The following is a 144,179-nucleotide window of genomic DNA, read 5'->3' as shown; positions in this document are numbered from 1 at the left end:
TTATTGATAAATGCCATTTAGATAACAAGTTTTATTGAATAAAATTAAAATTAAAATAATTATTGATTAGTGTTGCCACGTAATTAAGAACTTTTAGGGATAAAGCCTTTTAAAAATCCACTTCGAAAATAGGGAAACCAAAGTAGACAAAGATTTGCTAAAATTTTAGAAACATGTAAAAGAGTAGCCGTTGCTGCCATTGAACGGTAAATATCAAGCATCATTGCAACTTAATAGAAAAAACAACAGTTTTTCGTTTTGGTACTCACCTTGTTTGAGTAGCCGTTAAACTTTAGTAGCTTCTTGCACGACTTGCCACGGCTCTCGAAGTAGATTTCCTGCGGCGTGCGCCGCGACTGCGGACGGCGCGTATGACTCGAGTTGCATACGGCCGACACGACAGCCGCGGCACTCGGCGTGGCCGGCACATTCACATGCAACGCTTGATGATTGCCGCCGTTGGATGGTAGCAGGCTATTCAAGTTGTTATAGTCGCTGCTGCTGCTGGCTGTTTTGGCTGTGCCGGTGCAAAGCAGCCGGCCGAGTATGCCACAACAGCCGATGCGATGAGGTGGCGGAGTGCCTGGAGCGACCGGACGCAAGGCAAATGATGGTGCGGTGTTGTTATTGTTGAATTTATTGTTGTTGCTGTACGAGCCCGCCGATATGGTCATTAGTTCAATGGCGCTGGCTTTGCGCAGATTAACATCCATTTCCATGGCCCGGAACAAGGCGATCGTGTGTGTGGCTGCAGTTGGTAAGCTGACGGGAATTTCTACTGTGTCTGGTTGCAACAAAGTGTCTAAGTGAGCGCGCTGCTTTTCCGTTCAAGTTGCTGTTTAATTTTTTAAAATATGTGCTTTGCGGCTACCAGTCAAACACACACAGCCCAGTGGCTGCTGATTTTGTAACCCCACTTGGTTGTTGCTGTTGTTGCAAGTCGCCCGGTTTGCCACAGTCTCTAAATGTTCATTAAATTCTGGGAGCTAAAATTCAGTGAGAATTTGTTTGCTGCTTACTTTCAAGTGCGTTGAGGTCGAACGTAGCGGGTTGTAGTCGCACTACCCGTCAGAGCATACGTGCGTAACGTTATAACGGGAATACACTGTTATCAGTTACATACACATTTCGTTGAAATTCTGGTGGCTACGTCGTTGCCAAAGTATAGCAACTTGTGGCAAGTACCGAGCTGTGGTGTGTGTCGGTCTCTCCCCTAATACTCGCTTCCCGAATTTACGTACGTCTCACTTGTTTTCCTTGCAGCTACTTGCTGCCGAGCAAATAGTTGTTTTTGTAGACGCCCAACATACTCTGATCTATATGGCGCGTGTGTATCCTGTTTGTTTGCGGGTTGCCACCATCGGCTCTCACGCTTACTTATCACTCAATTTGCAGCTTGTCAACTTTTTTGTTAGCGGAATTTGAATATTATTATGCATTCCAGTGAGTTTCTTAATTATGAAATATTTGTTGACATTCTTGTGTGTTTTTGTTATTTTTTGCTAAAGTTCTTAATTGCGCAGCTTCCTGTTTTGTTAGTGTTTCCTTGGCTTTTCTCTTAGCTGTTTACAGTTTGCGCCACAATTTAATCACTTCAAAAGACATTAACAAATTTTGCTTAATGACATTTCCGCAAAACAAGAGAAGCTGAATTTTATGGTCCAGTTCTTTGGGGAGTCATTTATAATGAAAATGTGTCGGCGCTGATAAGGGTTGCTGCAATGTACGTGCCAAGCTTTTGTCGTCAATTGTCAGTTAGTATTAAGTATTTTTTAATTAGTGACGAATACTGGAAGTCCATAATTCAAGTGTCCTTATGATATATTAAAGTGGTTGTATTATTAAGATGGACTTGTGATTTATCTGTATAAAAGCAGCAATAAATGGTAATGTAGTCCTAAGACAAAATGTTGAGGATAATTATGAGACGAAGTGGTAGCTTTGACATAACACTAAACGGAGTATTAACTCTAAAAGTCTCAAGCTAGTTCAAGGGACACAAATATATAAGAAAAAAGAGCTGCTTCCCTATTTTTTGTGGCTTTTTTTTTGGTAGGTAATATAAGTTCTAAGAGAAGTATTGTTTGAGCACTCGATCAGATGGATACCAACAAAGAGAAAATGTCTCGTGTTACAGATTTTCTTCGATAAAGTTAAAAAGCCAAGTTTTTTTGTATTTCCGTTGGCGTAGGAAAGGAATCGTATACTATAAGCTGTCACTCTACGGCCAAACTTCTAATTTGGATCTGTATCGTCAACAAGTAGTCCATCTGAAGAAAGCAGCCGCCCAGAAGCTGTCAGCTTGGTCTTATAGGAGAGAATTTCTATTTCATAGGGACAACGCTAGACTACATATGTACATCGATAGTTGCCCACTATGAGCTTCGGAAGCTTTGTTAGGAGGTTCTTATGCCTCCAACTTATAGTCCGGACGTGGTAACAAGGGATTACTACCTGCTCCTGTCAATAGCAAATGATTTTGCTCGTGAAAAATTGGTATCAAAAGTTTTATTTTTGGGCTCCGGGCTGTGTAAGCCTCGATCTCGCAAAAAACTCTCCTTGATTGCGAAATCGACTGTTACAGCTTTATGCCGATAGACTTTCAATGAGAAGACCATTATGAAAATACCTACAAAATGGCAATAAGCTATCGAATAAAATGCCGGATGTTGGACCTAAATTAAATCATTCTAACTAAAATCTTTAAATTAATGCAGAAATAATAGATTTTTTAAACCTAATTATATAAAAACGAGCGAACATTTCCGTTCTACCTTTATAGATCTCTATGAAACCAACCAGCCATCTCAATCTTTAATTTCATTGGAGAGATTAATCTTGAGTACTCTTCATACACCACAACAATAGGAAACGCAGTTTTCGAGACAAAGGTTCTGCGGAAGATTTATGGTTCTTTGCGCATTGGCAAGGCGAATACCGCAGTCGACGGAACAATGAGCTATTCGAGATATACGACGACATTGACATAGCTCAGCGAATTAAGTACCTACCGGTAGAAGCAGAAGAAGACCTCCATTCTTTTGGAAAGAGTTGGAGTTGTTTGCTTTCTCTGGAGTTATTATAACAAACACTAATTCCATTTTCTTTTTGTTTTTATTTTTCGTTTACTCATACGGCTTGAAAAATGAAAGATGAGGTCGTGATTCTATGAAAGTTCAAAATTTGTTTTGCGCCTAGGTTACTAGAATTGGGCGAAATTTATAGTTTGTAACCGAGAAGTCGACATAATTAGTTTGGTTATGTTCTGTGGCTAATGCTTAAGATGGGGTATCTTACTGGACCTCTTGCGATCCATTTTGGGACAAAATGATCTTGCGACGGCAAAAGAACTAATGATAGCCGAGCGCTGGCTAAGCTCCTGCGAATCCTAACTATCCAGTAGAAAAACGCACGAGGAGAGCGCCGCACGATTGATATTGATGCCAAGCTGCCTTTTATTGTTAGATCGTTGGCTCTACAATTATCTACGCTTCCGCAGCGGTTTCATGGAACTAACGTTATCACAAAGTGACGAGATGCAGGTGATAGCGACGTTAGGCTTTCCTAACCTTCTTGAACACAGGGTTAGTGACCTGAGTTCTAATATTGTCGCCCTGCTATTAGAGTGGATAATCACTCTCTAAAGGAGGCTCCGTTTCAAAACAAAAGTTCTACTGCCAGCTGACGTAGTGCTTTGGCATTAATTCGCGAGAACTATTAACAACGATAATTTTATACTACAAGACAAAGAAACTGATATTTTTGTAGACTTTACCTACCTAAGCAGTATAATATCCGCCAAACTAGTGCCGGAACAAATATTTTGGCTATTATAAATTTAGCAATAGGTGCAGACGTTGTCTCGGTACTGTTTTACGGATATGAAACTCTGCTTGTAACCAACCACCTTACTGGCAAGATACAGAGCTTTGCTAACAGAAGCCTACGGCGTAGCCTCAATGTGTTATGGCCTAACGTTATCAGCAATAACGACCTATATAAAATGTAAACTGGATCCCAAAATATAAATTTGCGGAAGTCAAGGTGAGTAGGTTACACACTGCCGTCAAGCTTTGGATTTGAATCTTTAAGGGAGACGTAAGAGAGGCCGTCCTACAACCATAAGGAGGAGATTCCTACAAATAGAAAACGTTGAATGCGGCATTTCGTGGAATGAACTAAAGATGCTAGAAAAAAATCAGGACCAGATGAAAATGCTTTATTGAGGCCTTATGCTCCACTGGCTGATTGAGGAAATGATTATGGGCACAAAGATAGAAATGGATGACAATCGGAAGAAGATCGATTTGAAATGAAATCCTTTAAATTTTGTGTGCGGAATCAAATTAACGGTGTCGTATCTTTCAGATATTGGAAAAGCCCTTCAGTGATAATTATTTGTCGCGAGCAAGTATTCTTGATTGGTACAAATCATTCAAAGAGAGTCGCGAACGTTTTGACGACGAATCACGTACAGGACGGCCATCAACATCAACTGTTCATCAACACGTTAATAAAATAAAGGAATTCGTGCTTAAGACTCGACGATTATCAAACAGAGATCTTACTGGCTTCGTTGAACCATTGGAAGGATCAGTGGAAACCATTTTGAAAGATCATTTGGCCCTCAAAAAAGAGCTTTGCCTTAACGTCTGTGCAATGTGCTTAATGAAACGTATTATTACTGGCTATGAGTCTTGGACTTAGACGATCAATTCGCCGAATATCGTCGCAAAGGTAAGCCGAAGCCGAAAAACCCACGTCAAAACAGGTCAAGGTTATGTTTACAGTTTTCTTCGCTAATCGGGGAGTGGTGCACTCCGAACTACTTTGGACTGGCCAAGCTGTCAAACAGGAACACTATTTGAGTGTTATGAATCATTTACGCGAAGATATGAAGATATTCCGTCCGGGGAAACCGTTTAAGTCAATTGAAGACATTAAACGTGAATCCTTACGCGGATTGAAAGCTCTTCCGGAAATTGACTTTAACAACTGTTTTCTGGATTGGAAAAAACGTTGGCCCAGGGAGGTTTTCTTTCAGTGGTGACGACATAATTTTTGAAGAATAAATTAAGAATTTTAAAATTGTGAACAAAGTATTACTTTTTTTTACTTATAGTATATTTATATATTAATTAAAAACTGCTTGAAGTCAAAATTGTTGCGTTGGCCAGGCACATTCCCAAAAGTTCCAAATATACTTCAAGTACAAGCCCATTTATATGGGCGAATGTGTACATGAACTCCATACATTTACTTCTTCAATGTTGGCCTTGTTGCCATAACAACAAATACAACCGAAAGCAACAACATACTTAGTATCAGTTTGTTTATATATGTACATGGTATACATACATATATACATATATGGAGAGGTATATGAAAAGCTAGAAGATGCGCAGCGTGGCTTCCGCTCCGGAAGCTAATAGATACATATAACCTCGAAAATATTTACATATCTACAAGTAAATGTATATATGTATGTACCTAAATAAACACCGAGTAATGTAGACGAATATCGGTGTCAATTTGAAATATGTATATACATATACATATCTACAATGCAAGTGTCGCTGGCGCCAGCGAATAATTTTTTATATTTTTTCAAGCTGAGAGAGGAAATTGAAAGAATTGCTAAAAACTCTTAAAAAAATAAAGCGCACACGCGTTTAGTTAACCTTTTCAAGCATGTTATTATATATTGTTGCTTAACAAACTTCAATTCGGCAACACAATTCCTTCGCGCACTTATTCAACCGCACTTTCCGCGACTGTAGAAATGCTATTTTTTGAATAATTTACGATTTTCCCGCCGTTTTCGCGCGCACACCATATAATGCGACTGCAAAAAGCACCGCCGACCGCAGCAAAAGACGCACCCGACCGCGACAGCGTAAAATGTCCAACTGTACGTGTGGTTTATACCGTTAGCGAGCGCATTTGTCGACCAACTAACGGCAGCACCACGCTACGCTCAGCCATTAAGCAGTAATAGCCTTGTTGGCGTGCCGAAACGACACGAAGTGCAAAGGATTGCGTGGAAAAGCTCTGTTTTTTACTCGTGCCTTACAAGTCGGCTGGAGAGCGCGGCCGACGAGCGCACAAGTGGAAGTGCGCCGACGCCGCGGACAGTGCTTGTGAAAAGTATGCGTTTGCGATGATTTTTATGAATGAACCGCAAAGAGGTTGGTGTATACTACTACGGGCATGCTAAGTGCCGACGCTGGAGTGTCGCAATTTGTACGCCAAAGCAGTCGATAGTAATATGTAGTATGTGTAGTAATGCGGTGGGTGGTGGTTCCCTTCGGCTGACAGCATTTAGCTCGGCTGTTTGTTTGTTGTAGATATTGCTTTATTTTTGCTTCTTGTTTTGTTTTTGTGAATGCCGCAATAAATTTTATTCACCCAAAATGACATTAATAACCTTTCGCTCGAGCACCTTTAACTTCGCAAATAACAATTGATAGGTTGGGTTAAAGTGGCGAGTAGTGTAGGAAAACGACGATTTTGATTTAAAATAAATAACAGAAAATCAAATTTATTTTAATTCCTTGTAAACGTTCGCAATTTGCAATTTGCGAAAATAAAAGCCGGGAAGTACTCACAACCAAGGGAGACGAAAATTAAATATTTTGGGCATAGAAAGAAAAAATGGTGTTAGGTGTGATTTATTCTACAAAAGTATAAGGGCGATCCAAGTAGTTATACTTTTTTCAACAGCCTGTTTTGACTGATCACGCGTGAGTCGTGTCAAGCTATCATGTTATTTTTGTTCAATATTGTTTATCATTTCATCACGGAAAGACTTACACATGAACGACGTTTACAAATCGTTCAATTTATTACGAAAATTTAAGAACTGAAACCGCTCGATCTTCTCAAGCGACATCGCTCTATGGGCTCCCTCAGTTTCAAGTTCCAAGAAGATCCGACGTTATCGAGTCAAATTTTGTTCGGCGATGAGGCCCATTTCTGGCTCAATGGGTATGTAAACAAGCAAAATTGCCGCATTTGGAACGAAGAGCAACCTGAAGAAGTTCAAAGATTTGGTGTGGTTTGTGGGCTGGTGGAATAATCGGTTCACATATCTTCAAAAATAATACCGGTGAGAATTTAACCGTCAATGGCGACCCTTATTGCGCCTTCATAACCGACTGTTTGATGCCTGAAATTGAAGCTCGTGATCTTGGCGATATTTGGTTTCAACATGACGGTGCTACTACCCATACATCGCATCAGTCAATGGATTTATTGAGATAACACTTGGGTGAGCAGGTAATTTCACGTTTTGGCCACTAAGATCGTGTAATATCACACGTTAAACTTTTTCCTGTAGAGATATGTAAAGTCTAAAGTCTGGGTGAACAATTCCGCTTCGATTCAGATCTTAGGAAACTTCGAAATGGATCCCTCTTTAGTAAAGGATGCTTTTAAGACCTGTACTTTTCAAATAATCCAATATTAGATCAATTTTATCGCCCAGCAGAGTCGCTAGTTCCAGCAACCATGAATAGGTTTCGCAGCGCGTTTACTCTAGTGGATAATGCGTATCTTTAGAGACGTCGTACTGTGTGCACCGAAGACGCTATTGCCACATGTCTTAAAAAACACTCTTCGTGTGAGGGTGAGGTAATTCGTAAAACGAATTCACATAATTACGACACCAAACTGTATTATACAAGTTTAAACGTGGACCTAATATTTCTAAGATATCTTACAGATTGACCGATCTACCATATACGATATAAAGTCAACCAGAAGTATGAAATTCCTTATATTTACTAACTTACGTATGGGAAAGAGACACTATTGACATAGTTTTGTACATTTTTACGAACACAATATGTCAGGTAAATATCTCCTCTGATTAAATTTAGATATCAGGATGACAGTTATTTACGCCATTCCGTACGCTCTTTTTATTTTGGAGGAAGATTCTTCAAAAGATACCATAATTTTTCCCCTGGCTGAGGATTCGTACAAGCAGCAAAAATTACATTTAGTTTGTCACCGGAGACATTGCGGAAACCTATAAGTCTACGTACTAAATCCTTAACATTTAACTCAATCGCAGTTGCTTGTTTTTCTCCCGCGGAAAGGCTGTTAAGCATTACTATACATTGTGAGTTCAAGCTTAACCATTTTGGTCTATACCTCGTTCATTCTTCTGCTTTCGCTGTGTTGCCACGTTGCTGATCCTTCTCGCCTGTTCTCTCCCACGGAGAGGAGGTCTTCCTCTTCCTCTGTTTGCACCGGCGGTTTTCTTCTATCCGGACAACATGACCAGCCAGCGCAGCCGCTGCCTCTTGATTCGCTGAGCTATGTCAATCTCGCGGCATATCTCGTACAACTCATCGTTCCATCGATTGTAGTACTCGCCGTTGCCAACGCGCAAAGGATCAAAAATCTTGCGCAAAACTCTTCTCTAGAACACTCGTAACGCCAACTCATCAGATGAAGTCATTGTCCATGCCTTGACACCATAGAGTAGGACGGGAATGATGAGGGACTTGTAGAGTTTGTTCTTTGCTTATCGGGAGAAGACCTTACTTTTCACTGAGTCCAAAGCACTTGATAACAATTTGAGTTGTTGAATTTCAAGGCTGACAGGGTGTACTGATGTATAGTTAAGCTTCTGGATAAGCAGTTACAGTAGTAGGACTATACCCAATACCTACTCTTGCATCCTCTCTTGAATAACTCGTTTGTAAGAGGCGGTAGCCAACACTTGTGGAACCTACGATATATTCGGTTTAGTGGTGCGCTGAAGTCTGATTCGAAGCATTTGTCTTGAAGCAAGCGGCTCGCTATATAAATGTGTATAAACCTTTATACTACTCGACGAGCGAGGTTGTGCGTTGGGTTTGTGACCCGCTACGGAGAAATCACTGCCAGTGAAAAGGATTGCCACTCCCATCATAGCGGAGTCTACGTTATCGGAATGGATCAGAATTTTTTATCCGGTTAAGGACGTCAACTCAGCAGAATTTTGCCGCTACAGAGAAAGGATTGCCATACAATTTACGAAATATAAAAGGCACCCGACGTAAAAGTATACATGTTCCGATTATGAACTCATCCTGGTCTAGCAGAATTTTGTGCTGGGTATCTAGGAGCGTACATGTTAGAGATATGTGTATTTAGATATATATGTATGTGCATAGCTAGAAATGTATTTTATGCTATCTAAACATTAAATACCGTTAGAATGGCTACAAAATCCCTGAGGATTACTTAATGTTCTTACAGATATGAAGTTGTGCCACATTTGATAGTCCGGCTAGATTTGTTCAACCTGTGTGATGATATCATTTGGCTTAACTGATAAAGACGCTTTGACACCCACTATCACATATACCATTTTGCTAGTTTAGCAATAAAAAATTGCCGTTACTGCTTGTGGACTGCCGGTATTTGTGTTAGTAGAACAGATGAGAATTTCGGCCTCACATTACTAGATGCTTCGTTAGCTTTTTATGAGCATGATGAAAGTGCTGCTGAAAATCTTAATAATTCGGCAGATGTATAGATATATATACATACATATATATGTATATATTCGTAGATACATATGTACATATACAGTTTTTTGGTATATGTCTGCATCTAGCGTGCTTTTTCATACATACTAGGTATATATGACAACACACACATCTTTGCGAATACCGCCACTTCGGCATTGTTTGCTATAACTTTTGATTTGATTATCCCGCTGCCTATACTATATATATTCGCATTTATATGTATGTATATATGTATGCGTCTACGGGGGTTGGGTTATAGTTGACATTGAATGCTTTTCATTTATTGCCCAGTTGGTGTGCTGCTCTTTTAGCAGCAGTGAATGTGCGTGTATGCCGGATATTTGGTGATTGCGTGCCACATGAGGCGCATTAAGTGTCTGGGTCTCGTCCGTTCACCGCTGTGCGTCCGTTATGCGACCCACGGCGAAAACGTGAGACGTACGCCATGTGAGTTTCGGGGTGGCGAAGTGCTGGCGCTGCTATGTGCGTGACTGTTCGTCTATCGGCCGGTTTGGGTTTTGTGCGCTCTCTTCTCCGCCACTTTGGTCGGTTTTACTGTTCATTGCCCTCTTTGGCTGTGTTTCGGGGGTGCAGCTCTTCGCTTGGGGGTGTTTGCTCTATTTGTTTGCTCGGGTATCTGGCGACCATTTAGTGCCGGATTTGGTTTGTTTTAAAAGCCCAATGCTTAGATCTCTGTGCCGGATTATAAAGTAATTTATTGTTTTATTGCATACTCTTTTCCAAGTGAGTATATTTGAGTGTATGTGCGGCTCGTTGGCTATGATAAGTGCCAATCATGCCGGGACATGCGCCGACATAGTTTCGAATAATAAAACTTTTGATATAAAAACTTAGAAAATGAATGTGTACAAACAAAAGTACCCTTCCGAGATTAGGCTAATGTAAGTGGAACAGTGTGTATGTGTATGGGTGTGCATTTGTTCGTATACGTGTTTGTTGTCGTAAGCCCAAAGCGCAAATAATTGAGTTGTCTTGTCTGACAAACAGCCAATAAGTGTGGAAAGGTTACTCTTTATAGTACTTTTGTCGATGACAGAAATTAAATTTGAGTTTGCGGATCTGAAAGGAAGAGGAAGACCTTGACTTTGTTGGAAAGACTTGTTGGAGAAGAACCTGGCTACACTTGGAAACTCCAATTGGCGCAAAACAACGAAAAGGAAGAACGATTGACCAGCTGTTGGAAACTCGGATAAAAAGAAGAAGAAGATCTGAAAAACTGTAACTTTAACTTAACCAAAGGTGTTTTATTACAGGTTTTGGGGCCACTGAGTCCATTGAAGACTTACCTAGGCGATCAGATCACGGAACTCGGATCTACTCCGTTGTCCTCCGATTCCTCATCATCGACCCTGAAAACCCCACAGTAACAAGTTTCAAGCAAGTTCGTTAATATTTAAAAAGTTAAGTTGGCCACTCCAAATTCACCACAAAGTTAGAAAAAATAATGAGGTGATGCGGCAAAACGGACTTCGGATTTGTGTTCAGCGATCCCAAAAACATGTAATACAATACCTTTGGTAAAAGGAACCCTCAACGATATTTTTTTGTGGACCTATATAATATTATATATTTTAAGCTTTCTCTTGAGGCGAAGTTTTCAGCAGTGAAAGCATACGCCATAAACAGAAACAGATAGTAATCACCTCCCAATTAAGTTCTTGGAACTTCTGCCGAGTGACTACGGATATTTGGCGTTTTCTTCAGGTTTTCCTCAGGAGCACAAGTTCTCTCTTGCAAGCAATTCCAGTAAACACCCTCTTTACCGTCAATTCTGACTTGACCATACTTTGAGGCGGTTTACCAAGACTCTATCAGGAACGTTTTTGCTTGACATAGTCGTGATGGATACACTGTTCATCTTAAGAAATCATCGGCTTTATAAATGGATTGATTTATTAACAAATACTTTGCAGGCAGTGGAGCTTAAACCAAATATATGAATGTAGTTATGTGGATGTACTATGTTCGGCCATCATTAGAGAAACACTATAATATCAGAAAATTAAACGAAATACAGAGAGCAGCCTGTGTAGGAGTTATCGAGGCTATTAAGTTATGACCGACTGATACACTTATGTAATATAGGAGGTAATTGTAACAACAATTAAATTAGGAGGTTGGAACTGGAGAGATTATGAACGTAGCACCATCCTGAACCAATTATACTTAAGTAAATCAGGCTATATCCTTCCAAGGTCAGACTTCAATAGTCGCTCTCGTGTGAGCAGACTCTTTAGACGTGAATGGAGAAAATGTGTAATGGAGAAGGAGGATACTACCTCTATCAATACCGACGCATTCAAAATGGAATGCGCATTAGGGACGGGCTCTAATGATCTCGAAATCTCTCTTTCTATCAGACTACTAAACGCAACCAGCAGCTCTCAAGCAGAAGTACTAGGAATAGAAGGTCTCTGATGTTCTATTAAATAACTGCGGGACAGTACAGAAAGCAGTCCCAGCATAGTCAACAATTGCAGGAAGACCTTAAGCTCACTGGCTGGCCAAGTACTCTTATCCATAATTTCGGTTCCAGACCACAGGAACAGAAACGCAAACGAAAAGACATACGAGTTGGCAAAGCTAGGAGCCTCTTTGAACGAATCCGGGGCGGAGTTAATATCTTGCCCGCCGCGATTAAAAGAGAGCGTTATATGCATTTCGAATAAAGAGCTCAGCGCAAATAGAAATCAATAACAAATTGTAGTATAACAAAGCAGTTATAACAGAAAGCAAATATTGGCTTAAAGCTTTTAAGCTTCACACTAATGAACCGTAACCGTAAGTTTGGAAACCCCCTGCAATATAGAGAATTTATCTTGACCTTAAAAGTCGTGGACTTAAGAGACGTTCACATGAATATGTCAGCTTAAATATTACTTTTTCCAGCTCTTCTGAAAGCTTCACTGTGCTCACGGGTTTGTTTAATACTCTTCCGTCATCATTTACACAACAATATTTGTAAATCTCCACTCTTTTTGTCAGACTTTTTGACTGCATCTCCACTTGTTAGCTTGTTTATTTGCGGACTTCTATGTTGGCTTACGATAGCAGTGAGCTTAATCGCCAGTGTTGCCTGCAAATTGTTGCTATTCAAAATTTTTATTACGCATATGTGTATGGATAGCACAGAAACGTAACATAAACAGGGTATCTAGTTTGGGACTACTAGAAAATGAACGTAAAACTGTCTAAGAAACATGCAAAGTTATCTTAGTGTGTCTAAGAAAAATTATGTTAGGTGAGGTTATATGGCTTATAGGTAGAGTACTTCAGCATTTCAGAGTACAACGCTGGTCCTTTGTGATACCCAAAATTCTTAGATATGGATAAACAGACCCTAATAGATCAAAAAAGTGTTTCGAGCTTTCTAGTTGAAATAATTTTCAGGCATAAGATTTCTTTACAGTCAGAAAATTTTAAAGCTTCTTCTTCTTAATTGGCGTACACACAGTCGTTTCTTCTTTTCGCTACGTGGCGAAAGCTGGTTAATATTAATCCCAGCTACTTCGCCAGGTACGTCGAAAGTGTGTCTACCGAAGTGTTTCAACCTCAGTCTGCCAAAATCTGGACCGTTGGCATGAAAATACTTAGATGACTTCAGCTCTCCAGCGAGTACAATTTGCATGTATAAGATTTTTGTTCAGTCAGAACATCTGACTTGCGACGAGATGAACTTTTGCTAAGAGCAACTTGTTCAGAGCATCTCTTTCGTTTCACTTTGAGCCAGAAGAATCTCGCAGCCGCACAAGTTCTTGAACGGTCCATGACATAGAGCTAGAGCATAAGAATAAGGCGTAGTATCGACTCGATTCTTTTAAAATATGTTTCATATTGACCATTTATGTAGAAATTCATTTAGATATTACTTTGATTATATCGGATCCAGGCGAACGTATGAACTTATTTTGGCATCAAACCATAGTTTGCCTTGTGAGAATCCGGAAAGTTAGATCATAACATACGAAATATAGATCTAAGGTAGGCAGTGGACCGATTCCATCTATTTTCCGCATTAAATCGCACTTCGTGATTTAGTTCCAAAATCGATTATCAATAATAATATCACTGTTATCTCATATATTGACCGTTATTTATCTAATTCGTGGAATTTCATTATTCCGGTTTATGGTAGTTAGAAGAGCATGGAGCAATCTCGAACATTATTAGCGAGTTACCTCAATCCTGGGGATCGTTACAGGTAATTAGTTATGTTTTGTAAATCAAAAGAAGTTTTCAGGATTTAAAATGGTACTTTATTGGAAGTAGGAAGAAGTAGAAGAGCCAAGTTTGGAGGTTGGAGTCGAGCAGTTTATTAGCTGTTATTAAATCTGAGCTGTGTCTCATTCAAACCTGTAACATAGTCCTAAATTTCAAAAGTAGATTTTGAACTATTATCACTACACACGTGGATTCGCCATTTAGATTTGTATACACGCAACAACTTTCCTCTTATCTCATCGGCTTTTTGCTTTGCTTTTTTTTATCTGTCTGCACGTTTGTTTAGTTATTCGTCTGTTTGTGTTTTCATTCGTTTGCGTCTACTTTTGTTTGTTGCTTTTCAATACAAAGCTGTGCTAATGCTGTTGTGTGAGTAGCTCTTTTGGCCTCAATGTCAATTGGTCCAATAGTCGGACGTTGTGGAGTTTCAGAAGATATTCGGTCAGCAGACAAACTTTTTGGTCAGTCAGTCAGTTAACAGTATATAATCGGGTACATAGAAACGTTTGCACAGCTTTGGTCATCGTCCTTTCGGTCGTTGCACTAATCCTATTCCAGTAAGCGTAACTTTTGTAAGCGCTAATGAGCAGTGGACTACATGGATCATGTTGACGTGGAATGTAAACGGCTAGTCATTGCACAATGTGGTGATTTCATGTTGTTCACCTGCTGGTATAATACCTACAAATGTATATGTGTTTTCTAATACATAAATACATATGTACATATGTTGTTCCAGGAAAAGCTGGGAGATCTCGCGTTCGGTATTTGTAATAGGTGGTCGCTTTTAGTGCTCTTTTTATTATTTAGAGATGTAAAGAGAGCTTGACAGCTCTCGCTAGTCCGTTCGAATGATTTTGGTGGATATTTTGGGTATGAAACGCGTTCTGGCTCGACTCGTGCCAATAAAGCTGAATTTTTTTCAAAAAGAGTACCGTGAACAGGTCTCTTTAGACATGCTTGATCAGCGAGTCCCAATCCTACATTCATGGAGATGCCGATGAGAGATTTTTTTAAGAGTTTGACATGCAAACGTGTCAAAAATCAGCGGAATGGAACGCGTTTTCAGTTAATTGAAGAGATAAAACAAAATTCGCTAAAGGAGCTGAAGGTTATCCCAAAAATTGTGTGAAAAAAGTGTTTCGAGGACTGCTTGGTAGATAAATTTTACATATTTTTGGCACTGAACTTTACTAACAGGTCAATGTTGATTATAAATGGCTTTGCTGTACTAACAGGTCAATGATGATTATAGATGGCTTTACTACAATTAAATCCATGTGTTTTTTAAAGGTTAACTCAAAAGCAACGTGCATAAATTTGACAGCTGTCGGATCATTAATATGTGAATTATATCATTTTGAGTCTAGCAACTTTTGTTATTGTGAAAAAAGTGGATAAAAAGGAGTTTCGCATGTTGATAAAATAGAGATGATTGAAGGGGAAAAATACAGTTGAACCAAAAGCTTGGCTTGATGACGAGTTTCCAGACACAGTCCCCGGAAAATCAGCCATCAAGGATTGGTATGCTAAGTTAGACGTGGTGAAATGGGCACCGAAGACGGTGAACCTGGACGTCCAAAAGAGGTCGTCTCCAAAGAACACATCAGAAAGTCCACAAAATAATTTTGAATGACCAGAAGTGAAGTTATTCGAGATTGCAGGTACTGTAAATATATTAACTGAACGTATAGATTATATCATTCACGAATATGTGGATATGAAAATACACTGTACAAATTGGGTGCCGCGCGAGCTCACTTGACCAAAAACAACGACGAGTTAATGACTCGGAGCGTGCTTTGGAGATGTTAAGGCGTAATAATCTCAATTTTTTGCATCGATATGTGGCTGCTGATGTAACATAGCTGTAACATTTCACTCCAAAGTCCAAGTGCTAGCCATTTGAGTAAATTATACACCATGAACACATAAGCAAGGCAAGGTGATGATTTGAGTTTGATTTTGGCTCACCTTTGCCACGATATTCGGCCGATTGATCGTCTGTTTCCGGATTGTTAACACAGATCCAAGACTCAACGCATAATAATACGTTTCATGACATTCTAGTAGTCGGAAAGCATTGTTTCACGAACGTTAACGCGACGATATTTATCTAAAAAATAAAATAAAAAAAAATTGAGTGATTTTGGAAGCAATCTTGCCCTCACGTTTCTTAGGCACAAATGATCTTAAGAATAGTTTTCACTGATCCCTTCGAAATTTTAACGATGTCATTAAGATCTCCAACTGCTAATCGTCTATTCTCAAGCACCAATTCCTTTATGTTATGGACGTGTTGATAGTCGGTTGATGTTGATGATTGTCCTGCACGTGTTTCGTCGTCAACGCGTTCTTGACTCTCTTTGCATAATTTGTTCCAATCAAAAACACTTGCTTGCTGCGAACAATTATCACCGAATGTCTTTTGCAACATGCTGAATGTTTCGGCACCAGAAATTTGATTTGCACACCCACAAATTTAATGGAACTTCTCTTTTGAATAATTTCATTCATTGTAAAAATCGCCGAAGCCACTTTATGTAGTAAAGAGGGACAAACGTATACTAAAAATAGTGAGTATTTTGAAGTGACATTTGACACATATATCACTGACAGTCATAGCAACCTAGAAAAAAGATATTTCAAGAAATTGGTTTTCGCGCGAAATTCAAATTAAAAAGTCTTACTAGTTTTTGCCCACATAATGCTATATCTAACTTTAAGCGTTTTAGCTAATATTTTACAAGCATCCGTTAGTCGAACAAAACTATCATACTCTGTAGCAACATGTTGCAGGAATGTGGAAAGCGTACCACATTTCATATATTTCTATGACTACCAAAGCGACTACGTGAAAAGCTCTCTGTTAACGAAATCAATTAAGGGCACATCCAGTTCAATAAAATCCCAACTCGATTCGTGGCAAAACAAGAACTTTCTATATGCAATGTGTGCGCCTGTGTGTGGCGGTGTGTAAAATATTGTGACGCCCCGAGCAGTCCATCAAAGAACACTCGAAAACGATTAAAATTTCAAATGGTGTACGCCGGCGGTGTAAATGTTGATTACAATAAAAATTGCAATAGTTTTTTGGGCAAAAAGCGCATACAAAAGTCCACTAAAAAGTGGAAAATTGTTGCTAAACTAATTAAAATGCATTTAGTGTTTGCAGCCGGCCACCGATACGTATCGCGCCTGAGTGCCCCGTGTGCCGCGCGTGCAACAAAAAATATGCTAAAGAAAAGCGGGCAAAATGTGCTGTCTCTGCCAAAAGTTGCCATTGCAGCGAGCATATTCATATTTTTTGCCATTGCTCTCGCGCTTTTGTTGGTGTTTAGGTTGCATGCCAGAGAGCCACAGTGCGACACAGCGTCGCAGTAGGGTTTACAGCGGGAATGTTAACCTTAATTGCAAAAGCGCCGACGGTTATTCCGCGTTGCTGCTGCCAAAGTGTTGCAACGCGCACACAAATTGCAACTTAACCCTTGCAGCTTGCAGCTTGCAACTCGCCAACTGGCGCACCAAAATGTGCAAACAAGCAAGAAAAGATGGAGGCGAAGCAGTTGACGAACTACTACGCCCACACACAGACACACACACACACACAGGCACAGTACGCGCTTGGGGAAATTACCCAGCGGCAAGTGGGCCAGCACAACTTTGGTCACAGCATTGCGGCGGCGGCATGGCAGGCAATTTGGTGACGAAAAGAAAGCGCATATCCGCACGCGTGGGAATTTGCCTATGCAACCGCTAGAGGGCCACCAACTGTCAGCTTTCGCGAATATTAATGTATGTATATATGAATATAGCGTATATAAAAGGGCAACTAGAGCTCTTCATTTCGTTGGGAAACAGTTCTTCAAAAAATTTTGCTGTTTTTACTTGCATATTTTGCCTGCATGACATTTATCTCTTGCTGTTGAGTTTTTTGCGTGCGACATCGTTTTTGTATTGCAATTCAATTTTATGCATAGGATTTTTTCACAGCTGAAATTTTTTTGATTTTAGGTTATAATAAGAAAAAACGTTAAGGTTGGCTACGCCGAAGTCACAATATCCATCATAAATGCAAAATAATCTTTACTGCAACTTTGATCGATTAATTTATATGGCTGCTATATGCTATAGTGAACCGATCTGTAGCATTGCCTGCGGCAATAATGTACGCCAGATTTCGTGGAGATATATCGTCAAATATAAAAGTTTCCATACAAAGACTTTATTCCCTCCAATATGCTGGGGATTGATAAAGTCCAATATTCTGCTGGATGCTAGCGAAGCGATGTGTTCGCTATTTGGAAACATGGATCTATGGGCCTTTAACCTGCGAAGCATCCCGATTATGGTATGGGTACCCACTCCAGTGAAGGGTTCATCTGCCAGTTTGTTCCCGGTTATACCTTTGTGACCGGGTACTCAAGTGAGTTGCACTTGGTTCATGCAACAGTAGCAATTTGATCTCATATGCTTATACGATCGATTGGAGGTTTATCTTTATGTACCGACTTATGGCAAAGTCTTCTGCCATCTGTAAAATGCTCGGAAAACTTTGCATAGGTATGGAGAGTGGTACTGCGACCCTTACACCGATTCCCTCCGACATTTTCGTGCCGTCAGTGTACACTTGATCGTACTATTCCTAAGCAGTAGCCCCTTAGTGGAATCATTCTATTCAGCCTTGCTGCCACGGGTGACCTTGAACTTCTTGGTGAAGCAAACCGTTTTAGTAACGCTGTCCCTTGGTGCTGAGCCAATGGTATAGTACCCCTTCACTCATAGTTCATAGTCAAATGCGAGAAATTTTAATATGGTCGATTCCGTTACGGTAATTTTGATGTCAAAGTTGCGCCTCACTCGGACTGAACACATCGCAAAAAATTTCATCATCTGCGAAGCTGCGGTCCAAGCCTGGGTTGGTACAAGGTTACAGTGTTGTTAGGGAGAGACCCACTCTAAATTTTCTAAAGAAATCTCATATGATGACCACTACACGTATATGGTGTAAAGTCAACCATAAGTTAGAAAATCTTTATATTAGGCACATGAGTTCAAGTATTGACGCGATTTCATCCTGTTTAGACCCAAGGGCGCACTAAAATATTCCATCTAAATTTCTATATTGTTACAGCGCTAGAAGAACTTGCTCCTTACTACAGCGATAAGTTATGTTAGATTGGCCGTAGGGTTGATCCAAAATCGATGGATCTTACTTGGACAAATATTCGTCCTTTGTGTTATCCAAAAATTACTTCAAATGTACGACCTCATGGATCGACGAAGGGTTTTGTACAAACACAAATTTATTAAGGCGGTTATTATCAATCTCAGCCACTTCGCTGGTTTCTTAAAAGGTATGTCTAGCGAGATATTTCAGTCTGAATCTGGCAAAAGCTGGGTAATAAAGGGCAAGGTTACAAAGTGATTCCATTTCGCCTTCTGTTGTACTGGTTTGGTAAAGAGCGCCAGCCAGTTTTTCCTGATGAAAAAGTTCGAATAGTAATTACTCGTCTGAAGAACAACAAAGCGGCGGGTCTAAGTTATTCAAATAAAGCGACGAATAACAAATTAGCAGCATGCATCAGCTTCTTTGTAGAATATGGTCGGACAAAAGCCCGCCCGACGATTGGCATCCTCAAAAGGAAGTCGCCACATCTGCGCCAACTACCTTGGGACGAGCTTCCTTAAGATGGCATATAAGGTTCTAAGGGGGGTATTATGTGAAAGATTAAAGCCCTTCGTCAACAAACTGATTGGACCTTATCGGTGTGGCGTCAGGACTGGACCAGATATTCACCATGCGCCAAATGTTGGAAAGCTTCCACTCTATTCGAAATGTCAGGTGGAGAAGGACTCTTAAATTCTCCCAAATGGCGCCAAACAGCGAAAAGAAGAAACGACTGGCGCGCTGTTGTTAATTCGGCATTACCCGCGTAAGCGGTGTCTCCGCCAGTAAAGAAGAAGAAGAATTATTACTCCACATTCATTTCATTTTATTGACTTAATTTTCGGTAAATGTCGTTTAATACCATTTTTTTGATACTTTAACAATATCAATCCCGTAATTCTTTGTCACGTTGATCACTTGAGTTAATATTTTATTAAATTGTTGAGAACAAACACTTTAAAGTCAAACATTTTTGGTGTCTTCGACTTTGTTGTTTCTTAAGCGGTTAACAAGCTGCTGTTGTCTCCACACTTGTGCTGTGAGATCCCGTTTTTTGGTTATGCAAATTCAAGATACAATACATACCAGAAACTATGCAACAACAGTTGCAGCAACAAACACAAACAATAGTTGTAACTGCTTGTGCGGCACTTGGGAGCCGTAAAAAAAAAACAACAAAAGCCACAGAAATGGTCGCAGCGAGTTATTTGTAGAGGATAACAACGCACAGCACGTGGCAGCTAAGGACGCAGACATTACAAACTACAATACAGCTTACAAATATCAAATAAAATATGTTGGCTAACTGAGCAGAGAGCGAAAACTACAAAAGTAACGAAATGTAAATAAGTGCAACAACAAATTCTTGATAAAATAAAATAATGCAGCAGAAATATGTTGAGCACGTAATAAGCAGGACATTTGAGGCTCTCTCCAAGTGGATGCTTATTATTTGTGTTTATTTAGCTCTGCATTTTTATTGTTTTAAGAGCGCCCTTAACAAATTTGAGTAAGCCTTACTTGCACATATGGTTACTACACATTGATCAGAGTATACAATCAACCAAAATGCATATAAAATAAGAAAAAACGGTTTGTATGGGAACTAATGCTATAGTTGTCCGATCTGAACAATATTTCCGTATACTATGGCGGAAAGTTGTCAAATATTGTGTATATATGTTGTCAAATTAAAAAGTTATACATGCAAGGCCATTAGATTGATCGTTCTGTTTATATAGCCGGACATGTCTAAGTCGACTCAGCCCGTCACTCTGGTCATGAGCAAAAAAGACTTTCTTCATAATTTTAAATTAATTCTATGTCGTCCATCTTCAAGTAATCCCCCTTGGCTCCAATACCTTTGGGCCAACGTTTTTTCCATTCTTCGAAACAGTTGTTAAAGTCAATTTTACGGAATAGCCTTCAATGCACGTAGCGATTCACATTTAATGACTTCAATTGACTCAAAACGGTTTCCCCGTAGCAGTGGTTTGAGTTTGCTGAATAGCCAGAAGTTACATGGAGTTAAATTAGGCGAATACTGTGGTAGTAGCACAATATTGGTTGAAAATTTTGGAAATACTAACGAAGAATATATGGATTATGCGACGATGCATTAACGACGCATAACACTGATGTAGTTGTTGACAGTTTGGCCAGGCGGAAGTACACATACCTCGATAATTGAAGAAAACTGTCAACATAACCTTGATGTGGTTTTTTTGGCTTGGACTCACACAATATTCAGCCAATTGATCGCCTGTCTCCGGGTCGTAAGCATAGATCCAGCACTCATCGCCAGTGGTCGGAAAGCATTGTTTAACAGACGTTAACGCGAGTGTTTTTTCCAAAAATTTAGTGGTTTTGCAACCAATCGTAATTTCACTTTTTGCTTTCAAAACGTTTTATCACTGCTCCTTCCAATAATCCAAAGATGCTAGTAAGATCTTTGACTGTTAATCATCGATTCCGAAGCACCAATTATTATACCCTGAACAGGGTATATTAGGTTTGTCACGAAGTTTGTAACACCCAGAAGGAATCGTCGGAGACCCTATGTTTTTTAAGATGTTTTTTTTTTTTTTGTTTTTGTTTTTTTTATAGTAGGAGGAAGCATCGACAGCCGGAGTGCGGGACTTTAATCCGCTAAACCTAACCTACTCCCACCTTATGTCTCTCCCACGGGACCACTAGACAAAGTATTTCTTCATGGGAGAGAAGAACGGACTGACTGACGCCTAATCTGTTCTTAATGTCTCAATTTTGTCATAATTAGATTTGCCGCTCCGCTAACAGCTTTCCACTTTACAGAGGACTCGCACATAATTGCAGTCAAATTTTCCACCGTGAAACTACTCCGCAGGGTGGTTTTCAACTTTTCCCTATTACTTGAAAACCAATGGCAATAAAAGAACACGTGTTCAGAGTCTTCGATTTAGCGATGTCCGTCTGTCTGTCTGTATATATACGAACTAGTCCTTCAGTTTTTAAGATATCCTTTTGAAATTTTGCAAACGTCATTTTCTCTTCAAGAAGCTGCTCATTTGTCGGAACGGTCGATATAGGACCACTATAACATATAGCTGCCATACAAACTGAACGATCGAAATCAAATGCTTGTATGGAAAACTTTCACATTTGACAAGATATATTCAAGAAATTTGGTATATATCATTTCCTAAAGCAACAATGTAATCAAGAAATTGATCAGATCGGTTGACTATAGCATATAGCTTCCATACAAACTGAACACATAGTTACTAACAGAAATGCACCTGTGAAGGGTATTTAGCTTCGGTGCAACCGAAGTTAATGTTTTTTCTTGTTTTTTTTTTATCATTAGTTAATGTTGATGGACATCCTGATTCGTCGGCAACGCGTTCTCGACTTAAAGTGGTGCAAGAAAGAGGTCTAAAAAAGTGTTTTTCAACTACTGCTGTTATCAAAAGTAGCTTGGTGAGAGTCATTGGAGCTCTTTGTGATATGAAATGTCCAGGATTAAGAGAGTTCCGGACACAAAATTATTTTTGATACGTTATTTTGGATACCTAAATAAAAGTAGAATGAGAGCTGATACCTTAAAAGGATCAAAGGGACGTGTTATACGAACCGTTCATGAATAATTCCAGATTCCGCATCAGCTCACTATCTTAAGAATGCACCATATTTAAGGATAAGACAATATATCTTTGACTTGGTTCGGCATCTTTTACTGAGAGTTCCAGAATGTGGTTGAAGTTGAAGATATTTAACGACCAATATGAGATAATCGCCAAATTTGAAGCTTATTTTGAGGGAAATATAAAGACGTTTTTCTTTTTCAAATCCGCGTCGTATAATTCAAGATATGAAATCCCAGCGACCATTTGGTCTGGGAATTTGGTGTAAATCACGGCTCAAGAATATCAGAAAACGGTAGCCGTTACTTTTATAGCTAATAGGACAGTTTTCTATCTCTTCGACGGAAACTACACTATTTTGAGCGCTTCTTAAACTCTAATGTGTTCCAGTGAATCCATAAATCGCTTCGAACTGCAGCAACTTCAAGCAATGCTGTGAAGGATTACTCTAATTCTACTGTAGGTCACTAGAACGTAGCTCAACAAAAACCGACTTGCGATCACTATGAACTCGTTAGAACAACTTTTGACTATCGCCAAAAAAATACAGAGTCCCGTTATACGGTATCCAAGAGCTCTTTAATTTCACTGCGTGATTTCTTTTCCAAAAACGATAATCGTATCACCGACCGCTATAGTTATTTTTCCGTTAAGGGAAAACTACGAGTTGACTGACCTTAAATATCTCTTGCGTTAGTGGCACCACCGAACACTGAAGTTGAATATAAGTATATTGAACCGTCTTCGAATGTTGAGAAAATCCTCTAGTTTTCACATTAGTAAGCTGTAAGACTATCTGCTTAACCAAACTTAAAACTTCGATTATCGTGAATACTGATGCGATGAGAAGATATTTAAGAAAATCATTCCAACGAGACACTATAAATTTGAAGAAATATTTGGGGAAATCTTGATATGTTTTATACGGCTCACATTTTCCATGTTTCGAGAGCATTTTATTTCCGGTTCCGCATAGAATCGAAGTTTATACTTACTTGTCGTTATTTTTGTCATATTTGTTCACCAAAGTTCAACAGGAAGATTCCCAAGAACTATTGAAATGCAAATTGTGATTGGTTAAGAGCTCAAAACAGAGATCTCATTTGGACAGCGTGGAACGCCGGTGCAGTATAGCTCATAGCACCCTCACAAATCGACAAAGCGCTTTGAGCCTACCATATATTGGTTCAGGTAGGTAATGTCAGTTTCGGCTATATCTCTCCTCAACATTCAGCCTGCATGAAGGTTTTCTGACATGGCTAACATTAACGACTGTAGTTTAAAAGAAAATCACTTCAAAAACTGCTGCGAGTAACATTTTTTTTACTTGTATTGAACTCTTTTATATGGTACGGGAGTGTGGCAACAACGGAAAATGCCAAAATTCTCAAAGGTATGGCAACAATTGCTCGCTCATGCATGCATCGCATCACTGCGGCCATTGTTGCAATCTACTGAATTCTTCATTCTCTCCTAAGGCCAACTAGGCAGGCTAATGAAATTGTTGCTGCTAGTGAATTTAATTTCACACAATCTCATTCACGCACGCTCGCACACACACATACTCGTACACACATAAAGTAATTGCATTAAGCACGCAATAAATTTATTTTCGGCATTTAGTATATATTGTATATAAAGGGTGCCTTTTTTGAGTTTATTTTTTGACAGTTGTTACTCTATTTATTCTCATTTTGGTTTGGCATTTCATAATGAGCAGACTTCCTCCGGAAACAATGTTTGCAAATCGTGTAAATTTATTACAAAGATAAGGCTTCGGTTCAGTCGATATAATTACACAGCAGAGTCGGTAATTCAAGCAACCATGGATCGGTTTCGCACCCCGTTTACTCTAATAGAGATATCACTAGCGCTACCGCATAGTGCGCACGCTATTACAGCAGTGAAGCTGGGTATCGAAGAAAATCCGAATTAGTCCATCTGTCTTCACGCGAAATAGCTGGAGCTTTTCCCATTCACTTTATGGAAGATTTTTCGAAAGTATCTTGGTGTGCGGGCTAACAAAATACAACTCGTGCTAGAAATAAAGCCATACAACCATCAAGCTCGTCGCACGTCCCGTGAATGGGTTCAAAAGGAGGTGGCTACCGAACCCGATTTCCACAAGAAAACTTTAATCAGCGATGAAGCTCACTTGTGGTTGAATGGATATGTTAAGAAACCAAATCGTCGCATTTGGGGTGGTGATTATCGACAGGCCATTCTTGAGGCGTCGCTACATCCTCAAAAAGTCACTGTTTGATGTGCTTCGTAAGAGACGGAATCCATCCATATTTCCTCAGAAAAGAAGACAGCCAAAATATTACAGGCAATGGGGACCCATGTCTAAATTGAACGATATTGATGTGCACCATCTTTAGTTAGAACATTGAACCGCCAAATGAAACAATCAATTTATTGAAGAAAACTTTTGGCGAGAGCATTATCTCGCGTCGTGACACTGTTCCGAGGTCTTCCAGATCGTGCGATTTAACACTTCTGGACTATTTTTGTAAAAATATGTGAAGTCGCATGTCTACATATAGTAGATAAACTCGATGCAACTTAATCTTCGGAATAGAATAGACCTCTCGTCTGGAATTTATCAAGGCAGACAAGTTGGACTGCGAAATAATTTAGAAAACATAGGTAAGGTAAATCTGGTAGGCCAATCAGCCACGCATAGAACAGTTTTGGTTCTTTGCGTTACCACAAGGAGTTACTAGGTCTAAGAGGAGTAGGATGCCTGCGCTTCACGCGACTTTTAACAGACTTTGCGGCCACACTATCGATACCTCCTCCAGTGTATCACACCGTGGGAACCGCATATGCTTATAGCGTAGTCTTGCCAATCCGTGACAAGTGCACAAGAGATGCTCCATTGTTTCCCTGGTGCCCTGGCTGGTCATTTCCGGCTGTCTTATCGATCTCGAAATTCTGTGTTTTAACCTTATATGCGTTTTATTTATTCCTGAAAACCGCATGTTTAAAAAGAAGTGCCCTTTATATTCCTTATGTGCCAGCTTAGGTTTATGTGAAAAAGTGATTTGCAACAATCTGACGCTGTTCTTGCTTCCCACCTTTTCCCATGTTTCGTCTTTCCTGTCAAATACATAAGCAAACTTAACGTTACATTTCAATTAAAAAGCTCCAAGGACTCCACTGTGCTCTTTGCTATTTACATATGACAACTAAAGAATGAATGCCTGCATATAAATGTAAGCACACATACACATACATAAAGACTCATGCAAATCTGTACCATGAGCAAAGCATCCTCGTAGCTTTCATTCTATGCCAATTGCCACTTGTCTGTTATTAGAACACATAATGGCTTAAATGATGTCTATAATGAACGACAACCGGCCTCCTGCCAAACGAACTTAGTCTGAGCTTTATTAAAGTCTCATACAAATGAGTTTAGCCGGTGAGCTGTCTCTTCACACAAGAGCACGTGGGTGATGTTGTTTTGACTCAACGAGCGCTGTGCCATGCCGTTGTATGTATGTACATATGTAAGTAAATCATCGTCGTATTTGCCAAACAGTATGCTGTGTACGTGGAAAATCTGCTGAAGAATATGCACAAAGAAATCATGAGGTGTATAATTTGTAAAGCTTGCAGTTTAAGCTCCAAGGGATGTGCTGCTGTTAAGTCAACCGAAAAATCGAGCACAACTCCTCACACCTGCTAATTTGCATTCGTGATGATGTAAGCCGGCCTATACACGACAGAGCATAAATCTTTCCTGAAAGCATTGTAATCTTCTTTCGTATTCTTGACAGATTTGCATGAGTTCATATTCAGCAAGTTGAGATAAGTGTCGAGTTTATGTCGGAATCAAATTTCTTAAATACGAAAAATCAGATTTATTTGTTATTTAACTGTCATAATCCAGGTATGATGTGACTGGCTTGTGAAAACTGAAACGCGATATATTCATTTTTAAATCTTCAAAAACGTCTGACCAATTTGACGTTGACTGACCAAAAAATCACAAAAATCTATTGAGAAATATGTAGGACAGAAATTTTATTAAACACGCTCGGCGGGTATTTATACACAAGGAACGTTCCAAAGTAAACCGGAATTTTAGCCCCCAGGGGGCGTTAGATTAAAAAAAGTCCTGTTTACTTGTACATATGAATATTGTATTAATAAACTGAAAATTCTATACAGACTATACTTTTTCTATACTGCTTATAGCTGAGTTAACAACAGCCAGCCAGTCGTTTCTTCTGTTGGCGCCAATTGGGGATTCCAAGCGAGGGTAGGTCCTTCTCCACCTGATCTTTCCAACGGAGTGGAGGTCTTTCTCTTCCTTTGCTTTCCCCGGCGGGTACTCTGTCGGATACTCTCCGAGCTGGAGTGTTTTCATCCATTCGGACGACATAACCTCGCCAGCAAGGGCACTGCCTCTTAATTCGCTGAACTATGTCAATGTCGTCGTATATCTCATACAGCTCGCCGTGGTCAATACGCAAAGGACCATAAATCTTTTGCAGAACCTTTCTCTCGAAAACTCGCAACGTCGACTCATCAGTTGTTGTCATCGTCCAAGCCTCTGCACCATATAGCAAGAAGGGATTAATGAGTGATGTGTAGAATTTGGTCTTTGTTCGCTGAGAGAGGACTTTACTTCACAATTGCCTACTTAGTCCGAAGTAGCACCTGTTGGCAAGAGTTATTCTGCGTTGAATTTCGAGGCTGACATTGTTGTTGCCCCTAATACCGGTTCCAAGATAGACGAAATTATCTACGACTTCGAAGTAATCACTGTCAACAGTGAAGTGGGAGCCTAGTTGCGAGTGCGATGACCGTTTGTTTGATGACAGGAGAAATTTCGTTTTGCCCTCGTTCACCACTAGACCCATTTGATTCGCTTCCTTATCAATGTCAATATTGGTTGAGGCCAATGTCAGTGGCGTACACCAGCAGCTGTACACTCTTATAGAAGATGCTACCTTCTCTCTTTAGTTTTGCAGCTCTTATTATTTTCTCCAAGAGTAGATTGAGCCTTGTCTGAGAAACCTCCTTTGGTATCGAACGGCTCGGAGAGATCCTTTACGATCCTGATAGAGGTATTGTTATTGTTATGGTATTGTTTTTTCTGCACAGAGGCGGGTGCGTATCTTGGTTGCAACAAGAAGTGGCCCGAGGCGATGCTAGGACCTCGGAACCTACGCACATCTAAAACACTGGAAACGTGTCTTCCGTCTATCGCAACATGATCGATCTGATTAGTGGTTTTTCGATCCGGAGACAACCAGGCAACTTGATGAATTTTCTTTAACTGGAATCTAGTACTACAGATAACCATTTTTCACCCTCCGACGAACTCGACCAGCCTCAACCTATTTAGGGATGTTTCATCATGGAGGCTGAATTTACCGACTATTTTGCCAAAGATACATTCTTTGCCCACCCTGGCGTTAAAGTCGCCAAGCACGATTTCGCCATCGAAGGCATCTTTGGTCACATCGTCCTTTTCTTCCGACGAGGCATAGGCGTTAATCAGCGATATACTGAAGAACTTCGCCTTGATGCGGATTGTGGTTAAGCGTTCATTCACCGGGGTCGTGAGCTGCTTGAGCCATATGTAAAAGAATCGCTTCTGGCCACTCCCAAGTGAATGGCAATCAGAGCCCTTTCCTCACTTGCGTGAACTTCTACACATGACTCCATCCTCTAACATCCTTCTCCAAAACATTTTTAGTTATAAGATTTTTCAATTACAAATCCCTACATTTCCAATATTTTTCTTCTTTTTCTTGCAAAATTATGACGTCACATCTATCACAGCCAAGCACTGCTCTATTCGAAATAACGATTGCTTACTTACATAAATATGTATATTTTGACTAAAACCTTCATGTTAAGTAAAGCTGCGTTTTAAATTTGGCTCCACGGTAGTCGGTGGAGGAGTGCCAATATACGAGTATAAGTCTGTATGTATGTATGTGTATATGCAGTTATATTTTAGATTGTATTTTAATTTGTTTTCAATCTTTTTTTCACTTACTTAATTGGAAATAAGTCTACATATATCAGCTCGTCGTCATCGTTGTTGTTGTTCTTGTTGTACACAGCATGCTAAAGTGTGATGCGCAGCGCCACCCAGAAGCTCAAGTTTAAATGCCGAAGATGACGCCACTAAACGAAAACAAAAGGAATCGAACGCACCGAAACCGAAATTGCAAAATCATCAGCGACGGCGAGCGGTGCGAGTGTAAAAAGTAGTTCATCATCGGCATCATTGACAAGCAGAAGCAGAAGTAGAAATAAACAACGAGAAAACGGCATACGATATGAAGACGCGGCAAAAAAGAGCGCCACAATGCGTCGAGGAACGGTAACAAAACGAAAGTTAAGGCCTGACAGCCGAAAAGGTTAAAATAGACGGCAGCCACAAAAAGGGCAAATTCAGCGCTGAAGCTCAACGTAAACGCCAAAGGCCACCAATGAATTCCGTAACCCATTAAGCAATAGACTGTGTCCATCCCTCCCCCCCACACACATACATATGTATGTATGTACTGCTGCAGCACCTTGGACGCCATCTAGACATCTTGCGCAGGTCCTATGTTTACGCCCATTTAGAGTACAATGACCACAGCGCTACAGTTATGGTGCGTCGAACAGTTAACACAACATCATCATACGCGGCAACAGCAGCATAAATAACAACAACCAACAACTGCGTATGCAACAATAACAAAAACGTAGTCATAAATAACAATAACGGTAGAGCAAAAAAATTTTGGAAGTTGCCACATAAATATGCGCAAACATACGGACATAAGTACATACATAAGTATTACGTGTATATGTATACATATTGTTTAATGTTTGTATCGACTCATGTGTACTCATGTATATATATATACATATATATATATGAATGTGTGTTTGTTTATGCTCGCCTCCGTAGGACAAACAAACAAAGAAGCCACCTCAGCGATGGACAAATGAAATCAAAGTCAAACTAAGATGAAAGCGAAATTTTTGTGGACCCAAAACTGTAGTACGAGTGAACATTAGGGTGTGGCGCACTGAACAAAATTTGAAGAGTGCAAGAAACTCGAAGATTTGAGTTATCCTCGATTCTTTCTGATACTGTGAAACCAATATTTTTGTTCCGATCTCTGTCTCTTTAGATCGTTAAACCATCAAATACATCCACAGAGGCTCCATGGATTCAAATACCCGTATGAATGTTCATAATGGCTGTGTTCGACCCGCTAAGCGATGAAGAGTAGTGAATCGAACAAACCATAAATGTTGTTCAAACAAATTGGCTCATAAATAAGTTTGCAGATCTACTGCTCCGGAGTGCAGTCTCCTTCAAAAAAATGACCGTTCACACTGATAGCAGAGCGGCTATACTACCCTTGAACTTATTAACAGTGCGTTCAGGGTTGGTCGAGGAGTGCCTAACCTCATTATTAATCGAGTGTCTCTGTGATAAAACTGGTATGAGTGCCAGGCCATAGCGGAATCACAGGAAATTGTAAAGCTAATGAGCTGGCAAGGAAAGGCTCCCTAGAACCGCTATTGGTAGAATGGGAGTGGGTCGGTACTCCCGTATCTTCTTATGTTCCACTACTAGACAGCTAGGCTTTGCGTAAGCTTGGCCAGCGCTGAGCCACCACTGGTACATGCGATGTCGCAAAAGCCTTTCGGCTCAAAGTCGATCGCAAGAGATCTAGTGATCTTTTTGCCCTCAGTAAAGCTAGCCTCTCCCTATGTATATGCATCCCGCCTTCACCTGCTTTAATATTTTTCAACGATTAAGACGATACAATCTAATCTACATGCCAGCCGTAATGCTCTCCTTTTAAGTCGGCGGAGCAATTTTCCATCTGCCAATTGTTGATAAAACGCGACAAAATCGATCCATATCCGAAGTGAATGGTTACTGATGATGGATGGTGAGCCACTTACGGGAACGGGTGGCGAAAACGTTCCTGGTCGACCGTTCCCACGACAGTCCTGTCTACGTAACCGGAACGGACCCGGATTCTTTATCCGGTCAAGGACTATCAACACGGCAGAATTCTACCGCTACAACAACAAAAACAACTCGTTCGTGGTCGAATTGTGCTTAGCCGGGGTAATAGATTAGCAAGCCCGGATTGACGATCATGAAGGTTTTGCTATGTGTTTGGTGGGATTGGCAGGGAATTCTCTGCTGTGAGATGCTCCCCTGTGGCCAAACCCTTAATTTGTATTTTTAGTGTACAAATTTGGACCGTATGAAGGAAGTAACCGCTCAGCAATAAAAGTGGAATCTCATCGATAGTGTCTCAACTGAAGTTTGTAGTAGACAAGATGGACAAGCGACTTCACATAACCTCACAAAAAAAATCCAGCGGTGTTAAATCACACGATCTCGGGCGCCACGATGGATATAATGTACTTACCAAGACTTGATTGTTTTCGTGGGCTGTATGACATGTAACATCGTCTTGTTGGAACCAAATGTCACTCACAATAACATCATTCAATTTTGGCGCGAAAAAGTCATTAATCATGGCTTTAAAGCTTTTCCATTGACTGTAACATTTTGGCCAACTTCATTTTTGAAGAAATACGCACCAATAATTTCCTATGTTCAGAAAAGACACCAAACAGTGACGTTTTTGAAGATGTACCGACGTCTCAACAATGGCTTGTGGATACTCCAAATGCGGCAATTTTATTTATTAACGCATCCATTCAACCAAAAGTGCGCTTCATCGTTGAACGAGGTTTTTCTATGAAAATCGGGATCGGGAGCCATTTCGTTTTGGCCCATTTTCCGAACGTGCGACGCGAACGACGATAAAGTTCGGCTTCAATTTTTGTACGAGTTGAATTTTGTAAGTCCGCAAGCCAAGAGTCTAATTCAAAAGCTTCCATAAAGTCGAAAGACACAGCTCTAGTTGTTGCGCACGATGACGGATTGTCTTATTCGAATCTTCTTCAATACTCTGCTCCACAGCAGCAGTTCTTCGGTGTGCACTGTACGACGTCTCTAAGGATGCAAATTATTAACTAGAGTAAACGTTGTGCGAAACCAAACCTTGACTGAATATGAGACGCAGCGCATGATGTGCCGTCCGAACCGAGTATAGAACAGCGCGCCAGTCTTTCTTCCCTTTGGCTGTTTGGCGTCATTTGGTTATTCCAAGTGTAGGCAGGTCCTACTCCATTCGGATTGTATGTCTTCCTCGTCCTCTGGTCCACCTGGCGGGTACTGCTTCGAATACTCTCAGAGCTGGAGTGTTTTCATCTGATCGGACGACATAACCTAGCCAGCGTAGGCGCTGTCTCTTAATTCGCTGAACAATAACAATGCCGTCGTTTATTTCGTACAGCTCACCGTTCCCTTGAATACGGTATTCGCTGTTCCGCAGAACCTTTCTCTTGACAACTCGTAACGTAGACTTATTAGATGTTGCCATCGTTCATGCCTCTGCTCTGGGACGACGAGTGACTTATGGCATTTTGATTTTGTTCTAAATGCCGACATAATTGCAAGCAAATCGCAACAAAATTTAGTAAAATTGCTTTAAAAATATACGGTACTTATTTATCTAAGCTCTTATCATGAGAGTTGCTGCCACCCCGAAGAGCTCTACTGGTTTTATTAAAGCCTGTTATTGTGTTGTGTTTATAATCAGACAAGACTTGCACTATCAGCCGCAACTTAAGTCGCACAAGTCGAAAACAAATTACGATCGGCATTGTTGTTCGGCAAAAGGAAAATGGCGACACATTTTGTACACAGAAAAGCGCTGCGCCTGTAGTGGGAGCGGAGGTGGCTAAGCGCGTTGAAAAACTTCTGCACCACAAATGTTTTCTTTGTGTGAAATGTGCAGAGCTGAGTGTCGCAGCTCGAACTGCTGGCGCACGGACACGTGATTGCGCCAATCCTTTGTTATGCGCCAGCCGAAGTTAGCAAGTACCAAGTGAAAGTGGCATGCCGTTCAAGAGGGGGGAGTAAAGTGTGGCAGCGACGCTGGTGCGATAAAATTATTTGACAAAAGAGTTGCAAACACGGGCAAAACAACATTGCCGAATTCGGCAGCCAAACAGGGTGTCACCGAACTGCGGGCAAAACAAATTGTAATGACAGCGACTTACAAAAAACACACGGCAACAACAAAAGTAACAAAACTTTACATAAAATTTGTCGCAAAAGAAGTGGCACTTCGTTGCCGACAACGGCGAATGCAACGGCATTTGCCAAATAATAACGAGCAGTCGCCAGCGACGTTTCCCGCCGCCGTCTGCTTTTGTTACGTTATGTTTGCAAGTGTGTGTATGTGTGCATATGTGTGTGTAATTGCTATGCGTTGTGCTTGCTGAATGTTGCACAAAGCATATTGTTGCTAATTTAATGCGCTGTTGTTGTGCATTTCGAATGCCACTTTCAAATTGATAAGCACACACAACGAGCGCCACAGGACGAGGGCGCGGTTGGCGGTAGACAAAGGTGAAGCTCAAATACTACATAATACGCATTCGTTAACCGTTGCCAAACCGAAAGACGGCTCCTGGTGAACCGTTATGGGGGGAGCAGTGTTGTTGAAAGCTCTGCACAGCAGCCACGCAGCGCCTGCTAGCAACAGCGCGAAAGCTTAGGCGGCGGGAGTGGAAGTTTTGGTAGCAGCGACTACGGCAAAATTGCTTTGTATAGCTGTAATCAGCTTAGTCACCCAAAAGGTTTGGACGTCCTTTTTGGCTTTTATTGCATTTTAGTTGGCAGTGTTTGTGCGGCGCTTTGATTTACTTTTGTGCTTAGGCATTAGGACTAAAGGTGAGTTAGCGAAAAATAGACGCGCTGATGAAAATACTACTACGTAACGGTATTATACACCAATTCCATGTATACGAACGTAATTTAATGCCTTTCGTATTTTACTGCTATTGAAGTTTGTGGACTAACTCAAGTGAGTACACCTCAATTTGCCAGCAAGCAAAGGCATGAAAATTGTTCAAGTTGGCGTAAAACTCACAGCTTTTAAAGTTATACTCGAAAATAATTGGCTCTTATAAACTCTTCTATCATTTTCTGAAGATATTTTGTCAACCAAAACAGCTTGCCATACAAGGACTTGAACTTAATCAATCAGTTTGTATGGCAGCTATATGTTACAGTAGTCAGATTTGAACAGTTCCTTTGGAGATTGTAGCATTGTCTTCAACAATACTTCATGCCAAATTTCGTGTTGATATCTTTTAAAAAAAAAAAGTTTTCCTCGCAAGGATTTAATATTGATCGGTCAGTTTGTATGGCAGCTATATACTATAATTGTCCGATATTGGCGGTTCCGACAAAATATCAGCTTTTTGATGAGAAAAGGACGTGTGGAAAATTTTAAATGGATATATCGAAAACCGAGAGACTTCTTCTTTATAGCATAGACACCTCTTGGGCAGTTATAGCTGAGTTTACAACAGCGCGCCAGTCGTCTTCCTTTACGCTGTTTAGGGCCAATTGAAGATTCAAAGTGTAGTTGGGTCCTTCTTCATCTGGTTTTTCCAACGGACGACATGGCTTAGCTAAGCCGCTGTCTCCTAATTCCGTGAACTATGTCATCGAATATCGTGGAAAAATGACTGTTAACATTACCATATAATAAATAATACCCTTTTCGCAGCAGAATCAAAGCTTCAGACCAATATCAGGCCTTGTGGGATTCAACCAGACTACTGTAACGGATTTTATTTCGAAAGGCGGGTTCTTTTGCCAGAGAAAATAGGATCTGATAAGGTCGGAGAGACAACAGTTGCCCAAAACAGGCTCACCTGATTTCTTGTTTAATGAATCGCTTTAAATTCTCTCTACACATTAAAAGAACCTTAGTGATACGACAGGAGTGATAGCGGATCCATCAACGGTTCAACGGAGGCTCATAGAAGTGGGTTCAACAGCTAACGTCCTGCAAAAAAACACTCAGAGCTAATTAATGAAGATAAACTGCTATGTATAGAAGAAACAACCTGAAGATTGGTTGCTGGAACAGAGTTAGTAACTTTAATATATTAGGTTGTCAAAAAAGTCTTGCAGTATTTTCGCTACTTGGCGCTGAAAGCGCGTAGTTCTAGTTTTATTCGTCGCATCGGGTCATACCTTTTTGGAAAGCTTATTTCACGTGCTAACACGTGTTTGATTGATTGTCGTTTCTTTTAAGTTATAGCGTCGCAAACATGGAGCAAAATAAAGAGAAAATACGGCATATTTTACAGTACTACTACGATAAAGGCAAAAAGCATTTCAAGCCGCCAATAAAATTTGTGCAGTTTATGGACCCGATACAGTTTCCATTTCCACCGCACAACGATGGTTTCAACGTTTTCGTTCTGTTGTAGAGGTGGTCGAAGATGCGCCACGCTCCGGAAGGCCTGTCGTCGAAAATTACGATAAAATCGCTGAATTTTTCGAAAGAGACCGGCATAGTAGCAGCCGTAGCATCGGTCAAGAGCTGGGCATGAGTCATCAAAAATTCATTTCAATTTCAATAAAAAAAAAAAATCAATAAAAATACCGCAAGACTTTTTGACAACCCATTATTTGAATAAGATGGTATCCACTACGGAGGACAAGCGAACGGTTCAGCGGAGAATGCCTAAAAGGCACAGTATGCCAGACAGTCAGCAGGATGGTAGGAATTGTTTTTCTTATAAAGGAGTAAAAGGAATTCATTTAATTGAAGAAAGGGTCAACGGTGAAGCCCATAAAATAATCCTGGAAATCCCGGACAAATTGGGTACCTTGTATCGACGAATTGTATCAACACCAAAACGACGTCCTCTTTCATCACGACTCTACGTTATGTCGGAGGGCGAACTTCGTAAATAAAGCTTTTTCAGTTCTACTACCTTATCAATCTCATTCGTAACTAATTTTGATCTTCTATCTTGGATTTCTAGTTCGGGTTTTTATGATTGAAGAAGAAATAGAACACTTGGCAATGCAGTTTGATCAAATTTGAATAAAATTCCTTCCTGAAAAATTTTACAAAAATATTTTTTTGGCTAATAATTTATTTTGTCGCTTATTAAAAACTCTTTTTTCTTTGCTTGAATTAATATTTAAGCTAATAATTCAATCGTTTCTACTTACCGATTTTATATGCCCAGTATTTTGTAATATAATATGACGTGCTTCTTTGAGTTAGTTTGATCTTTACCCTATACTACTGGCATTAGTTCTTAGAGCTCATTTTGTATTAGACATGCATCGACTCTTTCGAGTAATTGCAGAAACCCAGTGAATGAATTCGTGCTTCAGAAGATGTTCGTAGGATTTCGACCAAATTTCATACAAAATATTCTCCTATGTGAAAGTCCGAAATTAAGGCTCAACTACGGCTGCTTCTGAAAAATTTGTGTTCCAGCAATACTACAATTGAATCCGTGTGTTTTGGCGTCAGATCTACAACAATTTCGAAAGACTGGTGTATAAATATAAAAATAATATGTCGGTGAGATAACTAACCAGTAGAATTTTTCATCTTTTGAAGTACCAAAACATGATCAGAAAAGTGCCGTGGCCAAAAAGTCGCCAGTAAATGTTAATGGTATTCCAAAAAGCCTAATGAAGCTCTAAAATATTGGTGTAGAAGTTCTCTATGTGATCTTCAGTCTAATGTTCCGTTCCCACTTCACCGAAAAAGTCACAGGTCCTTATGAGAGGTAAGTCTAGGAGAGTGGTATGACTTAATAATTGGTCTATAACTGTATTCGGATTCTTTGAAAGTTTATTTATTAAAAACATGTCAAATAAAAACAGTATGTATAATTATTATTTTTATTATTCAAAGTATCGCTTATTTGTGGCTATAAAATGTTACCATATTTCAGCAAATTTGATGGATTCCATCTCATCGAGACACGTTTGATAGTTTCTGATGTGAACAAATGGTTGTCAAAGGGGAATTTTGGTATGTAAGATGGATTGTGTTGTCTTGTTGGAATATTTTTTTTTCATGTTTAGTCGAAAATTTCGGGCATTTTTCGGCAAACTTTCACTTCAAAGTGATTAGTTGTTGCCGGTATCCATTAATGGTTTCATCCGATTTTAGAAGCTTATAATACAACACGCTCTTCTGATCACACCAAATACAGAGCATTATCTTGACGTGATGCATATTCGGTATTGCTGTTGATTGGCTCCAGCTCTGAAAGTATTCGACGCTGTACCCGCCGGGGGAAGCAGAGGAAGAGGAAGACCTCTACTCCGTTGGAAGGACCAAGTAGAGAAGGACCTGGCTACGCTTGGAATTTCCAATTGGCGCCACGTAGCGAAAAGAAGAAACGACTGGCGCACTGTTGTTAACTCGGCTATAATCGCGTAAGCGGTGTCTACGCCAATTAAGAAGAAGAAGGAGATGCATATTCGATTTTGCTGTTGATTGGCTGTTAGCCAGTTACCATCCGGTGCAAGAACAACCTTTTGTAACGTTCAAGAAGCATTTCTGATATGTAAAATCGTCTTTCAATGTGTACAAGCATCAATTCCAATGGAACCCTATTTCCTTGCTTTTGAATATATTCGACTGCTATTGAACATTTTAAGCGTTCGACTGCTTGTGTGACTCTTAAAGATTCTATGAACTCATTTGTGTTTGGAAACAATCTATGTGGAGCTTTGCTTCCAGTTCCTCATCTTCTAATTTTTTTATTCGCTCAGGACGTTCCTCGTCTTCCAAATCCCCACTTTTAAATCGTGTACGACAAGTTCGCTCAGTTACATTCGGCTGAGATCGTCTTCATGATAGAGTAATGAAGAAGAACTCCTAACACAAATACTATTTAGGCACAAAGTTCGACACATTTAAGTAAAAAAGTAACAGTACTAATACATTGACCGATATGTGCGTCATGAAATCATCGGACAGAAATCAGAACATGCATTATATGGTGGGCTCGAGGAACGCATCACCCAATTTCATAAACTTCTGACATCAGAGCATATTGCAAAGTGTAAAAGACGCAAAAAAAAAAAAAATTATCCAACGAACTTAAGGTTATAAGCCGTTATTTTACTGTGCAACCTTTTAAGTACCAAGTAATTTATGTTTATTTGTGCGAACAAAAATCCATAAAATTGCAATAATACTGCTGCAAGTCACATTCAACGCATGCCTCATCGCATTTCATCGCACGTCATCATGTCACCAACAGCGCCACCATCATCCACCACCACCACCAACCACGGCCACTGCCAACATCTGATGCCAGAACAAGAACAAGAGCATGTAAAATCACAGTAGCTGTCACAACATAAATGGGCATACATGATTGACATTCTTCGTTGATTGATTGAACAATTCGCCGGCGGGAATGGAGGATCATTCAATCCATCGCTTCCACCTGACAACCGATTACATCAGTGATCGGACCAATGAACGATCAATCGTTGCCTGGCACGGCAACACGGCAGCTGCTTGCTAGCTCTTCAATACTGTATGCATTTACATATGTATGTGTATGTGCATGTGTGTATGTGTTAGTGTGGGAAGGGCGCAATTGTAGGGCAATTTTTTCACGAAGCTGCAAAGCGTAGATAATTGTTGGCAGTACTTTGACTACAAGTACACAATCGCCGGACACGATCGCAATAATTAACGAAACGAAATCTACCGTGGTATCCGATTGCTGAATTACGCAACAAAATTACGAAGCAGTAAGCGATGGAGGATGGAGCCAAGTGTAAAAGTTCACGCAAGTGAGCATAGTTTTCTGAGCACCATTCTCTTGGGACTGGCCAGAAACGATTAAAGATTACGATTTAAAGGCATGCACCCGGAACGTCCGGTGCCTTAATTGGGAAGAGATGGTTGAGAAGTGCGATGGACGGAGGATTGAGACGAGTAGGTCCTTCTGGCATTTACTATAGTGGCCATATAAAGCAGGGCAAATTCGGTGTGGCATTCGTGACATTTATACTCTTTTCTAAGAAATCTAACGCAGAATAACGCTTGCTAACAGCTGCTACTTCGGACTGAATAGGCAATTGAGAAGTAAAGTTTTCTCTCGACGAGCAAAGACCAAATTCTACAAGTCAGTCATCACCACCATCCTGCTATATGTTGCAGAGGCATGGACGATGATAAAATCTGATGAGTCGGCGTTATGCGTTTTTGAGAGAAAGGTTCTGCGGAAGTTTTATGGTCCTTTGTGCATTGGCAACGGCAAATACCGCATTCGATGGCACGTTGAGCTATACGAAATATTCGGAGACATTGACATAGTTGAGCGAATTAAGAAAGAGCGTCATGTAGTCCGAATGGATAAAAAACTCCAGCTCTGAGTTCAGTTTCTTTTATGGTAAATGATCCTTGATATTAATTATGGTAAATGATACCTGGTTTTCCTGACTTGACCACCGTGTGCGCCGGCTCACCTGTAATGTTTAGCTCCTAAGCAATTGAAACAGTGCTTACCTTCCGGCGGATTCGACGTTTTCCATTCTTTGTCGATATTTTTGTTAATTGATCTTCCATAGCGTGATGGTTGATCTTCGATATTACCGAAACTGAAGCGACGAAATCAAAATCAGTTATAATTGACTGTTACAGTATCAGAACCATAAACACCGAATCACATTTTTTTATGTAGAAAAAATTTCTCATTCCTGGTAGCCATCTCTGACGCGTGTTAAAACAACACTGAGTAAAGTAATCCCAAAACTCTCTTAAAGGCTTTTTTAGCACGAAATCTTAGCTTTATAATGGCATATAAGGTAACCCAATCGCATTTACACACTACGAGACAGCGACTAATACTCTTTCTATATGGCTTTCTAAAAGGCTTTCCCGGGGGATGTTCCTGACTTTTCCAACTATTTGTCTCAACTTTAAAATTTCGATATGTGATACTCTTTTTTCGTGAGAGATCAAAAGTAAAGCTTCAGTTTATTTCGGTTTACAATACGGATAAGCTGTCAGCCAAATGTTATGGGAAACATACCTTATAAGGTCCAATTTGGAGCGCAGCCAATTCTCAAAAGACTTTCTGGGGACCGTCTAAAAACGTTAATGTCTAATGTAGTTTGTAGGCCTAAGATATTATTGGTTCAGCTAAGGCTTTGCCACTTTTTCGAGCAGTTTCCTTTCATCCCTTGAAATTATTACTTCGTCGTGAGGAAAGTGCTTCTTGTAGATGATTTGGAGCCCAGTACTACTACCTATTTTTTGATCCCATCAGGATTCGATTGCTGAAATACGAGTCCTTAGCTCCCTAAAGTGCTAGTCAATACCGAATTTAAGCCCTTGAAATCATTGCAGAAAAATGTGGCAACCTCACTATATGTGGAATGGGGTTTACGGCAAATGATTTTGGATAAACTATGCGGAGGACGTTAGTAACCTATAATCTATGAATTTCATAAAGGAATTGTCACACTCACTGCATTTATCGATCTTATGTCCGATCTCGACTATAAAGAAAATATCTCAAGCATTTTAAAAATAATTTTGAGTTCAGTTACATACCACGACTATAAATAAAATACTAAAAGTACCTTTAAAATAATACCTACATACAAATCCTTCTGCGTGAAGATATTCCACTGTGCACTCTTTGTAATTAATGAGTTCAGAAAAATAAAATCATGTAAGTTTGGTGCACACATACATACACACCTAAGCGACTTACATATATTTTTGTCTTGTGACATGGTGACTTGTAAATATCACTCATCAAAGACTTCCCCAGGGAGACAACAAAACCATGTGAATGGCAGTACCTCGCGCATCGCCAAACACCGGATCAGTGAGAGTGATCATTACAAAACACACAACGTTGACGTTGAGCAAGTCAAGTTTGCTATTTTTTGTGTGTGCGTCTTCGTTATTTATTCCTGTTAATATCGGTTTGTTGTGTGGCTGACTGCCGGTGGTCGGTGGTCGGTGGTCACACAAACGAGTGCCATGCGATTATTTGTTTACTTGCATGTTAAGCACTCATCATTGGCGCTTAAATGGTTGCGAATCTATCATCCCAGGACCTAGGGCACTTTACAACACCTTAATGCTGACCAAGTCACATGTGCCACCACCTACTGATGAGTTGCGGTTTGCGCAGGGAATCTGGAGCAAAAACTGCCTAAGGGTATGGGCTCTTAAGAGATCTCGAAGATAAGTTAACGATCAGCGAGAGGAAGTGTGGCAGGCGGGCGGAGCTTTGGAGTTGCAGAAAAATATATTTTTGTATGTGTATGTGTTTATAGATAGGAATACCTATACCCGTGGGTATAATATGAGTTACAATGGAGTCTTGGAGGTAAGCAATTTTAGTGCTACGACTTAGTTAGTAGGTTTTCGAAATCGTGACTGAAGATCGTTCGACTAATCGACTAAAAAGATCAGGATCGCAACACAGATTGATTTGCAGATGCCTGATTGGCATAGTATATGACCGGAATCGGTGCTCTGCCTCATTTTGGTGAATATAATATGACCTACATTGGACCAAACCACCGTACAATTTGTTAAATCGACCAAAAAGATCCGGATCGCAAGACAGATTGATTCTCGAATGACTGGTTGCTACTCGTATTGCATATAACCGGAATGGTCCTTTGCCTCATTTCCTTGAATATAAAACGAGCTACATTAGACTAAAGCATGAGATCATTATTCAATCAATCAAAAAGTCGGGATTTTGGGATGCCTGGTTGGCATTGTGTATGATCAGAATTGCTCCTCCGCCTCACTTCGGTTAATATAATATGAGTTTATTGGATCAAACCATCGAAACATTTGTTCAATCAATCAATAAGATCGGGATCGCAGCACAGATTGATTTCTAATTGGCATCGTACAAGGTGGGAATCGGTTATTTGTCCCATTCCTGTGACTATAATCGGAGCTACATCGGATCGAACCACGGGATCAATGCTCAATCAATTAAAAAGATCTGGATCGCAGAATAGAATGATTTTCAGATACTTGGTTGGCATTATATACTTATATGATCGGAATCCGTCCTCTGCCTCATTCCTGTGAATATAATTTGAGCTAAATTGGACCAAGCCATCGAACCATTTGATCAATTAATTAAAAAGCTCATGATCGCGATCCAGCTTCAGAATCGGTCCGCTTTGAGGCAAACTCACCTACAACATCTGTAATAATCATGGCCTTGGTTAAGTGGCATTGTAGGGGTCATCACAGATCAACTTCCGCAAAGATGCCACTTCCAGTAACTTGGTAAAGTATTATTTGCAGAAAGTCAGGTGGAGGAAGGTGAGCGTTAGAATATTAACTTTGTGAATGACCAGTCGATGGAGACAGGTTAAAGTCCATGGCTCCCAATGTTCCAACTTAGGAGACATTAGCCAGTTGGGGTAGAAAAAAATCAGGCATATTATTACATCCGCTGGGTTGCTGCCCAAGGCTTAATTGATTACCACTTCGGAGCAGAATAGGCCTAATGACAACCTGAGTGCGGCTGCCTGCGCTCTAGCGCTCCTGCGCCTCCCTTTCAAACCCACCAACTTACCAACTAAGTTTTTCTCCTAATACTTTTTGAATTATTTAATTTTTGATCGCGTGAGCTAAGCAAAAATTCGTTAAATGTCTTTAAATGAACCTTCACGGTTCCTCGATGTCCCACGCTGAGTTCAGTGAAGAAGCATCATACACCGCGACTTCAAGCATACTTACTTTGTTGCGTTTACCGCTGCGGGGTTTTAATATAATGCGGTAATGATATGCTCTTTAGCATCTAATTATATACTTAAAACTCGGCTTCGTCCAAGAACAGCAAATCTTCAAAAATATTATAAGTTTTGATTTTTTATATACAACAATTTGCCTCGCAAAGCAAAACACATAATTACAGTTGCTGGTGTTAAATTGCGGCAGCTTAACGGTAACTAACTACGCAGCCGAATTTTATATTGAGCGCTCTTTAATTTTAGCGCCGACGAGATTTGTGGGTCGCATGCGAAGAGGAGGAACGTGGCATTCGCAGAGGGAGAGTGTGCGACGCTGTAGGCAGCATATCAAAATCCAAATGGGTGCATAATTAAATTGTAACTGCGAAAGGTAGATTGCGGCGTTCGAACCGGTGGTAAATTTGGAGGGTATGACATTGGAGTTTTAAGCAGCAAAATTGCAAAAAAAATTATGGTCAAAAACTACTAAAAATCTTTTATTTAAATTTCGGTGATGTACGATTCCTATGGTATCGGGCGAGCGAAAGAACCATAGTGATGATTGTTCGTTTTGTTGGTGTCATGTGACTGGATACAACTAAAACTACAAGCTTCCAATTTCATACCCAAATTTGCAAACAGCTACTTCTTCCACTCCTCATAGGACCGAAATATCAGTGCCCAAACAGCTTGTTACTTTGGAAGACATTCGCAGTACCGAAGAGGATGGTGCAGTAACGAAACCGGATGAAATGTCAAGTTTTGAGTTTTTAGAAAACAGCAATATGAAATTGTTTTCCCAGAGTGAGCTAAATGATTTGAAAAGACACCCAGAGTGAACCTCTCCAGAAACGTAGCTCAGTGGCTTGGATCAAGGCTAAAAAGCAGGAACTTATTTCTGTTGGAAATGTTTTCCTCTCGCTGTAGATATCCTGAGAAACAGTCCACTTTCTCCTTTGCCCAAAAGAAAGAGATGGTTTATTGAAATAGTATTGATGGCTATATAATAAGGCTATATTTAAGAACTTATTCAATCCACCACAGTGACGGATTTTCATTTATTCTTCAAAAAGATGCGTTAAGGCTTTCCTGTTGGATATTGTTGTTGTTGTTATAGTGGCAGAAAACATTCCTAAAGTAATTTCGAGGAATAATGCCCAGTTAACTGTTCTTCCCCGGAAAAAATCCGGGTGCGGGTCGTGGGAACGGATCTTGTTACTGTTGGTCATCTCACAAACTTCAAGGAAATTTTTAAGAAGCTGAAATTTGTTCCTTGCAAGTTAAAATATTGGGTAGTCGAAAAAGTCTTTTCGTATGTTCGTTGAAAAAAAGTTACAGGGGTTCAAAAATGAGTGAAAGTAATGAAGAAATTCGTTTTATTTAGAAATATTTGTATAAAAAGGGAAGAATGCCACGCCCACGCAAGCCACCAATGAAATTTGTGAAGTTTACGGAGACGATGCTGTCTGTATCAGTTCGTGTAGCACAACAATGGTTCGCTCGCTTTCTTTCTGAAAATTTCCATATGAAAGATGCACCTCGCTCTGGTCAAACTATCGTTGAAAACGTCGATGAAATTATGGAAAAAACTGACCAGGACCGTCACATAAGCCACCATGACATCGCTAAGGAACTTTCATTCTTTCATCACCAAGCGGTTTTTAACCATTTAAAAAAGTCTGGCTACAAAAAGAAGCTCGATGTTTGGGTACCACATGAATTGTCTGTGAAAAATTTAATGTACCGAATTAACATCTGCGATTCTTTGTTGAAACGATATAAAATCGAACCATTTCGGAAGCGAATGCTAACAGGAGACGAAAAGTGAATCAAATACGACAATAATGTGCGAAAAAGATCATGGCCCAAGCGTGGTGAAGCTCAACAAATGGTCGCAAAGTCAGGATTGACGTCTCGAAAGGTTATGCTGAGTTTTTGGTGGGATTGGAAAGCAATCATCCACTATGAGCTGCTTCAGCCTTGTCGAACCATTGATTATACATTTCGCTGTCAACAACTGATAAGTTTAAAGCAAGCAATCGAAAAAAAAAACGTTCAGAACTGATCAATATAAGGGTCTTCCATCAGGAAAACGCTAGATCACACACATCTTTGATGCAAAAACTGAGAGAACTTGGCTGGGAAGTTTTGATGTATCCACCATTTAGTACCATATGAACCATCGGACTATTATTCATTTCGGTCAATGCAGAACTCTCCTGAATTGATAAATGGAGTAAAGTTGGCTTCAAGAGAAGCCTGTGAAAATTACTTGTCTCAGTTTTTCGCCGAGAAACCAGAAATGATTTACACTGATGGAATAATGTCTCTATTGGCGAAATGGCAACAAGTGGTCGACCAAAATGGTACATATTCAGTTCATTTAAGAAATATAGTTCATATAAGAAATATAAAAAAAAATAAGTTGAAGTTTGATTAGAAATGCGAGAAGACTTTTTCTTCCTATATTTATTATCATTCGAAAGACATTTTTAAAAATTTTTGATATTTATTTTTTTAACATTATTTCTTTTAAATGATGGTCCGTCCGTTGGTTAATTCAATTTTTATTGACTCCTTCGAGCATTGCGACTAGTAACTGGCGAATGGCACACGTCATGTCTTGCTTCAAGACTTGAATCAAAGCGGGAGTATCCGCATTGACTTTAGACTTTACATTACACATTCCCACAGAAAAACCTCTAACAGTGTGACATAACAGGATCTTGTTGGCCAATCGACTGTCCCATAACGTGAAATTAACAGCTCACCGAACTGTTCTCTCAATAAATCCATTGATTGATACGATGTGCCACCGTTTTGTTGAATCAAAATGACGCCGAGAACACGAACTTCAATTCCAGGCATCAAATATACTTAGATCACCCGTTAGTATTCTTAAAAGAATGTTAAAGGCATTTCAAGCTTTATGTTGCTTAATGAGTCACTCGCCATCTTTTCTTTATTTTGATCTCATCTACTCTCCAGACAATTTAAGAGTTCTGAGTGAAGAGGTGAAGGATTTAACCACGTTATGAAGGATATGGTAAAGAGGATAAGTGAAAATATCATGTTAGGGTCATACCCCTAAACGGCCTTTATGTACTGTAATCGTATGTATGTATGTGTGCACTTTATTTAAATGATCTGCTGTTAACATTATGCCACTGCCTGTGTTCGTTCAAAATTACGTATTTAAAAAGTGCCTAAAATAATGTTGATGTTGCATGAATTTGGCTTTGCAACACTCCCACATATATGTACATACATAAAAATATCTGCAAATATACAATATATGATCAGCAAAGTGTGCCGGCCAGCAAATATATGAGCGAGCGAGCGTATTTGCTTTTGCTGACATGTGCAATGGACATTGTTCGAAATGTCATCAGCAAATGCAATCACATTTGACCAAATGGAAACCACTTGGATTGATTGGTTTCACTATGAATTTCGCCATTTCCTCCCCCCCACACACTCACACACACACATTTCCACGCGGCAATTGCATAATCAACGCGTGACCGCATCATCAGCAGCAACCGCAACACACCCACACAGACACACAGGTATGTAAGTATCTCTATCATAACGGTTGGCTGACAACGCGAGCCGTTTTGGCTGCCGCAAAAGCGAAAATTGCAATTGACACTAGCAAAGTCAGAGTCGAGTTTTAATTTGTGTCAGAACTCAACAGAACCCAACAATTTGGGGTAGTCGAAAAACGACAGCGGACAGCGGTCGGCGGCCGTTGACGCGCTGATGATGGACAGGTTAGCAAAGCGTTAATGATAGCTGTAATAAAAGCCCGAAAAAAGTGCCGAAAAACCGCAACAAACTTCGCAAAACACACAACGACGAATGAAACGCGCGGCGCGCTGAGAGGCGAGTTCAGCGGACGGACGGATGGACTGACTGACGAGCCGGAAAAGCCTACCAAAATATTTTGTTTAGTTCAACATTGTGCAAATATCAACAACGAAAGCAAATTTGTACATATGTATGTAAAGATATAATATATGTATATGTACAAATATACATACTTATATATTCAAATATGTCATGCTAAAGCGCCCGTAGCGCTTTTTTAAGTCGACCTGTATGTTTGATTGTCTGTGCTGGCGACTTTTGGAATTCACCTGCAACGTAATCATTGTGCTGGAAAAAAGAAACGCCGAAAAAAGAAGAACACCAAATAAAACTGGGGAAAGAAGGCGAAGAACTGCTGAATTGGCACGTAGAAATTCCAGGAAATCCCTTATGCAACGCACGCCCAAGTAAGCGATAGCCAACAAAAACACTGGCTGACTGGGCTGACCGCAAAAAAGGCAAAATTCATTTCAAACACTGTCGCTCCGAAGGTGGCAAATACAACGGAATCGTGTCTGACCGACAGACACATGCACTCGCTTCAGCTGAACTGTAAAATGAGAAGGTGGCAAGTAAGAAAACTCCGAACATGATTAGAAACATATTTAGATACTCGAACATACATACATACATATGTATATGTGGACAAGAGTCTATAAGCAACAATATACTCGTACATATACATAAATATATAATAAATATATATAAAATAAATAAATAAATATATTTTTTGCATAGAAATATTTTGCCTGAGAATTTCTAATATTTTAGTTTAATACCTTTTACACATACGACTGTACTGTTATTACTTAATTTTTGTACCCTAAACAGGGTACATTAAGCTTGCCACGAAGTTTGTCAGCAGAAGCTGCGCATTTGTCGGAACCGCTGTTATAGCACCAGGTTTAGGTTTTAGGCGCCTCACAAGGTTAACTCAAATTAGGAGGTCGATCCTAACAGGGATCTTACTTGGATAGCTTAGAACGCTGGAGCGCTGTGTTACCTAAAACTACTATATAACAGCTCATAAGACCCTTAATTGACAAATAGTTTTGAGTCTATCACAAATTTGTTGAGACAGCTAATGTTAGTTTCGGCTTTGTCACTTGGTTCACCGAGATGTTTCATCCTCACTTGAAAAGTTTGAACAATGGCGAAATAGTGCCTGGATGTCTCAACTTAGTCCTTTCAACTTAACCTTCAAGACTTTTAGACTCATTGCATGAATGCCTATTGGAGAATGTCCACTACGAGCTCTAAAGATTGCGGCAAGATGAACTTTGCTAAGGGCAAGTAGTTAAGAAGACCTCCAGCGTTGTGGTCTAGGTCAAAAGCGTCTTGCAGTCGTAGAGAAGTGAGTTGTCGAACCGCTCAGCGCACGCGAGGTCTATTGGTCCAAAGCTAGAACACAATATGCCAATGGAGATCCAACTCGGTGCCATTTCAATGTGAGGGGAGTCCAGTAACCTAAAGCTAAGATTGATGTAGCAATTCATATAGAAAACTCGACTCCTAGCTTCGACACATGCGTAAAGAAGATCACTGCACCGCTTCTCCAGCGACCGCTCCCTCCTGGGTTTATGAGCAGAGAAAAAGTCGCCACGAATAGCCTCTGGGATACTGTGATCCAAGTTTTGAAGGATTGCAGTTGTAGGAGGGAGAATTTCGGCGTGTCCTTATTCGCACACAATTATTTCTGGTCCGCAGTTCACCTGAGATGTCTATCAGAGCCGCTCTTTGGACACGTTCAAACTTCTTAGCACAGGTAGGTAGACTTTTCGAGCACCCTCCACCAGACGAAGACAGCACAGAACATTAGCTGTATTGGTTTGACTATGGTTTCGTAGAGCCAAAACACCACCCTTGGTTAGAGTTTCCACCTTCCATACAGCAGTTGTATAGCAATATAAGGCAATCGATACCTTTCTTACTCTCTCCTCAATATTTGGCTTCCATGAAAGCTTTCTATCAAAGATACTAGATAGATCGCTTTACCAACAGGTTTAAGGCGTGAGTTTCTGAACGAGTGATGAAGCTTTATGGTAAATAACACCTTTTTAGTTTTACTTGGATTGACGGATAAGATAATTTCACATTTTAGGCCGGTCACTTGGTCAGCAAGATCATGTGATATTCCATCGTTAGACTTTATCCTCTGGGGAAATGTAAGGTCTGAAGTAAATGCGGTATATCCCGCTTCGATTCAGGCCTTGGAGCAAAACATTCGTCAGTTACCAGTCGCTTAAATGAGACATCGAACTTGGGCTTAGGAGATGGACCATCTGAGACGTAGCCGCGGCCAACATTTGAAAGAGATAATCTTCAAAATTAATGGCAAATAATGCTCTTTCGAATGATAATAAACATTCCACATTAAATTTGAAGCTTCTGTGTTATTTCTTTAAAAAAAGTAGGGAATCTCGAAATGGATCACCTTCATAACATTGTTCGATCAAGCTCACAGGTCAGACGAAACAAAAAGGGAATTTTTGAAAAAAATAAATAAGTTTTATATATCTAATAATACTGGCTAAATTTTAAAAACGGATAACATATGTACATATGTATACATTCAAATTATATTAAATCGCTAAGAGTTTGATTCCAAACTCAAGTATCTGTAATTTTCGTCCGTCGATCGATTCGTTTCATTTAATTATTCTTAGCTTTATATTTGACAAACCAAAATATCTTAGACTTAAGAGTAGATGTGTCTGCATACTTTGTTCTCCAGTTAAGCTATCATCTTACCTCTTAGCGCTACTGACAGACAACTCAGAAGTTTCGTTCATTTGTTGTGACTTTGATGATTCAGTTTTTCTGCATTTTGGTGTATTGAATTTCATTTCACATTTTCTTGATTATTCGTGACAATTTGGCGATCGCTGCTCATGACAATTACGATTCTGTGCTGAGCGGAATATGATTCATGAAGTCGAGAGCCAATATGCGTATATGTAGCTGGTGCATTTGGCGCTTTACTTGCAGTGGTGTTGGAATGCTTAGGGATTCTGTAACCGATTATGAAATTTTGTTTGATATGACTTCTAGATTGAGACTCAGTTTATTTATTAAGTATTTATAAAATGAAAAAATTTGCTTGGTCGAACGATTAATATTTAAGGGGCAATTTGGAAATTTTAAAAAGTCAAATTTTTTTCAATTACTATGATTCTTCTTTACTGGCATAGACACCGCTTACGCGGTTATAGTCGAGTTAACAACAGCGACTGGCGCGTTTCTTCTTTTCGGAATGTGGCGTCAATTGGAGATTCCAAGCGAAGCCAGGTTCTTCTCCACCTGGTATTTCCAATGGAGTGGAGGTCTTCCTTTTCCTCTGCTTCCCTCGGCGGGTACTACGTCGAATACTTTCAGAACTGGAGTGTTTTCGTCCATATGCACGAATTCGTCATACTGCTCATCGTTCCATCGAATGCGATATTTGCCATGCGCTAAGGACCATAAATCTTACGCAGAACCTTTCACTCGGAAGCTCGTAACGTCAACTCTGCAGATGTTGTCATCGTCTATGAATCTGCATATAGCAGGGCGGGGATGTTGAGTGCTTGTCTTTGTTCGTTGATGACTTCACTTCTCAATTGCCTACTCAGTCCGAAGTAGCACCTGTTGGCAATAGTTATTCTGATTGAATTTCCAGGTTGACATTGTTGTTGCTGTTAATGTTGGTTCCAAGATAGACAAAATTATCTACGACTTCGAAGTTATGACTGTTTGTTTGATGACAGGAGATATTTCGTCTTGCCCTCGCTCACTACCCGACCCAGAAACATTATGATAAAACGATTTATGTATAAGGATTGAAATTAGTTTTGGAGTTTAAGTGCTGGGAGAACGCAGCCGGTAGAGCCTTAACTTAAATCTTTAAACGCGTTTATCTCGTAAATACTTTTATTGATGCGGTTGTCACGATATCTTGAGTTCTGATTAGTCAATTTACTTCAAATTTGGCAGGACATGTATTTAAATATTTCAGCATCAGCTTCCATACGAAAGACATTGTCTAACCAGCGCATTCGTTGGATTTTTAAGCACTTAACTATATTCATCTTATAGTATAGCTTTTACAGTTCGTCGATCCATCTTCTTCGATATTCATCGCTCCCGCGGGCGGCTCCTAAGTCTTACGAAGAACAGTTCTCTCGAATGTTTTAGGTGCTTTTTCAGCTCAGCTCTTCATCATCCATATTCCTGCGCCGTAAAATTGGACGCAAATAATGAGAGACTTATAGAGCGTAATTTTATTCGTAGAGAAAGGGATTTGCTCCTTAATTGCCTACAGATCCCAAAGTCGCACCTGTTGGCAAGAGGCCTTCTGCGCTTAATCTCCAGGCTTGAATCGTTTGTACAATTTATGGTGTTTCCGAGATTTATAAAGACCTTTCCAACTTTATAGCTGCCAACGGTGGCGTAGTTCTCAGACGCGAGGAATCCTTTGTGTAGCCAGGTACTTTGTCTTGCCTTCGTTCGCCACAACACTAATCTCTTTCGCTTCTTTTTCCAGGCTGGATATGGCTGCGCTGATGGCTCTGCTTTTGAGGTCTACGATGTCAATATCATCTGCGTTCCCTAATTGCATTGTACTTTTAGAGTAGGCAGTGCTTTTGCGGTTCTAATTAGTGGCTCGTACCACTTTTTCCAGCATTGCATTGAAGAAAGACGCATGAGAGGGAATCAGTCTGCCCAAAACCGCGTCTGATATGGAAGACTCGTAGATATTCTTACGTATTTTGACGGATCTGATGGTTTTACTCAACGTCATTCTACGTAGACGTATTAGTGACGATGGTATACCAAATTTAGACATGGCGCCAAATCAGCGGCTCCTGTCAGTGCTGTCGAAAGCGTCTTTGAAATCGACAAAATTTTGATAGGTATCGAACTGTTTGTCAAGGGTTTTCTCCAGAATTTGCCGTAGTGAAAATTTGGTCTTCGGCGGATTTGTCTGGTTTAAAGCCACACTGTTATGGTCCAATTAGTTTATATACAATGGGCTTCCGTACAATACTGTCGGCAGAACCTTATTGTTAAGAAAGCTGCTCCTACGATAATTTGTACCGACTAAAGACTGCTCGAAACTCAGCCTTCTAGACTAGAAAACTTGAGGTATATCGCTTAATGTAACGTTTTCAATTGCTACAATACATAAAGGGAGAATTGAATAAATGATTTCCAGATGCTTAGATTAAAAATATATTAAAAACAATATCTAAATTTAAATTAGTGGCATCTTTGCATACATACATACCTGTACATATAAACATACGACCTCTACTTTCGCCTTCGGCCACAAAGCCAAAATATCCTCAACATTATTAGCCTTCTTTAACTTGGCTTTGTTGCTGGTGTTTTTCCTTCAATCTCCTTTTTTCGGTTTTTACTACTTCGCGCTACTGCCACTTCGTGACAGCGCTCGAGTTTTTCCGATTATAAAATAGTTTGCAATTTTCTTCATATAAGCCATAATACATATTATATACATATGTATGTATAAATATGTAAATATACATACATACATGACGTTTTTATTTGCTTTATATATTTTGCCGAATCCGCTCGATTTGCTCGATTGTTGTTCTGCGCCTTTTTTATTGTTTTTGTTCTTTTGATTTTAGCTTTTCTCCGGCACTTTTTTTTCTTTTGCGTGAAGTCAAAAAACATCAGCAAACACTGTAACGTTGACCGCGCGGTCGGCGTTGACGGCGACAGCCAGCAATGACTTCGGCTGCTGACGCTGCTCAGCCAAAGTTGACGACATTGTGTGCCGTTGTCGATTCGCGTCTTTAGTTTCCTCTTTGTGTGGGACTTCGTCTATTGTTTTGTGTCTGATCTACTTGTGTTTCAATTCCGTACGAGTATTTGCGCTTATGTTGTGCTTGTGTTGTTTGCTGCCACTGTAAGTGGGGACAATGTTATTCCTTGAGTTGTTGCCTTGCACAGTGGGCAAAAATGTCAAAAAAAAAGTTAAATTTCAATTATGATGATGATCACAGTAGTACATATTGCCTGGTACATGAATCGCTCTCTGCAGCCTTGAGGATAGATTCGTAAATCTTACAAATATTATTATGGTAGGAAGTTTAGAAATCGAAAAAGGTATTAAAAAACTATACTTCTCCGGTAGTCGAGCGGCTATACTGACATTGAGCTCGCGGACTGAGCGCTCAAAACTAGTAAAGGAGTGTATGACCTCGTATGCAGTATAATCCAGCTACTTCTTTATTAGACTTGTATGGGCGACCGGTCACAGCGGAAACGCTTGGCACTGCAAAGCCGAAAAGCCTGCTACGAATGGCACCCTTATTAAGAGATCTTACTTGATACTGTGACACTGCCTAAGAGATAGTCGCGTAGTGCTCTTAGCTTTGATGATAAGCACTCTTTGCCTAAGTTACATGGAAGAAGGCGAGGTGGAATCATTTTGCAATTTTCTCATCTTTTGCCCAGCTTTTGTAAGGCTGAAATTGAAATATTTCAGTAGATATACCTTTGAAGAACTTAACCAAGTGGCTGGAATTGATATCGAGCGTCTTATTAAATTGGGAATGATGGTGAGTTTGATGAGCTCGAAAGGCTTTGACAATCTATGAGATGATGCACTCCATGGAGGTTTTGGTCCAAGTGAGGTCCATCGATTTTTGCATCAACCTTAAAACCTACCCTTACTTATGTAAGTATGTTTGGTTTATATATATATAAATATGCTATAATAGGATCCACATATTCTGCAGAACTCCATATACATATCTACATACTTCCACTTACTTGATATCACATATGTGTATCTGAAAAAAAAAATGTTATAGGAAAATGTGCTGGATATGAATAATTTCTTAGTTTTTGTTTCCATACCAAAACATATCGGAGTCATTAACATTCCATATAACCCAAAGTATTGAAATCATAAGGAATGCTGGAATAATTTAGTCAATGGGAGAGTATCCAACAAACGGACAGATGATAAATAAGATAACTTTAAAAACTAAAAAATATACATATAATCTCTAACTAAAGATTTCTTGGTCGATTCGGCGCCATGCGCGGCAACTCGGGCTTACGTATGGAGCGACTTGTCGCATTTTACGTCGGAATTCTAAATTGAATGCGTACAAAATATTGTTTAGGCAAGAACTGAAGCCGCTCGACCTTCCAAAGCGACATCACTTCGCTCTATGGGCTCTTGAAAAGTTCCAAGAAGATCCGACGTTTTCGAAACAAATTTTGGTTAGCGATGAGGCACATTTCTGGCTTAATGGGTATGTAAACAAACAAATTTGCCGAATTTGAGACAAAGAGCAAACTGAAGTGATTCAAGGGCTGTCATTTTATACAGAAAAAACAGTGTTTGCTGTGGTTTGTGTCCCGGTGGAATTGGACCAATGATTCCACTTCATTTCTTCAAAAATGATGCCGATGAGAACGTAACCGTCAATGGCGACCATTATCGCGCCATGATAACCGGCTATTTGATACCTGAAATTGAAGCTCGAGATCTCGACGACATTTGGTTTCAAGAAGCCAGCACCATTTTCAAACACATCGCATCAATCAATAAATTTCTTGAGGGAACACTTCGGTGAGCAGATAACTTCACGTTTTCGAGCCGGTCGATCAACCAAGATCGTTTGATATCACATCATTAGACTTTTTCCTGTGGTGATTTGTAAAGTCTAAAATCTATGCGGACAATACTGCTTCGATTCAGACCTTGTAGGAAAACATCGCGCGTCTCATTCTCCAGTTACCAGTCGAAATGATCGAACGATTCAGTGAAAATTGGACTCAACGGATGGGCCATTTCAGACGTGGCCGCGGCCAACATTTGAAGGAGATAATTTCCAAAAAATAAATGAAAAAGAATGTTCTTACGCATGATAATAAACATTCCCCATCAAATTTGAAGTTCCAGTGTTTTTTCTTTAAAAAAGGAAAGCTAACCTCGAAATGGACCACCCTTAATATTTTCGAAAATAATTTGAATTTTGAAAAGTCCTTTTGTAGACAAAATCTTGAATATTTAAACTTTGAAAATATGAAGAAAATCATTTTTTGTATTTCTAGACTAGAATACCTTCTTAAAGTTTTAAATAAAAAATACAGTTTGTTTCGGATAAAGGAAGGTAAGTTTACACCAATTAGCAGTCAATTTTCTTCTTCTTAGGAAGTCATCCGTTTACTTTGTTGGTACTCGTTCAGCTTCCCAAAAGAAAAAATATTGAACAGTTCTTTTAATACTTACAACGAGCTGTGGAAGCGCTCTTTATATCACTACTCATTTCGCAATATTAGAAGAACACAGGCCACTGTACTTGCTAGCGCCGTCAGCTGCTGACTGGATGTGTGCTCTAATCGCTTGTTGGTGTTTTTGTTTGTGTGTGTTTTGGCTGTATTCGTTGCCGGCGTCATCGACGTCGTAGTGGTTGTCGCCGCTACGCTGCCGCTGTCAATGGGGCGCGCTGTAGCTGTCGTTGCCGTGGTCGATGTCGGTGTCGGTGCCGTCGTAGTCGTCGTCATTGTCGTTGTCGTCGAGGAGCAGAAATCAAAAAGATTTCGAACGCAAACAGATGCAACGTGCCGCTCACAGCAACTGGTCGCACGTTTTCCCTTAGCGCGAATTATACACACTCGACATTCGTCACTCGACAAATACAGTCGAAGAGTCAGACCGAGTGCGACGTATTGTTGCCGCCTCGTCGCATTGACCAAACGGTATTGTGCTCTGCAGTCGCTTAGCCGCATAGTCTCGTTGTCTCGTAGTCTCATAGTTGCGGCAGTCGCAATCGTATCGGAAGTGTGTTTAACGTGTTTCGTGGATTTCCGCTCTAACGCGACCACATTGCTTGGCAGCAGCTGTCAATCGAAGTTTCGCGAACTTAAAAGTCAACTACTTTACGGTTTTGTGTATTAATTAAAATTGTGCGTATGGCAAAAGCCTAGAACGTGATAAAGTGCGAAATAGTGTTGCGTCCATTGTGTGGCGTTTGTGTGTGTGCGGGTATTACATTTTGGGCGCGCCGTCATCAGTGTGTCGGGGAATCTGTGTCACCTACCCAGAAGAGTGACGTTTGACGCACGGTCGCCAAAATTGTTGACAACAGAAAAAGAAAGAAAGAAAGCGCTACAGCCAAATCAATGCGAAAACATTGAGGTACGAGAAATCACATTAAGCTGCACGTCAAGTTGTTTTAGGCCTCTGTGAGTCCAGCACTTGCCACCGGTGAACCGTTAAAATCGCCATTCATTATTGCAACTACTTAAAAGGCGCTGTATGTGTGGTCTTTGTGTGTGGCTTCGCCGCAAAGCCTCGCTCATTAAACTCAACGCTGTAAGGACACATGCACGTATATATATTTCTTCGGTGTGGGTCGGCAGTTGCTCGGTTTGTAGGTGTTCTCTGCAAAGTGTCCTTGTTCGTGTGTGTGTGTGGTTGAGCACTTGTCGTTTATCACCAGTCATTAAAGTGTACAGTAATATAACCGTTAGTGTAACGTTAGTGTATCGTTAGTGTTGTTGTTGGCCAGTGTTGTTAATTGTCGTTGTTTCTGCTGTTTTACTATAAGCGTTTGTTGTTTGTTGGGGCACAAAATGCAATGTGTCGTTCCGCCAATTGCCACAATTGTCATTTACTTGTGGCAAGTGTTGCATGTGTGACAACGTAATTGAGGTTAATTAGTTGTAAGTTGCGGCAGCCACAGGTGGATGTGCTCTATGTTTGTATATATTATATGTATGTAGCACATGGGAGGGTGTATATGCTTTAATTGCTCATAAACATCTTCATACATATATACAAATATATATAAATAGAGAAAAAATGTCTGAATATATTCACAAACAATCATAAACAGGTATTATATAAGTATATAAATATATCAGATTTACCTCTTAAGAGTGTTGTTTGAATATCTGAGTTCACGGCATGGTCCCTTTAGTAGCACTACTCTTCATTGGTTTAACGTCTGTTATAGTCTTTATACCCTCAACGTTCACTTTAAGTTGGCTCCAAAGTATGTAACATTCAGTAGAAAACATTAGAGACCCTACATGTAATACTATATATAATTCTATATATATGTATATAAATATTGTATTTACATATAAATGATCAGCTTGACGAGTTGAGTCGATTTGCCCACCATCTGTCTTTATATACTAAAATTAGAAACTTTTTTTTGAGATAGCGACCTGAAATTTTTTACCCGTTTTTTTCTCACCAAGAAGCTTCTCATTTGTCAGAATTGCTGATATCGGATCACTATAACATATAGCTGTCATACAAACTGAACGATCGAAATCCAGACCTAGTATGGCAAACTTTTTTATTTGATGAGATATATTCATGAAATTTGGCACTGATTATTTTCCAAAATAAAAGTACAATCTGCGAAAAAATTGTTGAGATCGGTCAACTATAGCATATAGCTGTCATACAAACTGCACGATCCGAATCAAATACTTGTATGTAAAACTTTTTCATTTGAAGAGATATCGTGACTAAATTTGGCATGGATTATTTTCCAAGGCAGCAACGGATATTGTGATAAAAATTGTTCACATCGAGTTACTATAGCATATAGCTGTCATACAAAGTGAAAGATCAAAACCCAGATCCAGTATAGAAAACCTTTTTGTTTCTCAATATAACTTCATGAAATTTGGCATAGATTATTCTCTAAATAGAAGGTACAATCACCAAAAAAATGGTTGAGATCGGATCACCACAACAGATAGCTGCCATACAAACTGAACGATCCGAAACAAGTGCTTGTATGCAAAACTTTTTCATTTGAAGAGTTATCGTGACTAAATTTGGCATGCATAATTTTCCAAGACAACTCTATAATATAGTCATAAATTGTTCAGATCGCACCACTATAACATATAGCTGCCATAGAAACTCACCGATCAAGGTTCTTGTAAGGAACCTATTCTATATATGAAGGGTATCACAGCTTCGTTGCAGCCTAAGTTAACGTTTTTTTCTTATTTGCCCCGTTTAGCACATGTAAATCTACATAAAAGTCTTTAGTACATACATATTTACATGTACGCAGCAAACGCCACACGAGTGTGTGTCTCGTTGCAAGTAATTGGGCGCGTAAAATAGTCGCAGTCGCAGTCGCTTGTCTACCGGCGAATTCGGGTCTATTTTTATGCTTTTTAGTGCTTTTTGTTTTTAGGTTGTTGCTAAAATTTCGCATTTTTGTTGCATGGATTTTACGCAGTTCACAGCACTTGGGCTATCACACATTGAAAACGCGCAATTCATTAATTACCCAAACGCACTTGACTAAATAGTATTTCTGGTCTAAGATGATGGATTTCAATTTAATTGCACTTGACTGTAAGTGTCGTGCAAAATTATTTACTTGTTCGCAAGCATTTAAATTATGTTTAGATATAAAAAAATATATAAATATATATAAATCTATCATTCGATCGAAATAAAGAATCAAGTATAAAGAAACACATATTTTTGCAATAACTTGAAGGGTTTATTTGGCATAGTTAGAATGATTCGATTTAGCTCATAAATGTACCTTGCTTTCGTTAGCTTTTTGTTATTTTATAACGGTATTTTTAAGAAACCTTCGTCCCCATTGGCAGCCAAACTGTTATAGTCGATTTTCGTAAGCTTCTCTAGAGACGAATTTTTCATTAGCGAAATCAGTCACTATAGACAGGAACAGCTAGTAATCATTTGGTGTTAGGTCTGGGCTAGAAGGTGGCTACACAAGACCCGCCCCATTCTAAAAAACCTCTCAATCAAGCTCCAGGAGCTTCTAGCGAGCCAATGCTTCTGTTATTAGCCAAAGCTCGCCAAGTCTGGACGATTGCTTCTTTTGGTTGGTCTAATTGTTGTCAGTACTAAGCCGAATTAAATGTTAGGTAGTTCTAGTCCGTCAGGTCTAGACGATTAGTTCTTTGGGATAGTCTAAATATTGTCAGTATTAAACCGAATTAAGAGTTAGGTAATTGGTGCTCGCCATGTTTAGACGATTGCTTCTTTAGGAAGGTCTAATTGGTGCCAGTATTAATCCGAATTAAGAGTTAGGTCGTTGGAGTGCAACTTACAGTAAATGATTCACTGCCAATTCCATCAAACACAAGGAAAAACCTTCCACACTTTCTATTCTGACCTAACGATCTTGTGAGTCGGCTTATCTCGATTCGACCACGACCGTTTTATATTGACGTTGGCGTAACTGACCCACTCTTCATCACCAGTAGTCATCCGTTTAAGAAATGGTTCGACTTTATTGCGATTCGAAGATGGAAATTTGGTCCAAGCGGTTTTCTGCCTGGACTCGCATAACAACCATATAACGAGCTTCCCTTTGTATTTTGTCTTATTTAAAAATTTTCAAACGCGCTTAGCTCCGTGACCATCGAAAAGTTCGTACACTGTTGTACTCGACGATTTCCACAGTTTTTTCGTAGTTGAGACATTTTTCTGGTGTTGGTGTAATATTTTGATTCAAAATCGATGTATCATTTTCGAGAGAACTCTCAAAATTAAACCTTAGAAGTGGTGAAGTTTTGACGTTTCGTCGCTCATCAGTAGGTTTTCTAGACTGCTGCCTATGGTCAGTTGGTTTTTCGTTTTGTTATAATACGATGTTTCTGTGATTCGTTGTATGTTCTAACCTAATAACGATCCAGTTTAGAGTAAGTAACTAATATAGTTAACAACAGACGGTTCCCGTAAACTATATTGAGCATTTCGGGAAAGAACTTCACTGGCATATACGGAAAATACAACAATTCCTCAGGGAAACAGCACTGCTTCTTCTTGGCATTTTTTCAGTCGCTTTTGTTAAGTGTTTATCTCAACCTTTCGAGAATCCTTCGTGCCAAACTAAAAATACCTCTATGCTAAACACTCTCCATGCTGGTGTTGCCAGGATCTCCTTTTATGATAATTAAAGCGTGGATTGTGTAGTTTAGTCTGTCGAAAAAAATGTTGAATTCTTACATATAAAATATGCGTTTTCCAACCATAAATATTTACCATTGTAGATATAATTGAAAGTCAGTTGCAATCGTGAAAGCATTAAATATCCGTGTAATTGAGACAGCATAAAACCCACACCCCTGCCACTCCACTACGCTAAATGCCGGGAAAACAGAGCTTTATGCAATAATTCGCATTTAAAACTTTTTCAATAAAAATCTCTCAACTTATCTAATGGAATAAAATAAAAAAATAAAGAAAAGATAGACAAAGTAGGTAGTAAAAAACATGCTGCTTCAATCGCATCAAAACTACGTGGAGCACATTTCACTGCAAACGTTTTCATATGGACATGTATGTATACACCCAGCAGGTTAAGTTGGTTTGGTTTAGGGTTTTTAAAATTGGTTAGAGTATTGAGTAGTGCTGAGGATAAAAAGTAAAATGCTTCACTGAAGTATGGTAAATTTCTGGTTTAAATTTCACCGAAGCCGTCCTTAGTTGTTTCTCAAATATTCAAACTGCTCACTTTGAATTTGAATGTTAGCTTAGGTAAGATTATGTCATAAGGTTTATCTTAAATCGGTTGAAAGACGCTACAGTAATCAGGTAGTCTGCTCCCAACAGAAAACTTCACCTTCTACCAGACTACTTAACTTCGATTAAATTTGGCCGTAGCCGTTCTTTAGCTGTTTTTCAAAAACTCAAACTGCTCACTACGAATTTGACGCTTAGGTTAGGTTAGATTTGGTCGCATGGTTGATCCAAAATTGTTGGAAAGATAGGTAGCCTGAAACTAGAGTTGATAGAGAGCGTCCGAAAAAAGGCTCCACCTTCTACCCTTCCACGTAACTTCGATACATTCGCGAAAAAGCTTCCTCTAGCTCTTCTCTACGCGCTTCGCCCGGCCACTGAATCCATCGAAGTAGGTGCTGCCAGTTGCAGGTTTCGCGTTGATTTATGTAGATTGTAAGGAAGGCAATCGATAGTGGATAATTTCAATTTGTCTTGCCCGGAGCCCTTATATACACCGCTTGCCTAAGGCTACTGGCAGCTTTCGCCTCAAAGTTATGTCTACTGGTACGCAATTTGACTCTTTAAAGACTGTTGAATAATCGTTTCGAGTCTTTCGTACGTTCTAACTTCGTTGGTGTCTACTCAGCCACTGTAAATGTTATGGAGTTGGGTTTAAAGTAATATTCATAATATTGGATTTAATTATAGGAAACATATTTTCTCTCAGTTATCAAATTCTTCTTTATTCTTATTATCTTCCAATTATGATCAATAAGACGGGATTTATTTAGAAGGTGAAACAATCTCCTTCTCATTTGTCGGAACGACCGATATCGGATTGATATACCATATAGGTGCCATAAAAACTGAAAGTCGGAATCAAGTTCATATAAAAAGCTTTTTTATTTGATGAGGTATCTCCACGAAATTTATCATAGCCTAAGACAATGCTGCAATCTTTGAAGAAATTGTTCAGATCGCACCACTACAGCATATAGCTGTCATGTAAACTGAGCGATCCGAATAAAGCGAAGCTTAACTACATCGCATCAATGTGGTCGCCTGGATGCAGTGAAACGCAGACGAGGAAGCTTTACATTTGTCAGAATACTGCACTCCGAACTACAACAGAATGCCTCTTGATGTCTCCTATCGAACATCTACACAGTGAGGCCTGTATGCTCCCAGTTAAGAAGCATAGTTAACTCCTCTCCAAGCAGTTCCTGTGAGGTGCTTTTGTAGAAATCATGCCTGAAATCACTTGCTTGGAGCGGAACCGCTTCTTAGAGCCATAAAGAGATCATTCCTAAACTACGTCGACGACACCAAACAATACACCGACCAGACTTCGAACGCAACTTACTTCCGACAAGTACTGACCGCGCCACTCACAGTGGAGCCATCAACACCTTCACCGACTCCCTGTCAGTGAATGGCGTACTTGGAGTCAAACCACTATCCATTGTAAGAGCTGGAGTTGCCGGGAGAAACGAGAGTGACCCTTGCGCAGCTTCGTTCTGGATAATGTAGCAGGTTAAACTCCTTTTTATCCAGAATAGACCCCGATATATCTATTATACATCCTGGGTGCAATAAGTCTCCACATGACACTGGCGACCTTCTTGCATCCTCCACTAACTCCACTCATCTGACACCCCTCTCCTTTTGGTCCGACTCCGTTGAAAAAGCACGTTTCTTGAGCCTACCGTTGGATGACGTCGACGACAACGTAGCTCATCCTTACCATCCTAATTATCCGGTGATTATGTACCCGTTACAACAACAACAACAATAAAGCGAAGCTGACTTTTTTTTTCTTGTTTTGAATACTTTCTGAACCGAGTCCAGTTTCTGCTTCTTAGTTTTGAAAAAAACATTGCCTTTAAACAGCATCTCAGCATTGTAGAATGGAGCTCATTTCGTATCCGTCCAAATGAAACCAGTTGAGGACTGCTGCATACTTAGTAAGATTACTAGGTCTGGCTTATCTAGCCGCTAATGCGCAAGCACACACATACGCGAGTATGTCTGTGTTTAAGCAACCATTTGGCAAATAACTTTTTGCGGCGATTTGAAAAGAAAAACCCCAAATTTAACGCATCAGCAACGGCAATGCACCATTAAAAAATTTCGGTAATTTCCATTATCAATTACAACTGCACACACACATACACACACGCTCCGCAGTGCAAACATGCTCAACTACAACCGTTTGAGATGAGTAGAAGCATTCATATGTGTGTTGGTGTGAATGTGTATTTGGCTTGCGGAAACGCTAAAAGCCAAAAGCGGATACAACTTTTTCACGAATTGGACTTTTTGAAAAAGTTTCTCGCAGCGCTGACGCAAAAACGAGCAGCAAGTTTGGGGCAGCTGTGCTAGGTGCCGGGGCAGCGCGAGACGCCGAGGCTAAAAAGTGACTGAGTGTTGCAAGTGCTGCCAGCGCATGCATGTTCGACGTTTCAATTGTTGGTTTGCGCGGTGGAAGCCAACCATGAACCCCGTTTGCCGGTTACATGTGTGACACACACATACATGTAATATGCATGCAGTTGTGCAGCTGGAAGCATGTATGCGGTTACCAAATTACATCTATTGCAAGCATGCATTGAGCGGTGAACTGGCCGCACATGGCCCAAGGCGCAAAGGATTGCCACTTTTAGGGCGATCGGGTGTATGAGCAGGAGGGGCGGCAGGTGGCTTCGGCGTTGGATTCGCAGGCAGCCATCACCATGCTCGCCTTAGGAGCATAAACGATGACACAGGAATCAGAGCAGATGCTGCAAGTATGCAAGTATGCCGCAATTGTTGGCTTCGTGTCGGCCATAGTGAGCCATAGTGATGAGTTCAGCTCCTAGGGGTTAAAGGGTTGATGGATTGTGCCGAACAAATAACTGTAATGTACTTCAAATGGCTTTGTTTGTTGATGCTTACACGCTACTTATGCCGTTATGCATTTTTTCGTATGGCGAATTGGAAGAATTTTTCTAGTTTGGTCTGGAATTTGAAACCTCTGTTTATGCTGAAATTGACAAAAACTAAAAGGTTTATCCATTAAGGTATTCTTATGCAAATCACAACATTGTTATATATATCTATGTATATAAATAGCTGTACAGTTATGTACGTGAATGGGAAAAGGCTTAGTTCGTGTGGAGGCTTTAATCTCTGGTATACGGACGGTCCAAAATGGCTTGAGGTGGAAAGATGGAGGTATACTCCCAGGCTATTGATATCTCTCTATATTTTCGTCTACCGAACTCAGTCAGCAATTTTCAAGCGGAAATTATAGGTATAGAAATTAAAGGTACAGAGAACAGAACAGTGTTCTATTGAACAACTGTGGCAGGATACGGAAAGTCAGGCGACATTATTAGTCTAAACGTCGCCCAAGATCATTTCAAGCTTAGCAAACAAATGTAGAAAAGCATTAAGCTCACTGACTGGTCAACTCCACTTGTCAATAATTTATGTTTCCGGTCACGGCAATGAAAAAACGGACGATTTGGCTAAGAATGCCATGCAGAGATATTCCGCGTCTGCTAGGAACGATCAAGAGGGAGCTCAATACACAATTTGAACAAATAGCTGAGATTAGTTAGAAAAAAGCAGCTTAGCGAAAGTGATATGACCCAATTCTGACAAGGCAGAAACTAAGCAGTTATTATATAGGTCCAGAAAAAGTATACACAGGCTTACAGCTACCAACGGGGTATTGGCTATTGGGAGATCTTCCTATAATAACATGCCAAACTCGGTGGGAGTAAAGAAACGGTGCTGCGCTACCTCTCCACAAAAACTATGATGGAGATAAGTAGTTTCATTTAGGATGCTAAATGACTTGAAAACAACAATTAAACGTGGTATCAATATATAAAGGTAGCACGATAGACTATCAAACTGGCGCATCTTGCACGAATTGATCCCGAAGAGGCCGCACTCTTACCTGACCACCTGAATAGTTATGAATGAAATGAGCAGCTGTATATTTTGGTGCCCGTGTTTCTTAGCAGTTGGAGCCGATGGACAGAAACTGAGCATTACCACGCCTGCAAAATACATTAAGTGAAACATTATCAATAGTTAAAAGAGAGAAAAAGTTGTTGAAGTGGACGAAGGGGTTAAAGAATTTATGCACCCATAATTTGGCGAAAAGCTCACCAAGGATCAATCCAGTATGCGACGGTGCGTTATCGTGGTGCAGAAAACAAGGGTTGTCGGCCCGTTATTCTGGCCTCTTTTTACAAGTAGCTTCGCGCATGCGACGTATAACACTTAAATAGTATTCCTTGTTGACATTTCGGCCGGTCGGAAGGGCCGGGGGTGGACCATTCCTCGATAATCGAAGAAAATTTTCAAGTTAACCTTGATTTTTGACCTGCTTTGAGTTATTTCGTTCATTCGTCCGATTGATCATCTGTTTCTGGGTCATAAGCATAGATCTTGGATCTCATCGCCAGTAATAGTTCCATCCTGGTAGTCGGTAGGCGGATTTCGCACACGACCTTCTTTTTCGAAAAAAGTTATTGATTTTGGAACCAAAATCTTAGTCTCAAATTATCATACAAATTGGTTTTCACTGATCATTTCGATATTCCAACGATGCGAATACGGCCTCTGTCTATGTCTGTCTATTTGTGTTAAATTTTGGCCAAACACTGAACAAATGTCATTGAATAGGTACCGATCTCCCTGATTTAGCTCCATGTGAATTTTACTTTTCTTCACACTGAAATATCCACTTCGGAGAATACGCTTTAACTCAATTCAAGACATCAAAAAAAATTCGACGCGAGAGTTGAAGGCCATCCCGGAAAGTGCCTGTAACATAATGTTTTGACGATTAGGAGAAACGTTGGCACAGGTGCATCGCTTCAAATGCATGTTACTTTGTAGGCGATAAAATAAACTTGGATGATGATTGAAAATTTTTCGCTTTATTTATAAATTCTCGATACTTTTTTGACAGAAGTAAGTGATTGTTGTTACTGTAGAGCACTTTCTGTGTACATAATATAATTTAATTGAGGTTAACACCCTGACCAAAGGTCTAATGTGCTCTTCTGTGTAATATTTATGTATGTAAAATTTGGAGTTATCTTAAGGCATCTTTATCGTCCATCTCTTCCAACGGGGCGTGGGCGAAAATTAGTGTTATGTCGAAAAATTTTGCTCTGATGCGGATTATGGCTTGAGGCTCATCCACCGAAGTGAATGCCAGGATTCGACAGTTGAGTGTTTCTCTCACCACAAATCCCACATCGAATTTAATAGATGTCAGAAGGAACTACTATCTCCGTTCTTCGGTCCATAGTATCCAGGGTTCGCTGCGAGGTCGCAAGAGTAGAAATTGGTAGTCATACAACTGTAACTGCTTACCCAGAGGCATAGAATATTGCCTATGGAATTAGTTTTATCCCAGAAGTAAATGCAGTTAGCTCAGATCTTCACATAGTTCCAATATACCAGATGTAGGGAGTTCTGAAATTTCTGCAGACTTTCCACCACTTATATAGGTCATACCTACTACCAAATACCGTACACCCCCATCTTCTACTTTTGGGTCCACCACTGAGTTTTGTATTCCTTGGTTAATTAATATACAATACAAAAATTTTTGATGGAAAAGTGGGTAACTAACTTTAAGGAAATGTTCAATTAAAATGTAATGCCCCAAAAAATTGCTGACGAACGGACAGTGACACAACTTCGCACTGCCACAACGAGAGCTTCTATGGCAACTAATACAAATAAAGCTCGCTTTATTTCGCAAACTTTATTTCTAATTCGAAAATAAAAAATTTCTAATAGCTCAAGCAAGCCATTACCATCATCAAGCAATCAAGAAGCGCTCGAATTGAAACTGAAAATAGATTGCTCTCTAAAGTCGAGTTAATTAATTCAAATCGAATTTCAAACTAAATTTGCGCGATTTGTGGAAGCCACAATTGATGTACCGCCCCCTCACCCGGCCGGCTGCCGTTTTCGCTTCAAATTATTGTAGAGCGCGCACTAAAACTACCCGCCCCTTTTCGAGGTCTTTCGATTGGTGCCAATTAAAACGCAGGAGGGCCAATTAAATATTTCGAGCGCAATTCGCATTTCGCATACGGAAGGCCAATTTGCATGCGAAGCCAATTAGTTAATCTAACAATTCGGGGAATTAGCAACAACTTTTTTTTTTAGAAAAAAAGCTCGGAAAGCTGCAAAGCTTAATTTTAAAAGGCGCCAAGGCGAAACAAAGGGCATTGTAAAAATGCACTCTGATTTCGCTGACAAGCTGCAATTCATCTCTGACAAAGGGAGATGTTAACAACTGGACAATGTCACCATTTGACAGCTGTCCAATCAATTGTTGGCAATTAAAAGCGATTGGCAAAGCCAAAGACACACACACACAAAGACACATACTATATACGCACGCCTACAAGCCCACATACCAAACACGATTGTCTAATTGTTGGCAAATGCTGGGCTCTGCAATTGGCTTGACTAATCCTGCAGAAAGCTTCACTCTTTCTGTTTGTTGCTGTGAAACAATTCGGATTTTGCATCGTACGAGCAGCATTGCCTAAATGCAATTTTACTAATTCACAAAGCGCATAAATTACACTTGCCAACGAAGCGTTGAAACTAATTTGAACTCTCGCACCGAAATTACGAAGGTCGTACACGTCGAAAATGCTGTTGCCAGGCCGAGGAACTCTTCACACGCCGCCGCTTGCATTGGCGCGCTTGCCGTTGCTGCTGCTTTTTGTTGGAGCTGCATTGTCAGCCCGTTTTGTTGGCGCGGCAATCGCCTCAGCCACGGACGATGCGACGCAAATTTTCGCTAATAGTTTGACGAGGCGCGTGTTTAACGCCGACAGCGGTGGAAATGGCTGTTCCGCACGCAAATTTCAATCGATGGCCAAAGCTATCGATGACATCGAGGATCTGGAATTGGATGTGCCGGTTAACATCGCTTTCGATAACCATCAGAAGAAGAGGTAGGTGGGATTTTTAATTACTTTCTAAGATATATATTTCATATACGTACGTATGTATTTATTTGATTGTTATTTATTGGTTATATTGTTACATTCTTGTGCTTGCAATGTCTTGCTTCAAATTTTGAAGTTAATTTCATAAGGCTAAACTCATAGAAACTCTCGTCCTTCCCTTGATGCGAATTTTTCATCAGCAAAATTCTTCGCCGTAAATAGGCACCGGTAGTAATCACTCGGTGCCAAAACGGACTAGAAGCTCGAGGGATGAGAATTTACCAATCAAACTGCCGGAGCTTCTATCGAATCCCTCTCGTTGTGTGTGGCCTGGCATTGTACTGACGGACCACAATTCCTCTCCTTTTGGGCAAAGCTGGCTCTGCTGCGCGATTATTTCATTCAGACGGTTATATTTTTGACAGTAGAGGTCCGAATTTGAAATATGGCCGTAGGAGAACAGCAGTGTATGTTTGAAAGGTTCAAAGTAATCAGAACGGACCAGGATTTTTATCCAGCCAAAGACTGTTTTACTCGGTACCATTTCTCGAAATTACTGCAGGGATGCTTTTAGTCGAGAAAACAACAACAACAGCCGTAGATGATTATCTGCCAATCTCACCAAACACCTTCTTGATTGTCGATACTGTCTGGCCACCGTTTACATCGGCTTTACGGTACCATGACCGATTTCGTTTCACTATGTTGAGTGATAAATTTTGTTCATCATTTTCCTTGGGGATCTCCTTCAACTAACAAAGCAACGATAATGCGATTTCGGTCCAAATCAGCAGTGGACTCCTTGATTTCCTTTGTAAGCCCCTCATTCGTGATTGTTGTACTGTTACCCATCTTAGCAGGTCGGCAGTACAAGGCTTCTTGGCAAACCTTGCCTTCGCTGGGTCATCGATCTTTTCTGCTTTGTAGCCATACTTTAGTTACAAGATTTTGTTCCGGCTGCTGGTGTTGTTGCCTGCCTGGAACTAAGCTTAGCATCAGCTCCAGAGTTAGTGGCAACCTTAGATTTTAGACCAAATTTAACTCCTGTCTTTGTGAACTCGTTGAAAACCCTGTCCTTTTCTCGGAACAACTCGTTCCATCCGGCTTTTTACCAGGACAGCTGGGCTCCTTTAATATTTTATTATTGCTGCCTTGATTTAGCTCTTTCTGTACCTCCAATCATAGTAAGACTACCCATCTGTATGCTGTCCTAGCAACGAACATCGAGATAAACAATCAGATCTTAGTTAAATACCTCCCAAACTGCAACAGGAGCGAACTATTACCGACCCGACCCTGTACTCGACGTGATACTATAATAGCTATTGCCAGATGGCACCCTCGGAGAGGATTCAGCGGGGGAGCTTCGCAAACTTTGCTTGTAATCGCCTTGAGATACAAATTACTAAGGCAAAATAATGGATAAGACTTAGTAGAACTTACATTATTTCACTCAAGACCGCTCCGCTGCCGAAGCAGCCAACGTAATCGGACACTTCTCAGTTGTCTTTGAAACCAAAGAAAACTAGGTTATATAACAATTGTGTGAACTTTACTTCATATTTAACTCACCTCACCAATTTAACCGTCACATAATTCAGATATATTATGGAATCCTGGATAACTTTTACTTTCATCAAAAGATTTTCACTTCTCTTGTGTTTTCAACATCATCTTTATACAATAAATTAAACTTTTTCCCTTTAAATTTCCCACTTAGCCAGCGTGCCCTCAGAAGTATAAACAGCGCAGTGGCCCAATAAGTATGTAGTAATAAAAAGTTTCGGTAGTAAAAACTTTTACCGCAACCTGAAACCGAAACTAATAATTTCTGCAATGTGAAACATAAATCGAGCACTTTGCCGCTTATTTTGGCCATTCTTCGTTTTGACAGATACAACAACATGCATGCCATATATAGCAGTTCTAGACGCACATGTGAGCACGTAATGCGGATGCATTGCATTGGGACTGGAAAGTATGGTACTACTTATTTACAGTTACGAATTCTGGCGGGTGCTTCCAGCTGTGCCGCGGCTGACTGTAAAAGCAATTGAATTTGAAAAATGGCCGAGCGACGTGAGTCAACAACCAGCAAAGAAAATATTAAAACAAGAAAGCAGACCAAAATTTTAAATTTATAAATAAGAAAAGTGTAGCTGAGTTATAGTCAGTCTACAACTGCTTACGATTATGTGTCATAATAGTTTTAAATCTTTGGTTTTTCTAGTTACGCATTGTACTTTTGTTTCTTTTACTACTTGCTGATCCAAGCAGGCTTAGATCGCCTAAATATCGGTCCTTTGCCGGATACCATATCTCGGGGATATCGCTTCCTCATTTTAGTAGCAATGTTGTCCTTTACCGGATAAAATCATAGTCGATTTCGGTATCTTAGAACCGGTTGTTGTGGAAACTGCTTAATTTTTTATGGAGGCTTCACAACTTTGGCTGCATTGTTAGCCCTGGACTCCAAAGATCTTGCGAAGAACAGTTCTCTCGAAGGCTCCAAGTTCTTTCTCATCTAGGGTTCTCATCGTCCATGTTCGTAGGATATAATAGTACGGGAATATTGAGAGACTTATAGAACGTAATTTTTATACAGCGATAAAGATCTGATTCTCAATTACCTACTGATCCCAAAGTAGAGCCTGTTGGCAGGAGTTATCCTCCGCTTTATCTCCAGGCTAGGATTATTGGTGAAATTTATACTGGTTCCGAGATATACATAGTCTCTAACTTTTTAAAATTTATAGCTACCAACATTGCCGTAGTTTCTCAGACGCGGGGAAACCTTTTGAGTGGAGAGGTACTTTGTCTCGTCCTCGTTCACCACAAATCCAACCTATTTGGCTAATTCCAGGCTTGAAAAGGCTGTTCTGACGGCTCTGTTGTCCCTACGATGTTAATATCAAATGCGTCCGCTGTAGCATTGCCCTTTTAGAATAGACACTGCCGCTGTGGTTCAGATTAGCGGCACTTATCACTTTTCCAGCGATGTATTGAAAAAGTCCCACGAGAGACATTCACTTTGTCTAAAATCTGTTTTGGTATCCAACGGCTTGGAGAGGTCCACCCCGATTCTCAGGGAGCTGATGGTTATGCTCAATGTCATTCCGTACGATCTCCTTTTTGGGTGGCGATCTATTTGTCAAGACTCTTGACAGGATTTGACATATTGTGAAAATCTGGTCGCGGATTTGCCAGGCTGAAAGCCAAACTGATAAAAACAGTGTATTTACAATGGTCTTAAGTCTGTCACACAATACTGCCAAAAGAACCATTTAAGCGAAATTAACAAGGCTGATTCCAAATGCGCCTTTCCAGCTCCTCGCCGGAGCTTTAAACAGCTGAGCCGGTAATCCAGTGGCTTACAGCTGATTTCACTTCGTCTTGGTCGAGTGGCGGGACGACAATGTTGTTGCGGTAGATTGTTGGTGAGGCTTCTTCTACATTCGTCGGAGCACTGCTTCTGACACTTAGCAGGTCCTGGCGTTCGCATTAATGAAAACACTCCAGCTCTGAAAGTAGAAGCAGAGGAAGAGGTTTACTCGATTGAAAAGACGAGGTAGAGAAGGACCTAGCTACGCTTGGAGTCTCCAATTGGCGCCAAACAGCGAAAAAGAAGAACGACTGGCGCGCTGTTGTATATTCGGCAATAACGAGCGTAAGCCGTGTCTACGCCAAAAATATATATTTATAATTATATTACATTTTGTGCTCAAATAAACTTGAAACGCCACTTAACGTATTTCACTACCTGACACTTACCCATTTCGAAACGCAAGACACCGGCGTGTGCGCCTTCCTGTTATTAGCTGTCAAATTTCTGTCACCACGACGACAACAGTATTAACGGTTTTGTGTCGTTGTTTGACTGTCTAGCGCCTTGCTCGCAATTACATTGACATTATTTCCAACTGTCAAAATGTTTACGACAATGGCACCTCAAAATCCCGCCCCTACCGTTGTAAATTCCATACCAACCATGGTTTTTGTTTGCCTCAAATTCGTTTTACTGTCAGTGGCGCACGTAATCTTAGGTCATCAACCGCCTTCTCGACCTTCTCCACCTTCTCCACCTTTACTATTTTTTTTTTTTTTTTTATTGCAACATACATTGTCTGTGCTTCACTTCAACGAAGCTCGTTCGTCTCGTGTGCGGAAATTTCGGCGCAGGTTTTATGCTGTCAGGCACACGCACACAGGCACACAAACAATCGGAAGCGCCATCGACAAATAATCTTTTATGATCTTTCCGGTACGTGCGAACATTTTCCTATTTTCATGCATTCTATCTTTTTACTGCTTGTTTGCTTTTCCAATTCGATGATTTTATGAAATGTCGATAAGGGCATAGCGGAGGGCAATAATAGCAAAAGCGTAATAATAAAAAATGTCAAATGTTAATCATAAAAGAATTTACGAGTGCGATAATAAAAGTGGATCCAGAGTTAAAGATGTGTCCGTGAGTAGTATATAAAGGCAAAAAAATCTATTTTATCATAATAAAGGGAATTAAGAACTGTTGTGTGAAATTCATTAAAATGTATCAGATCGAGAAAACTGAAGGAAATGTCGAGAGCAGGGCACCAGGGAAACAATGGAGCATCTCTTGTGTTCGCATTGGCAAGACCACGCTGTAAGCATCTGGGGTCCCCACAGTATGACACACTGGAGATGGTATCGTCAGTGATCCCGCAGTGTCTGTTAAACTTCGTGCCAAACGATGACAACTCCTCTTGGACTTAGCAACTGAACTCCATGTGGTATTGCAAAGGACCAAACTCGTCTCTGCGTGGTTTATAGGCTAACCAGATTAACCTTACCTAACCTAACTTATTAAAATATATTATAAAGTTCTACAAACAGTTAATATGGAAGGGTTCAAACCACTTTCATATCAATGAAAGAGTATTGTTCCAGTTATATCGACTTACAAGTAAAAAATTTCATCCCTTTCTGGTGTACTGTTTGTATACAATATATTAGACGGGAATATAACGGCATGCACAATGATTTGACAAGATAGAACGCCATTCGACACATTTTCAGTGCAACAAGCTAGTTCTAAAGTGCGCAAAGCTTCTTCGCTCTCCTGAGAAGGAAACCGGGTATTCCAATTCCGCCCACGCGAGAGGGCCCTGCGATAGCCAAGCAAGGAAGGGTTGAGAACTAAATGCGATATAAGGCGGCGGTCGAGATATGATCGTTACCTAACGAAATAGGAAGTTAAACGGTTGGCTTGCGTCAGAGGTGAGCTGAAAAACGGCCGGGTACATTTAGTCACACGCAATTGTTGCAGTGCCTCGATTCCAGCGTTTGCAAATCGCATAGTGGAGCACATCGCTAAAAAAGAAGCAGGGTTGATAAATAGCGAAACAAGGGCACCATTGAAAAAGAGAAAGTACAGAGATGTTGAAGCTGAACGTCAAGAAAACGGAGGATAAGCCGATAACGTCCTTAGCAGCGGCAGCAACCAGTGGGATTGTAAAACGACATCTGATCGTGGCGCCAATTGGCCACAGTAATCCGCTGCAACAGATATCGCAGGAACGGTGGAAAATAGTGGAGATGAAGCTATTGGAAGCTCTCTTCTCGAGAATGGACTCAGAACTAAAAGTACAGTAGTATGATGGAGAGGCTTATAAACATGTAACAACCAGCAGCCAATGAAAAGGTTCAGAGGCTCGCTACGCTGTGCACAACGAGAGCCATAAGAATCGCTCCAATGACTGCTCCTGAACTAGTGCTAAACCGGCTACCAATTACACGAAAGAACCTCTGGGCATAGCTTGGTGGGCAATGGTGGTTTGGCAAGCATCGACTACGTGTTTCCACTTTTCAATTAAAAAGGTTTAAAGAAAACATAGAAAAAGATGGTTGGCGCAAAGCTATATTAGTTGCACGCAACATATTTAATATTTATATGGATGACTCGAATATGATGGACGGAGTTGGTGCTTTCATAACCTATTCAGTGATAAGCATAAGACAGTCTTTTAAGCTGCCGGATCACTTAGTATACTTCAAGCAGGGGACATAGCTATTGTCATGTCAGTAGACAATTTTACAGTCAACATCTTTATGGAACAGACAGCAATCAAGACTTTAATCTCATTTTCTTATCGGCCAGAAGTGTCTTGGAAAGCAGTGCAATAGTGGAAAATGTCGCCAGCACCAACTGACTTCACTTCTACTGAGTGCCAGGTCACAGAGACATCGAGGGTAATGTGATAGTGGGCGAGATTGCCCAGAGTGTTATACGACTGCCAGCCGAAAATGTGATCACAATTGGAAAACGCATGCATTTTCTATACGTCAAACTGGACAAGAGCATGGTTGGGAAAATACAAATACGATTGAGCGATCTACCTGGGTGTAGAACTGTAAAAGTCATGTGTAAATGCGTAGCTCTAAGCCTACCACACCAACCTACCTAACACCAAAGTTGAGCTCCAGAAGGATCTCCAAAAAAGGTGACTGGTGGTGTGAGAAAGGTTTTTCTGAACAAAATTATTTCTAAAAACAAAGAACTATTGTAATTATTAGGGATGAATACATGTAATGATTAAAGGATTACTCAATATTGTTTTTTTTTTTTTAACAAAGTTACGTTTAAAATTGAAATTATTGTCAAAAACCTTATAACGGGTGATCGCTTCACTCTATGGGCTCTTTAAAAGTTCCAAGAAGATTCGAAGCTTTCGAGCCAACTTTTGTTCAGCCATGAGGCACATTTCTGCCTCAATGGGTATATAAACAAGCAAAATTGTGTGCAAATCTGAAGAGATTCAAGAGCCGTCATTTCATAAAAAATAACGATTTGGTTTAATTTATGGTCCGGTGAAATAATCGGCCTTTATTTCGTCACCTTAATTGTCTCAGTTAATTGACCTAACTATCTATTATAAGTACAACCCAAGATCTAGCAGAACAATTAACAAAGCTGTGAAATTTTCTCAGTGCTATAAATACCAATATGTAGTTGCCACCTTCATGTGAATATAAATACAAAATTATGCCAAAAATTCAAATTAAATTTAGGCAAGCATAATTTAGCGCAAGGTTAGTCAATTCCACCTATACAAGCTGTTTTTAATACCCATAGTGGAGAACGAGCAAGGCAGTGCGTTCCCTGATGTGTCAGACACTAATTCACTCGGCTATAAGCATTTGTCAAAAAACAAAAACACCAAAAAAAAAAACCAAAACTAAAACTAAAACTAATAATAAAATAGCATCAATTACAAGAATGATAAATTTCGGCGATTTAATTGAAACAATATTTCATTTTTGCCGCCCACAAATCGCGAGTCATTGTCAAATTGCATAGACGCTGCTCATCAAAATATTAAAATTGTACATATTTAATTGCTGTGCGAACCATTTGGCCAACATGCCATGACGAATCAACATTTTTGTGCCTTTACTGTGCACCAGACCAAAAGAATCGATTCAGGCGCCCAAACTAAAAACGTGTCAAGAAAACCAGGCGCAAATCTATTTTCGTGACAACAACGAATTTACAACCTTACCGAAATAATTAGCGAATAAAATCCTGTGTACGCCACAACATACTCTACGATATAACTGTATATGTGTGCATTGACATTCTGGCGAATCGAACTAGTCAATTCGACACTACACGGTGGAGCAATTTGAATAATGCGTTGTCAAAAAAGTCTTGCGGTATTTTTATTGCATTTTTTTTTTATTGAAATTGAAATGAATTTTTGATGACTCATGCCCAGCTCTTGACCGATGCTACGGCTGCTACTATGCCGGTCTCTCTCGACCAATTCAGCGATTTATCGCAATTTTCGACGACAGGCCTTCCGGAGCGTGGCGCATCTTCGACCACCTCTACACCAGAACGAAAACGTTGAAACCATCGTTGTGCGGCGGAAATGGAAACTGTATCGGGTCCATAAACTGCACAAATTCTATTGGCGGCTTGAGATGCATTTTTGCCTATATCGTAGTAGTACTGTAAAATATGCCGTATTTTCTCTTTATTTTGCTCCATATTTGCTACGCTATAACTCATAATCAAGCAAACACGTGTTAGCGCGTGAAATGAGCTTTTCAAAAAGGTATATCATGACCCTGAACTACGCGCTTTCAGCGCCAACTAGCGAAAATACCGCAAGACTTTTTTGACAACCTATTATATTTTTTAGTAAAAATATTTTAATATTCAAAAATTGATTTTTATGGTTAGAACCTATTGAAGTTCGCGTCAAGCGCTGACATCCTCCATTCTGAAGGATGACTATTTCTCATAAACTACAGAACGGCACTCCATCTGTCATCGCTAAGGACCGAAACTGGTCTATGCGTGGCTCACGAGCCTGTCAGAATAACCCACCTTACAGTTTATGTTTTGAATGAAACAGTTTAAAAAGATGTATCGATACAAAGTTATAGTACGAATATATTAAACAAAGGGTGATCCATTTCGAGGTTCCATACTTTTATAAAAAAAAAAACACAAAAACTTCAAATTTAAAGGGAAATGTTTAATGTCATTCGAAAGGACGTTCTTTGGCATTTATTTTTAGAAGATTATCGCTTTCGAATGTTGGCTGCGGCTACGTCTCAAATGGTCCATCCATTGACCCCAATTTTCGATGACCCGTTCGAGCTAATGGATGACCCGAATGGCTAATGGCACGCGTGATGTTTTGCTCCAAGGCTCGAACCCAAGCCGGATCGCCGCACAGACTTTATATATTCCCACAGGAGAAAGTCTAGCAGTGTGATATCAGACGACTTGGATGTCAATCGGCCAGCTAAAAACGTGAAATTATCTGCTTCTTCTTTCAATAAATCCCTTGACTGATGGGATGTGTGGGAAGTCGCGCCGTTTTGTTGAAACAAAATGTAGCCGAGATCACGAGCTTCAATTTCAGGCAACAAATAGTCGGTTTTCATGGCGCGCCAGCGGTCACCATTGACGGTTACCTTCTCACTGGCATAATTTTGAAGAATGATGATTCCACCGGCCAAGAAACCAAACCGAAGCCGTTTTTTTTTAATGAAATTTCAGCTTTTGAATCTCTTAAGGTTATTCTTTGTCCTAAATGTGAGAATTTTGCTTATTAACATACCCGTTGAGCTAGAAATGGGCCTCGAAAATCTTGAATATTTTTGGAACTTCTCAAGAATCCATAGAACAAAGCAATATTTGTACGGTATCTGGGTACTCGCAACCTTACCCTAAACTAGACTCGGCTACAGCATACCGTTAATGGCATTACTATGTATTTGATTGCCTGTTACCACTGTGCGGCGGCCAATAGCCAACCGAGAGAGACATGTCGCGACATCGAATGCGTAGTGAATGAAATCACAACAATCAACAAATGCGAATATGCTCGTAATATTTGCACTCTACAATTCAAAAATAACAAAAAAAAACTAGCAAAAATGCGAAATAAAATTGATGCCAATAATAAAAATGCGCCAAATAAAAATGCCGGTTTAATGAGTGGCCGAAATAGGAGCGCCAACTGCAAGAACAACAATGGAGCCGAGCAAGCATATCAAAAATGAACATATCCACCGACGCTGTGCGTATGTGCGTGTGTGTCTTATGTAGCTCATGGGTAAATGCGCTCATACAGCGCGTGGGGAGGGGCGTGGAGCGCACCGACGCCCATCTGTCTGTGATGCGTAATTTTAGTGTTGCCACGTAATTGCAACAGAAATGGCTGCAAAAAAACCGAAAACTGAAACAATAAGTAAGGTAGGGGTCGATTCGAGTGCAACTGAGCACTTTATACTCACACAATTTACAAAGAGCGGAGCCGAAAACTCAACCAAAGGAGAAAATGTAAGATGTGGATTATAAAAACATCAATCAGAAAATCGGAAATGTGCTAACATTATATTAGGAATATTCGGCTTAGATCAAGGTAGGCAACTGGTCTACCCATATGCAGCTCTGAACCATATTATTTTTTATTGACCGACATAAATTACTTTTGGAAGATCTTAATTGATTGCTTTAACGTTTCTCATAAGTCAAGAAGATATCTTCATTTTAGGAAGATACTTAGCTTACACATTGACCGATATATTCGATATAGGTTAGATGGCGTTAGGTAAATATGTATGTTGATTCTTTCTGAGGCCACGGAAATACCACTTGAACAGCTAGAGACGCCTGTTCGTTGTGATCCACAGAGTATGTAGTCTGCTGAAATAGCGGAATTCTTTACATAAAGGGTCGTCCTTTTGGAGGTTCCCTACATTTTCAAAGAAAAACACAGGAACTTCAAAATTTAAGGGTAAATGTTTATTATCAGTCGAAATAATGTTTTTTGGCGTCCTTGCTTTGAAGATTTTTTTTCGTTTGCCATGGGGTCTCTCATCCGAGGCTGGTTATAACTATTCACTGGGGGTGTTTTTTTACGTGGCCGGTCCCAAACCCAGCGCACAACCCTATGTAGGGGATGTTTCGCCTTCTCACTTTAGCGCGCCTTCGAACGGATGTTCTTAGGCTACCCAGAGGATACTTGGTCAAAGACCGGAAGTAGTGAGCTGCTTGAGCCATGTGTAAAAGAATCGTTTCTGGCCACTCCCAAGTGAATGGCGATCAGAGAACTTTCCTCACTTGCGTGAACTTCTACACATGACTCCAAGATTATCTCTTTTAAATATAGGCCGCGGCCACGTCTCAGATCTTCGATCCCTTGAGTCCAATTTTTGTTGACTCGTTCGAGCATTGCGACTGGTGACTGGCGAATGACACACGTGATGTTTGCTTTCAAGGCCTGAATCGTAGTGGGATGGTCCACATAGCTTAAGAATTTACATATACCCACAGGAAAAAGTTTAATGGTGTGATATCGTACGATCTTGGTGGCCACCTAGCGGCTTAAATCGTGAAATTATTTGCTCACCAAAGGTTTTTCTCAATAAATCCATTGCTTGATGGGATGTGTGGAAAGTCGGTTATTATATGGCCATAACGGCATCATTTTTGAAAAGTATGAACCAACGATTCCGCCGGTCCACAAGCTTTTCTGGATGAAATGCAACTCTTAAATCTCTTCGGATTAATACGTCCCAGTACTTTCATACCTGATTTAAGTATGTGAGTACTATGTAGGGCCCTAATTTTCTTTGCATTTCATTATGATATCTTATGTATTGACCGACCTATGTATGTATGTGGAATAAAGTATATCGAAACTTTAAAAATCATTTTATTTATAAATAGTTATAAGATTCTCTAAACCAATGACCCGATTTCACCCATTTTTAGGAAGAAGCTATAGTAATAGGAGGAAAATACGTTCTCTAAGTTTCATTGTTCTATCTTAAAGATTGAACTATTTCTGTCTCTATTTTTAACAAAAAGTTAGGCATGGGCTTTGAAGTCCAAATATTCGATATCAGGGGGTCGATAATTTGAGACGTTACATGTCATATCTTAGATGTACAAAGTTTTCTTCCGATAACTTAGCTGGTGTTTGATTTGTCGACTGTAAAATAAAGGCGTTTGATCGAATTTAAAGCTTTGTTAGTAGGCAAGTAGGCGTGGTTGTATAATATTTCGATTTTGTTCATTTTTACACTGTGAGATACATTATAATGCGAAATTGGTTGAATGCCTGCTGAGATATGGGATTTCGATTGAGGGTGGGGGGTGCCACGCTTATTATCCAATTTTCATACCGACTCCAATGAATACCGAATCCAAAATGTGAAATTTAATCAATTTTAGTGAGTTATCTGAACTCAAGATGCCCGACTTTCCCAAGCGATATCGCTTCGCTTTATGGGCTCTTGAAAAGTTCCAAGAAGATCCAACGTTTTCCAGCCAAATTTTCTTCAGCGATGAGACCCATTTCTGGCTCAATGGGCATGTAAATAAGCAAAGTTGCCGCATTTGGGTTGAAGAGCAACTTGAAGAGATTCAAGAGCTGCCCTATCATCCAGAAAACTTACTGGTTTGGAGTGGTTTGTGGGTCGCTGAAAACATCGGTCTATATTTCTTCTAAAATGACGCAGGTGAGAACGCAACCGTTAATAGTGACCGTTATCGCGCCAATGATAACCAACTCTTTGATGCCAGATGATGATGATGGTGAACAAAACTATTATACTCTGCGGCAACATGTTGCGAGAGTATAGAAACGAATGCAATGCCCAATGAAAGAGTTGAAAAAAGCTCACACTAACTGGCCCATAAGGTGGTGCTGCACACACACACACAATGCAGAGTATTAAAATAAATTTCACAACTAATGATACGAAAATAAAATACAATGCGACGCATTTAAACGGAATGCAGGCGCTTTTGATGTTTTGCTATTTGTGCGCGGCAGGCGGCAGGCGGAGGGCGGTGAGGTGGCGAAACATGTGCATCACATGTAAATACTTTGTGTGGCCAACGGCGATTTCCGCGTTTGCTGTGTTCGCACTTTGCTAAACGCAATCGCTAGTTCGTGTACAAATATATGCAATATATTATACATATATACACACATATATATACACATACATACATACATATGTACATATATATGTATATTTAATACGACTATTTTGACTATGGAAAGCGCGCTGCTTGCCGCTGCTGCTTGGCTCGGTGGCCGTATTCCTGGCTAAACAGTTTTACTCCAACAACCCAGCTCCTTGGGGCGCTCGCAAGACTTATGCGCCTCCCGGCAGCAGCGCAATGGCACAGCAACAACCATTAGCGATGAATCGATTCCTGGAATTATATAAATAAATATTGCACAAAAGAGTTCAGACGTTTAATTAGTCAAAACAAAACAAAAAAAAAAACAAATATGTGCCAACGCACCAGCATACACATATGTATATGTAAGTGTATGTGTGTATGTTCGCTCTGCTTATGTTTGGTGCTGGAGCGTTAAATATGAAACATAATTCTGGTAGTGACTTTTATGCAAATAGAATTCTGCCGCGTGTACGAATTTGTAGCGGCTCAAATTACACACAGCAACATTAACACAAAAGGAACAACATTTTACGCGATGTTGCAACATCCATATGTAAACATATATGTACATATGTATATACGGTTTTTTATTCGCACATAGATTTGTATGTTCCTATAGGTACGTGTATTATACGACAAACACTAGTTTAAAAAATTCGTGGTACATTAGCGAGCACTTAATTCCAATCGTTCTGTTTGTAGTGGTCCGATATCAGCGATTCCAACAAATGAACGGTTTCTTGCGGATATAGGTTAGATTAGGTTAGGTTGGGTTAGGGTAGATGATAGAAAGGTCGCACGTGTACTGTTACTGCGTTGAATTTCCATTCCCGCCAGTTCGATGGGATATCTGAAGGTGTGCGCTCCCAAGTATTTAAGTCTCGACCTTCCAAACGCTGGATAGTCAAGAAGGAAGTGATAAGTTGTTTCCGCCGTATCTTCTTCCATACAACCTTTGCAAATGGCGTTTGGTAAGATTCCCAACCTTACAACATGGACGTCAATATGGCAATCGCCTGTTAAAAGCCGCACAACCAGGGAGAGGCTACAAGGTTCGGTACTCGAAGTGCCAATTCAAAAAGCCGAAAATACGGTTTGGAAAATTATTTTAATTTATATTAAAATACAAAATGTGTGAAAATAATCATAAATTCAGCACCAATTCACTTTTTCTCGATATGACCACCTTTTGCCTTAACTATGGCCTTGAGACGGTCAAAAAACGAATCGCAAGCTGCACGAATGTGACTTGCCGGTATTTAGGCCCACTCACGGACAATGGCTTTCTTCAGCATCTCGAGACTGTTGTATTTTTCATATATTTTTCGGACCTTGCTCTCCAAAATGACCCAAAGAGAATAATCCATTGGATTCGCATCTGGTTAATTCGAGAGCCATTGTGTGGTCGTAATGAAGTTCGGAACGTTGTTTTCAGCCATTCTTGGTTCACTCAAGCTTTGTGAGACAGTGCTGATTCTTGTTGAAACGTCCATGGTTTGCGACCGAAGTGTTTGTTTGCCCAAGGCTTCAAAGCAGCCTCCAGAACACTTGCCCGATAATATGTCGCATTTACTTTGGCGCCAGGCTCGATGAAAACAATTGGAGAGCGCCCATCTGCAGTGACGGCGGCCAAACCATTATTTGTGGCGAGTGCTGGTGGCCAATCGATGACTTAGATTCTGGTATGAACGGTCGGTCAAGTAAACCCTATCGTTTTGAGAGTTTACGAATTGCTCAATTAGAAAAATTTATTCGCTAGAAAACACAATGTTCGGAATTTGACCGCTTTCGGCCAAGCGAAGCAACTGTTCGCTCTCTTAAGTCTTACTTGTTGCTGCTTCGCTGTGAGATCATGCGCCTTTTGGAACTTGTAAGGCTTGACCTTGAGCTCATTTTTTAATATGCGTCGGATGTTGCGTTCGAATATTTTCAGTTCTTTAGCCATTTGATTGGCACTTCGTCGTGGATTTTGCTCAAGTCCCTTCTTCACTTTCCGAACCATCTCACGTGACATTGCAGTCTTTTGATGACCACTTCCATGGGCGTTTTGCGATGCTACCAGTATCATTGTAACGGGTGATGGTGCGGTAAAGAAAAACTTTATTTACATTAAGGTGTTTGAGCACACGAATAATTGCTGGCTGTGATTTTTCAGCTAAATATAAAGCAATCACACTATTACGTTTGAATTCCATCGCTGATCACTTTTTTGCGTTCACTTTTGGCAAAACGCTTTTGTACACTTGTGAACAATACTCCGAACTGTCATTCAGCTAATTTATAAACAGCTGATTCCAGTGCGACAGCTGAAGGCACACTTCAAGTGCCGGTCCCTGTAGTCTTACTGAGACTGCGACCGATCTTGTGCCAAAAGGCTTTTGCTACAGCGCATGTACCGGTGGTGGCCCAGCGCTTGCCAAGCTTCCGCGAAGCCAATTTATTTAGTAGTAGAACATAAGAGAATACGGGAGCATCTACCCCCGCCCCCATTCTACTGATAGTGGTGTTACCTGGAGTTGCCTGTCCTTGCTAGCTCATCAACTTTACAATTTCCTACGTTTTCGCTGTGGCCTGGCACGCATACCAGTTTTATCACATAGGCACTCGATACTATTGGTAGTGAGTGTAAGGTAGTCCTTGACCAACTCTGAAGGCACTGTTAATGAGTTCAAGGCTAGTACCGCCGTACTGTTATCTGGCTGGATGGTCACTTCCCTGAAGCAGACTGTATATCTATTGCTACCTTAACGGCTGCAAGCTGACTTGGAAAACACTGCAAAGGTCAGGAAGTATGAAGCTGGAGTTAATAGAAAGATATAGGAGGAGGTAGGCCGTGCTAAAAATTTCAAATTGATCTACCAAAAACTGGGGACTACTTGGCTGGATTAAAAGGTGAGAGCTCATGGCGCTTCTGATGAGTCATAATCGATGTGTATGGCTTGACTTTGTCATGATAGAGCATATTTTCTTTCCTAATGGCCTAAGCTGACTGCTTTCGGGCGATTGCTTACTTCAGAAAGTCCAATCGGACAAATCGAACCTTCTGATCATCAATCCTAGCTTGACTACCACTTCTACCGCCTCACCGTCATTCGATCAATACCATTATCGTTTGTTTTTACTGTAAGTGACTCATTTTTCATCATCAGGGTCCATTCGCTTCATTGAAAAATTGATCCATGAAGTTTATTTTGGGTTTGCTTTTGTGGCAACCATACTTACATATATCAAACTTCATTTTTTATCTAACCCTACTTGAATGCTTCTAAACGCTTTTTGTGATATGGATACGAGTACATATCGGCCTCTGGCTTTCAAAAACGTGGTATTTATACTTCTAGGGCACTATTGGTGCGCTGTTGTAAGCTCGTCTACTTCAATGAAGAAGAAGAAGGGCACTACTATCGTGGGCCGGTCTGGGTCGAGAACAGAATACTTCGTCAGTTACCTCTATCCTGTGCGAGGTCACACAAGTGCAGATAAGTCGCTATATACTTAGTCCTTGTATTTGATGCTTGGGCGCACTTGTTTTCATTGTCCACCCACGGGTCTGTAATCGAATGAGGGTTTCAATGGGGTATCATCTGCCATACGACATGACCTGATCAGCGCATTCATTGGAATTTTATGCACTTAACTATACCCATGTAGAGCTCATACAGTTCGTGATCCCATCTTCTTCGATATTCGCCGTTAACACAGACGGCTACAAAGTTCTTGCGGAGAACAGCTCTCTAGAATGCTCCAACTGCTTTGGCATCTGGGTTCGTCATTGTCCATGCTTCTCCGAAATATAATAGAACGGGCATAATGAGAGACAATAAAGCGTAATTTTTGTGCTGCGAAAGAGATCTACTTCTCAATTGATTACCGACCCAAAATAGGCACAAGTTGGGAAGAGTTATTCTCGGCTTGCCCTTCAGGTTTAGATTATTTGTGGAATTTATACTGGTTCTGTGAAATACAAAGTCGTTCCCTTTTTCAAATTGCTGCCAACTGTGACTTAGATCCACAGAGGCGAGGAATCTTTGTGCGTGGCCTCTGGTTACTTTGTCTTGTCCTCGTTCACCACAAGACCAACCTTTTTCGTTTCTTTCAAGGCTTTAAAAGGCTGCACTGACGGCGCTGTTGTTAAAGCCTATGATTTCAATATCAGCTGTGTATCCCTGTAGGATTGCATTTTAGAGCAACTAGACTATGTCATTGTGGTTTAGATTGGCCGCACATATCACCGTTTTCAGCACTGAATTGAAGAAGACGCAACAGAAGGAATTGCTTTGTCTAAAATACGGCTAGTATCAAAAGGTACGGAGAGGTCGTTTTTTGTACGAAATTTTATGTTTCTGGTTTTTATATCGAGCGGACATATGTACATGCCAAATTTAGGTCGTTTTTGCACACTAGACTCACCTAACACTTCGGCCTACGCCTTAATTAATCATGATACTACTTTTTCGGAAATATCTTTTAATTGGCGAAAATGTTCACAAACAGTCATTTTGAATAAGCAGCTGTTTGCAAACATTCGTATGGTACTGTTATTAGTGCTTCTGCTATAGCAACTTTATCTTAGCTTTAGCTTAACCAGCGTAGAAGAAACACAGACGGCTGAACTTGTCGATCGCTTAAACACAAGCACATACGAACATACTATATAACTACCGATATGTACATATGTACATCTGTATATACCACTGTATAACGCGTTCAAGATGATGGAAAATTTCCCGCGCAAAATGACACGATTTTCTGCCATTAAATCGTTGGCGATCAATAACAGCAAGCATAAATATGTATGTACGGATAGCGAACCGCTTCCATGCGGACTTGCGTACGTCGAGCTGACGATCAACTTACTGTTCGAGGGAGTTGATCGAGTGAGTTGACCGAGTGGCATGAATGAGCGTGTCATTGCAGTCTTGAGCTCTGCCGATTGAACTGCGTTTACTACTAATGAAGTCGTAAAATTAGGTTTTACGATTTGTTTACAAAATATTATGGTTTCGTTTTGAAGTGCCGGAGAGACCGATTAGTTGATTTTATTATACACATACATATGTATGTATTGGAGGTATCTATGTAGATTTCATGGTAAATATACATATGTATTTATTTTTGTTTGTATCTAAACACTGTATGCGGGGTCTGTGACCCCTTATGCAGAAGAGGGATTATTTTTTATGACACACTCTCACAAAAGATCGACGAAAGCCGTTTGGATTGGTTATATTGATAAGTTTAGGATGTATTACAATCACCTCGTCAAATATGCGTTCGTTTCCAACCTATTGACCTTCTCCGACTTGAGTGGAGGAGTGAGAAGGATGTGGCTGGCAACCACGTAGAGTGGAGATCCTTCAGTCGCAAAGGCTTTTCAAATGCAGAGATTATTCTACGAGAAGTACAGATATGAGAATTCATCTTTCTACATTGTATGGAGTTCATTGAATAGTAAGCCCGTAAAACAGAAACTAATTGACGTATTGTGCGTCCTCAATACGAATAGCACACCTTAAGGTATTCGCAATTGTTTAGGCTTATGCTTTCACACCGAAAAAGTCAGTCCTGACGTGGTCAAGATCTCAACAAGATTTACTCTTATATTTTAATAGGTATTCTGCCAACCAAGTACATTTTTCCCATCTTATAAATTAAAAAAAAAAAACAAAAAAAAAAACGGTTGTCAGTCCCCTGAGTAAATTGGACGCCGAGATCTGGATCTACCTCACGGTTAATAAACTCAGAGGATTTCTGTTATAGAAACTCTTCGAAAGAAGACGAGGTTGAAACATTGCAAACTTCCTGCCAACTACTGTCCCGCCTTAACGAGATCAAGGTGTAAAAACCTCACATTATCAGACATTGGTAAGCTAGTGGAAAAAGATATAAAGGGCTGAAGCCAATTTGTATTGACCATAAGGCGCTTTGTCGACTTATTTCATATTAACTAATTACAAGAGTTCTTTTTTGAGCTCCACAAAGGACTGTATATAAAGTGGTTATAAACAGTGGTAGACCAAGGAACTAATTTATATATATGTATATATATATTTTTCCGTAGTTCCTAGGTGGAACATAGGGCCTCAATAAACAACTTATAATTAATTTTATTTACAGCTATAAATTTAATTTCTCTCCAAGAATAACCACTTCTCTGTGCTTCTGCTTCGACTTCCCGTCTCCAGGTGTTGGCGTCTTCGGCTTCCTTGCGGATTCCAATCTAGCGCTGTTCTGCTAATGTCGTGGTGAGGCTTTCGCAGAGTGTGACCGATCCATTTCCATTTACGACGTCGAATTTCGATATGGATCGGTAGCTGTTTGGTTACGGTCCAGAGGTTAGCATTGCTAATAACGTTAGGCCAGAATATCCGCAAAATTTTTCGAAGACATCGATTAAAAAAGAATTGCAGCCATTGTAAAACATTCGGTACAATATTAGCGGTTAAATTCTTTACAAAGTTGCTGTAGCTTAGTTGGTTCTAGCAATGAACGTACATTCCAGTTTCCTAATCGTAATCTATTTTTCATGCTGAAGGTCTTCATCAATTTATCGTTCTTAATCTTAACTTTGTTTTTTTCGGTTTCGGTAATCAGAGGGTTTAAGATGAGTAAATGATTAGCCTGCTGCATCGGAGCCTATTTCCGGGGCTGCCGGTTTCGCCTCTAGGCAGGTAATGGCGTGGGAATTTCCTCCTCGCAGGTGCTAAGGTTATACCGCCTTTACTTGGTCGTCAGAGCCTCGTTCGTAGTGAACAGGGGATACCGCGCGAAGGTGAGGTTGACGTTTTGGAAGGGAATTCTATATATTCGCATCACCAACCCCATTTGCCCACTTTTGGTATTAGTTGAATGCCCCCCCCCCCCCCCCATAATTTAACGTATCATAATCTCTTATACCTCGCCGACTGAGTGATCACTTGAAAACTTATGAAAATCAACAACTGACAAGATATTCACCATTCGACCGGGAAAAGAGGATCGACATACTATACTTATATCACCTCTTTGTCGATGTCTAAGCTGCTTTTGACAACCCGAAAAGGAGCTGCTTTTATGTCGCTATGTCTGATTTTGTTGGCCCCACAAAACTAATACGGCTGTGTAAACTCCGTTAGGATCGAGAAGGACCTCTCCGAGCCGTTTAATACGAAACGAGATTTCAGTTTCCCTGTTGTGCGACTTCTTCAAACTAGTAATGGAGAAAATACTCCGAGCTGCAAAGCTGAATCGAGAAGCCAGAGGAAGAGGAAGACCTTCACTCCATTAAAAAGATCAGGTGGAGAAGGCCTTGGCTACACTTGGAATCTCGAATTTGCGCCAAATTGCGAAAAGGAAGAACGACTGGCGCGCTGTTGTAAACTCGGCTATAACCGTGTAAGCGGTGTCTACGCCAATAAAGAAGAAGTGAGCAAAAATCATCCGTGTTTTCTTCGGAGCTCTTGCATATCTTACATACTTGTATATATCAGCTTAGTTTTAACAGTTTAATAGAAATTGTATTACGAGACATAAAATTGTAACAGTATCAGATAATTGCCTAGGTTATTACAGTGTTCGACAAATTCTGGGTCATGTACATAAGTACAGTTACATCTACAATAGTTTTTGTTTTTCTTTTTTTTTTTAATTTTTTTTATGTGACTCGTGATTGCCGAAAGCGTTGCACTGAGTAAACGTTTTCCTGCTTCGAATTAAACTCTTGGCGCTGCTTTTGTCGCTGGTCGCATTGCTTTTACGGCAGTGACTTGATATTACGTCTTTTTTTGTACATTTCCATAGCACCGTTAGTAAAAACATTTTGCGATTTTGCCAAATATTGCACCAGCCATATTCGAGGACACACGAATCTGCTCCTCCTAACGCAAATACGTATTTGGCACGCGACACGAGACAGCCGGCCGGGGAGGAAGTAAAGTGCTGCAGTTAGAGATAAATTTTACGCATTGACACTGTTGAGGTTATTTGAGAGTTGCTACATGTAGATGGACTATTTGATAAGTGTTGTTATTTGTAGAGAATACAGATTTCTTGTCTCGACATCAATTTACAATATGCGAAAATATTGTGCTGATAAACATTTGAAGAGTCACATGTAGCGATTCGGATGTGTAAATATGTAAACGTAATTTCACTTGTACTTTCATTGTGAACAAATTTTAACCTTTATATCTCAACCTCATTAACTTCTAGGAAGCCGCTATTGCGGCGATAAGAATAAAACAATTGGCAGGTTGGAATCAGCAGAACTACGGACATAGTGCAATACTAAACAAGCTCACCATTAGTAAATCAGACTACATTCTCCCAAAGCTGGATTTGAATAGACACTTCCAGGTTAGGATACCATATATGTATACGAGAATGGAGAAGAGGTTCAATAGGAGAGGAGGATACCATTTCAGTCTATACCGACGGGTCCAAAATGGACTGCGGAGTAGGCACGGGGGTATTCTCCGCTGATCTAGGCATATCTCTCTCTATACGTCTACCAATCTCGGCTAGCATCTTCCAAGCAGAAGTACTAGGCATAGAAAAAGCCTGCGAAGTTCTATTAGAAAACCACGAGAATATACATTAAGCAACTATATTTACGGATAGCCAGGCGACGCTCCTGGCCTTGTCTTCACCCATGACAAATTCCAGCATAGTTGACAACTGCAAGAGAGCACTAAGCTCAATAAAAAACAAGCACCAACTAGACTTGATCTGGGTTCCCGGCCACAGGAACATTTTCGGTAACGAAAAAGCAGACAAGTTGGCAGAGGTAGGAGCTTTCCTCAACGCATCCGAGGCGGAGCTAATACCAAGCCCGCTAGGATCGGTCAAAGGAGAGATCAGTAGACAATTTCAACAAATTGCAAACAACAGGTGGAAAAACATTACAAAATGCGTCATAACCAAACAATTATGGCCAACATATGACAGGAAAAGAACCAACGACTTATTAAATAGGTCAAGAATGTCAAGAAAAAGCATCTACAGAGTAACAGCTACCACAACAGGGCACTGGCCATTTGGGGAACATGTGTCCAAAATGGGTTTGCCCTACAACGACATCTGCCGAGGCTGCGGAGCAGCATGGAACAAGGAAAAAACTTTCCACTTTCTCTGCGAATGCCCAGCTCTAGCACAGATCCGACACAAAACACTTTGAATCCATCAAGCACCAAACCTTGAATGGATTTCCACTAAAAGCATATCAGACATAAGTAGTTTCATCGAAACCTCAAAATGGTTTGAGAGAGAAGGTGAAACGTAATAGCAGATACAGGAGGTTCTACGAATAGTTATCAAAATGGCACATCAAGTGCTAATTGAGCTGCACTCCTACCTACCTACCTAGGAAGTGTGTGTGGAGTACTGCCTATTTTGTGGAATTTATGGGTTGAGAATAATAGTTCCAGGCACGGTAGAGCAAATAATCTTTGCTCAGCATCATCCATCTACAAATAAAAGACTGTTCCTACAGCGACTTGAGTTTGTTCGTTTAGTTTTTATGGTTAAATACTACAGTAGTCCGTTCTGAATCATTCACTCCACGATTGTTACTGTGTTTAATGGGTCGAAGGAGGGAAAGTTGGAGTGGAAATTTTTCGCCAGGAGCTCTTCGCCAATCTTAGCTTTAAGTTACCGGACCACTGTTGTCTACTTTTTCATCAGACTTGTTTGAGTGCCTGGTCATAGCGTAATCGCTGGCAACTGCAAATCTGACGGGTTAGCCAGAGGAGGCACTCTTGTCACGCTTATATCGGAATGCGACAGAGTTAGATCTCCAATGGCTTCTTGCGAGCTATGGATCTTAGCAGGCGCTGTTTGACAGACCCACTCCTGTGAGACTGCAAAATCTTTTTGGCCTAGAGTAGAACAGAGGATATCTTTTGAAATACTTGCCTTTAGCAAAGATCACCTTGTCGCAATAATAGAAGTTCTTACTTGACATTGTCCAATAGTAAGGTTGCACATCTTGACAGAAGCATGTTGTCAAAGTTGTATGGAGGAAGGTGAGGTGGAAACATACAGGTGCTTTCGTCTCCAGGGTCCATCATTTGCAAGACTGAGAATGAAAAATCTTACTGCCTTACCTTCTACGAACCGAGTTTTAGAAATTTTTTGGTAACACAATGGCTCGGCGTTCTAAGCTGTCCAAGTGAGACCTATGTCTTAATCTAATCTAACCTAGCAACGTCGTTCTTAATAATCTTTGCCAAATTTCATGAAGTTACCTTGACAAATAAAAGAGGGTTCTATAGAAAAAGTCGAAATCCAACTTAACCCCAATTACCAATTTTAGGACGTAACCTAAAACTACACATAACTTGTGGAAACTCAGCAGATAGTTTTTAAGAGTTACACTCTCACCTGTTTCTTTTTTAAGCGTCCAAAGTATTTTTCAATATGATTAGATTTCCTCTCTAAAGCATAAATCTTGAAAAATCGCCATCTCACACGATTGAGCACTGTTGCCTTGGCACCGTCCCAGGTGATTTGGCTTCGACCGACCTTCTGCTTCCTTGCGAATTTCAGTTAAGCGACATCATTGAATTTAGCTTCACTAAAACTTACTGATCCAAATGAGGTTAGATCACCGAAAGTACAGCCAATGGCCGGATAAAATCCGGTAGAACTGGCTGATGTTGGGACTGCTACTCCCGACCTTCAAGCACCACCTAAATCTATCAAACCACCAACATGGCTTCCGAAAAGTGCACAGCACCATCACAGCGCTGTGCGTCATCAAAAACCACCTTGCGAGAGGACTATCCTTGTAGCGTTGGACTTGCCAAAAGCCTTTAAAACAGTCAATCAAATAACGCTACTTGAGGACATGGAAAAATCGACGCTCTCTCTAGGGCTGAAGAGGTGGACTATGAACTATCTGAGCGGTTGACAATCATCCGTACTGTTTCGAGGTAAATACTCTAAATTGGGAAGAATTAAACAAGGGCTTCTGCAGGGTAGTGTCCTCTCCCCGTTAATGTATAACTTCTTCATCGCGAAACTCCCGCAAGTACCAGAGGGAATTTCTATTACCTCGTTCGCTGATGATTGCACGATAATTACTTCGGGCAATGGAATCGATAGTAAGTGCTCAAACGTAAATGGCTATTTCTCCGACTTTTTCGCTTTCCCGCTGCATGGAACTCAACACGCTCCCGCACTAAATCCACAGCGACCAGTGAAAACTGAACGAAGAAGTACAGACTTGATCTCTTGATCTTGCAGTCGATGGCGTTAAAATTCCAACTGTCAATAACTCTCAGATTTTTGATGTGATATTTGACAGCTACAGTACAGAGCCTCAAGTTGCTAGTCGGCAGCTTATGGGAGGGGAAAAAAACGTAGTTTTCAATACAAAGCAATTGCCCAGCTAGTCCTTAACTACGTCGTACCAATATGGTCGCCTTGATGCAGTGAAAAGCAGACAAGCACGCTACCGACATGTTAAACAAGTAAGGAAGGGCTAAGTTCGGGTGTCACCGAACATTTTATACTCTCGCATGATAAAGTGATAATCGAGATTTCATTATACGTCATTTACATATTTTTCAAATACCGTATTTTTGTAAAGTTTTATTCTGCTATCATCATTGGTTCCCCTTTATATACTATATTATACAGAGAAGGCATCAGATGGAATTCAAAATAGCGTTATATTGGAAGAAGGCGTGGTTGTGAATCGATTTCACCTATATTTCGTACATGTCATTAGGGTGTTAAGAAAATATTATATACCGAATTTCATTGAAATCGGTCTAGTAGTTCCTGAGATATGGTTTTTGGTCCATAAGTGGGCGAGGCCACGCCCACTTTCAATTTTTCAAAAAAACCTGGGTGCAGCTTTCTTCTGCAATTTCTTCCGTAAAATTTAGTGCTTCTGACGTTTTTCGTTAGTCCGTTAACGCACTTTTAGTGATTTTCAACATAACCTTTGTATGGGAGGTGGGCGTGGTTAATATCCGATTTCTTCCATTTTTGAACTGTATATGGAAATGCCCGAAGAAAACGACTCTGTAGAGTTTGGTTGGCATAGCTATAGTAGTTTCCGAGATACGTACAAAAAACTTAGTAGGGGCGGGCCACGCCCACTTTTCCAAAAAATTACGTCCAAATATGCCCTCCTAATGCGATCCCTTGTGCCAAATTTCACTTTAATATCTTTATTTATGGCTTAGTTATGACACTTTATAGGTTTTCGGTTTCCGCCATTTTGTGGGCGTGGCAGTGGGCCGATTTTGCCCATCTTCGAACTTAACCTTCTTATGGAGCCAAGAAATACGTGTACCAACTTTCATCATGATATCTCAATTTTTACTCAAGTTACAGCTTGCACGGACGGACGGACAGACGGACGGACGGACAGACAGACATCCGGATTTCGACTCTACTCGTCACCCTGATCACTTTGGTATATATAACCCTATATCTGACTCTTTTAGTTTTAGGACTTGCAAACAACCGTTATGTGAACAAAACTATAATACTCTCCTTAGCAACATTGTTGCGAGAGTATAAAAATTGCACTCCGGGTTACAACAGCGTGCCTGTTGATGTCTCTCATCGAACATTAATACAGTGAGGCCGGTATGTTTCTAGTTAAGGAGCATAATGAACTCCTCTTCAAGCAGTTTCTGTTGGGGTGCCTTCGCAGAAGTTAGCAATCTCAAACGACCGACTTGATTTGACTTTAACAACTGTTTCCAGGATAGGGAAAAAACGTTGGCACAAGTGTATTGGATCCAAGGGGTATTACATTGAGAAGGACGACATAGATTGTGAAGAATAAATAAGAATTTTAAAATTACGAACAAAGTCTTGTCGACGAAAATAATAAAGTACATACTTACATATAGTCTGTATACCTTCGTCCAGTTAGTAAATAGGGTCGCATTAACATCAATTTAACTAAATTTTTTTTTAAGTTTTATTGTAAGCTACCACTCAGACCTCCAACTAAACCTTTCACTCTTTTCTATTATCATTTTATTATAGAAAATTTAAAAGAAATTAGTAAAAGACACGCAAGTCGACATATCTCCGTTTGATGGGAGTAAATCGTATATCCCTTACAGCATTCACTTCGTAAATTTGCTGACCAATTTGTCGATTATTATAGGATTTTATCTTTCCTTGCTGTCTTACGCTATTTTTCTTTGCCTTCCTAAAGCGTTTCTTCAGTGGCCACCAAGTACGCGCAGATTTAGTTTTAGTTTTCAAAGACTTCTTTGTACGCTTGGAGCCCTTACCTCTGGGCGCTTTCTTGGACTGCTTCGTAGTAGTGTTCTTATTCAAACAAGTTGCAGCTATCCAGTAATAAACGAGTTCACATATAAATAAAATTATGCCAGCCACAATACCTATAATTAATACGGCGAAGGGTCCTTTCAGATGATCGGTGGTGAGAACAATCGTGGACTCTGGAATGTAAGATATTTTAAGCATATTGCTGAATAAAGATGACTTAACATTTTCTTAATTTAACTTCTAAAATCCGGTCGCATGCGCGATATTCTATTCAGGTACGTGTTGTTGTAGTGAAAGTCTTGCTCAATCTTCTGGAATATGCCGTGATCTCGCATAGCGCCAATCAGCCAATTAAAATCCGGTATCAGCGGAAAGCCGGCCTTTGTTATGATTTGTAGTGGTGTCGAGAAAACATTTTGTGGGAATGCGAAAATCTGATCGGCCAGCCTGTCTTGCAATACATACATGCGGCTTGCTAATAGCACACGCTTACCGTTTTTTACAGCACGAAGATTGGCTGAATTCGGTATGAATAAATTGGAATCATTGTATTTTTCGAAGATCCACATATCCTCATCATTTTCAAACCAGTCCTGGTTCTCATCCGGCCCGCCAAACGGTATATCAGCTTCGATTACTTCTTTGAGAGTGTCTATTTGATGCAGGAAGCCAGGATCGGTGAACACAGAAATCAGCTGGGATGTGTAGACCGCAACAACGTTCATACCATAAAAGGTCAAGGCGAGAAAGAAAATACGTGAAGCGTAACACTCAGGACGCTCTTCAACCGACACACAGATGGAGACCGCCATGGCATTTATACCAGCTAACGACAAGTCTTTGTGATCTGACGGTTCCGGTAATACGTTAACGAAGAAATACCAAAATAGCCAAGTTAGTAAGAGCAATGCCAAGAAACACATCCATGTTTCGTCTTGGAAAATTTGATAGAGTGCTATCCATGCTGGTCTTGGATCAGCTAGCTTTACGTACCAAGTGTAACTATCGGAGAGGTAACAGGTGGAAGCCCAAAAGTCTTCATTAACTTCGTTGTCTGGATAGAAGCCGCCCAGTATGAAATCGCAGTTACGGTCGATCAACTTGCCAAGTAGGCCAGTCCATGTGCCATTTTCCTCGCGTACTCCGCGGTTATCACGCTTGCATGATTGCTTGATCTACAAGTGAAAATAAAAGAACTATATTTTTTCTCCTGACTGCATAAACTAGCGAACTTCATCGAAATATTTCATTTAACTGATCAGAGTTACGGGAGGAGCTGCACTCGGGACGTGCGTCCATCTGTCGGCCGGTCTTTTATTAATTAGCTACCTCGTGGACCTCAGTTTTTGAGATATCCATCTGAAATTTTGAAAACGTTCTTTTCTCTCCAAGAAGCTGCTTATTTCTCGGACCACTATAGGACAAGCTGTTAGACAAACTGATCGATTATCATCAAGTCTTTGTATGGAAAACCTTTTTAGATGACAAGATATATTTAGATTTTGGGAAAGTTGTACAGATCGGACCACTATAGAACATAGGATAGCTATCCACAAATTGATCCATCAAAATCAAGTCCTTTTGTGAAAAGCTTTTTTTTTATCGACAAAACTTACTTTGAATTTAAGACGATTGCGCATGAAGGTTATAATACGCAACTCGATGCCCGCGTGACAGTTCTTTTCCACAAACGGCGCTGCAATGGCCGCACACATTAGAAACGTACAGTTTTTTATCTCGATCTCTCGCTCGAACTTGCGTAACTTTCTCTTTACCTCAGCCGTGCTCGGTTGTGGCTGCCCATTCGTGCATTCGCCTATTTTGGACACACGAATCGTGCGACAGTTCTCATGGTTGTAATAGTCCATTACCAAAAACGAGTAGTCGAGATCGGCTGTAGCATAGAGCAGTGCGATTTGATGCACATAATATTGTTTTTGTAAAAGTGTGAATAGTTCCATTGCCACCGCGTGCTCGCTGTCTCGTCGTGTTGAATTATTGTACAGTAAAAGGAAACGTGCGCCCGGATTCCATGAGTTCATTCTACTAATGTAATCTCTCATGAGCTGCCGCAGTAAGTCCGCGCTGTCCACAATAATGATGTAGTAATCAGTGGAGATGACGGCGCTGTCGCTGATTTTCAATTTCACGTATTTATTGTTGTTGTATACAGTGCGCAGCTGGTAGAAACGGCGACCCCGTTCATTACTTTGGCTAATAACCTCATTCAATAGTTTCGTGATGCCGTCCTGTATCTCCAAGCCTGGCGAAGATATGTTGTAGCTGTTCGTTATGAGCACGTTATAGGCACGCGTTAGATGCGCTCGACTTATAAAAGTAATCTTCGTGTATGCTTCTAGGCACTGCACACCCGAAAGCCATGGTTTCTCATCCAATTCGACTTGTGGACGCAGAAATATTACACTGTTGGCTGTCTCCTGGTGCTCGTTCATGAGCGCTTGACAAGGCCCAGCGCTGAGTACTTGTAATATCACAAATGCGACGCTCTCAAGCATTCCCACGGTTTGCGCTGTTCTCATCGCGAATTGCAACTGTCGTGAAATGACACAGAATTTGATTTTATTATGGCAAAAATAGTTCGTCGTCTGCTACCATTGCATTGTGGCATGCAACTGTTGCATGTATGCGAAATTTGCATGTGACATTGTTGACTTTAGGCGCTTGTTGAACTGAAATGAAAAATTCACAAGATTCACATACATACAAACCGAATGGTTTTCAAATATATGATACTGATATACATTTATATAAAAAAGTATGTATTAAAATTTACTAACCACTTGGTCGGTTAGCTTGGTGAGAGTACTCTCTAAAGCATTAGGAAAATGCCTAGACTCTCTTTCTGTGGCCTTACTTCAGCTAAGGTTGGTTTGAGTGCCTGACCTTAGCGTTATTGCAAGAAACTGCAAGGCTGAAGATCTTATCAGGTTAGGTTTCTAAATCTCTCTATCTTATGGAGTGGAATAGAGTAAGCATCATCACTTTATACTGAGTCTCAGGTTACAAAGAAATACCAGAGAAAATAAATAGCGAAGAGATTGGTAAAATTTCCATCCGTCTGATTACCGTACAAGTACACGGAATACTAAAGTTACTAAGCAAAATTTACAATGAAATTTCCGAAAAGGCTGATAGCCAATCAGGCTAATATATAATGCCTTAAAGACATGCTGAATCACTGAGATATTCTATAAGAATCTCGAAGGAAAACACGCATTTGGACACACGGTTTCTAAATAACCGCAGAGCGGTTATTGGCCCAATGACAGGTCACAACTTAACGGTATTACTTACGAGCCGGACGGTGGAACACCTCCTATTCCTCTGTCCAGCATTATCTATAACTCGCGTAAAATATCTAGGAGTTTCAAAGAGCTAGAGGAAGTATCAAATATTTACAAAGGAGGTCTAAGTACGGCGTGGCAGGTGGCCAGTATAACGTAACCTTAACTCGGCAAACGCAGGGTAAATCGGGGTAAGAGATTCAGTGTTGGAGTTCTTACTAAACTTTTATCGGATGCCTGGTCTATGAGAATTTTTGTTCAATGGTTTGTCTAATATAGATATCAGCGAGTCTCTTTGTGATAAGGCTAATACCATCCATCAGGCCACAGCGGAATCACAGCCAATTGCAAAATGGATGAGCTCATACCTTAGTACCACTACCAACCGTTCGGAGCAATCGATCTCTTCGTGCGTTTTACTACTGGATGGTTCAGCTTCGCTGGAGTCTCATCAACGCTGAGATATCATTCGTTCTTGTGCTATCGCAAGATCCTTTTGGTCCAAAGTGTATCGCAAGCGGTCTAGCGAGCATCTCGTCCTCAGCAAGATTATCTCTTTTCTCGTAGAAAAAGTTCTAACTGAACATTACTTTATCGGTGTTCACGTGGCAAGATTAAGAATATAATAGGATGCCAGTGGTAGAAGCTGTTTCGAAACAGACGCCGTTGAAACATCTCAACACTTCCATTTTGATTGTAACGCCTTTGCGAGATCAAGGCTTAAACATTTGGGAACTTAGACCTGCAAACGTTCTGAGCTGGTGAGAAAAGAAAAACAACGTTTTGTAACTTATAAGATCTGATTATAGCAGATTTTGTGGTTTCACAGAGGAAAGGACTGTATCTGGTAGTCTAAGTGTGATCATCTCAATACATTCTTCTTGCATGTCCAGCTTTTACCAAATCAAGGTTAAAATATCTTAAATCTCAGGCTTTTTGACACAAGGGCGAAGTATCTGAAGCATAAGTAAAACAAATGAGCAGATTTGTGTAGGTTCAAGGCGCTTGGGCGAAATATAAAATATCCAACTACAGCAGCGTTTATCTGACTTTACAAAGGGCTGCTCACAGCAGTCCAACTGTATTGAACTCGCCATATAGGGGATCAGATTAACTCTCCTAACCTCATAGGGTAGATAGTTAGGTAGGATTGCTGACACCAATGAACTAACTTATATCCGTTATACTTTTTGTGAACAGCCATACAATGTTTGGCGCCTGATGGGTTCCAAGTATTTTGTGACGGATTTTTGATAAAGCTGAGCATGCACAGTATGTGAAAGAGAGTTTCCGTATACTCTTCTAGCTTGAAGGTGCGGCAAATATGGTTATAAAGTAGGCTCATGTTGGTTCATGTTCCGCAAGGCATCGCAGTGTTCCGTTATGTTGGCGTAAGTCTGAATATTATTTATGGTGTTATTTAAGGTAGTAGTCTGAACTTTGAAAAAATCCCTTTTATTTTAGCAAAGAAAGGGTTGTAAAATAAAAAGTTAGCTGTGAAAAAAAATTCTCGTTAGTACCGACGAGAACTATAAGTGTGTTGAACAGCCTGTTAAAATTTGAAAACAATCGGTTCAGTAGAAAAAAAGTTAGGACCCGGGCCGACCAGAAAAACAATGTTTTGAGAAAAACGCGTTTAAAGTTCAACAACTCCGAGAGAGAGGACGCCGAGGTGCTCTAGGAAACTCATTATAACTCCCGAAATATTTCGATTTTCTGTCCGAAATTTTCACAGTATATTCTCAAGACATTGTACTTTCAAATTAAGCAAAAAAAAAGTTCGATTATTTGAACCCAAGTTACCAGACTACTACCTTAATAAGCCGTTCGCTTTATTCCTCTCATACTTGAGCCATTTCTGCTTTGTTATCTTGTAGCTTTTTATTTCCATATTTGATCCCTCTTGGCCATTTCTAAAGAGGCTCCTAGCTTTGCCAACTCGTTTGCCTTTTCATTGCCGATAATTTTCCTGTGACCGGAATCCCAAATTATGAACAAGTCGTGTTGACATGCTAGTGAGCTTAAAGCCTTCCTGCATTTGTTCACTTCACTTGAATTAATCTTTGTCGTCGGAAATGCCGCCTGAATATCCATATATAAGGTTGTTTTGTGTATCTTTTCGTAGTTATTCAATAGAACTCTACTGGTCTTTTTTATACATAGCACACCTTGGAAGCTGTTGGCCGCGTTTGGTAGACGGATAGAAAGAGACATATCAAGGTCATTAGATTACAGCCCTGTCCATACTCAGCAGCCCATCGCTATAGTTAGGGTAGTACCCTCCTCATCTACTAAAACTCTGCTCCATTGATGTCTAGAGGGTAACCTAACCCGAAAGCGACTATTGAAATCAAATCTTGGTACTCCCAAGTTTTATAGTCTGTAGTCTGATTTACTTAGGTTTAGCTGGCTCAGGTTGGCGGTTTAACGATGAAATCAAAATAAATGGTAAGCGCTTTCTTCAGCCTTAATCATTTTTGATGAAACGAATAAAGGAGTTCCAGTCCTATTGTGGTTAGTCCATTTTTCCTAGTTTATTTGTTTCCTAATATTTTTAAACAATTTTTTTTATAAAACATATAGTAAAATCTCTCAACGAGGGCAAGACGAAATATCTCCTGTCATCAAACAAACAGTCGTCGCACTCGGGACTTGGTTCTCACATCACTGTTGACAGTCATAACTTTGAAGTCGTAGATAATTTCGCCTATCTTGGAACCAGAGTAAACACCACCAACAATGTCAGCCTAGAAATCCAACGCAGAATAACTCTTGCCAACAGGTGCTACTTCGGACTGAGTAGGCAATTGAGAAGCAAAGTCCTCTCTCAACAAACAAAAACCAAACTCTATGAGTCACTCATAATTCCCGTCCTGCTATATGGTGCAGAGGCTTGGACGATGACAACAACTGATGAGTCGACGTTGCGAGTTTTCGAGAGAAAAGTTCTGCGAAAGATTTATGGTCCTTTGGGCGTTGGCTACGGCGAATATCGCATTCGATGGAACGATGAGCTGTATGAGAAATGCGACGACATTGACATAGTTCAGCGTATTAAAAGACAGCGGCTACGCTGGCTAGGTCATGTTGTCCGTATGGACAAAAACAGTACAGCTCTGAAAGTATTCGACGATGTACCCGCCGGGGGAAGCAGAGGATGAGAAAGACCTCCACTCCGTTGGAAGGACCAGGCTTCACTTGGAATATCCAATGGGCGCCACGTAGCGAAGAGAAGAAACGACTGGCGCGCTGTTGTTAACTCGGCTATAATCGTGTAGGCGGTGTCTTTCGCCAATAAAGAAGAAAAAAAAAATCTCCCAGTCTTTCTGTACGGTTAATAGTCTTGTCCGCTTGAAAGGTTGTGCTTAATAAACATCAAAAAATGTTGGGATCGGCCAATAGTACGGTTAATGGAGATTTCCGTTTAATAGAGCGTCCATTTAATAGAGCCTACCCAGTATGCCCAAACATTTTAAATCTTTAAATTATTTGCAACTTCTCGAATCGAATCTACATTACCATAGATACATTTTCTATTTCCGCTGACAATGTTAACATTTCTGAGTGTTGCTTTAAGATTGTTGCTTGTAGTTACCCGAGAATCTTCTGCCATCTCGTTAAAAAGTTAAAATGTCTGCCAATCGCGGAAGTCATAAAACAAACGCGTCAACTTATTACATTTTCCATTCACTACGCAATTTCTGCCACTGTTGTAATTAAAGTTAAATTTACGAGCAATTGTCATAGGAACACACAGAGCAGCATACAACGAAAGCTGGAGCTCAGCTGAGAGACGAGTTCAGACAATGCCTGAAACCCGCCGGCCAGACGCGTCCACGCATCGTTTGGGGCGCATAAATAAACGAAGCGAGGAGTAAATCAAGTGGGCGACACAATCGTGCCACCGCCACCAGCACCACCAATAATCTCGGAAGCACAACCAAATGGCTTTGCTGCTTGCATACAGCATCAAGTTTAACTAAGCCATCAAAGACGAGAAAATGGTTAAGCATTTCGTATGCGTTCGCACTTAGTAAACATCACAAAAACAATGCATATGTTTGGCTAAGATTGTTGCCACTTCTTCCCGGCAGTCGAAAGTGGTTTTATGTGCGAGTACATGGCAAACATTTTTGGCGTTCTGGCTCGCTTCTCTACAGCTCACATCACCGCAGCGCCTCAGCATTGCTATGCACGGGCCGTTAGTGAGTGTGGCAATGTCGGGAATGACTCATTCGCCACAGCCACTTGGTGGTGGTGATGACCGCCAAAATGACAAGTGGCGTCCGGCAGCAACATTGAATTTGTTGCTGTTGCCAGTTTAATGGCCGCCTCAGCTAATGGTGTTGGTGTCATAACATTCATCTTTTCGCCGTCCTAATATTTCTTAAGCGCCCTGCTTAATTCGGGAAACATCGCATGCGTTGTGGTTGGCGGCCGGGCGCAAGTAGTTGGCAGTTCACACAGCAACTTTATACGCTTTTGTGTCTACTTGCAATAAATGTTTTAATGTTGCCGACAGACGATTCAGCGATAACAATAACGACTTGATGTGACTCCCAATTCGGGCCTTTTATGGGTGCTTGCATTAACAAGTGCTTGCAGTGTGTTGCCATTGTTCGTTGATTTCTACTACTGGCAATTCAAGAAAACCAAATGTTATGTACACATTCCGATTATTGTTTCCATATTATTCTTAAAGTTGTATTAAATGTAATTAAAATTTAGTAACTGTAAAGCATTCAGAAGATAATTTAGCAGTTATTTGCGTTAAATTCCCGTAAACCCTCTTGGTTGCTTAGTAAGTTGACAGGACATTTATTAGCTGAAACGCCGATCTGTTGTGATGCCCCGAACTCCTAAGTGATGATCAAAAAGACTTTCGCATATCGGCAAGGTGCCTTGAACCTGCAAATAAATTTGACGGCTAACATGAATTCGTCTTGTTCGTAGAAGGTATGCTTGCTTCAACTTTAGTCAAGCACAAACTGGACAGTAGTGCGAAAAGTTTCGACCTCACTATCCTCCATGGAGTTTTGACAATCTGTGACCTAACTGCATGAGCATTCGAACTCCTATCACTTGCCGCAAAATGGATCTTGCTAAGAACCTGTTATACAACGTAATCCTTACTTCCACTCTAGACCAGAATAATCTCGCTGCAGCACAGAAACTGGTTGCTAACCAACACTTAGAGAGCTCACACGCGATGCACAGATTCGATGCTAACAGACAAGAGGCCAACAGCGCACCGACTCTTTACCAGTCTAAAGAGATTCGGGTAAGGCTTCTTGCAAGAATATCAGTCTTGAAATTTCCTGCGATACCCGCACCAGTCTCGATAACGAAAAAACTTGAGGATACAGGGTCCGGCACTCGTTGTATCCAACTTCAGACCGTTCGCGCAGCTGTTGCTCTGGAATCAGCTTTTTATAAATTTGCTGAATGACAGTTCGGAGTATTGTTCACAAGTGTACAATAGTGATGGAATTCAAAGGTAATAGTGTGATTGCTTTATATTTAGCTGGAAAATCACATGTGAGCTCAAACACCTTAATGTAAATAAAGTTTTTGTTTATCGCACCATCACTTGTTACAATGATTTTGGTAGCATCGCAAAAGGCCATGGAGGTGGTCATCAAAAGACTGCAACGTCACGTGAGATGGTTCGGAAAGTGAAGAAGCGACTTGAGCGAAATCCACGAGGAAGTGCCAATCAATTGGCTAAAGAACTGAAAATATCCGACTGCAGCATCCGACGCATATTGAAAAATGAGCTCAAGGTCAAGCCTTACAAATTCCAAAAGGCCCATGATCTCACACCGAAGCAGCAACAAGGAAGACTTGAGAGAGCGAAGCAGTTGCTCAAAACGATATGGTTTACTTGACCGACCATTCATACGAGAATCTAAGTCATCGGTTGGCCACCAGGAGGCAGCACCCGCCACAAATAATGGCTTGGGCTGCTGTCACCACAGATGGACGCTCTCCAATTGTTTTCATCGAGCCTGGCGTCAAAGTAAATGCGACATATTATCGGGAAAGTGTTCTGAAGGCTACTTTGAAACGTGGGCAAACAAACATTTCGATCGCAAACTATGGACGTTTCAACACGACTCAACACCGTCTCATAAAGCGCGAGTGAACTAAGAATGGCTGAAAAACAATGTTTCGAACTTCATTACGACCACACAATGGCTCTCGAATTAACCAGCTGCGAATTCAATTGATTATTCTCTCTATCCAGTTTGGAGAGCAAGGTCTGAAGTAAAAAATACAATAGCCTTGAGATGCTGAAGAAAGCCATTGTCCGTGAGTGGGCCAAAATACCGGCAAGTCACATTCGGGCAGCTTGCGATTCGTTTTTTAACCGTCTCAAGGCCATTGTTAAGGCAAAAGGTGGCCACATCGAGAAAAAGTGAATTGGTCCTGAATTTATGATTTCTGGTAAAATAAATAAAAATAATTTTCCAAACCGAATTTATGGCTTTTTTAATTGGTTCGAGTGCCGGACCCTTTATTGCTAGTGAGGTCGGGCACTCCTTGACTAACCTTCAGCGCACTGTCAGCTAACGCGAGACCAGTATTGCCGCTCTGCTATCGGAGTGAATGAAGCTGCACTTCAAAGCAGTGTAACTTCTGTTTATTGCAGCCATTTCTGCTTAAAAACGTTACAGGCATATAATATTTAATAGAGAGCTCTCGACAGAAATGTTTCTGACAGAAAACTTTCGCCTCCACGTTTCCCCTAAGCATCGACCCGACCGTAAAAAACTCACAGCGCCTCTCCTCCAGCGGGTTGACCCAGTCCGCATATTCCTTGTTGGTATGTTCGCAGAAAAAAACACCACCCCACAGCTCTGGACCAGCTTATCGAGGATGCAGCCGAATCTACAGAGGATGTCGGCATGTTCTGCAACTGCTAAGCCTAAAGAGTTTCCTCCTAAAGAAAAAGTCACTTCATAAACGACTTATAGAGTGGACTACAATTGGATTTAAACACAATTTTTCTATGCAACCCTGATATAATGCTATCCAGCCTGTTTTTAAATAAAGAAACAATTTTTTAAAGTGTGGTAAGCAAAACAACGGTGATTTAGACATCTTCGATTTATTGGTATTCTTCTAACGTCGGTGCGCAAATCTCTTAGCAAATTTGCTTTACGTTTTTTCCTCTTCCTCAAATAATGTAAGAAGAAAAGTAGAGATAGAGAAACTCATAGAACTTCCGTGGAATTTTATTGGAGTTTAAATTGTATTTGTTATTTTGTTATGACAGCTGCTTCTAGCAGCATTTTGCTACTAGCGAAATAGTAAAGAAGGGAAAGAGCAATAATGCCATCAATCGAAAGGTGAGTGGGGATGATGTATCGAACGGAGTACCGCTCTCAGGCATAAGCGCCCATCTGTGCTCATCCAGCTGCTGCTTATTGCGCTACAAGAAGGTATCGGATATCATTCTTAGAGAACATCTTGGCTGGCATAAGATATTGCGTCTTAAAGTTGCTTCCTAATCTATATTGTGGCCACCATCCGTATTGAGACACTTGCATGAGAACATTCGTTGAAAACGGGCAGAATTGTGGAAGAACAATTCCTGAATTTTACCCGATGATAATGCATTATCGCATCGAGCTGCGATTGTGACCGAATTTAAAGCCAACAAGTAAGGAAGGGCTAAGTTCGGGTGTCACCGAACATTTTATACCCTCGCATCATAAAGTGATAATCGAGATTTCATTATCCGTCATTTACATATTTTTCAAATACCGTATTTGTGTAAAGTTTTTTTCCGCTATCATCATTGGTTCCTAATGTATATACTATTATACAGAGAAGGCATCAGATGGAATTCAAAATAGCGTTATATTGGAAGAAGGCGTGGTTGTGAACCGATTTCTCCCATATTTCGTACATGCCATCAAGGTGTTAAGAAAATATTATATACCGAATTTCATTGAAATTGGTCTAGCAGTTCCTGAGATATTGTTTTTGGTTCATAAGTGGGCGACGCCACGCCCATTTTCAATTTTTAGAAAAGCCTGGGTGCAGCCTCCTTCTGCCACTTCTTCCGTAAAATTTAGTGTTTCTGACGTTTTTTGTTGGTCGGTTAACGCACTTCTAGTGATTTTCAACATAACCTTTGTATGGGAGGTGGGCGAGGTTATTATCCGATTTCTTCCATTTTTGAACTGTATATGGAAATGCCTGAAGGAAACGACTCTATAGAATTTGGTTGACATAGCTATAGTAGTTTCCGAGATATGTACAAAAAACTTAGTAGGGGGCGGGGCCACGCCCACTTTTCCAAAAAAATTACGTCCAAATATGCTCCTCCCTAATGCGATCCTTTGTGCCAAATTTCACTATAATATCTTTATTTATGGCTTAGTTATGACACTTTATAGGTTATAGGGCGTGGCAGTGGGCCGATCTTGCCCATCTTCGAACTTAACCTTCCTATGGAGCCAAGGAATACGTGTACCGAGTTTCATCATGATATCTCAATTTTTACTCAAGTTACAGCTTGCACGGACGGACGGACAGACGGACGAACGGACAGACAGACATCCGGATTTCAACTCTACTCGTCACCCTGATCACTTTGGTATATATAACCCTATATCTGACTCTCATAGTTTTAGGACTTACAAACAACCGTTATGTGAACAAAACTATAATACTCTCCTTAGCGACTTCGTTGCGAGTGTATAAAAACGCATTGATTACCATGGATTAACCATAGTATTCACCAGATTTGGCTCCCTGTGATTTTTCCTTGTTCTGCAAACTGAAATTGAATCCCGTTTTTGGTCCATCATTCAGATGACACAAAAATCGCTGAAGAATCTGAAGGTCATTCCAAAACGCGATTATGAAAAATCGTTGGCATAAGTCTATTACATCTGCTGGGATTACATACATTGAAGGCGACAAAATATATGTTGATGAATAATTACTTAAATATTTTGCGTTTCCTAGATTGTTAGTTAAGTTTTATTCAAATTATTTTACAACCTCTAAAGCTACAACGTTTCATCCCATAATTACTTTATAACCGAAATTGTATGCTAACTATGGCTTAGTAGGACAGCATGGTCAATTGTGGCATGCCACAACGCTACTAATGCGGCCCACAAAGCTCTGTATTTATATTAGCGTCATGTCTACACCAGTGAGTTCGTTAGTTCACCGCCTCACCTACCATTCGGGCATAATTTATATACACTGCCACCCAAATGCCCTTATCCGGAAGTTAAGGTGAAGCTGTTGGTGTTCCATAATCGCATTTTCCTCATTTAATAATCTGTGAATGTAAACAAATCTTTTGCAAAATAAATTGAAATACTTTGGCGTTGCTGTTGCTTTTCAGAGCCGTGAAGTAAATGTGAGAGAGAGCATACACAAACCGCTAGGCTAAATGTATTTGCTCTTTTATTTTAGACGGCAATTTCCCGTAGACATTCCTAGGTATAAATTGAGTTTCTGATTTCATGAAATAATAAGAAATATAAGTAGTTAGAGTAAGGGCAAAAGGAAATGGAAAAGCAGCAGGGAAATTGGAAACCAACCGACCTACTAGGTTGCTATTATGTGTTTGCTAAATTATTTACAAAGTCGAAGGTTTACGGGAATGCAGCTTTTCTTGAAGGTAATACAATTTGCATGCAACTTAAGGAAACTGTAACGGTATTATGATAAATATTATGTATAAATTCTCACGAAAACCGTATTGTTTAAAGGTAAATGTGTTGAACGCGATCATTTAAGAGCTGGAGACGGGCAGAGCCGAAGTACTGGTTTGATTAGAGCCGCCAGTGACGACTACCTAGATACGCGTCCTTTACTCTGCTTTTATAATAGCCAAGCAGTCGTCAATCCCATTTTCCTGCCTTTAAAATATATTCGTATCTTTTTTGTCCGTTTCTTATAACCAGAAAGGGGTACATTAAGATAGAGAAGAAGTTTCTAAAACACAGCAGGAAATGTCAGAGACTTTATAAAATATACTTATAGCCCAGAGCATCTTAAAATTATGGAGGAAACACTCCCAGCCCGCTGAATGGCAATGAAAGCAGAACACCATGAGATGGTGAACCCGTTTCCCCATTTGATGACAATAGAGCGAACATTCCATTGCCTGATCATGGAAGAGTTCGAATAGCAATTACCCATCTGAAGAACAACAAACCGACCGACCGAGCTTTCAAAATCCATCAGCTTCTTTGTAGAATATGGTCGGACGACAATATACCCGAAGATTGAAATTTATGTGTGCTCTGGCCAATCCACAAAAAGGAGATCCCACAGTCTACGCCAACTACCGTGCGATAAGCCTTCTCAATATCGCATATAAGCTTGTATCGAGCGTACTGCGTACTAGAACCTTATAAGTATGGCTTCAATACTGGCAAATCAACAACTGACCAGATATTCACCATGCGTCAAGTCTTGGAAAAAACTTGTAAACTGAAGTTGAGCAATACCAGAAGATCTGTCAGGATCGGATAGGACTTCTCTGTGCCGTTCGGTGTCAAAGAGGTTTCAGACAAGGCGACCCTCTATGGTGCGACTTCTTCAATCTACTGCTGGAGAAAATAATTTGAGCTGCAGAGTTGACTCAATAAGGCGCAATCTTTTATATCAGCCTCGAAATAAAAAAGCAGAATAACTCTTGCCAACGGGTACTACTTCGGACTGAGTAGGCATTTGAGAAGTGAAGTCTTCGACAAACAAAGACAAGTCACTCATTATTCCCGTCTTGCTATTTGGTCCACGGTCATGGACGATGATATCTGATGAGTCGGTGTTACGAATTTTCGAAAGAAACGGGAAAAAGAGGAAAACCTTAACTCCAGGTGGAGAAGAACCTACACTTGGAATCTGCAATTGGTGCCAAACAGCAAGCAAAAAGGAAAAACGACTGGCGCACTGTTCTAAACTCGGCGAGTTTATCCACTTAAGCATGTTCGCCAGCCTGTTCATCTGTATATATGCGCACTAGTCCATTAAATTTGACAAAATATGCTAATAAAATATGGCATGGATTATTGCTCAAAGCAACAGTACAATTTCCGAAGGAGTTGTTCAGGTCTGCCTGCTATGGCATAAAGCTGTCATACAAACTGGTCGGTCGAAATGAAGAAGTTGTATGGACAACCTTTTCGTTTCACGGAAAATACTCACGAAATTTGGCATGAATTATTCTCCGAGGCAGTGCTATAAACTTCGAACTATTGTTCAGATGGGATCGGCTGCCATACCAAAACTCAAATTCTTGTTATACTCTCGCAACAATGTTGCTAACGAGAGTATTATAGTTTTGTTCACATAACGGTTGTTTGTAAGTCCTACAACTAAAAGAGTCAGATATAGGGTTATATATACCAAAATGATCAGGGTGACGAGTAGAGTCGAAATCCTGATGTCTGTCTGTCCGTCCGTCCGTCTGTCCGTCCGTCCGTGGAAGCTGTAACTTGAGTAAAAATTGAGATATCATGATGAAACTTGGTACACGTATTTCTTGGCTCCATAAGAAGGTTAAGTTCGAAGATGGGCAAAATCGGCCCACTGCCACGCCCACAAAACGGCAAAAACCGAAAACCTATAAAGTATCATAACTGAGCCATAAATAAAGATATTAAAGTGGAATTTGGCACAAAGGATCGCATTAGGGAGGGGAATATGTGGACGTAATTTTTTTGGAAAAGTGGGCGTGGCCCCGCCCCCTACTAAGTTTTTTGTACATATCTCGGAAACTACTATAGCTATGTCAACCAAAGTCTACAGAGTCGTTTTCTTCAGGCATTTCCATATACAGTTCAAAAATGGAAGAAATCGGATAATAACCACGCCCACCTCCCATAAAAAGGTTATGTTCAAAATCACTAAAAGTGCGTTAACCGACTAACAAAAAACGTCAGGAACACTAAATTTTACGGAAGAAGTGGCAGAAGGAAGCTGCACCCAGGCTTTTTTAAAAATTGAAAATGGGCGTGGCGCCGCCCACTTATGGACCAAGAACCATATCTCAGGAACTACTATACCGATTTCAATGAAATTCGGTATATAATATTTTCTTAACACCCTGATGACATGCACGAAATATGGATGAAATCGGTTCGCAACCACGCCTTCTTCCAATATAAAGCTATTTTGAATTCCATCTGATGCCTTCTCTGTATAATACGAGTATAAACATTAGGAACCAATGATGATAGCGGAATAAAACTTTACAAAAATACGGTATTTGAAAAATATGTAAATGACGTATTATGAAATCTCGATTATCACTTTACCATGCGAGAGTATAAAATGTTCGGTGACACCCGAACTTAGCCCTTCCTTACTTGTTTAGAACTGTTTTTGATTTGTGAAGCGTATTACAGCTTCGGTGCAGCGCCGGTTAACGTTTTTCATGTTTTTGTTTTTTTTTTTTTTTTGATTGCATTATGTCTTGTAATTCGCGTGCTTACTATGCCACAATAGCCTGTCAAAATCTTTGACACAAAGTCATCAAGCCGCAGGCAATGCTTGTACCAGAGTTGATAGCGCCGAGTAAGAAGTGCCACGAGTCGGCGAAAAAGTGCAGTGGCGCACATGATTGAGTATTTTACGCGCTGTCAACTTGCAACAGTGTTGCAAATTACGGCATATGAAATTATAATATTTCAATTTTGCCTTTTATTGTGTGTTGTTGCATGTGTAAGTAAGACAAATATGGTAGGACGGGGAGGGGAAACTAATTGCTTGCATATATTTGTCAGCCTCGCGTGCAAATTGAAACATCAAAACAGCAATTACATGCACATTACACATTACATGCTGGTTACATGCCCATACCACCATATATAGATACATATGTATGGTATGTGTGTATGTATGTGTATCAATATAAGTAAAAAAGCAACGTGTGGCACCTCAGCGCGTGTTAATTAATGTTATGGTTAAGTTAATGATGCCGTGTGACCGCTTACGCTTATATTATTATATTTAATTTCTTTGGTTGTTGTCTTGGGTGGGGTTAGTATGTTAGTTATAACGGACACTCTCTGAGTCTCTGTTGGAAAATGTAATTAAATGTAATATGTATTTTAATTATAAATTCACTATCGAATGAAGTTGTTTTTTGGTTTCTAATTACTTTTAATTATTTTAGAAATAATTTTTGTGCCTTAAAGCTTTTGTATCAGAATGATGTTACAAAGAGGCCAGATACTTATAAAACAAGAAAACCCGTTGATTTCAAAGTAATCCCCAGCAGATTTAATACACTTATGCCAAAGATCTTTCCAGACCTCGAAACACTTTCCATAACCACTTTTTTGGATGGCCTTCATCTCCTTCAGCGAATTTTGTTTTATCTCTTCGATCGACTGAAAACGAGCTCCACAGTGCGGCAATTTCAGTTTGGTGAACAAGAACAAATCACACGCGGCAAATCTGGTGAATACGGTGGTTGATGGATAGTATTCTTTGCATTTTTGGCTTTAAATTCGGTCACAATCGTGGCTCGATGCGATGGTGCATTATCATTGTGTAAAATCCGTGAATTGTTCTTCAACAATTCCGCCCGTTTTCGACGGATGTTCTCACGCAAACGCCTCAATGCGGCCAAATAGAACATCTTATTGACCATTTGGCCCAAATTCATTGGAACAAATTCATGATGCATCAAACCACGAATATCGAAAAAGCAATGAGCATTACGCTGATTTTTGAGTGGCTTTGGCGTGTTTTTTTTTTTGGTTTGGGCTCGTTTTTTCACTCCATTCCGTTAATTGTGGACTTGTTTGCATGTGAAACTCATAAACTCATGTCTCTTCGACAGTTATATCGTTTTCCATGAATGCGGCATTGGAATTCGCACCATCAAGCATGACCAAAGAGACCTGTTTACGGTACTCCTTTTGTAAGAAGTTCAGCTTTATCGGGACGTATCGAGCAAGAACGCATTTCATAACCAAAACATTCACCAAAATCATTCGAACGGGCTCTCAAGAAATATCGTGCTCTCTTGCCGCCGTTCTAACACTTGCCTGCCGGTTTTAAGCACCATGTCCTTCACTTTTTTGCCTTTCTCATTAGTTGAAGAGGTCGAAGGTTCAGAACGAAGCATGTCTTAAACGATGGCTTTGTACCACTCGTAGGCTTCTGTTTTTGATAAAACTAAATCACCGTTAGTCCTTTCCAACATTCGCAATGATTTCCCATAGGAAATGTGATGACAAATACAAAATTGAGGCAAATTCTTTGTTCGATAATTTTATCAGTTGTAAAAGCCGCAACTAAAATGAAAAACTAAGTTCTTTCTAGACACAAAGACCTACTGGTCCTTAGTAATAGCAGATGGAGGTTCAGATTTAGTAGAGTTGCCGACATTAATGCTTTTTGCGAAGTTTAATACAGACTTGATAACTGATTTTGATACATCAGCAAATCCCTTGAACTGTGAAGCTCCTAGACCTCCAAGTCGATAAGCTTGGACAGAATCACAGGAGATGTTCCACCCTCTCTATCATACCTACGTCCACGAACTTACACATGTATCGTCGTTAGTTGTGCCCATCAGGCTCCCATGTGATGTCAGTAGGTTGTGATCTGACATTACTAACAACAAACGTCCTGCAACCCTTTCGAGTTTGTGTTGAAATCTTATGTGTTTTCCTTCCGCTCCTTTGCAGAGGATCTTGGCAATCCTGCATGTCCTTAAGGCATTCCAACTCACCCTTATACTTCTGTCAGAGCGTCAGGAAATTTTATGGTGTATCGTTTTTAGTGCCTTCCGCGTTTCCTGTGCGTGTTCGATAGCTTGTTGAATAGCATTTTTTCAATTTCATCAGCTATTTTGTTTCCGGAATTGCTTTGAGGCCTTAACCCAGTTAATATGTAGCCGCTTAATACATTTGCTATCTCCTTGCTTCTAAGGATATGCACTGACGTAGTGCGTTGTGATATTATTGTTTTAATTGCTGCTTGGCTATCGACGTATTTCTTCTTTAAGTTCCTGCGTTGTTAGTTATCTTTTAACAGTACTGCGGTATTCCAGAAGCTTGAAACGTTGTCTAAAATACAGATCCGAGCAATAGACTCCGGCACTCACTCAATTAGCCGTTTTTGAATCATCTGTATAGAACTTGTAAGTTCCGCTGATTCTCGTGTGACATGAAACTTTCTCTCCCAGTGTTTTCCATTGCATTTCCGATTGGTGGTAAGTTGTACAACCTTTCTAGATATGCCGTTGGGATGATTCTTACCATTACGCATAGAACAGCGAGCATCCGTATTGACCGCAATCACAAACTTTGATTGATTGTTTTAAAGCAAGAATTATTATAATATTATGTTAGGTTAAACTGATAGGCAAATAAGTCACACATACTTGTAGATCAGTTTGGTCCTTTGCGATGGAGTTCAAGTCCAATAAGAGTAGTTATCGGATGCCTGCGCTTGGTGCGAATTTATTACACTCTGCAGCCCCACTACTGATATCTCTTTCAGTGTATCATACTGTGAGGACACCGGATGCTTATAGCGTAGTCTTGCCAATGCGGGACAAGTGCTCAAGAGATGCTGCATTGTTTCTCTAGGGCCCAGCTCTAGACATTTCCTGCAGTCTTCTCGATCTGTCAGCCCTATCCTGCGGGCGTGTCGCGCCACCAGAAAGTGACAAATTAGTATTTCCATTATGTTCCTACAGTCTCTTCTATCGAGTGCCAATATAAATTTTGTGTACTTCCGATCTACCGTTTTGCAGATGACTTTTGCAGTTTTGCACCCAGGTAGCTCGTTCCATTCGTCACGTGAGATGGTTCGGAAAGTGAAGAAGCGACGAAATGCCAATCAAATGGCTAAATCTGACCGCAGCATCCGACGCATATTGAAAAATGAGCTCGAGGTCAAGCCTTACAAGAATCTAAGTCATCGGTTGACCACAAGGAGGCAGCACCCGCCACAAATAATGGTTTGGCCCGGTGTCACCGCAGATAGGCGTTCTCCAATTGTTTTCATCGAGCCTGGCGTCAAAGTAATTGCGACATATTATCGGGAAAGTGTTCTGGAGGCTGCTTTGAAGCCGTGGGCAAACAAACATTTCAGTAGCAAACTATGGACGTTTCAACAAGACTCAGCAGATTCTCACAAAGCGCGAGTGAACCCAGAATGGCTGAAAAATAACGTTCCGAACTTACGACCACACAATGGCTCTCGAATTCACCAGATGCGAATCCAGTGGATTATTCTCTCTGGGCCATTTTGAAGAGCAAGGTCCGAAGTGAAAAATACACCAGTCTCGAGACGCTGAAGAAAGCCATTGTCCGTGAGTGGGCCTAAATACCGGCAAGTCACATTCGGGCAGCTTGCGATTCGTGTTTTGACCGTCTCAAGGCCATAGTTAAGGCAAAAGGTGGTCATATCGAGCAAAAGGGAAATGGTCCTGAATTTATGATTACTTTCACAAATTTTTATACTCTCGCAACAATGTTGCTAAGGAGAGTATTATAGTTTTGTTCACATAACGGTTGCTTGTAATTCCTAAAACTAAAAGAGTCAGATATAGGGTTATATATACCAAAGTGATCAGGGTGACGAGTAGAGTCGAAATCCGGATGTCTGTTTGTCCGTCCGTCTGTCTGTCCGTCCGTACAAGCTGTAACTTGAGTAAAAATTGAGATATCATAATGAAACTTAGTACACGTATTTCTTTGCTCCATAAGAAGGTTAAGTTCGAAGATGGGCAAAATCGGCCCTCTGCCACGCCCACAAAATGGCGGAAACCGAAAACCTATAAAGTGTCATAACTAAGCCATAAATAAAGATATTAAAGTGAAATTTGGCACAAAGGATCGCATTAGGGAGGAGCATATTTGGACGTAATTTTGCTGGAAAAGTGGGCGTGGCCCCGCCCCCTACTAAGTTTTTTGTACATATCTCGGAAACTACTATAGCTATGTTAACCAAACTCTACAGAGTCGTTTACTTCAGGCATTTCCATATACAGTTCAAAAATGGAAGAAATCGGATGATAACCACGCCCACTTCCCATACAAAGGTTATGTTGAAAATCACTAAAAGTGCGTTAACGGACTAACAAAAAACGTCAGAAACACTAAATTTTACGGAAGAAATGGCAAAAGGAAGCTGCAAGCAGGCTTTTTTTAAAAATTGAAAATGGGCGTGGCGTCGCCCACTTATGAACCAAAAACCATATCTCGGGAACTATTAGACCGATTTCAATGAAATTCGGTACATAACATTTTCTTAACACCCTGATGACATATACGAAATATGGGTGAAATCGGTTCACAACCACGCCTTCTTCCAATCTACATAACGCTATTTTGAATTCCATCTGATGCGTTCTCTGTATAATATACATATATATTAGGAACCAATGATGATAGCGGAATAAAACTTTACACAAATACGGTATTTGAAAAATATGTAAATGACTGATAATGAAATCTCGATTATCACTTTATCGTGCGAGAGTATAAAATGTTCGGTGACACCCGAACTTAGCCCTTCCTTACTTGTTTACTTTAAAATAAATAAAAATAAATTTCCAAACCGAATTTATGGCTTTTTTAATTGGCAAGTGCCGGACCCTGTAATATCAACCACTCATATTGAAAATAGTATTGGGTTTTGGTTATCAAATGGTTATATATTGGGTATATCTGACAGTGGAAGCTGAAAATCGTTTGTTACATATATATGTTATGATGTAGTGAATTGTAAGCAATAAAAAACTAATTTTCGATTTTTTTGATGAATCATTGTTACGCATTTTAGGTGACGAAATATCATTTCTTATACATAATTGTATATATTTTGTTATAATAAAATATTTTCTTCTCTCTTTGTAGATTTTTGCTTAACATCAACAACTCCGCGCCGTTAACCATCACTTTTTCGCAGCAGGTCGTGCGTAAACTTTACTTCAATCAAACAAGTGAGTAGCACAATTAGGTACATACGGTTAGTTTGCCAGCAAGTTAAGTTACTCATACGCCACGGCGTTCATTTGCACACAAATTTGGTTTCCTTTAATTTTCATGCCTTGCTGCCAAACTACCGTTAATTTCACATTTCACATTACAAATTACACATATTCTCTGCATTTTCCACCATTCGCAACTGCAACTCCGCATTCATGTATTTTCATCACTTTGACGTGCCCATTTGCATTAATCTTTGCCTGGCAATGCTCGTCTCCTCCGGTTTATCATGCATTCAACGCTTCACTTTGACTTCCGTCGGCAGTAAATTTATCGCGTTCACTGAAATCGGATCAGCGCACGGTGGTGCTGCCCTGTGCATTGCGTGGCCACTACGATGTTTTCGTGCAGGCCCGTCAGCGCGGCTCCATCAAAATCGAGGCGCATGCAGCACATCCGCAGTCCGGCTGGCCGCTGCTCAATCGCACGCATCACATACGCATACGCACGCAGAATCTGGTGCGCAATCGTCAGATGATAGTCAAGTGGGACAAGAGGTGAGTGCAACACACTAGCTACCATACTTATTTACATAGGCAACGCTTTAACTGTAAAATATGCATTGATCACTGATTGACTTTCTTCGTTCGGCTGGGCGCGCTCGCATTGCGTTGCAGTAAATTTGATTTCCATGCGGTGCATTACTGTCTGGTGGTGAACACACAGCGCCGCCAATTGAATTTCTGCAATGCCGTCAATGACTACTTCTCGGCTGCGACGGCGCGTGAAACTGTTGCTGCGCCTGCCAACTGCTATCCCGGTTCGTTGGTGGACCAAATATGGTTAAGACCACCGGAGCGTGCTAAGAAAATTGGTGAGTTACCGCACAACGTTGCGGTTGCTTCTAATTGCATTGCGGACATATCTCATAAACCATATACTCGTATATATATTTTTCACTGCCGCCAGATGTACGCAACGTCAACATTATCTGTACGGGCGCTCACACGCAACAGCTGCTGCGCGGTGTGCTACCGAATCTTACCTATTACTTGGATATATTTGGCGTTCACACACGCCGCCAAAATCTCACCTTTCACATTGCCTCGACACAAGTGGATTATAATCGGACGCATCCGGTTGCGCTGAGCGACAATATGCTAACCATGCGGAAAATATCGGGGCTAAATGGTGTGCAGGTCTTCAGTTTTAAGGTAAGTGAGAGTCGCAAGGAAATTGATTTTTAAAGTAAGCGTAGGTTGGTCCTTGGGGCTCAATTACCGCTAGATGCGTCATTTTGTTACACTATCGTGAGACCTTTATATCTTGATATACTGCTTCACTGGTGTGTTCAACCCATTTGGTGCCCTCAATGAGGTTACTTATCTCCATTATGCCTGATAGAAATTCAAGGTTTGGTGTCTGCTGGATTCCAAGAGCTCGATGTATGGTTTGTGATAGAGCTGGGGTTTCACAGAAAAAAAGATCGGAAGTCGTGAGCTGCTTGAGCCATATGCCTTGCGTGAACTTCTACACATGACTCACAGTAGAATACAGTAGAACACCAGTAGAAAAGAAGACGTTTGTATCTACTTTAAGTGAACCTATGTATGCATTTAATAAGATCTCAGTTCTTATCTTGTCATAAGTTGTTCATATCTATTTCGCTATCATGATTTCCATATATTCTGAGCTATTTATTCAAATTGTGTATTGAGTTCCCTCTTGTTTGTTTCTAGTGGTCACGGTAGTATCTATATCTCGGTTTCATTTAGAGAAGCTCCTGAGTTAGCCAACTCGTCTGCTTTTTCGTTCCCAAAAATGTTCCTAAGACCGTGAACCAGTAGAGTTGACCTTCATTTCTTTAAAACGCTTATCTTTGGCGATGACAAGGCGAGTAGTATCGCCCGGCTGTCTTTGTAAATGGTCACCTTCTGTATTCGCCGCTAGTTGTTTAGTAGAGCCTACTGACCTTCCGCTTGGAAGATGCTAACTAAGCTTGGTATACGGAAGGTTAGAGCGACATATAATTTCTCGAAGTATACGCCCGTCCCTACACCACATTTTGGACAGTATACATTGAGGTAGTATCCTCCTCCTCTACTAAACTTCTTTTCATTCACGCCTAGAGAGTATTCCAACCTTGAAGTAACTATTGAAATGCAATTTTTTGAGAATATAGTCTAATTTAATTAGATCAGTTTCGAGCAGGCTCAGATTTTCGCTATGTCCACAACACTTTCTGTTTCAATCACCAATATCCTTGATTTTTATAGTAGCCATATAAGTTTTTCTACTAAGTGTCTAAGTTGGAAAATAAATACTTAGAAACTTAGTTCAGTTTAGTATCCATCTCGTCCCCTAGCTATTTTGCTGGGGGACAACGAAATTGTAGTACCACCGAGTGATGGAATATGAAATCGAGGTACTGCGCTTTTATACGGGTATATCATCGAATCCATATTGCTGGAGTTAACTCCGACAATTCTTTTCATAATCTCATTGATTGTGGAAGGAAACAGCACTGATACCATTAATACTATATAGTAGTATATATAGTACATATATATCGTCTAATCTATCCGTTGAATCGAAGTAGTATAACGAATTTAAGCGAATTTTCAAGCCGCAAAGTAAATCGCCATAGACATGAGTAGTGAGTAATGGCGTGATGCTAAGACCGGACAAAGCCGTGGATGTATGAACACCTTTCAATAAAGCTGCCGGAGCTCCTGGCGAGTCACTTACGAGAGTTGGGATGTAAAAGAGCTGCTGTTGTTGTTGATGTAGCGGCAGCAATCTGCCGAGTTGATAGTCCTTGGTCGAATAAATATTAGGGTCCGTTCCGACCCGACTGTTCAGCTGCTCATACTAGCTGATTCTATGCCAATCCCAATCCAAATATAGAGCAAAACCTTCTTGATCCTGTCAACTTAAGCGTGAACCCCGTTTGTGTCGGCTCACAATGATTCGAACGCGCCCATTTTCGCTTGATGTTGTCCTGAGCGACCTAGTTTTCACGACCAGTAGCCAGCCACTTCATAAATGGATTGATTTTGCTTTGAATGAACAGCGATCTTCAGTTGAAAATTGGAACCATCAAGTTTTGTCGTATGACACGCTTACATCGAGCTTCTTTCTGTGTCGAACCTTATTTAAATTGTTCTGAAGGGACTTTTCTGCAATGTTTAGCTTCGGTGGAATCGAAGCATTTGGATACGGCGAACTCGATAGCGATATTTTCGACCGTTGGCCTTCTAGAGCATGATGCAGGTTTGACTTAAAGATTTCAGGAAATGAATCGACTCAAGCGAAATTTCATGTCATTGGCTATTGAGGTATCAGGAACATAAGCACTATTCACCTTCCCATCCGCATGCCTTCCGTTTTACCCTTTATCGAAGAAACACTGTAATATACAAAGTATATGGCTATTTTCTGGTGTCCACCTTTAACGAGAGCTCAAGCAATACTGAGTCAGGCAATCACAAAACTGTTTGAAAAATTTCTTTAGTACAAAGTCTAATCTTTCTAACGTCATATAGCGTAACCTGATTGTACATATAGAACGCGAGGTAGAGATTCCTAAGTTCATATATTGCCAAAAGCAAGAAAAGCGTCTCTTTTTATTAACCTTGTCTGCCATATTTGAACTGTGGTATCTCAAAATAAATTCCTTTTCTCGTTATGATCAATTTGAATATTTAAAAATAGTTTTTATCAAACACTTTACAAACAAAGTTTGTGATTTATTCAATTCGCAGGTTCCTGGAAGAGAAACCATACTGCCAACAACAGCGCTGCAGCTGCGCTATCTCATTGTGCCGTGCGGCGGTAGCGAAATCGATATAAAAATTTTGCGCAATCGCACGCTTATGGGGAATGCGACCGGTATATATAGGCCCACTTACATACGTTTATCAGAGGTGCACAAGGGTCAGCGTTACATAGCGCGTTTCACGCCCAGCAACGAAGACGAGACGCTGCGCGCACACAAAGTGGGAGTAAGTAGCCACAGATTTGTATTGAACTAATGTCTTAGATATTCTAACGCGCACCAAACAGCTGGCTGTCACGACAACCGGCATCTTTCAGCACCTGCCAGAGCTGCCGGCTGATATAACAGTTTTCGATGTGAGCACACGCTGCTCCTTAGCCACCATTGCATGGTACAGTTCGCCGGACAGTCGAACAATAAGGTGTGTATACCAGCGACTAGACTTGATTAACCTTCCAACTCATGTTCCACGCTTCTAGTACTTTAACTAATACTTAAACGAACCGTATCTGTTTCTTTATTACATTTGCAACATCATCAACAACGAAAACCACATAATTGGAATGCGCATCTCAATCTATGCTGCGGTCTCGACTACGATATGCAACGTGCCACATGCCCCTTCGTGCTGCATGAATTTGAATTGCGGTTTCTGTGGCCTGTTTAAGCCATAATGCTTTGCGAAATACGTGTTTCTGTTGTTGTAACATCCGCATTGCGTTCGCTGTGTGTGGACCTTGGTGTGGGTCGGATCGTATCTGTTCGGCTTTGCGGATGCCTACAACCGTCGCTGCTGTGTTAATTGCACGTGTGTTTGTGGCGTTCAGGTACTGCATAATTGTGTTCAATTTGCCGCAGCGTAATCGGAGCTCCATCGATTACACGAACTACTGCCTCGACTTTGGAAGGCGCGTGGTGCAGCATCCGCTATTTCAATCCATTAAATGCGTCGAACGTTCAAAGAGGTGAGTTTTTTCCACATTTTATGTGTACTTGTAGATAATTTTCGAAAGTAAGCTAACACCACTTGGAACACAATTATAAATAAAAGAATCACTTAAGCCCAAAAGGTGTTTCACTCATTAAGTCATAATTTTTGAAATTAACAGAGAAAAGTTTATGAATGCGCGAATTAGTACCTCAGTTTTTGAAATAACAAGGCATCAAGTTCTTGATTGGAAATCCTTTGTGTTTGACAAGATATATTCACGCAATTCGGCATGAATGTCCATACCAACGCTACAATCTCCAAAAAAAATTGTTCATAACGAACCCCTACAGTATATTCTTCTTCTTCTTTGGCACTACAACCGTGGATAGGCTTGGGCCGAAAAGACGAAACTTCGCCAGTTGCCTTTACCCTTTGCTAGGTCACGTCAGTTGTACATTCTAAGCGCAGGTAAGTCGCTATGCTCTATCACTTAATATTGGCTGCGTGGGTGCCCTTGCTTCTGTTGTCCACCCATGGGTCTCGAGTCGAAGAAGCTTTTCGTTGAAACATCAGCTTTCATACAAACGACATTGCCTAATCAGCGCATTGCTTGGATTTTTATGCGCTTAACTATATCCCTGACACTGTAGAGCTCATACAGTCCGTGATTCCATCTTCTTCGATACCCATCGCTCACGTAAACGGCTCCAAAGATCTTGCAGAGAACAGTTCTTTCAAATGCGCTAAGTGCTTTCTAATCTCGGTTCGGCATCGTTCATGTTTCAGTCTCGTAAAAAAAGGAGAGTAATAAGAGGCTTGTACAACGTACTTTTTGTTCGTCTCAATTGCTTACCGATCTCAAAATAGCACGTGTTTGTGAAATGTTTCCTTCCCTTCATCTCCAGGCTTGTTAGAGGAACGTATGCTGGTCTCGAGATATGCAAAGTCCTTAGCTTTTTTAACCTTATAGCTACCAATATTGACGTAGTTCTTCAGATGCGCGGAATCCTTTCTGTGTTAACCACGTATTTTGCCTTGTCCTCGTTCACCTCAAGATCAACTTTCTTCCCTTCTTTTTTCAGATTCGGGAAAGCGGCTTTGACGGCATTGTACTTCTAGAGTAGACAGCACCACTGCGGTGCAGATTAGCAGACCTGCCTTTTTTCAAGCATCTTATTGAAGAAGACGCACGGTATCGATCAACTTGAAAAGGACCATCCCAATTTTGACAGAGCTATTAATTGTGGCCAAGCGTAGACACCGCTTACGCGGTTATAGTCCAGTTAAAATAGCGCGCCAGTTGCTCCTCGTTTTTCGCTGTTTGGCGCCAATTGGAGATTCCAAGTGTAGCCTGGTCCTTCTCCATCTAGGTTTTCCAACGGAGAGGAGGTCCTCTGCTTCCTCTGCTTCCACCGGTGGGAACTGCGTTGAACACTCTCAGAGCTGGTGTGCTTTCCTTCATTCGGAGGACATGACCTATCCAGCGTAGCCTTTGTCTCTTATTTCGCTGAACTATGTCAATTTCGTCGAATACTTTTCATTGATAATGTGTTTTTACGTGGCGTGTCCCAAACCCAGCGTACAACAGGGAATGTTTTGCCTTCTCACTTTAGCTCGCTTTCAAACGGTTGTTTTTTTGCCACCCAGAGAACACTAGGTCTAAGACCGGAAGCAGTGAGCTGCTTGAGTCATATGTAAAAGAAACGTTACTGGTCATTCCCAAGTAAATGGCGCTCAGAGAGCTTACCTCACTTGCGTGAACTTCTACACATGGCTCCATCTTCCATCATCAACGTCATTCTACAGAACCGAGTTTCGCAAGTCTACTATTATTAAATACTTATGTATATAGCTAAAGACCGAAGACATTTTTCTAATCCGCAACTTAACTAACCATCCATATACATTTCATTACAGTTCGCCACTCGAAACGCACACCATATTCAATCTGACACCAGGTGAAACATACCTCATCTATGTAACGGCGAATCTCAACGAGGGCAGACCGCTGCCATACCAAACGCTGCGGATCACAATGGGTCGTCGTTGCAGCAAAGACCTACTCGATTCGCGAGAGCCCACCACCTACTACTGATTGGCCACCGAGGTTCCTCCGCTCCGTAACGTGAGCGACAATGGCGTGCAATTAACTAAGACACGGTTGCAATATGCATTTGCTAATGTCTACAACTACAACTATTTGTATTCAATTATGTGCAGCTTCTGGCCGGTTGAATTCACTTGTAAGTGAGCTTTAACGTATGCCAAATGAAAATCGCACAATTTCGCTTGTAAAATATATACAAATACACACCCGCCCGCATAAATAGTATATATAGTAAGTGAGTATAGGTTTATTTATAAATATATACCAGACAGCAGGTAATTGCCAGTTCAACAAGCTAAGCGCTAAAAGACGTAAGCCTCCGCCATTGAAATATTGCTAAATATATTATATGTACATGAATGTAGTTATTAATACGCAGAATAGTTAACGGTATGTGTTGCCTACATTTAGGCGTGTGGTATAACTAGTGGGAAAATATATGAATTCTAGTATGATTTTTTTTTGCGCTTATCACCGCAATAGCTCAACCTGCCGCCGAAATATATATAGATCTGCTTCTGTTTATAGATTATTTTTTGAGATAACGGTAACAATTACTACAATACTGCAGAATGTCACCCAAATGCGGTCAGTCTATTATCTACTGTGTGATATTCGAGATATCCAATAAGCAAAAGTATATTTTGCAGAAAATTTTGCATATCCCTTTATTCAAAGTATACCATCAGGCGCCTTCCATAAGATCTGCATTTGAGCTTTTTGAATACAAGGATTAATCCTGTATTTTTTGAGATATCGAGCTGAAATTTTGCACACGCTTTTTTCTCCACAAGTGGCTCCTGATTTGTTAGAATCGTTTTTATCGGACCACTATAGCATATAGCTTCCATACAAACAGAACCAATGGCATACAAGTTTTGTATGGAAAACTTTATCATTTCTTAAAATATCTTCACGAAATTTGGAATGAATTGTTTTCTATGGCTATGATGTGGTTTACGAAGAAATTATGCAGATCGGTTTATTATAACATATAGCTGTCATACAAAGTAACCGATCAAAATCTATTGCTAGTATGGAAAACTTTTTTATTTGAAGAGGTATCTTGACCAGATTTGACACAGCTTATTTTCTAAGATAACAGCACAATTTACTTAGAAATTGTTCAGATCAGACTACTATAGCTTATAGCTGCCATACAAAGTGACCCATCAAAATCAATTGCTAGTATGGAAAACTTTTTTATTTGTTAAGATATCTTCACGAAATTTTGCTTGGATTATTTTCCCAGCTAAGGGTACGATATCTGCAGAAATTGTTCATATCGGACTATTATAGCATATAGCTGCCATACAAACTAACCGATCAAAACGAATTGCTTGTATAGAAAACATTTTCATTTGAAGAGTTATCATGTCCAAATTTGACACAGCTTATTGTCCATGACAACGATACAACCCCTGAAGCAATTGTTCAGATCGGACCACCATAACATATATCATAGCTATATATAGCTGTCATACAAACGGATATTTCAAAATCAAGTTCTTGTATGAAAACGTTTTCATTTGTGAAGGGCTCCACTATAGCTTCACTTTTTTCTTTTTAAGCTCTCTTAGGATTCCAAATATTGGCATACATACATACTAGATTTTCCCACTGGGTACCCACTCGAAATAGCCGCTAAGTTATATAAAATATAATGTAATATTTCAACTAGTTTAGCTTTAGCTATTAGTTAGCTTATTAGTAAAAGAGAATCGCAAGTCCACTGCGGTACCGCGTACCGTACCACTTTGCAATCCTAAGTTCAAATTTGTTTTGTAAGCCTTAGCTTGGTAAGCAGCATAGTTTTAGTGCAGGCCTTTGCTATACTACTTCCTAAGCTTGTAGTGTTAGCTACTTATTGTGATGTGTTAAGTTTAGCTCTTTATAATGTTGTTGTAATATTGTAACTTTGTTAAGCGTATTTTATATTTGTGTGTGTTATGTTGCGCTGCTGAATGTTTAAGTTCATTTTTTACGTAATTAAACTTAGCTGAAACGTAATTAAGTAATTTAAGCTTAAAACGATAAAATTTTCAATGAGAAAATGAAAAAAAAAAATTTTTAAAAAAATTTAAAAAATATTTTATAAATATTTAAACATGATTTTATTTTTTAATATTTTTTATCCAAAAAAAATTTAAAAATTCAAAAACTTAAAATTTATTTTTTAATATTTTTTTATCCAAAAAAAAAATTTAAAAATTCAAAAATCTAAAATTTATTTTTTAATATTTTTAATACATATTTTTTAACTTAAAAATTAGAAAAAAAATCAAAACAAAGTTTAACTCGAAAAAATAAAAAAAAACAATATTATGGAAATAATAAAAAAATTATGGAAATAAAACAACAAAAAATTTAAAAAAAAATTTAAAAAAAATCCATAAACCGCAATGCATTCGTACGCCATACAAATAAACTGAAATCCTCTCGATGCACACATTGACAATAACTTGTTCATATATTTGCTAAAATTTACACATACTAGTATGTCCGAAAAAAACTTAAATATATATATATGCATAGAGCATAGCAATATGTACATACATACGTAAGTAAATTTTATTTCCATAATCCAATCAGCTTTCGTATGAATAACTGTGTATTTACCAGCATTTACCCAACCGCCGAAGTCATTCGGTTCTATGCTGAAACTGCCAAACAACAAATAAAAATAAAACAAAAAAAAAAGATTACTATACTATTCATACAAACATATAAAAACGTAAAGAGTCTATAGCGTATTTGTGGAACGTAACAATTCAGTTGAAGTTTGATCGCATTATCGCAATTTTCCTGTGCCCGTCCTCTCGCCAATGCTAAATAATTAAAATAATAATCAATCAATTACAAGCGACACTTGGGCGTTTCTATGCAATAATAAAAATAAAACGATTTAAACGACGAATTGTTGTTTTATTTGTGGATGGCGCTTGGGAGCTTTACAGAATTCGCTTAATTTTGAAAAAAATGTTATTACCTTGATAACGTAGGTTTCTCTAAGAAAACCCCCGAAAAAGTTATCCGACTGTGAGGCAGATTTTTTGCTTAAACTATCTCAAATCCAAAAAAGCAAAAATTGTCAGAGTTTTCTCTTATATTTCGGTATATGCGAACAAGAACAAATAACGGGTTTTTCCAATAAGAGCATTATAAAACAAAAACGGTTACCCATATCAATGAAAATCTTTGATCTTGTAAGAATGTAGGATTTGTCTCACTGGTACGGGAACAATTGTTGGTCTGACAGCACGATTATGATGACGATAAATTGGACGTAGCGCTGTTAAAGTTGAAACCACTAATTTCGACTCGTTGTCGGATCGCATATCTTTCCATGATGAATCGGCGAACCTTACTGATGAGAAATGTCAAAAGAGCGGGAAAAAATATGGCGTCGTTTGCTGTCCCTATCGTTCTACTTTTGTAGCGTCCCCATTGAAAACCCCGTTATCAATCATCGAAATCGCTTTATTGTTCTCCAAAATATACTCCATTAAGATCTATACACTTTCGCAAGCGTTTCAACTGATTGTCGAAGTACTTTTGCCACTCTGATTGAGGTATCTCCAAAACATATATTTGGAATGCATTAACCGCTTCTTCAGGTTTTTCGACAAGGTTAACGTTGTTCCTTAGTTTTCCTTTAACGTACGGGAATAAAAAGCAATCGTTCGGTGCCAAGTCAGAACTACATAGCGGATGATTCATAAAATTGAAGTTTACAATGCACAAAATTGCAGTTGTTTTAATCGATGTGTGAAGGTGATTCGTCTTCGGCGGTTGTTTTTCCTGATTTCTTGAAAGACAAGTGGCAAATAAATGATTGTGTGGCACTCTTACTCTTCCGCGTTGTTCTAGTAGTATGGTTTTTACGGTCAATTGTCCATGTAATATACAATGTATGCTGAGCCCACTAATGCCCATAGTTATCTCAATCCCAAATAAGGTCATATGATGATCTTGCAATATCAGTTTGCGCACAGCATCAATAGTTTTCTGAACAACTAGTGATTTTGGACGACCTTCACAAAAATCGTTTTGGACTACAACCTCGTTTGAATACACAATACCGTCGACGCACTGTTGCTGAGTTAATCCAGCTGGATGGCAGACAACTCATCAAGTCAGGAAACATCATAAGAAGGATAAATATACCATATACGTCATTAACTTGGAGACTATTAAGGCAATAATTCTAAATCCCATTTCGTCAGAGAAAGTCTTTAGATGCAGGCAGGCAGTAGATGTAAGGGCTGCTTATATAGTGGGTACCAAGCCATAATGGCGTTTCAGCAAACTAAATATCTAATGAGATTGCCAAAAGTGTCATCCGATTGGCTACCGAACAAGTTGAGAAAATACACAAGTCGCTAAAAACAATACGCAATGAAATTTCCGAAAGGACTAACAGATGGTTCAAAGTGGAATGAAGTTCCGTATCACGTCCAAGAGCCCTGAAGAAAACCAAGCATGCTTTTTAGTCGTATGGTCTCTAAAGGACTGCCTAAAGACAGGACACAACTTAATGTCATCATGTGCGAGCCGGATGGGCATAAGTACCGACAATGCATGCAGAAAGTGCAAGAAAATGCGTCTGTCCAGCCATATCGAGAGTTTATCTAGATATCTAGAAGTTTCGCAGCTTAAGGGACTAGATGAACAATGAAAATTAGAAATAAAGTCGCTCTCATAGTTCGCAAATACAGTTGACATCTTATGTGACGAATGCTTGAGCTCAAATTAAACTAAGCCTCCATCCGGAGTATTACTCAAGAGCGGTAAGCTCATCTTTAGCGTGCCGATCAGTATAACCAACCTACAGGGATTGTCCGGAAAGTAATAGGACTGAGTCAATTTAAATAAATTTATTGAACCAATCTTTAAAAACTTTCAAAATAGAATCCTTCTGCGTTGATGCAACGCTGCCAGCGCGATTTCCAAGCTTTGGAGGCGTCACGGAAAGCATTCTCCGGAATAGCCTTGAGAGCACAGGTGCATGCTGCTTGGATCCCCTCTGTCGTCTCTCTGGGATGTAGGACGGCTGTGGAAACGTTGGGATGCTGGCCTTGGTTAGCTAGCTGTTCACAAGAAAGGCGGTGGGCGTTGCCGTGGTGCAACTTTCAATCGGCTGCGATGTCTTGTCGGACCCAATTGGCTCTTCATTTGAGCCTCTTGAGAACTTCCAAGTAAAACTTGGCGATGACGGTTTGTCCAGGAGGAACAAAATTCATGGGGGACGATCCCTTTGATGTTTAAAAAGACAATGAGCTCGTTTTTACTTTGGATTTGCTCATTCTTCCGGTCAGCGACCTCTTTCCGGCCTTCCGAAAAGGCTTGGTGCCACCGGAACCCACCACTTCTTGCTAAAGCAACATCTGGGTTAGTCTGCTTGATCATATCAAACATCTCTGTAGCAGATTTACCGAGTTTCACACAGAATTTAATCGCGTATCTCTGCTCTAACGAACGCTGCATTTCGGCGCGCGAAAATGTTTGTTCTGACTCTCCAGGTGCTCAGAGACAACTGACCAGCCGCTCGTTCGTTAGCTATCCAATAGCAAATCCATCCATTAGCAAATCCAGTCGGTGCGCGCACGTTTCGAAGTACAGTCGCGGCGGAAGAAAATTAGTCTTATTACTTTCCGGACAAACCCTGTATGTAATCTATACTATACTACACTTCGTTCGCGAAAGGCGCTAAATTCGTTTGAAAACTTTACTTCCAAATAACAATGTTTCTGTAAAGTGATGAGGGAACCAGATCTATAAGAGTCCAGATTTCTCAACCGCCTAGATTATTTGATTTTTGTAATTTTTGTTAAACGGCTGATAGGCTTAAGAAATAGTTGCTAGGAAAGAAAATTGTTTTGGGATGATATCAGAAAGGAGTTTTGGTGACTAGTTAGGATCTTATATGAAAATCTAGTGGAACCACTTTGGAATTTTTATTCAATGGAGTGATATGAACAGAATTTATATTACATACTGACACTACCTTCATATACTACTTCGTAAAAGTCTCAGTTTGGTAAAAACTTTCCGATATGAAGTTATAAAATAACAATCCATCTCTGACAGTTTGACTTCATTGAAAATACTCACAATTTGAATAATTTTCATTTCGAGACTTATAAAAATATGATTCTTGAAAAATTACAAACGAAATTGTAGCACCAATTCACTACCAACAAACCAACACTGCTTTTATTTTGATATTTACACGAACAAGTAAAGTGTTAGTACGAACGGGAAATCCATTTTAATTATTGATTTTAATTTTTCGACGGATATAGTTTCCAATTAAAATGCAATTCTTTACCTGTGCCAATGAATACATGTCAAAATTTTCCAAAAAACCAAAACTCGGAAATTACACGTTTCAAACCGACAACAAATGTTACCGTTAGCTGTCAATGATACACTACATGACCGACGCAATCGAACCGACCGCAACAACAGCGGTACGAGCAACGAACGTCGTCCTTTGCTGCTGCCAAGTTAAACGAAATTCCAATTACCATCAACTCATTTCGGTGCAAAACATTTTGTGATTAATTTCGCCAATTTTCGCCGAGCGCATCAAAACATGCAAATGTAACGGAACGAATCCCTGAAATTGCCGCAAATGGAAATGCTTTTTGGGTGGGTGATGGATGTCGGTTACACTAATTATTATTACGGTATTACATTTGTAGGTATTTATGACAGATATTTGTAAAATACTGTATATTGTATGATAGATTGGATGTAAACGATTCATGGTAGGCGTTAAAAAGGGGCAAATGGTAAGAGCAGTTACAATGTGTGAACGAAATTACGTGATTATTTGGCTCAAAAGCCATCAGCAAACGGCAGATTAATGCCACTAACATTGGCACGAGCTACCAAGATCCTTTAATATCCAGTCATCGACTTCACGCAGGGCTTTCAGACTCATGGTAGACTTGTTCTATATTATTAATGAAGCGTCCTCTTTCTTCATGTCTTCCAGTAAGTATTGGATGGTTGCGCTGCTTGGGAGCTTAGCCAGCACCTCGCTACGTTCTTCCTTAGTTTATTATAATAGTTTTTGCGTGGTCACTGGGTGGTTTTGGTTCAAGATCCAATGAGCTCTTCGTCCTCAGCAAGGTAAGCCTTTTTATAGGGAAGGGGTTCAACTGGTCATTACACGATCGGTGTACAGATCCCAGAAGCTGCCTGGAAGACAACAATGTATCTGTGGAAACATCTTAATTTTCCTTTCTAATATAATAATACCATCTTTGAGCGATCAAGGGTTAAACAACACGGAATAGAGATAATAAAGATTTGTAAAGGCACCAAAACCCTTGTCGGCTGATTGGATTACAGACGTTATTTTTATGAGATCACAAAGAACTTTCAATAGTGAGCGAAGTGGGATCTCCAACTTGCAGATCAACCATCGAACTTAAACTAACTTGTAAGTATTTGGACACTCAGACTGGTCAAAGGTACCGTTATTGAAAATAAGAAGTTGAAATCCCATAGGAATTGACGATCAATGCAATTTCCAGCATCGGCGCTGCATATTTACTCTCGCCTATTCTAGGCGCCTATATTTAATTTCATTTGTACTCTACTAGGACAGGAGCTCGCGACCAACCATTAGGAACTTTCAACATCTACACGAGCGGATCTAAAATTGCTAATGGATTTGGCGCAGGTATTTACCAGAGTGAGTTTGTATACCTTAGAGGCATGCAGTCGCTTTCGCCAAGATCATCTGCAAAAGCGCTGAAGAAAAACACGCACATTTTCTCCTCACACGGCTTGGAAAAGACTGCAGGGCAGTTGTTGGTCTAGTCAGTGGCGACAACTTACTGGTTTCACATGCGAGTCATTATTAGGGATGACGCTGAAACTCATATTCAGTTCGGCCTTATATAGAACTCGTCTTAAGGGGATATTCTGGTTTAGAAATTTTTATAGTATAACCCTTCAAGAAAATGTCCCTAAGAGGATTTTTCGAAATTCAAATCATTTTCCGAGTTACAGCTCATTTTGTGACTCCGACTCCGACTGCGCGCGACTAGTTCTCAAACCTTAAACTCGTTTTTCTCATAACTACTTTTTTTAAGTTTAATTTTTTTCTTATATTATTTATGTTTTGTATTCTTAGAATGTCAATAAAAAGCATGTAAAAAAATGGATAATCAAAATAATTTTTGATTTTTTTTTTATCGCGTCAAAAGAATACCTAAAATTCGGGCTTCTGAACCAGAATACCCCCTTGAATATCGATTAATTTCGCAGTTCACGCGGCTGGATGAAGTATCAGAATCAGATATCTAGTCTCTTTTAAACTACGCAAAAAGCTTTGATGTCCGGCACGACGAAAACTTCAGCTCTTCTTAGAATGAACCTCCATCTGACATTAAAAAGGTCCTGTGGGTCTATATATGGCCTGACAGCTGGCCAGCATAACCTCAGCTAACTTATACCTTAACACATTTTAATTGATTTTGCAAGCTTATCCGCTTTTCCATAAACAATTAATATTGCGGGCGAGAAGACTGATTAAATATGCATGAAAATACCTGTAGATAAGCAAACAATTAGTAAGGCACATTCCTATATTAATCGCGATTATGTCAAAAATCACTGATAAATCTCCGCACTGCATTTGACAGTTATTGCGTCGAGAGTGACTGATAAAGTGACACAAGAGACTCTAAAGAGGCGACGTCATAAATTTATGTAGTAGCTAAGCATCTGTTTGGCTATTTATATTAATATTGCAAGAGTTTATTTCAGTCGACAACTACCGCTTGGCCATAACGGTGCTTTTAAACGGAGAAAATCAACATTCGAGTCGGAAAATGTTTGGTTTGTTAAATTTTCTTTTCTGTTGAATGTTCAAAAATAGTTTTGGAGACTCGATTATAATAGATTATGAGAAAATATTCGAAAAAAAGAAAAAAAACAAAACCTTTATATTGTTGTTATAAAGATTTACATATATAATATATGTATGTATAATCTAAAACCAAATAGCGATGAAAGAAAATCAAGTGATTTTTATTATTTTTTGGTGCGTGTTTACAAATCAAATTCCTTAAAATAGGAAGCGCAGTACTAAAAAAATAAAATATGTCATAAAAACAAGAAAATCTGTTCTGAACAAATTTTTCGAAGATAATTGTACTACCTTGAATCTAGTTTGTGACAAATTTCGTGAAGATGGCTTGCCCTTGATACACCGATCAAGACTCTATTAAACTATCCAACTCAGACACTTTATCTAGTCCCTTGAACAGTGAAGCTGTCCGGTTCTAAATAAGGCTCGAAAATTAGCTTAGAAAGTGTTCCAGCGTTTCTCCCATGCCAACTTCTCTGCACTTTCTGCTGCATCTTCGTTATTTATGTCCATCCGGCTCGCTTATGGTGCCTGTAAATTCTGACCTATCATTAAGCCAACAACCGTCCTTTAGTGTTCAAAGCATGTGTGTTTTTCTTCGGAACTTTTGCAAATTATCTTAGCGATCCTGTCCTTATGGCATTCCATCTTCACCTGATCAGTCTTTCTGCGTTTTCAGAAACTTCATTGTATATCGGCTTTAGTGACTTCCGTACTATCTATACAGGTTCGGTTGCCAGGTAGAACGCACTTTTAACAAACTCTCAGCTATTGGGCTTTCTAAATTTCTTTGTGGCCTAGAACGCATTATATATGCAGCCGCTACATCTGTTGGCTTCTTGCTTCTTAGGACATTCTTTGATGTGAGATTACAGGGCTTAACCGGAAAGTAATAGGACTGATCTACATCTGATGGCTTCTTGGACTTTCTTTGATGTGAGATTACAGGGTTTGTCCTGAAAGTAATAGAACCGATTTTCTTCCACCGCGACTGTACTTCGGAGCGTGCGCGCATCAACTGGATTCGGTAGTCGGCGTTCCTAGCTAACAGACGGGCGGCTGGTCAGTTGTCTCCGAGCACCTCGGGAGTCAGGACAAACATTCTCGCGCGAATGTATCTGCCGAAACTGCACGTTCGTTAGAGCAGAGGTGCGCGATTAAATTCTGTGCGAAACTCGGTAAATCTGCGAGAGAGACGTTAGATATGATCAAGTGGGCTTACCCAGATGTTGCTTTAGCAAGAAGTGGTGTGTTTCGGTGCCACCAGACCTTTTTGGAGGACCGGGAAGAGGTCGCTGATGAAGACCGTGATGGAAGACCTGCGACTTCGACAAACACTGACATAGTGTTCGCAAAGTTTTGAACTCAGACCGTCGACTAAGTATTCGTTTAATTGCTCAGATTTGAAATTTACCAAACTTGAAACGTTGAAGTTGTACAACGAAAACGCCCCGGCTCAGTTCGCGTTTCTTGTGAACAGCTACCTAACCAAGGTCGGCATCCCAACGCTTCCGCAATCGCCCTACAGCCCTGATGTGACCTCTCTGGATCTTTTTGTTTCGTTGCCTGAAAAGACAATGGCCGATGAAAGACAAGCATTATAAGACGACAGAGGGGATCCAAGCAGCATGCACTTGTATCGATTGGTTCAATAAATTTTTTTAAATCGACTCAGTTCTATTATTTTTCGGACAAACCCTATATTTCTTTAATTGCCGCCTGGCTATCGATTATATACTAATATCCTTAAGTTGTTTCCTGCGTTCTCAGATGCTTTTCTGAGAATTCCGCTTTGAAAATATTGCAGTATTCCGGAAGCTCTTTAAGTGTGACATAACACCTTCTCTCTCAAATAAAGCGTGTGGGTATGTGGCCAATTTCTCGTAGAGCAGAGAACAGCGTGTCGCTCTATTCGCGCCAAAGATTTCCTGTGTGAGATTTTGCTGACAGCGTTCCACTATACCAAAGCATCGCAATGTATGATTGGCTTGACTGCCGTTCTGAAAAATTTCAGAACGGACTAGTTCGCATATATGCGGACAGACATGGCTAAATCGACTCAGCTTGTCACGCCAATCATTTATATGCCATATACACGTTCACTTTATAGGATCTCCGGCATTTCCTTCTGAGTGCAAAAAACTTCGTAGCAAAACCTAATGCACCGATAAGTTTAAAAATATAATTTCTTGACCTGAATTTCGACCGGATCATAGTTGTCTAATTTTTTACTGGCGTAGACACCGCTTATGCGGTCAAAGCCGAGTTAACAACAGCATGGCAGTCGTTTCTTCTTTTGACAATATGGGATTTACAGATTACAAGCGAAGCCAGTCCTTCTCCGCCTAGTCTTTCCAACGGAGGTGAGGTCTCCTCTCTTCTGCTTCCCGCGGCAGCTGGAGTGTTTTCGCCCATTCCCACGTCATGGCCCAGCCAGCGTAGCCGCTGTCTTTTAATTCGCTGAACTATTTCAATGTCGTCAACAGAGCTCATCATTCCATCGAATGCGGTATTTGCCGCGGACAATACGCATAGAACCATAAATCCTCCGTAGAACCTTTCTCTCGAAAACGTTGTCATGATCCATGCCTCTGCATCATATGGCCAGACGGAGAAATTTCGTCCATTCAGGAGAAAGCAGAACTACGCAGTTTTCCAATTGCTAGACTAAAATATATGCGATCCTGCCTTGACAAAGGAAACCCCAACATTCTCAATTTCTATCCCTGGTCCAATTTTATTTAGTCTTTGCCTCAAAGAGTTTGTGAAGTACTGTAAAAATTTAAGTAATATCCTCTTACAAATTTGTTATTTAACTCTTTCCATATTTACGAAATGACAATTCCCACAAAACCGGAAGACTTAGCCTCGTAGTAGACCGATTTCTGGTTCACACGTTACAAAATATGGCTTGCTTGTTTGAAAATCGAAAATTCATTGAAAACGCCGTACGCCACGTCCAAAGTACGCTAAACGTAAGCGGAGCGCAGGGATTTGCTAGTGATGACGAAGTGGTGGTGGAGGATGGCTTTAGCAACAACAGCGCAGAAAATAACACTAAAATATTCATCTCGGGGTCATATATTGGCATATTCAAGGAGGATCTGATCACGGTGACCGCCATCGAACGTATTACGCTCACAACCGTTATGTCATTATTGCTGATTATTTCGGTATGCGGCAACATCTGCTCGTTGCGTGCGAACATGCGACGACAACTCCGGCCGTTCTTTCGTGCTTGCCTCATATCGCTGGCGATTAGCGATTTGATTAACACCACCTTCCTCACAACGGCCTATTTGAGTCAAATATTACAGGAATATTCGCAGGTCTGGGTAAGTCAGTTTTGTGAGTCATACGTCTATATGGATTATATTATAAGATTTGTTAGCGCTAGAAATAAAAATGTTGCTCTTTAAATTCACTCGATTTTCAGATACTCGGACGCGGCATGTGCCACGTGGTGCCATCCATCACCACTGCCGCGATTTTGGTGAGCTCAATAACGCTTGTCGGCATAGCAATGGATCGTTATTTTGCCGTTATGCGTGCGGTAATTAGTTTTTGGAATCCGGGTGTCATTTTCTGTGTGCTCAGCATGCTCGCCTTATGGGCAGCGGCCATTGGCACATCGTGGCCGGTGTTTGGTGTCTATGAATTATACCCCGTTTACATACTAACGCGGCAATGGATTGCTATACCCAACACGAACAGCTCCACAATTGCCAGTGCCGGCTCGGCTACTGTAACAACAGCAACAACTGCAACGGAATCTCGCACAACTATGCCCACTTTATATGAAACCTCTGCCGAAACAGTAACAAAAAGCCCTTGGGAACAACAGACGGCCAACAACAATCAGTCTTATGCCATGCTGATGACGTCTGAGCTGGTGATGATGTGCATATCCAATAAGGTAGGTATGTGTTTGCTTTACAAGCGTTTCCATTTTCGTGAATGTGTACCAAAGGTACCATAAGTGCGTGTGTGTGTCGTTGGGTTGTGTGAAATGTGACTGCTGACGCTGGCGTGCACCCAAAATTCGCATTTATCTTTGTTGCTCATTGCTGGCGCTCACGCTAACACACCTGTATGAGCACATATGTTGGTAGCTATGTACCCACAACTGTCATTCTGCTGGCGAATTCGATTGACTGCTCTAATTAGTGCCACAGACGACACTAAAACGCAATATTTTTTGAAATTGACCGATAATAGCCAAACTGTCAAGGTATTTAGCATTGTTCTGTCAACTTTCAATTTTCCCTGAAGTTATCTCACTGCTGACAGAAACAATATTAGTTGTTATCAATATTAGTTAGGCGAGTATATGATAAATAAGTAAGGAAGCGCTAAGTTCGGGTGTATCCGAAGATTTTATACACTTACAAGGGTTTGCTAAACACGAATCGACTAACAAAGCACGTCCAGGGTTAAATCAGGGGAAATATCAAATTCATCAACAATATATAAGGAGTAAAGTCAACATCCTTATACATATAAGTTAAGGCGGGGTTATGTCAAGCCACTTTCCTCTTTCCTTTAATCCGACTTTATCAGTTTTAACACAAATACTCTGCTTTCTCCAGATTGGTAGTGCACGAGGGTACGACGAAATATCTCCTGCCATCAAACGAACAGTCGCCGCACTTGCGACTTGGCTTTCACGTCACTGTTGACAGAATCCAATGTGGTTTAACGTGGGTATCTGCCTAAGGAGGCTCAAATCCATGGTGTTTTCTATTACTAGAAACACACAGATCAAAACAACGCGTTGATCAGCGCCCCAAAGCCTAAGTGTGTGAACCCACACTGCACTCTGGAAGAATCAAGGCATGAGTGGCGCCACACACACATACACTTTGGTTCCAATTGGTAGGGTGAAAACCAAAGGAAGCACCCTTTCCACCTTGGTCGGGTTCGAGGCCCATCTAAAACCTCTGCCGTACTCTGGGTCCGGCACCCGGCCGCAGTGCGACTCCACATTGGACTAATGTCCTTCCTGCATTTAGGTTTAAACCACAGCCACCACGAATCTCCCCAAAGGGCCAAACCCAATGAGCAGACTAAAGTGAACTTCAGGGGCGGCTGCTAACCGTGGTACCAGGTTAAAGTCTATGGTATTGACCTTTTAGCCGAAGCTACGACCAGTTGAGCTTCCATACAGCCCTGAACTGGTGGCCAGGATCTTAGTCGCCTCTTACGACAGGCATGCCTTACCGCGGGTATATTCGGTTTCTCCTCGAACCCGGAAGGCTCCCCCCGTATCCGCAGGGGGACGTCACTGTTGACAGTCATAACTTCGAAGCCGTAGATAATCTTGTCTATCATGGAACTATTATTAACACTAACAACAACGTCTGCCTTGAAATCCAACGCAGAATAATTCTTTCCAACAGGTTCTACTTCGGACTGAGTATTGAGATTGGTCGGCGTTATGAGTTTTTGAGAGAAAGGTTCTGCGGAAGATTTTATGTTTGCTTATTCAAAGTATACACATTGACATCGGCGAATACCGTAGTCGATGGAACGATGAACTGTACGAGATATATAGGGTTTGTCCGGAAAGTAATAGGTCTGAGTTCATTTAAAAAAATTTATTGAACTATTCGTTACAATTCCTTAAAAACTTTCAAAATAGGCTCCTTCTGCGTCGACGCAGCGCTGCCAGCACGATTTCCGAATATTGAAGGCGTGTTCGTAAGGCATTTTCCGGAATATACTTGAGAGCCGAGGTGCATGCTGCTTGGATCCCCTCTGTCGTCTCACGATTCTTGTCTTTAATCGGCTTTTTCAGGCAAGGAAACAAAAAAATCCGGGGGGTCACATCTGGGCTATACGGCACCTTCGAAAGCGTTGTGATGCCGGCCTTGGTTAGGTAGCTGTTAACAAGAAAGGCGGTGTGAGCCTGAGCGTTGTCGTGGTGCAACTTCCAATCGGCTACATTGTCTTGTCAGAGCCGATTGATTCTTTGTTTGAGTCTCTTGAGGAGTTCCATGTTCAACTTGGCGTTGACGGTTTGTCCAGGATGAAAAAATTCTTGGTGGGCGATGCTTTTGATGTCAAAAAAGACAATGAGCATCGTTTTGACTTTGGATTTGCTTATCTAAACTCTTCCAGGTCCTCCAAAAAGCCCTGGTGTCACTGAAACACACCACTTCTTGCTAAAGCAACACCTGGGTAAGCCTCCTTGATCATATCAAACGTCTCTATCGCACATTACCGAGTTTCACACAGAATTTAATCGCGAACCTCTGCTCTAACGAACGCAGCATTTTTGGCTTCCACCACTCACTGAAACACGTTGCGCGAAAATGTTTGTCCTGACTCTTGAGGTGTTTGGAGACAACTGACCAGCCGCTCGTTCGTTAGCTAGGTTAGCTAGGAACGCCCTCTACCGAATCCAGTAGGTGCGCGTACTCTGCAAAGTACAGTCGCGGCGGAAAAAAGCAGTCCTATTACTTTCCAGACAAATCCTGTAAGACGACATTGACTTAATTCAGCGAATTTAGAGACGGCGGCTACGCTGGTTGGCTAGGTCATGACGTCCGAGTGGATGAAAACACTCCAGCCTTGAGAGTATTCGACGCAGTACCCGGAAGCAGAAGTAACAACAAAAGCATCGTCCACCACGAATTTTTTCATCCTGGACAAACCGTCAACGCCAAGTTGAACGTGGAACTCGTCAAGAGACTCAAACGAAGAATCAATCGTGTCCGAAAAGACAATACAGCCGATTGGAAGTTGCACCACGACAACGCCCAGGCTCACATCGCCTTTCTTGTGAACAGCTTACTGACCAAGGCCGGCATCCCAACGCTTTCGAAGGTGCTAAAGACTAGGTGGAGAAATGCCTAGTTACACTTGGAATCTCTGATAGGCGCCAAACAGCGAAAAAGAAGAATGATTGGCATGCTGTTGTAAACTCGGCTATAACCTCGTAAGCGGTGTATACGCCAATCAAGAATAAGAAGCCATAGAAGTGTACTATATTTCGATTACTTATTTTGGCCGATTGCGATATAAAGTCAACCGAAAGTTCAAATACTGGGGTCTATGTATACGGTATTAGGGGCCTTGAGCAGTTATTATCCGATTTTGCCAAGTTTTAAACTAGATATGGCGGTGGTGTGACCACTGTAAAGTCCAGACATAAGTTATGTGTTTTCAGTTTCCAGCGGCCTGACTTGGGAACTTCCATAACTCATAAGTCTGTTTTCGCTGAATTCCAGACCTTCCATTATATCCTATTTATATTGTATAATAATTGCTCCCACTTGATATACTTTCAGTCATCTATCGCCAAGTACTACTTTGCAATTTTCGGCATCATTTTCGTTCCCACAATAATTGCTTTTATATGGATGAACTCGGTGATTGCGAAGCAATTGTGGAAAAGTCGTCGCACCGCTGCTTCTGTCAGTAAGAGACAGCATAAAAGTTGGTGGAGACACCTCTCCTACATCTGTTCGAGAAAATGTAAAGACGACGAGCGGAACTTAAAGGAGTATCAAGTCGACTCGAGGGGACGACCAAGCAACTGCCTTACTATTTCAAATGGAGTCGGCATAAACACGGTCGACAACAAAATACCGCAAACAATCCAGCCGAGCGTAACCAGCATTATTCTTCCAATGAACGTTACAAGCTCTGCGCCTCCTAAGACGAGCAACAGCAACAATCGTGAAGCACGTCATCTACGCATGTTTACCGTTATCATATTGTTAATTACCGCTTTTCTCTTTCTGCGTTCACCCACCTGGATTTTGATGTTAATGCGCATAGGTGGCGTTTACACAGGTCGCTTTCCAATAATTTTGCATTACTTTTTCGGCATTCTCAACTTAACCAATTCCATGCTGAACCCCTTCTTTTACACCTTTCTAACGGATGTTTTAAAATTTGCGCATTTTATTAAGGTAACTTTCTGCTGCGGTTTTTGCAATTTCCGATTGCGTCATCAAAGCAAACAGCATGTCGCCACATATCCAACGGCAAACTCTGCTGGATTGGGAGAGGATGGTAGTGCTTCCCTGATAGCGTCGACATCCACGTGCTGTGGCAGCTTTTGGATAAATAAAACGGACGCGCTTACTCGGAGTTTGTGCTGCAAACCTGCTGCGCGCAAAAATAGCGGTGTTACCAAGCTTCAAATTCAACCGTTAGATGATAAACTGAAAGGCGACAGCGAATCGCATGGCAATGAGCGGGACGAAGGTGTCGATTGCAGCGATGCAAGCTGTTACAGCAAAGATGAGAACGAAACTGTGAATTCGGCTCAATAAACCGCTATATACCTGTGGAACCAATTCAATATATGTACAAAATATTTGAAATAAATGATAATATATACTATATGTACTACATACTTATATTCATTACTTCGCTCTTTGAATTCATTACTACGCTTCTTCTTGGATCTATGGACCATCCGCGTGCTTGGCAAGCGCTGGTCAACAACCAGAACTTATACGGCTGCGAGATCATCCTTGTTCAGGATACTTGTGAAAGGCAAGAGATCCTCTGAACTACGAGCTATTAGCAATATTTATCTCAGCGCAATATGTAGAAGGTATTCTGACTGAACTCAGTCCAGTAGTTTACGGCAAGGCGACATACATTGTACAAAAAAGTAACCGGAAATTGTAAATAAAACGTAAGATATTTAATTATTCATCAATATTTATTTTGTTGCCTTCAAAGTAATCCCCACCAGATGAAATACACTTATACCAAAGGTTTTTTCAGTCCTCAAAACAGTTTTCATAAACACTTTTTGGGTTGGCTTTCAGCTTCTTCAGCGAATTTTGTTTAATCTCTTTGATCGACTGAAAACGGTTTCCACGAAGCGGAAATTTTAGTTTGGGAGACAAGAAAAAATCACAAAGAGTCAAGCCTGGTGAATACGGTGGTTGATGGATGGCATTCGTTCAGTTTTTGGCTTTAAGTTCGATCACAATAGCGGCTCGATGCGATGGTGCAATATATTCGTGTAAATCCATGAATTGTTCTCCCACAATTCCGGCCGTTTTCGACGGATGTTCTCAAAAGCGTCAATACAGTCATATAGAACTCCTTATTGATCGTCTATAACTCCGTAAGAAATTCATCATGCGTCAAACCACGAACATCTAAAAAAAAAAACAATGAGCATCACCTTGATTTTTTGAGCGGCTTTGGCGTGTTTTTTTAGTTTCAGCCCATTTTTTCCCCTCTATTTCGATGATTGTTGGCTAGTTTGCATGTCAAACTCCTACACACATATCTCATCGGCATGCTCTCCATGAAAAAGGGGGTCGGAATGCGCAAGATCAAGCATGACCAAAAATTCCTTTTTTCCGTTATTTTTTTTGAATAAAATTCAGACTGAGGTTGAAACATTTCGATGCAACTTACTATCGGCTTACTTGGCGAAGTGGCTGGCATTGTGAAACCATCGGAACATTTTGTCGATCTATAAGGGTCTGGTGTTCCATATCCGTAGCTGTAGGAAAAAAGAACGAGCGTTCACAGTTGTTCAAGTGGGATTCAGTGTGTTAATTTTGGTGCGAGGATCAGCACTATAGACTAACCTAATCCACATTCAGTCTTGATATGAAAAGGGACCACTTCCAATTAGCAATTAATTATTTAACAATTATTATAATAAAAAAATGCTAACTATCCGAGTTCGTTTCAAAAAAGAACATATGCATTTGGAAAAATATTGCTTTCCAACTTTTCAGTGTAATTTCTTGCAGCACAGTATCTCTTAAACTCCAAACTATTTTTCGGTTTCAACGATTACCTCTTCATTGTTGCAGCAGTCTAAGAACTCAGATCTATATTAGCTATGGTCTTTTGGTGTTCAATGCAAAATCATAAAGCAAAGGTTAGGTTAGGTTAGGTTAGGTTAATGTGATAGGCTAGTCACCATGCATTGACTAGTTTTGGGCTTTAGCGATACCAATAGTGTGCGGTTACGTAGTCCATGAGAACTAGTAATCCTTTAATGCCTGCGTTTTAAGGTAATTTCAATCGAATCTGTGGCCTCACTAACTATACCTCTTCCAATGTGACATACGGTAAGTTCCCCAAATCATTTCCTGAAGCCATCTGGATCTATTAGCACCATTCTGTGGCGTGTGCCGCCACCAGACTCTGACCAGTAAGTATTCCAATCATGTTCCTTTATGTTTCTTTAAATTCTCTTCTATCGAGCACCATTAGAAACTTTATACATGCTATTTCTAATCTACCATCTTACACATGACTATTGTAGTTTCACCCCTGCAGGATTACCATCCGGTTTTGACCTTAATTGCCATGCTCCTGTCCAAATCGTCGTATAAACAATAACTTTCTTTATCAATATTGACAATCTGGTTCACTATCTCATTGCCCGCGATTGCCTTTTCGACCTGACAACCGTGTTGATGTGAAGTCGCCTGTTCCTGGCGACACGCTCCACTGCTGCCTTGATTCACAAGACACTTTTGGTCGATAGGCAAAACAAGGTTATGGCCTTGCTTACTGCAGAATTAACGTCCAGGTCTGGAGTTGCCTGCTAATGCATTAAAGGCTACCTCCGTGGCTTTCTCAATAGCAAAGTCTTATACTTGAAATATACTGCAGTGTTCCGGTAACTTAAAAGGCTGTCATATGCCTAATTCTGGACAGTATATTCTCGCACGAACTATGTCCTCCTTTTGCGAGCTATCCGTATAAATGTTTCATATATTTCAGGCAACACACTGTGTTAACGTGCAGCGCCATTACCCTCCGAACTATTCCCGAAATTTCCATATGTCTATTGTACTGTAGCCATTAGTCCTCCCCTCGATTTTGCCGCGCAGTTTCCAGCGAAGAGGTCTATAGCTGGCAGGTCTAACAGTAGTTCAAGAGCCGCCATTAAACAGGTTCTTAAAGCTTCCGCTGTGCGCAGCGCAGCGAGTCGCAGAAACCTTTCCATTAGCTACCGGTAAGTAGATTTACATAAACGTCTCCACTAAACTGCTACATCATAGGGCAAATTTTCCCTTAAAATAGCAGGTTGTGCCGAGCATCTGTATATAAGGCATGGCTTCTATTTCTTATTATTATTTTTTTCTAACCTGGAAAGTTTTTTTATTTCTTAGTGAAAACAAGCAAATGCGTCTTCTTTGAATCCAAACCTAGACTCGTTTTCGATGTCCAGTCGTGAAAGCTTTGCCGTTTAAGTTCTTTAATAGCTTTAATATGCATGGAGGCGGAGATTTGAGATTGGACAAGCTTTCAGGTGTTGCTGTGGTCTTGATGTCCAAGATTTTCACTAATTAGCAGGAAGGAAGTTTTAAGCTTGTTGGCTTAAACTCTTTCGAATATGTTGAGTGGCTTCTCTAAGATTCCGGTATGAAAATCACCCCAACCTCTCTTAAGTGTGATTTTATTAAACGATTGACTTATTTCGTTTTTAAAAATACTGATAACAATCACAAAGAAAGAAGCGAATTGCACATTTATCCCGCAGCTAAAATCCCTCTACTTGAGGCACTTTGTTATTGTAAATACAAACTGTACAGCGAATGCCAGTGCAGCAAAGTGGCGGAGTATCGCCAATAACGCAACACCGTGAAGGGTGCGAGTTACTTATTTATGCATGTAGAACTTAATAAAGATGGCGCAAACTGTAGGGGATTTGTACGAGGGAGCAAAAGTTCGGCAAGTCACAAGTACAAATAGTTTTAGTTAAGCCACGCACAACACTTATGATCGGATATACAAAGCAACCCCAAAACAGTTGCAAGCAACTTAGTGTAAACTCTGCCAAAAATTGTGCGAGAACTCTTTAAAGAGAATACACCCTGTATTACTCTCTATTGAATGCAATTGTGAATGAATTGTACAAAGCTTTAGGTTAGAGTTAGGTATTAGTTGGTACGAACGAATAGCTTTAGCGGGTTGAATCTTTGTATGACTTTGTATTCAATGCCATCAAAGAGCAGCTTTACGATTTGTCGCTTTTTGTAGGTTTTGGGCTGAGCGCGGCGAAGAATTCCTTCCAAATCGTCAGAGCTGTCGTCACAGCAACGGTACGTGCAACTTGCAGGTCACTAAAAGCCGCCCTCTAAGGAACCGTCGCCTACCCTGGAACCTCATGTTAGCTATTCGACTTCATCCATTCTGTGAAGGGACACCTATGTCCGGAAAGCAGCTGTGTTGTGTAGGAGTCCAATTCTCCAAATTTACGATTTGTCCACGAGTTTATAAGTCTGCCCGTCTATCTGCCGCGACTCTCATTCTCCTAAGTCGTTGCCATGCGAGTATCGTGTCTTTTTTCTTTCGTGCCCTAAAACATCAATGGAAGCATTACCACTTATGACAAATATTGCAACGCCTGGCTGAGTTCGGTAAGCTGTTTCTACTCTGAGGGCTGCGATGCGTTGCACTCTGGCCAATTCCTTACGCCGTTTTTTTATTTTTTAAAAGGATTTAGCACATCTGTCCAAATCTCTACTCCGTATAGTAAGACACTGGTGGTTGTTGACATTAAGAGCTTTCTTTTGTGGGCCCTCCTATGTTGGCAATGAGTCTGATAAAATAGGAAGTGATTTTGTTGCCTTTCCTGCGGCGTACTGGATTTATACTCAGAAGTTTAATCTGAGGACAAGCCTTTCGTCTAGGTTATGTAAGCCAATCATGACCTGATTCAGCTTTTTATGAGCTTCCTCTGTGTCTCGGGCTGTGATTACTGCTGCTATGTCGTCCACGTAGCCAACTAAATATGATTCCTTTGGCATTTCCAGTTTCATTATTCTGTCATAAGTAATGTTCCACAGGTCTGGGAATAAAATGGACCGCTGAGCTGCTCCTGACGTAACTTCCATTTGTTGTGATCCCTCTCTAGTCTGGTATAGTAGTTTTCTGTTACTAAGGTACTTAGCTCCGCACCACAGAATTGTGGTAACCGGCCTCGATGATGTCCGCCTATTTCGCACTATTAAAGGCGTTTCGAACGTCGCTACCAACGATTTGCTTGTATATGGGGCCAACAGCGTGCAGTTAGGCTCTTTATAAGACAGACTCAAACAATAATGAATAGGTCGTTACATTTAAAAGGATTTAGAATACTGGAATTCACTTGTTGCTTAGCAGCTAATCGCGAACTAATCCCAGACTTGCCGCATTTTTTGCAGGGTTCATTCTACTTGTAATACATTTCGGTGTAGATATGTTGTGTTTATGTAGTTGTTTTCGCACAATCCGCTAGAGTGCAAACTGAGAAGTTTGGTGCAACATTGCAGGCATTTGTCACCGTTATAGCTTAGAGATATAGAATATGGAGTAAAAACGGCCATGCTAAGCGTGTATTTAGGTATCTGCTCTTATAAATGTGTACAAGCGTAAGCAAGCATTTTACACGTAGATAACGGTACATCAATGCTGCCACAACTAACTTTCGCTTGCGCTTTTAAATGGCACTATCGAGGAAAGTAAAGTCAATTGCACTGTCACTAGCTCAAGGGTATAGTTGTGTCGATGGCAGTTAGGAGTCAAGCCACTTGAAAGTTCAAAAGTAGGTGCGCGGTTCGAAGGGAATTTATAAATTGAAACATCCAATGAAAAGTGGAAGTTTACAAAATTGCATTTTTTAATACAAAGGTTGCTTTTTACAGATATCCTCAGGTTTAAATGCCTAGGAATTCATTGGAAGTTACTGTATAATATACTATAAAATGATGAAGATTAAGATTATTAATAGAAACAATAGATAAAGATTGATAAAGGGACACCTCAGGTTTTGGAACACAAGCAGCACAGGGCACAAAATTACTTTGGAGTAGTGTTGGTGGTGGACAGACCAAAAATCTCTTACTTCTATACACTCACAAAGCCTGCGAAATAGCATCAAGGGTGACGGCGCCGCTATCGAGGATAATGGCTAAATTGGTGGACCAAACCAGAGCAGACGAGTCCCTTTGGCCTAAGAAAGTCAGTCCATACTTATGTACGCTATGCAGTAGAAAACCTACTCAGAAAAGGCGAAGTCAATAATCCGACTAAGTGCAATCAGGTATGAATGAGTCTACTGAACTGTATCACATTAGGCGGCTGGAGTCATAGCAGGTCTCATGTCATCAGAGATAAAAGCCATGGAAATTAAACGAGTATTCGATAAAATAAAAAACTGGAACTCGTTTAACGAAAGAAGAGAGGAGCAGGAAAGACAAAGGAGCCTAAACGAATGACAGAAAAGATGGGATGAAGCAACGACGGTGAGATGAATGCACAGACTTGTAAGAAGCGTTCAAGTATGGGTAGAACGGAAACATGGGGAAACTGATTTCTATCTTACGCAGGTTTTAAGAGGACATAGTTGTTATAGAGAATATCTCTTCAAATATGGAAACAATGACGAAACAAATCACTGCATCCGCAGCAGCAGCGTTGTGCATATCCACTTTTCCTGCCCAAAGCATAAAAAGACAGAACTGAAGTAGAGAAAGTGATAAACGATCCAATGAAGCCGGATAATATCGCTCTTACACGATCGAATCGAAGGTGATCTGGGAGACAGAGTGCGAGCGTGGGGAGCTACAAATATGCAAGAGCTAAGAAAGAAGTAGTGGCAACACAGCGAAAACAGAAGAATTAACCGTACTTAGGGCGAAAATGCATGACTGAAGAGCCGAATGGCGAATGCTTGGCAGTTCCGTGGGCCGAATACAAGCAATGAGTACGGAGTTCAGGGTTTAGTACGTAGGCTTACTATGCCGCAAGTCCTACTTGGGCGTGATCCCAAAGAAAGTGTATCTTAAGCGGTCAATATGTATCGGACATATCGACTAGAAAAATGACGGTATATTCGAAGATTCCCTCTCAGAGAAAAAATATAAATACATTCTTCCAGGCAAATGGTACCTATCCTTCAGAAAGTGAATGCGGCGGAATGCAGAACCCACATGTAGGATGATGAGACGTTGAAA

At 40.4% G+C, this 144,179-nt stretch overlaps 4 protein-coding genes across 5 annotated transcripts in view; 2 read left to right on the top strand and 2 right to left on the bottom strand.

Moving 5' to 3' along the window:
- LOC120771644 overlaps positions 1–965 on the bottom strand; it is an 82,651-nt gene extending 81,686 nt beyond the window's left edge. The window contains exon 1 of the mRNA XM_040099755.1: positions 270–965. Within this exon, the coding sequence (XP_039955689.1) occupies positions 270–719 (450 nt within the window). The 5' untranslated portion in view covers positions 720–965. The remainder of the gene's footprint in view (positions 1–269) is intronic.
- A 53,802-nt stretch (positions 966–54,767) lies between these two features.
- LOC120771448 lies at positions 54,768–120,430 on the top strand. 2 transcript variants are annotated; one of them, XM_040099456.1, is made up of 10 exons: positions 54,768–55,255; positions 66,144–66,567; positions 113,457–113,542; positions 113,854–114,085; positions 114,206–114,402; positions 114,498–114,742; positions 117,293–117,532; positions 117,594–117,727; positions 118,134–118,271; positions 120,155–120,430. In XM_040099456.1, exons 2-10 carry the CDS (start codon positions 66,260–66,262, stop codon positions 120,330–120,332), a joined length of 1,758 nt encoding a protein of 585 aa, XP_039955390.1. In that variant the 5' UTR covers positions 54,768–55,255; positions 66,144–66,259; the 3' UTR covers positions 120,333–120,430. The 2 variants fall into 2 exon arrangements, with proteins under 2 accessions (XP_039955390.1, XP_039955389.1); XM_040099455.1 differs by having other exon boundaries at positions 66,083–66,567.
- LOC120772977 lies at positions 92,048–94,824 on the bottom strand. The gene is made up of 3 exons (XM_040101889.1): positions 93,901–94,824; positions 92,523–93,459; positions 92,048–92,457 (listed from the first exon to the last, which is right to left on the bottom strand). Exons 1-3 carry the CDS (start codon positions 94,822–94,824, stop codon positions 92,048–92,050), a joined length of 2,271 nt encoding a protein of 756 aa, XP_039957823.1.
- Positions 120,431–132,127: 11,697 nt separating the features above from the next.
- On the top strand, positions 132,128–137,570 carry LOC120772034. Its single transcript, XM_040100405.1, has 3 exons — positions 132,128–132,569; positions 132,671–133,150; positions 136,527–137,570. The coding sequence occupies exons 1-3, from the start codon at positions 132,141–132,143 to the stop codon at positions 137,517–137,519; spliced, it is 1,902 nt and encodes a 633-aa protein (XP_039956339.1). The 5' UTR covers positions 132,128–132,140; the 3' UTR covers positions 137,520–137,570.
- The last annotated feature ends 6,609 nt before the right edge of the window (positions 137,571–144,179 follow it).

Source organism: Bactrocera tryoni, chromosome 3, assembly GCF_016617805.1.
Source record: "Bactrocera tryoni isolate S06 chromosome 3, CSIRO_BtryS06_freeze2, whole genome shotgun sequence".
NCBI lineage: Eukaryota > Metazoa > Arthropoda > Insecta > Diptera > Tephritidae > Bactrocera > Bactrocera tryoni.
The sequence above is the reverse complement of the archived record's forward strand: the minus strand, read 5'-3'. Positions and strand labels throughout refer to the sequence as shown.

Excerpts from the sequence above, each read along its gene's own strand:
- LOC120771448 (XM_040099456.1), top strand. The coding sequence starts at position 66,260 with ATGCTGTTGCCAGGCCGAGGAACTCTTCACACGCCGCCGCTTGCATTG. Across the intron at positions 114,743-117,292 it reads TGCAGGTCTTCAGTTTTAAG|GTTCCTGGAAGAGAAACCAT; the intron begins GTAAGTGAGAGT and ends TTCAATTCGCAG. Across the intron at positions 117,533-117,593 it reads TGCGCGCACACAAAGTGGGA|CTGGCTGTCACGACAACCGG; the intron begins GTAAGTAGCCAC and ends CGCACCAAACAG.
- LOC120772977 (XM_040101889.1), bottom strand. The coding sequence starts at position 94,824 with ATGAGAACAGCGCAAACCGTGGGAATGCTTGAGAGCGTCGCATTTGTG. Across the intron at positions 93,460-93,900 it reads GCAATCGTCTTAAATTCAAA|ATCAAGCAATCATGCAAGCG; the intron begins GTAAGTTTTGTC and ends TTTCACTTGTAG. Across the intron at positions 92,458-92,522 it reads CATGCGACCGGATTTTAGAA|AGTCCACGATTGTTCTCACC; the intron begins GTTAAATTAAGA and ends CTTACATTCCAG.
- LOC120772034 (XM_040100405.1), top strand. The coding sequence starts at position 132,141 with ATGGCTTGCTTGTTTGAAAATCGAAAATTCATTGAAAACGCCGTACGC. Across the intron at positions 132,570-132,670 it reads AGGAATATTCGCAGGTCTGG|ATACTCGGACGCGGCATGTG; the intron begins GTAAGTCAGTTT and ends CTCGATTTTCAG. Across the intron at positions 133,151-136,526 it reads TGATGTGCATATCCAATAAG|TCATCTATCGCCAAGTACTA; the intron begins GTAGGTATGTGT and ends ATATACTTTCAG.